At 39.3% G+C, this 106,670-nt stretch overlaps 8 protein-coding genes across 13 annotated transcripts; 3 read left to right on the top strand and 5 right to left on the bottom strand.

Annotated features, from left to right (window-relative positions):
- Positions 1 to 2,652: 2,652 nt before the first annotated feature.
- LOC131231726 (protein RADIALIS-like 4) lies at positions 2,653 to 3,233 on the bottom strand. The gene is made up of 2 exons (XM_058228028.1): positions 2,932 to 3,233; positions 2,653 to 2,790 (listed from the first exon to the last, which is right to left on the bottom strand). The coding sequence occupies exons 1-2, from the start codon at positions 3,231 to 3,233 to the stop codon at positions 2,763 to 2,765; spliced, it is 330 nt and encodes a 109-aa protein (XP_058084011.1). The 3' UTR covers positions 2,653 to 2,762.
- Positions 3,234 to 6,557: 3,324 nt separating this feature from the next.
- Positions 6,558 to 9,565, top strand: LOC131231313 (ATP synthase delta chain, chloroplastic-like). The gene is made up of 2 exons (XM_058227467.1): positions 6,558 to 6,749; positions 8,422 to 9,565. The coding sequence occupies exon 2, from the start codon at positions 8,422 to 8,424 to the stop codon at positions 9,202 to 9,204; it is 783 nt and encodes a 260-aa protein (XP_058083450.1). The 5' UTR covers positions 6,558 to 6,749; the 3' UTR covers positions 9,205 to 9,565.
- Positions 9,566 to 21,272: 11,707 nt separating this feature from the next.
- LOC131230698 (uncharacterized) lies at positions 21,273 to 27,830 on the top strand. Of its 4 annotated transcripts, none has more exons than XM_058226627.1 (10): positions 21,273 to 21,526; positions 21,737 to 21,781; positions 21,864 to 22,038; positions 22,118 to 22,204; positions 24,127 to 24,254; positions 26,341 to 26,437; positions 26,526 to 26,603; positions 26,752 to 26,977; positions 27,081 to 27,304; positions 27,420 to 27,827. In XM_058226627.1, exons 3-10 carry the CDS (start codon positions 21,916 to 21,918, stop codon positions 27,465 to 27,467), a joined length of 1,011 nt encoding a protein of 336 aa, XP_058082610.1. In that variant the 5' UTR covers positions 21,273 to 21,526; positions 21,737 to 21,781; positions 21,864 to 21,915; the 3' UTR covers positions 27,468 to 27,827. The 4 variants fall into 4 exon arrangements, with proteins under 4 accessions (XP_058082610.1, XP_058082609.1, XP_058082611.1 ...); XM_058226628.1 differs by having other exon boundaries at positions 21,388 to 21,530; positions 27,420 to 27,830; XM_058226626.1 differs by lacking the exon at positions 21,737 to 21,781 and having other exon boundaries at positions 21,274 to 21,530.
- Positions 27,831 to 32,308: 4,478 nt separating this feature from the next.
- LOC131231725 (uncharacterized) lies at positions 32,309 to 32,821 on the bottom strand. Its single transcript, XM_058228027.1, has one exon. The coding sequence runs from the start codon at positions 32,819 to 32,821 to the stop codon at positions 32,309 to 32,311; it is 513 nt and encodes a 170-aa protein (XP_058084010.1).
- An 8,122-nt stretch (positions 32,822 to 40,943) lies between these two features.
- Positions 40,944 to 60,644, bottom strand: LOC131230701 (26S proteasome non-ATPase regulatory subunit 12 homolog A-like). Its single transcript, XM_058226629.1, has 7 exons — positions 60,507 to 60,644; positions 60,174 to 60,370; positions 43,022 to 43,121; positions 42,804 to 42,916; positions 42,508 to 42,661; positions 42,343 to 42,420; positions 40,944 to 41,626 (listed from the first exon to the last, which is right to left on the bottom strand). The coding sequence occupies exons 1-7, from the start codon at positions 60,627 to 60,629 to the stop codon at positions 41,408 to 41,410; spliced, it is 984 nt and encodes a 327-aa protein (XP_058082612.1). The 5' UTR covers positions 60,630 to 60,644; the 3' UTR covers positions 40,944 to 41,407.
- Positions 60,645 to 60,845: 201 nt separating this feature from the next.
- Positions 60,846 to 67,451, top strand: LOC131231724 (uncharacterized). The gene is made up of 8 exons (XM_058228026.1): positions 60,846 to 60,851; positions 61,830 to 61,913; positions 63,828 to 63,955; positions 66,023 to 66,119; positions 66,208 to 66,284; positions 66,433 to 66,659; positions 66,763 to 66,986; positions 67,102 to 67,451. Exons 1-8 carry the CDS (start codon positions 60,846 to 60,848, stop codon positions 67,132 to 67,134), a joined length of 876 nt encoding a protein of 291 aa, XP_058084009.1. The 3' UTR covers positions 67,135 to 67,451.
- Positions 67,452 to 71,007: 3,556 nt separating this feature from the next.
- Positions 71,008 to 71,953, bottom strand: LOC131230702 (uncharacterized). Its single transcript, XM_058226630.1, has 2 exons — positions 71,830 to 71,953; positions 71,008 to 71,761 (listed from the first exon to the last, which is right to left on the bottom strand). Exon 2 carries the CDS (start codon positions 71,752 to 71,754, stop codon positions 71,128 to 71,130), a length of 627 nt encoding a protein of 208 aa, XP_058082613.1. The 5' UTR covers positions 71,755 to 71,761; positions 71,830 to 71,953; the 3' UTR covers positions 71,008 to 71,127.
- Positions 71,954 to 77,282: 5,329 nt separating this feature from the next.
- Positions 77,283 to 104,381, bottom strand: LOC131230697 (26S proteasome non-ATPase regulatory subunit 12 homolog A-like). Of its 3 annotated transcripts, XM_058226623.1 has the most exons (12): positions 104,112 to 104,381; positions 97,678 to 97,866; positions 92,086 to 92,193; positions 91,803 to 91,907; positions 90,291 to 90,347; positions 89,958 to 90,154; positions 79,305 to 79,404; positions 79,086 to 79,198; positions 78,790 to 78,943; positions 78,578 to 78,655; positions 77,622 to 77,862; positions 77,283 to 77,550 (listed from the first exon to the last, which is right to left on the bottom strand). In XM_058226623.1, the coding sequence occupies exons 1-11, from the start codon at positions 104,196 to 104,198 to the stop codon at positions 77,644 to 77,646; spliced, it is 1,407 nt and encodes a 468-aa protein (XP_058082606.1). In that variant the 5' UTR covers positions 104,199 to 104,381; the 3' UTR covers positions 77,283 to 77,550; positions 77,622 to 77,643. The 3 variants fall into 3 exon arrangements, with proteins under 3 accessions (XP_058082606.1, XP_058082605.1, XP_058082607.1); XM_058226622.1 differs by having other exon boundaries at positions 77,283 to 77,862; XM_058226624.1 differs by lacking the exon at positions 104,112 to 104,381 and adding an exon at positions 98,969 to 99,059 and having other exon boundaries at positions 77,283 to 77,862.
- Positions 104,382 to 106,670: the final 2,289 nt, after the last annotated feature.

Genomic DNA, 106,670 nt, shown 5'->3' with positions numbered 1-106,670 from the left:
GCATCATGCAATGGGCAAGAGAAACTATGTGTGGGTGAGCACGGGCATGTGCATGGTTGCTACTTGCTTGTGGGTTTGTGGATGGAACCTTTTTTTTTAATATATAAAATTAATGTTATTATGACATCATAACCGACAGTTGGTTGTATCAGATGGACCTGTTGGGACACAACCGACCACAAAAGGCAATGGGTCATCTCCAGGTCCGGATGTTTAAAAAAACAAAAATATGGTTTTACTAGAATTGTGTAACACTTACCGTATACTTTTAGGGGCTTGTCAAATAGAACTTAATTAGGCAGTAGATCATGTAAAACAATGGCTGCACACTGCCGTGGGTTGGTCAAGCTAACCTGACAGGACTAGACGATTACTTGGTCTCGTTAGATTTCTTCTTGGTGGACATACACATAAATATCACGGTACGCCTCCCCCTCCCAACTGTTTCCCTTGGTATCCCTCACTTAAACCTGATTTTTTAGTCTTAGGCCTAACATGGGGTCAGGCACCTGATGGTTGGAACGGATTTCAGAAACACATCATGTTGGGGCCCGCTCGCAGGTCTCTCCTGTGAGCAGCCTTGGCTTAGTGGCCTGGGTGGGCCCATCCATCCGTGATGTGTTTCTGAATTCCACTCCAACCGTCAGGTGTATGACCTCATGTTAGGCCTAGGGCTCAAAAAGCAGGGAAATTGAGAAAATAGTTGGGAGGGGGACACTCACCCTTGAATTTTTTCCTGACCATAACATGTTAGGTCCAAGGATAAAAAACAAGCTGACCTATGAGAAACACTCGGGAGATAGGTGTCATCACTTGATTTTTTACAGGGTCATCGTGATGTGTATGTGAAATTCGCCTAACCATGATTCAGGTGTGCCACACTAAGGGTGACAGCTTGGAGGGTGGGCGTTACTCTGTTTCCAATCACGTGGTCCACCTGAATTATAAATGGATCTGATTTTTTTGGACTGGGCCTAATATAAGGTAATGTACTTGATGGTCAAACCAGATCCCATATACATATCACAGTAGGTCCCACCCAAGCTGCCACTCTTTTATAGCAAGGAATTGTTAAAAAATAAATAAAATGAGAATAAAGTGTGCATTGATGCAGACTTTGCATGTGATTCTGAAGGGGTGAATCATGAGGGCTAACAATTTTATTTTATTTATTTATCTATATTTATTTTTTTGTTTTGTTTTTGTTTTTCAAACACAGCCCCACATGGGCGTTCGAACTCAAATGCTCAATGTCTACCACTAGGCCATACATCCATGCGTCGAGACCAGGATCTAGGGAACATTTGCGTACCATCATTTGAAAATTTGAGTTGAGGGGGAGAGAGAGTACTTGCATTTTGCCGTCCAAACGTTAGACCAGCCGTAATATCATAAATTTCTTTTGCCTATGCCGCGACTCAGGATCCTAACACTTGTTCCCTCCAGTGGCCTACGTGCTGAGATGGTCTTATGACCAGAGCCGGCTATGATCTTAATTCTATACTATTGGGGCACCATAGGAAACTTGTGCTAAACATGTGGAAGACTTTCAATGGCTTACGTTCAACTTCATAAATGGATGGTCAGGATCATCATTGTGGGTCATTTATGACGACTGTTCACATCAGTCCATCTGGGTCCAATGTAGCGAAACATGCTGTTGGAGATGAAAATCGAACTAGCGAATTCATAAGCAAATGTATTGAGATATGAAGTGTGTAGCACTGGCCACTAACAAAAAGCCCTTCTGACCATCTACTTGCTTTCATGTTATGGTTACCGCTTTTCTTGTTGTTATGTCATTCTTATTGGGTTTTGTGTGTGTTTTCCATCAAGTGTATGGAAACATTTCCATGCACCTAGTTGCATTTGGAGTTGTTAGCATCCACATCACCTATCTGGACCATCCATTAGATCCAGTACTCATTTATTCATGGGGTGCCTTGAGAAAATCATACGGATCTCATCTTCCATCCGTAAAGACAGCGCATACAAAAATGGATGGACAAGAACGATTGAAGAAGATCAGTCCACTTATGGATGTTTCCACCGACATATTGCTATGATTTTTGTATGATATTGGAGGAAAAGCGGACTAAACCTAAGAGACGGTCCAGTGATGTGATGTAGATACCAACGGTTCATGGAAGTTATAACTGGGTAACTTTTGGAAATGTAGTGAGCCCATGTAGTCAAAGGTAACTGACGTGTTATAACTACCCTGGCAGGCTCTGCAAAAATGCAAGTGTCCCTTTATATTCATAACAATATACGATCATCTCATGCCTCTATTTTTGGGATCCACGCCGTTCATAGGGATGTCCACATCCTTATGGCTTGTATCCTAAAATTGAGGCTGGCTCACTCATCAAGTGAGCCACACATGCAAATTATTTTTTTTCTCTCTTTACAGGGTCATCATTTTAATAACCATCCATTTCATTTCTCTGTACATGTGTGGCCCACCAGAGAGATTCCATTTCTTAGCCTTTCATTTTTGCTCATATCTTTATATAATATAAAATCTAAATAACCAGAGATCCTTTATATTAGACATAGATGTAAACAGTAACAAGCAACACAAAAGGATAACTAAAACTACCTGCACCCAGTACTACTACACTAACAACAACAACAGCTACCGTCAACACTACCACTTCTACTACAACAACGACAGCTACCATCAATACTACCACTTCTACAAAGGACTAAACTACTGCTAAGGAAGGGATTGCAGAAGAGAGGTGGCCACATGACTCAGCTCACTGTAACTTGAGATACATCAGTTGCCTGCATGAAAAGAGAGCGCATTAAAAACACAAGTAGGTGAAATTGAAATCTTGTATGATTTTAGTAAATCAAATGAAAATTGATTCAATCAATGTTGGTATATATGCAAGTGCATTCATACTACTTGTCTAGTATATAAACCTGTGCTGGTCATCGTCTTCCTCATTGCTACTGTCATCATCAGTTGGAATAGTGGGCTTGTACTTAGGAAGAGGGACGAGACCCGCCTCGATGCACTTCAAGTCCTCAACCAGCACTTGGTAGTGACGCTTCACTTCCTCTACAGTTTTTCCTCCCACCATGGAAGCTACATTCTCCCAGCGGTTGGGAGTGTCCTTATCGAATATGGCTATTGCAACTTCGAAGGTTTTGTTCTGCTTGGCTGTCCATGATGATGAGGATGGATATGTAGAGGAAGAAGACTTCAACGAACGCGAGCCCATTGAACGAGCTTATACAAACAGCAATGCAGAGGATGGTGTTTTCATGCAAGAGACTGAAGAAGTGGTCTCTATATATATCTCTATGGAGAGAGAGAGAGAGAGAGAGAGAGAGAGAGAGAGAGAGAGAGAGAGAGAGGACAAAAACAAAAAGTTCAAGTAGGAAAAGGACAGAAGTTTTAGTGGTGTTGGATTTTGAGCGATAACTGATCTGAGGGGAAGGCGTTTCTTGTTTCCGTTTTTTTTTTTTTTTTTTTCTTCCCTGAGACGTTATTCATGCTTTTTACAGAAGCTGTTTGTGTTGTGTAAGGCAAGGAGGTGAGAGTGTCCTGAGAAAAACGTTTCTACCAAAACAAGAATGAAACAACCATCCGGTGGGCTGTTTCCCCCTGTTTCCACCAACCTCTTCTTTCTTTTCATTCACTATCATCTATTTGCCTCGCTACTTGTTTGGCCACACTGTTTCACGATTTGAAAACGCTAAGCAGCATTTGGATGTATTGATAACTTAATATAATCATGTCTTCCATTTCATGTGTATTTGGGCATGTAGACACGGTTCTCTCGTTCTTCTGCATTTGAATGGCACCTCCTGGACAACGTTTTCCTTGGAAACGTACTGCAGGAACATAGGGTTCTTAAATGTGAGCATGATCTTTCCTGGCATGTAGTGTTGGGTTGTATTGGGGGAATATAGTTGCAATTAGGGGCGTAGAATAGACAACTACATTGGACAACATAATATTCAATATTTAGGACAGTCTTGTTTAAATGGATAACCTTCTCCGATGTGAATGAAGCATCCAAACGCATCTCAGGCTCCTTTGAACGAAGCATCCAAACATTAATCCCTAAGGACCCTTGTAATTGACTGTAATGAATTGTAAAAGTATGATGATTACAAATTATAGTATTTGTCTCTTGGTTGATGTGTAATTTAAATGAGAATTTTTATGTTTAGATGAATGTAATGGTGATACTTTTGTATTACTGAGGTGTCAAATTAATGGAAGAAGAAAATATATATTAAATCTAATGTTAAAAAAAATAAAATTCTATTACAACATAAGGTAAAATTTATAATAATTATAAATTCTTTTACCTATCTTTTATTATGATGTAGTATTTGACCGTAAAATAATAAAATTATAATGATAATACTTTTACATTACAATATTATCAAATCATGCTAAGAAATTTGAATCAAGTGCATGTGGCACCCTTGTCAATTGGTTTGGGTAGCTTCTTGTCACGCAAGGACGGAGCAGACCTTGTCTGCTCTTTGTCAATTGACCTGGACATAGGTTCCACTCCAACTCAATCCTGCTGCCACGGTCTAGGATCATAGGGGTCCATGTCTAGCCCATTCCAAGAAAGGGAGGTGCGAGGTCATGAGCCCAACACAACTTGCTAAACTCATGTGCTGGGAGGCCAAATTTAGCCGTCCATCAAGCGGTTCTCATCCAAGAATCACCTTTTCATTAAAGCTACTTTGCTCATTAAATGAACCATGATGTTACATACATTTCATTTCATTGGTAAAGCACGCATGCCTAAGCATGCATGTGATCATAAACAACCATTTAGATCCTGAACATCTATAATCTTCAAAACATATAATTTAAATAACAATCGAGAACCATCTTCTTCCTAACATGCCGCTTATCCATCTCATCTACACCATGCAAAAGGTGGGCTAAGATTACCCATTTGGGACATTAGCTAGGTTGATTCTCTCACTAAATGGACCATACTTTATATGTAGGTATGTATGCATGTATGGATTGAGTTAGGTGATCGGCCGTGGATTCATTCAAACAGTGTCTTGGTGGATGAGCTGACCTGAATTTTTGTGAAAGATGATCTTCATGGTGGGGCCCACAAATATTTCAACTTCGTACCTTTAATCCTCATGTTTTCACCCCACTTGAGTACTGGATCTGCTCATTTTTTAACCCATGTCTTAAATTGCTCTCACAAAACGGATGGACAGAATGAATTTCTTGCCAATATCATGGTGGCCCCACCTAGGTTTTCACCGCTTTCGCAGGACATCCGCGGATTTACTGCAAAAGGCTTTCGCAGAAACCCGTGATGTTTTTGGGAAATCCAACATGTCCATCAGTTTTGCAAGATCACGTGAGCCCATAACGGACGGAAATCCAAATCTCAGGTGGGCCACACGATAGAGGATTGAATGTCCACCGTTGAAACACGCCTGGGGCCACAGAATATTTGAATCAGTATAGTTTTTATGTTTTCAGTTCGGAATTATGATATGAATGGAATGGATGGTATATATATTACACGGTAGACCCAGGAAGATTTCAACGGTATGAATTTACCTATACACGTTTTCCTGATGTACAGCTCACTTGAGTTTTGGATTTAGATTATTTTTGGGCCATCACCTAAAATGATCTTTTAAAACTGATGGACGTGATGGATTTCAAATAAACATCACGTTGGAAGTTACTGCGAAAGCCTTTCGCTGAGAATCCGCGTCCAATAAGAGGGGATATTCCGAAGACATGCGCTGCAGGCGATCCGCGTCCAACTGAAATCCATCATACCGAGTAAACTCAGTTGGCCCACTGTGAATGTATTTGATTTATCCACGCCGTCCATACATTATTTTAAATCATTTAAGGGGTTGAGTTTAAAATTTAAGCATATCCAAATCTAAAGTAGATCATATCACAGGAAACAGTGGGAATAATGATTTCCACCGTTGACACTTTTATAGGCTCCACAGTGATATTTACCTGTCATCCAACCTTTTCATAAGATCATACAGATGGAAGGTAAAATTAATAACTATAAGATTGATCCAAAAACTTCCATGGCTCCCAAGAAATTTTTAACGGTAAACGTTCAATTTACACTGTTTCCTGCAGTGTGGTCCATTTAAACTTTATAAATACTTTGTTTTTGTGCTAAATCACAAAAATCATCCGGCAAAATGGATGGACTGAGGGGATAAAATAAATAAATCACGGTGAACCTTACAGAGTTTACTCAGTACGCTAAGCAATTAGCATACTGAATTATTCAGTACGCAACCACTTCCCGTCCAACTAGCCTCTTTCCAAGGTGGACACGTGTCAAGTAATCCTTGGAAGGAAAGGAGCGTTCCGGCTTCTCTAAGCCTCTCGTTTCTCGACCACTCACAATGCATGGATGGATCGAAATAGAACGATACGAATGGATAACGAGAGAGACAGGGAGAGAAAGTGGGAGAGCTGCTGCTACTCGTTTCTCATCATCTGTTTAGGCCTTTGTGTGTGTGTGTGTGTCTATATATATATATATATATATATATATATATATTATCTTCTTGGAATTATATCAGGATTACACCTTATCTATGATATTCTTGTTTTACGCGTAAAAAAAGAAAAGAAAAGAAAAGAAAAGAAAAATCCCACCCCATCACCAACTGCCACCTTCCTCTCATCTCCTCTGTTTTCTTGGAGCCGTCGGTTCGCCGTTTTCCCTGAAATTGGAATTAAAAAAAAGGTATTATTCTGGTTCTGGAATTTGGCTTCTTCTTCTTCTTCTAATTCCTTATTTTCTTTATCAAATGTTCATCACTTCCTCCAAAGTGGGAGTTCTTTTCTTTCTTTCTTTTTACTCTTGACAAATTAAGCCCTGCTTTACTTAGCAGCAATAAGAAAAAGGTTTTTTTTTTTTTTTTTTTTAAACAAAAAACACAAAAAACAAAACATTGTTGTAAAATCCCCCTTTTCATGTGCTGGATTCGTGGGTTCTCAAAGTTTATTCAAAATCTGATTAGGTTACTTAAAACGGGGACATTATTAATAATTTGTTAAAAGAAAAGAACGAAGAAAACAGAGAGGTTCTTGATAGTTGGAGAAACTCTCCTTCTTTGAGCTTTCTTTCTTAAATAGTTGTGGTTAGCATGGCCTCCTGTTTGTTATCGGCCACTAACTAATTAACTTATTACCACCTCTTAATTGCATCCAGTTTGGGTTAACCTTGCAATTCATGGCATTCTTCCAACATCCAGAATATTAATATTTCTTAATTATTGGAACTGAGACCATGAGAAGAAGCCGCAACTCACATATGAACACAAGCACATACATTAATATTAATATAATAATAATAATAATATTATTATTATTATTATTATTATTATGAAGATACCTCGTTTCAACACTGGGGTCATGGTGTCGATTCCCTAGTGGGGGTGGCTAACATTGGAGTGTGTACTGATAGTGGGGTGTGTACTAACAAGTTAACCAAGAAAAAAGAAAAAGAACAAAAGCACATATATTATTAGTCGAAGAGTTGTTGCTCTTCAAACTATCCTTTTTTATTATACTGAAGTGGTCATCTTTGAAGATAAGTTGGATGAACAGTCACAAACTCCTTTTTATTTAATAAGAAAAACAGTGGGGGGAAGGTCACTGATTTTCAAAATTTATAAAACATCACCAAGTGGTTATCTCAATTAACTAATGTACTACGAGTGTGGAGAAAAGGAAGGAGAGGATCATCATCTCCTTCCTATACAATAAGCCCTGAACCAACATGGAGGTTTTTTAAAAAATAAAAATAATAATAAAAAAAAACCCCCCCACTTATAAACCGGAATAAAATTGATAATAGTGAAATTTCTTTCTCTAACAACTCAATTGGTAAACTTACACAATATAGCCAACTTACTAAAATGGTAAGTTATAATCCATCATACATCTTTTATTTGACACCACTTTTTTGAAGATGCATAGAGGTCATGAGGAATAGCTAATTGATCTGTTTAGGCAGCTTAATTGGAAGCAAGCTGTGAATTCTTTATGCACTTCCTAGACTCTGAAAACATAGATATAGAGAACCTGGCAATGGAAGGGTGAGAAAAATTCCATGTAATGGGTTGTTATGTTTGAGTTTTAGGTAGTAGGCTTTCCATGTCCATAGACAAATAAGCAATATTCTAAAAACCATTACTACTATTAACTATTGAAACAAGATAGTTTGCAGTGCCTATGTGATGTTAATGGGTTCTCTTATCTTGAATGGTTCTATAATATGTTTAGCATCAATAAATTAGATGCTTGAAAAAATGCGCAGATCGATAACCACTTATACTGCTCAATCCTTGTACTTGCATATGCAAAAGACACCTGTGTTGTATCATTGAACTAACAAACAGAGCTTTTGGCAGATGAGTACTATCTTAAATCAATCCATCACACCCCACAGGCAGCCATCATTTCCTTCAAAAGGTGCCACTTCTCAGGATATATCTCAACATGTTCCAATGATTCCCTCGTTTCATGAATCACAATCCTTAAGGGCATTACAATCATTGAAGAAAAATACATTAACTACCACAAGTGCAGGAGCCAGGAAGGAAGAATCATTCTCCAAGAATACTGAGGTTGATTTTGAGAAGCACAAACTAAATGGGATGCTTGATTCCATCACTAATGGTGTTTGCAAAGCCCCTCAGTTGTTTAAGAGTGAAGACAATTTCAATCTCCTAATGCAGCCCATCACCCAGATTGAACAGTTGAAAATACATGATATTGTGGCTAGTGATGCTGAATTCAAACCCTTCAATCTGAGCTTCTTCCATTCCCTCGTGGAGAATGAAAAGAGTAATCTGATAAAAGATGTCATGGGAGAGCTTGACCTTTTCTCTGCTAAGCAAAATGATGTTCTGGTAGTGGCTGTTTCTTCCGCTGTGAAGCTCGAAGGCAAACAGCTGGATCAGATTGCAAGGAAAATGCAGAGGATGACTGGTTCCGATAATATGAGGCTCGAAAACACCGTTGATCCATCACTAATTGCTGGGTTTGTCATTAGCTATGAAAAGGAAGGGTCACATGTGATTGATCTCAGTGTGAAAGGCCAGTTGGCTGAGCTGGTAGCCAGAATTGAATCTACGGATCAAAGGATTGTAGCGCTTGCTGAAATGAATACTTCTCTTATTCGTGAAAGCTAAGTGCTTTTGCCACATTTATTGAACACCTCTGTCAGTATACAAGCCTATGATGCTATGCTGTCCAGGTCTCAAATTTTGACGTCGGAGATAACATGCTCTCTCTATCTCGCTCTCTCTCTCTCTCTCCTCTTTCTTTTTGCTCCATCGGCCATTTAATATTTTATCGCCAGGGTTGGAAGATCACTACTATATGTGATCAGATGCTGCTATAGCGATAAAAGGGTACTTAGATTACCTGGAGTTGTGGGTTTTGTAGTCTCAGTATTGACATTCATGTTGTTGTTGGCCTTATGGACTTCCTATTTAAAATGATTGAAGAAAGCATGTATAATATTTTAGTAAGAACTTACTATTTGAACCATAGCATTGCAAATTTTCCCATCTCTGTGAACTCGGGTGATCCATTTCCAGTTAAATATTCACGACAGATCATCTGTATCAAAACTACCAACTGACAGCTGACAAGAAGAGTTTTAATATAGCACTTAAGATGGTATTGATAGCACATTAATAACTTTTTCGGAGTGTATAGTATGCTAGCATGCTTGCGTTTGCAGCATAACATCCTTACCTCGTCCATCCATGCATGTTACAAATGAATGGCTTCCTTCGTGGGCAGTTTCTTTTTTTCTCTCGTATTTGAAATATACAGAGTTTCTGTTACAGTGTACAGATTGTGGAGTTCCCTTACCCATTACCTACTGTATTGAGTAGAGAGGGGTAGGTGGTAAGTTGCTTGATTAGTTGGCTGGTAAGAATCAATTTTGTGGAAAGAAATGTGGACGGTCACTGCAAGATCAAATTGAGAGAAGATTAAAGACATCAAAACTGGTTTACTGGACACAGGGAAGACCGTGAAACAATAATGAGAAAGATATTCCTCCTCAAGTAGTCGAAACGTTAAATCCAAAAGGTAGTTCTTCTATTCAAGCAACTTCTAAAATAAAAATAAGAAATCCCAAAAGATTAAATTTGGCAAAAATAGAGTTTCTTGTGAAATAGACGTTCATGACCTGTTAAGTAGGTTAGTTGACCCCGGAACCGTGGTTACATAAATATTGATAGGTCACGTGTTTCGTGATGATTCCTAGATCAAAAGTTACGGCTATTTTATGATCAACATTTCAAACGACAATTTCTCCATATCGGAACAAATCTCTTCAAACCACACATGTCTAGGACTTAGTTACATCATGCTCTACCTAGAACAAGGTTTAGTTTTGATGAACTACTTCTTCTTTCGTTTGTGGTTCTTTTGATCTAGCCATGCTAAGAGTGCATATCCTACATCATTTACACATAATAAACTTGAAACAATGACCTATTTGTGCTGGCTATGATATAGTCAGATCAGAATGAAACTGAATGTTTGCAAGTCCTGATCTTAAAACCACAAGTGGGAAGTAATAATCTCCAGAGTCGGCCATTGGTTTCGCCACAAGGGTGAGTGGATAATCATGAAAGTAAAAGCCATACAAATTTGAGGCTGCCCAAAGAAGTTAACCTTCTGCAGCCGCAGCTGAAATACAGTAGGTTTACTTCATTTGGCTGTACAAAACGCATGTATATTGGTCCATGATGTTTTAGTTCTTAAATTCTGTTGCCAGAGACCCTTATTAAGTTATGCTTGTATTCTTTTTCCCCTTTTCCCTTTTGCTTAAATAGGGCTAGAAAGCATTCTACAATAAAGCAGATGCAGAAGTAAACCAACATAACAAATTGCAATGAATTTATCTTTTTAAAAAAAACCCAAATTGAAATGAATTTGGTATAATATGCCCAATTTACAAAATAGATAAATGGTCAACAAATAAAGATGAAAATGCAACTGAACTAGGTAGAATATAACCCGAAAGCTATGCAAGCACCTGACATAAAAAAAAAACTAATGTTAGACTAAACCAACCCAATAGATTAGCATTTAAAGGGGAAAGAAAAAGGAATGAAAAGAAAAGCAATCAGTGTCTACCATTTGACTGAAGTGACTATTTGATTCATTTCAAAGTTTTTAGATTGCCAACAAACTGGGTAAGCGTCTTGCCTATATTTTCTCTCGGGAGTCAAGGACATGTTGGAGAGGGATGTGAGATGCAAGCAACAATTTAAACCATCCACGCATCCCATTGAAGGAGTTATTGATGCAAGAAAGGACGTGACGATGATGATCACTGTCTTCTTTGAATGATAAACACCTTAAATTCACAAGGCTCTCTTGAATCTACAAGAAGAGATTCTTGAATTCATGAGAGAAATAAAAGAAATTTAATAAATTTTATTAAATGTTATCTAAAATAAACGAGTTTGCATACTTAAATACTCTTAAGCAAACCCTAAGATGTTATTAGGAGAGACCTAAAAAAATAAGGAAACAAAAACTAAAAAACATGCAAGTTTCTATTGTTCGTCGATCGATCGATAGAAATGGCACAAAATGTCTAGAGACCAAAACCTAAAAAATGTATTTGTCCCGATTGACGGTCTATTGATCGAACCGAGCAAAAAAGTGTCTAGCAAGCTTTTCTTCTAAATTTAAATTTTCATCGATTGATTGACTCGATTGGTCCGCTTGATTGACCTTGATCAATCGAACTATGCTGAAATTTGTTGATTTCCTTCTTGGACTTCTTCTGGTCTATTTGTTATACGCACGTGCTTGCTCCACGTCCTACATCAGATCCCCTCTACTTGATTTTTTTTTTTTTAAAATAAAAATCATTGAGTTATTATCCGATTCCGGTTCATGATACTCGTACAGGCCCACCATGTTGAATGTGTTTGAGATCCTTATGTCGTCAAGAAAATCAATGACGTACGTATTGTCATTGATCTTATGAAATATAGGTATCGGCATTATCTTCTTATTCTTCAGTTTGTTGTATGTCCCAGTCGGAAATCTCTCATTGTTTAGGTGAACCATAACGTTATTGCTTACATTGAACACCTTCAGGCGCCGATGCGTGTCAGCCTTTCCTTGTACTTGTTGTTGGATACTTGAAACTTGGCCTAAACATCAGTGTGTACACTTATGATTTGGTCCGCCATATGTTTTACAACAACACTCACACATGACAACTTATCAAGAGTATGCTTAGGCACTCGTCCATATACAACTTCAAACATGGACTTGCCACTGAAATGGTTTTGTATATTGTTGAATGAGAATTTTGTTTGAGCTGAGGCAAAATCTCACTGTTTGGACTTATCACCCGACATGCATCGTATCAGGTTCTCGAGTGTATGATTCACCACCTCAGTTTATCCATCTGTCTGCAGATGATATGCACTGTTGAACTATAGCTTGTTGTCAAATTGCCTCCACAAAATCCTCTAAAAGTGTTCGAGGAACTTACTGTCATGATTTGAGGTAATAGATTTTGAAACTCCGTGTAGTTGAACAACCTTTTGGAAGAACAAATTTGCAGCATGTGTAGCGTTAAGAGTTTTCTTGCACTATATGAAATGAACTATCTTGGAGAATTTGTCAACCACCATAAACACTGAATCCATTCCACGCTAAGTCCGCGGGAGACCTAGCACAGAGTTCAAATTCTCCCAAGGGCCGTTATAGACAAGTAATGAAGTGTATAGGCCTGTGTTCTGTGACCGCCCCTTTGATGCCTGATACGCATGACATCGTTGCACTGCTTTTCTCACATCTCGTTTCAGTTGTGGCTAATAGTAACACTCCTTCAAGAGAGCTATTATCTTGTTTCACCCTAGGTGACCGCCGGGGCTACCTCTATGTAGCTCTTGGAGGTCATGCTGTTGCAACGAACTCCGTGGAATGCACAATTGACTTCCTTTGAAAAGGAAACCATGCTTAATATGGAGGTCACTTCACCGATCCTCCTAGCATCTAATCCACACGTCCTTGAAGTCCCCATCTTCGGCATACAGGTCCTCGGGGTACTTGAACCTGACTACCTTGTTGCTCATGGTGACCAATAAGGCTCCACATCGGCTAATAGCATCAACCACCTTGTTCTGCTGCCCAGTCTTATGCTTCAACATGAATGTGAATTCTCGCAAGAAAGAAATTCACATAGCATGCACACGGTTAATGTGAGCCTGATTATTAATAAACTTGAAGGCCTGATGATCTGTATAGAGTACAAACTCCCGCTGAATCAAGTAATGCCTCTAATGCCACAAGGCTTGAATCACTGCGTACAATTCTAGCTCATATGTCAACTATTTCTTATGAGCATTGCTGAGTTGCTCATTGTAGAAGGCCACCAGTCTACCCTCTTAAGACAATACACCCATAATGCCAATATATGAAGCATCGCATTCAACTTCAAATAACTTATCAAAGTTGGGGAATACGAGGACCGAAGTAGTGGACAACCTCTTCTTAATTATAACAAAATTTTTGTCGGTCTCGTCAGTCTACTGAAAATGTTCTTTCTTCATATAGTTGATGATCAGTGCCATGATGATACTGAAGTTCCTCATGAACCAATAATAGAACGTCGTCAATCATTGAAAACTTTGCACTTCATGAATGTTCATTGGAACTGGCCATTCTCTGATGGCTTTCACATTCTCGTCATCCACACGGATGCATGTGGATGTCACGACAAATCCCAAAAACAACAGGCTCTCTGTATAAAAATTTGCACTTCTTTAGATTGAGGTACAACTTGTTATCTACGAGCATTTGAAGCACCTGTTTGAGATGTTCCACATGGCCTGCTTTTTCTTGACTGTATATCAATATGTCGTCAAAATAAACCACCACGAATCGACTAATGAATGGTTTTAGAACTTGGTTCATCATTCTCATAAATGTACTAGGTACATTTGAGAGCCCGAAAGGCATGACCAATCATTCATACAAACTCTCATTGGTCTTAAATTTTGTCTTCCACTCATCACTAGGTTGAATACGGATCTGATGGTAGCCACTCCTCATATACAGTTTGGAAAACAGTTTTGCCCCCTCTAGTATGTCCAACATATCGTCCTCCCATGGTATATGAAATCTGTATTTTACAATTATTTTATTTATTGCACGGTTATTGATACACATGTGTCAAATCCCATCATTCTTAGGTTTCAATAAAGCCGATACGACACATGGGCTCATTCTTTCTCACACTAGACCCTTACAGATCAATTCCTTCACTTGTCCTTGCAAAATATCACACTCTTTCACTTATTTGATAATAAGAGAGATTGTGTAAGCTAGCCCTTTAGACAAGATCGATATTGTTGAATATCTCATATGGGAGGCAACTTATCGGAACGTTAATCAGGCCAGATTACCTTAAATTATTGTAACAATGGTTTCAGTTTTTCGAAAAATCGTGGGCTCTACCTCTTCATCCTTTACAATTAACACAGACTTGTCCTGTCTCCTTGTATTCCTTTACAAATTCTTATATGGCTAGGAGAGAACGCCTCTCCACTTTGAAAGTTACGGGTCGCTCATCCGGGTCCATAGGGGTGAGTATGTTTCTTCAACCGTCTTTAACAAGAATATATACATTATCTCGTCTTTTATGAGTGGCATCATAGTTTGATTGCCAAGGCTAACCGAGTAATATGTGACAAACCTCTATATTAACTATGTCGCATATTACTTGGTTCTTAAAATGTTTACTAATTGAAAGAGAGATAGTGTATTGTTTAATTACCTTCATCTCATTGGCCTTATTAATTCAGCCGATTGTGTATGAGGAGGAATGTCTTTTCATTTTTAGCTGTAACTTCTCCACCATGACCTTAGAGACGATATTCTCATTTCTCCCGCTCACTATGATCACATCATAGACTTTTTTATTCATCGTATACCTTGTTTGAAAGATGTTATGACATTGTGGATATACCTCATTCTTTGTTGTTTACAATAGCCGTCTCACTATTAGGGCCTCAATCTGATCTTACATAACCCAATCTGCTTCATCCGCTTTATCATCCACAACATGCTCTCTTTTATTAACATCCAGATCTTCCTCTGCATTTTCAACGCTTCCATCATTAATGACGAGGTTATTCACTTTCCTCTGAGGATAAGTGTTTGATAGGTGATCTGTTGGCCACATAGATAACAATGGTTTGGCCTTGGCCGACCGTAGGAGTTTAGGATTCTGCTCAGACTAACAATAATGGTCGCGGCCCTTTGGGGTCTCACTTGCCTACTTCTCGACTCTCAGTTCGCAGGTGTAAGAGGTTGAGGATACCTCCTATAAATTCTTTTCCCTTGGCCTGTGGTGCTCCCTACGAAGGACCTGCAGTGGCTAACCTATTAGTAGGATAGGCCCGTGTGTTGGATTTCTTAAGATGTGCATCCGTTCGGGTGGCCAACTTGATTGCTTCATTCATCATCCACACAGGTTGCATTTGAACTCGATCCTGGATTATAACACACAAACCATCGTTAAATCATGCAACTTGCTCTAATTCAGTCTCAACTAAATCATTTTGCACTACCAAATGGTAGAACTCTTCTACATAGTCTCTTACTGTTCGATTACCCTGTTGACAATTTTGGTATTGTTGGAACAATACCTGATTGTAATCATTGGGGAGGAATTGGGCACTCATTAGTTGTTTCATCCGCCGCCATGTGTAAATTAGTGCCTTTATTTGCCTTTGCACAAGCTGAAGTTGCTCCCCACCAAGCCGAAGCTTCGCCCTTCAACTTGTAAGCAATAAGTTTAACCTTTTTCTCTCCAGGGGATGTCCATATAGTTGAAGAAATTCGACTTCGAGCAGCCAATCGAGGAAGTCCTTGATGTGGAGTTGGTTGTTGAAACTGGGAAGATCGACTTTCATCTTGAATTCTTGATTCGTCCGATCTACTCGATCGCTACCTCGACCGGGGTGTTGGAGGATTATGTCATGGATCTCTTCGTCTCTGGATCCCACATCCTCAAGCACAATCCTACAATTCACTGTTAGCATCGCCCCATAATAAGCAAGATTGCGAATTCCAGCGCCCATGATAGGCAGATTATCACCATGAACACGGAGTTGCCCTAAGGCATCCGTTATGCGATCGAGAGAAACCTGCAACCCTTGCATGACTTACCAATTCTCCCGCTGCACTTAGGGTTGTACACGAGCAGAGTTAGCTCGGTAACTCACTCGACTCGACTCGAAAAAGCTCGATTCAACTCGGTTTGAAATTGAGTTCGAGCTGAGTCGAGCTGATTTTTTGAGCTCGAAAAAATTTCAAACCGAGTTCAAGCTTGCCCGAGCTCGACTCGACTCGGATTGATTCAATTCGGTGACTTGGTTACTTTGATATTGCTGTTGTTCACCAAGTGTTTGATGAAATGACTCAATGAAGTGTGGCTGGTGGCAAGGAAGGTACATATATGAAACAAATACCCTTTTTTCTTGATTTTTATGTTGTTTACAAGGTGTTTGATAAAATACCTGTAAAACCATTGTTGTTGTTTTATATACAGTGATATTTTGAAGGTGCAGACCACGTGTTTGTGAAAATGTCGCACATGCGAACTCGGCTCGAACTGGCCTGAGTTGCTAACCGAACCGAGTTGAGCCGGCCAGTCAGGCTCGAGGACCGAGCCAAGCCAAGTTCGAGCTGGGGTGAGCAAGTGGTTGAGCTGAGTAGAGCTGTGCCAAGCTCGACTCGGTTTGACTCGTGTACACCTCTAGCTGCGCTGCTTTGAAAGTCACTGCTGTTAATGGATAATTTCCTACAGCACCGTCCGTGAGATTGTTGCTTGATCCGTTGTTAGAAGCCATTGATCTGAGGAGAAACATCGCTCTAATACCAAATTGATGCAAGGAAGGACGTGACGAGGACGATCATTGTCTTCCTCGAATGATAAATGCCTTGAATCTACAAGGCTCTCTTTAATCCACAAGAGTAGATTCTCGAATCCATGAGAGAAACAAAAAAAAATTTGAGAAATTTTATTAAAATCTATTTATAAAAAAAAAAAAAATGAGTTTGCATGCTTAAATACTCTTAAACAAACCCTGAGATGCAATTAGGAAAGACCTAAACAAATAAGGAAATAAAAAATGAAAAATGCGCAAGTTTCTATTGTCCATCGATTGATCAATCAGAACGGCACAAAATGTTAGAGACCAAAACTCAAAAAAATGTATTTGTCCCAATCAATCGACCCGATCCGTCGATCAATTGAACTAAGCAAAAAAGTATCCAACAAACTTTTCTTCTAAATTTGACTTTTCATCAATTTCTTCTAAATTTGAATTTCCATCAATTGATCGATTGACTCAATTGGTTTGCTCAATCGACCTTGATCAATCAAACTATTTTGAAATTTGTTGATTTCCTTTTTAGACTTATTATATTCCATTTGTGATAAGCAAGAGCTTAACGTCCTATGCATTAATTATTGTGGAGTTAAATGTGGACTGTTTCACAAGTTTTCTCAACCATCATATGCAGAAAAAAAAGAAAAAAGATTGGACACTTATCATTGGTTCAATCTTTTGGGCACCAGTAACCTGAGTTGGATCCCACATATCATGCTGGTGTGTCATCACAGTGGGATTTTGTAAGTGTTCAAAAGACTAGTATCATTGAAACTGGTTCAAACCCCTGCGCCGCGCACTGTCAATGGTCTCTGAATGAGCGGGTCAGGGGCAGTCAAGTAGTGATCCTTAAATTTGAATTATCTTACCTCGGCGAAATAATCCATGGGTCTCGAATCACGATAGATTGACGATACAATGTTCAAACTGATAATATGTATATAGCTCTCCCCTTTCAATTTGTATTGATATGGCCCATGTTTCAATTATCCAAAAAAAAAAAAAAACGTTTTTATGACAGGCCCCACTAGACATAAGGGCACCAGTCCCCTATATATATAGGAAAATTTCAACACTTAAGTTGGTCATAAGAAAAGTGACAACCTAAAAAGTAGTGGCTAGAATCTTCCAATATGGGCCCTAAATGCAAAGAAAAGCGAATGAGAAATCCATTGTAGGGCCCATTATACCGATAGTTGGGATCACTCAACCATGGGCCTGACTTGTATACATTGAGAGACGAGTTATTTGTTGCCTTGTCATAGCATGACTATACAAATGCATGGACACAGTTACTGTACCCACCATATGTGTACATCGATTCAAACTGTTCAAGTACTGCAGATGAGCATATGCACAAAAAATCACAACCAGCAATTTTTGACTATCTGATTGATGGTCATTAAATGATTGTTTAAAATGGAAAGGAAAAAAAAACAGGAGTAAAAGTTTTGAATCCAAGAAGAAGCAGATTAACCAGAAGATAGGATCATCCAAGCCATCTGATTTTTGCATTATCTTCCGGCAAGTTCATGCCAGTTTATGTTGAGGAATGTAGAAGCAACGATATCCATGGGGTCTTCAAGTGCCATTAGTTTTCAAGGATGGTGGAGATGAACAACGGTTATTTACTCATTCCATCCTGCATCTCCTGTATACCTATCCTGAAAAATGTCTTGTGAGCAAAAGCTATAGTAAGGAAGAAAATTAGTTGTTTTTCTTTAAAACCAACTCCAACTCGAAAGTAAGATTGTTGCAAATTTCACAATCTTGTGTTTTTGTTGAGGGTCAAATATTGCATATCAGACCCCAGTTATTGCTTGAATTTACAAACATAGTACTGTTTAATCCCGATTTAATCGTGTTTGTGATGCAGGGCGTATTTACGAGCCTGGACCGGGAAAGGGTACTAAAAGCATGGATTTAACGGTCTGAAGTCACCAAGGCAAGCGATGGACCCCAAGAGACCAAGATCGACAGATTTGCACGCCAAGGATCCAAGAAAATCGAGAAACTAAAGCTCAAGTGGCCCGAAAGACATCCAGAATACAAGATCACAGGGTTCCCACCATCCGTTCAGCTCGAAAATTCATACATCGCCCGAGGACCATAAATAAACCGTACACGTTAAATTTCATCCGTTCAATCCCTATGCAAGTGTCCCAACGGACATATCAGCCCATAAACCCTTGATTTGGGGCCCACCTGAGCTTTGGATACGCTTCAATTTTGGACTTAACTTCTTAAATTAGATGGGGAAAAGGATGGACGGTACAGATTTCTTGAGAATATCATAGTGGACCGCACCTGCACTTGAGTGTGCATAGTGCTTAGGTGCGCTGGATGCTCACCGGACGGTCGTCAAAGACGGGCTGACTCTTCTTCTTCTTGCGAAGTAACAGCGGACGGACGCTCTCCGTCCGTTTTTCAGTAATACGGCCCACTCATCATCCAAATGGATGATCCAGACCGTCCATTGAATCTCTTGGGTAGACGTAACCCTCCCTAGGTGTCCTTTTCGACCCATGAACGTACAGACAGGCAGATTACCGTTCAAACACAAGATGGACGGCGGAGTAGATAATCTCATGGGCCACACCGAATTCGATCCAAAAATAGTGATTCCCACCTGGTTTTTCGAGAATATTACAATTAACGGAGTGGATTTCTCTGTCGAGTCCGATAAAGGGGCCCACCATCGTCACAACATCAATTGCGATGCTCTGTTTCGCAGTACTAAAGTACCGGAGGTTCCAAGTTGTCCTGGCCCACTAGTGATGATCGGAGGTCCGATCTGAACCGTCCATCATATAGAGGCGCCCTTTCTGGTCAGAACCATTCTGACCGTTTTCAGCTTTACACGCATACATATCTGCTACAGTGATCTTAAGGGGACCATTCAAAGGCCGTTACAGCAGTAATTCTTTCTTGGGCCACATCAACGGACAATCAAAATAGACCATCTCCAGACGAAATTCTGAGGAGAAGATGATGAACGGTATGGATCTATCAAATGACAGCTAAAGTGGGCCCCACCAAATATCCAGCGTAAGTTCTATTACGTGCTTTCTGTTACGGTGCGTAAAACCTTTGCACCTTTTTCTTCTGTGCGTAAAGGCTACGCACGCGAGTGGCCCCTGACGTGTATAAAATAGAAGAGAGAAGAGAGAGGGAGGGAGGAGGAAGGACAGGGATTGACGATTTGGGCTTAGACGATTGCAAGAGAGAGAAGTTGAGTTCGTCCCTTTTTCTTTTTCTTATTATTTTTATTTTACTTGGTATTTTATTTTTAAGAGAACCAGCCATCCATGTCTGGCTGAACCTCTTAGCTAGGGCTAAGAGGTGAAGCTCGTAGTTTGATAGGAGGATTTATGCGTGTGCCTTTTGTTTAGATTGAAGGGATTTTTGATTTAATTTTATTATGGGAATATTTTTAGTTTTTAATAGCCTGTTGTGACTGAAATTACAATGGGTTTGCAATGGCTTTAAATATTTCTTTTTCCTTATTGTGATTATGACGTCAGGAAGTCCTGTTGTTCGCCATCGTCTCCTGGGCATGGTTGGATGATGGTACCCTGCCTAACCTTCATAGCATGTTGATTGGTTGGTCATTAGTTTAATTCTGTTGTTTGCTTTGTCTCCTGGGCATGGTTTGGTGATGGAATCCATTCTAATTCATATACCTTTCATCTCTTTAAAATTATATCAGGGAAAGTTCAGTTTAATTTCTATGATTTTTGAAGCAGGCATAAGATCTCCCTGATCTCTACAAGTGGATACTCTGAATCTCTAGTTTCCTTCCTCTGAATTCCTTAAGTTTTAGATTAGTATTTCACTCTTATTCCTCAAATTACAACTTGAATTAGATTTCATCTCATTATAGTTTTAGTTCTAGTTAGTTTCAGACAACATACGGATATCAATCCCTTGGAATTCAACCTCGGTCTCACCGAATTTATTACTACATCACAACCCTATACTTGGGAGTAAACAGTTTTCCCATGGGTTTCTATTGAAACAATGATAGCAGCATCTCTACCAACTTTAACTTTGGACCTTTCAATAACGTGATAACATATAAAATGTCCATTCATGTTGATAAAAAAAGATTCCCAAAACAAATATTTAATGAATGCATATTCAGATATTATAATGTATGATTAATTATACCAGCAAGCAATTTGGTAGTTAGTTTCATTAATTAATTTGCAAATATTTTTATTTTTTCATCCGCTCAAGAAAATGCTAAAATAAGGCACTTGAAGAGATGAATGTGTAGTAGGTGTGAAAGATCTCGCCCATTGATCAATGTGGTCACCGGGGCACATTGCCAGTCTCTGATGGTGGTATTACTCCTGTGGAGTATCACTTATTTTCTTTGTCGGAGACTGAGTTTGTCTCTTCCTGTGAAAGCGATAGCAACACGAAAGAGGTAAACCTAAAAAGAAGCAGGGAATCCAAATCCACAGTGTGAGAGACAGATGCAACCATCCATCCGTGGTGGACCGGATATGGAGTTTTAGCGTCTTCCATCCGATTCTTCTACGACCGCTAGTTGAGAGTTGGTGACCCTCTCTCTCTCTCTCTCTCTCTCTCTCTCTCTCTCTCTCTCTATTATGATATGCTTGGATTTACAGCATTTGTGAAAACCCATCTCAGCTCTCCTCCCCTCATTCAAGCATTCTTAAATGTCGTTTGCTGCTGGAAATCCATGGAAATCTGTATTGATTTTTATCTTCTTCTCTCTCTTGGGTGTTTCTGCTGTCGATAGGTTGTTGAGCAGCAGCAGCACTAGCAGCATTGACATTTTTGCTAGGTCCATCTTTCTATCTGATTGATTCACTGTTAATTAACTAAAAATAGAATTAGTTGATTGAAAAAGAAACATGAATAAACAGGCGGAGTAAAGAGGCAGTCAAGGGTGGATTTGGGAGCTTTGTCAGTGGGAGGATGAGCAAGGACGCCCATTTCCATAAGTGTAAACATGGCATTTGGAGGCCTGTCAAGGAGGAATTCACCTTCCAACAAAATTCAGTTCCTTTTAACAGCTGCCATGCTTCCACCATCGTTGAGGTTTCTTCTTTTCTCTATTCAACTTTTTCTTGATTACATCCATATCACTATTGTGTTTATGTTGGCCTTTTTTGTGCAGGTTGAAAAAGATCATCTTCTAGTTGCCTACTTTGGAGGTAGTTCAGAGGGTGCACCTGATGTCAAGATTTGGTTACAGAGATACAAGGTGAGAGAGTAAAATCATTCGATACTCTGTCGTAACTCATAAGAATCGAGAGTCGTTCGTTCACACGTTGTTATTTACAATCAATTAAATATTTGGTCATACTTAATCAACTGACCAATTGATTAGGAGATGTGGAACATCATTCTGTTTTGTGTTGAAAAAAAGAAGAAAGAGGAGATTTAGGGAATTTTCACGTCTAGCTACTCATGCATATTCTGGAATGATGATTGCTTGCCCCATGATTTGCCTGAGGCAAACTTGTTAGGTTGCATTTCAGGTTATATTTTGAGTGAAATCCACCCTTTCCTGCTTCGAACTTGAAATATGAAGGTTTGCAAATTAATGTGGTACTTATCTCACCTGTATGAGTTAAGAGATTGCAAACCAGGGTCCCTATTAAATTTTCTGTTACTTTATCAATAAAGTGTGTGTGAGTGTTTGTAATCCACATGCCACCAATTAATTTCTTTTAATAATGGAAATTTTGATTATTATTATTTCATTATTAGGCTCTAAAATCCCAACTTTCTATATTCACAATGCGACACCTTTTTTTTTTTTTTTTTTTACTTGTATAAAATCAGTATTCATCATCATCATCATCATCATCATCTTCTTCTTCTTCTTCTTCTAAGGCTTATCCCAAGTAATTGGAAAACCAGTATTCATAAAAAGAATTAGAGCTAGGTGGATGAAGTGGAAATGTGCATCTAGAATTATTCTATGATTGTTGCTTACCAATCAAATCGAAGGGAAGATTTTATAGGGTAACTATAAGACTGGCCATGCTTTATGGCACATAATGTTGGATAGTCAAGGAACAACATGTTCATCAGATGAGCGTGGCTGAAATGAGGATGTTAATATGGATGAAGGGCAAGACTAGGAAGGATAGAATTACAAATGATGCATTTGAGGGAACTTAGGAGTAGCTGAAATGAGGATTTTAATATGGATGAAGGGCAATAGAGACCAAGAACTGCCCTAAGAAGTTGCTTCAAGTTGAAGGCTCTAAAAGGGATAGGGGAAGGCCTAAAAGGTTGTGGGTAGACGCAGTGAGAAAAGATTTTGATGACGTGTGATAGGGTCCTTGATAGGGGGGAATGGTGGAATAGGATTTTTGTCGCCAACCCCAATTAGTTGGTATAATGCTTAGATGATAATGATGATGATGATCAAATAACTAAACAGATTGCTAAACTCATGCGAGCCACATCGCAGACTTTATTGAGTCACAAAGTGAACCCAACCTTTTGATCATGCAAGTTCACCATGGTCTCATTCACTCCCAAGTTCACAGTATCATACCATGAACTGCCAACCGATTCAATAAACTACATAGCTAGTTTAGGGTATTTTCTTTCGATTTCACAAGGTATGGTACGAACATTCAATGACATGATAACAGATTTAATAACGAGACACAAGGCGAGGTCAATTTGCTATCTTTACTTCTTATTTAGTAGAAAATAAGAAGTGTTGCTCACAAAGAAAAGAACAAAAGAAAATCAGAAATGTTTCATGATGGCTTCCCAATGATGTGAATGTGTATGAAATGGCCTGTTGGATACTAGTCGTTTGACCTTCAATGGGCAACATGCATAATCCTTTGTGCTTTTGTTCATCAGCATGAGAAATCTAAAATACATATGCTTGTACTGAAGGATTTCAAGCATTAACTTAGTGTTCTCTTGAATCATTAGATCGTTGTTGTTTTTTATAACCTTTTCTAGCTTGATGCATCTACAACCTAAACATCCATCAAATTGAGCTTTCTATAGTATTGAAATTTACTATTTGATATGAAAATGGATAGAAGTTCGTTGATGTTAGAATGGAAATTTTCTTGTCCCATTTGTTTCCAATGTAGAGCCTTTTAAAAGGGAAACTTTAGCGTAAAAAAATAAAAATGACCTGTGCAGGATGGTTGCTGGCATGACCCTGAGGCAGTTGATGAAGAACCTGGTGTTCCAATGTGGAATCCAGTTTTATTTAAGCTTCCTTCCAATGAGTTGCTCCTTTTCTACAAAATTGGCCAAGAGGTCCAAAAGTGAGTTCTTGACTCTTCAATAAATTCTTAGCTCATGTTTCATCTGTTTGATATTCTCTATGTGATGAAATAGCCATCTTGAATTGGCTTTTAATATGCAATCCAAATTTCCCCACTCATTCTTCGATGCATTTCACTATCAATCTTATCATCATTAGTTCCAGGATGAAATTTCAAATGAGATGTTTGCTTTTAATTGCTTATTGCCTCATAATTTCAACTTTTACTAGTGTTCCCATCATCGAATTCAGCTCGTAAATCTCAATGTGGGTCAAATCCAATCACAAATCATATCAAATATCTTAAGATTCATTCTAAATAGTTTAGAATATTTACAAAGAAAACAATCAAGAAGATCAGGAAAATATGTTCGTAAATATTTATTTTACATCCACATCTGTCATTTAGGTATTAATTAATGAACTCAATTGTGTGATGAGTGATCAAGTCAATCCAAATGGGGAAATCAATTCATGGTTTCCAAAAAGCAAGTTGATTAATAATGAAACATTTTGATGCGCATCAAGGATCTTGAACATCAATACCAGACGTATTTAGTATCTTCATTGCCATCCTCCTTGTTCTGTTGCATTGCACATAAGATTCATTTGTTATTTGGCTTGGTGATGCAATGCTTGCAAGTAATATTAACTTCTTACCTCTTTTCTTAAGACTAAAGGTTATGGTTGTCGTTGTCATCATCTTCTTCTAAGTTGTAATCCCCACTAATTGAGGTTAGCTACATGAATCCTTTTATGCCATTCTACTTTGTCAAGGGCTATAACTTCAGTTAGATCATAGGTCATTGTCTTTTCTTACTATCTCCACCCATGTCCTTTCGGGCCTACCCCTTGCCCTTTTAGAGCCTTCAACTTGCACCAATTTACTTAATGATTATAGTAACAATAGAAACAGAATAATGCAATAATTTGGCTTTCTCAGAAATCATGATTTTCAATCATTGCCACCAAATTCTGGTCGTCTAGGCCTTTCGAGAGGCACTCCATATGCACACATGGCATCCTACGATCACTCTCTACATGGCATCATGTCCCATCATTATGGCATGCCATGGTACACTTATGTGGCGTTGCCACAAAGCCGTCTCTGAGTTCACTCTCCAGTCCCTACATATGCCCCATCATTTTGGAAAACTACATGCCATGACTATGAGAGTATCTCACCATTGACCTTTTACACAATATTCCATGTGACACGTGTGTGCCACAGCCTAAACATTTAAAAAGGCTATTCCATGGACTTGGCCATTTTTGGCTCCGCTTGTACATTGGACTGGTCATTCGACCCACCTACCCAACCCAACAATTAGTTGATCTGGGTCCAAAATTTAGATCCATGGGGTAGTTCCAAAAGCTCAATCCTAATTTTAAAATGGATCTGGGTCCTCTTAAAATCAACCAAACCGACACAATCTAGACAATTTTTAAATGTGTCCAATTTAGGTCATACTAAAATGGACCCCTCCTAGACTCGGAACCGACCCAAACCTAAGAACCCAAACCTAAGAAAAGTAGCGAATTGAGCATGTTGGTTTTTCTTTTGGGCTAGACTACAAAAATGGTTCACCACCTCTTTCTAAAACGTGGTTACCCATCCACTGCTTATGGCAATTTGTGTTAGGATCTATAGAGCCTGATCATCACCGGTGTACTATTCAGAGAGAGAGAGAGAGAGAGAGAGAGAGAGAGAGAGAGAGAGAGTCATTTTTTTTTTTAGTGAGTTGCCTTGTAGCCGTTCAGGATATTTCAAAATAACAGGCATCTTATATATCATGTGCATATAGACGTTCCTAGTTTTCTGAGATGTTCGTTGCACAATAAGGTCCTGTTTGGTAGATGCCTAAACACGAGTTCATCTCATTTTAGTTCACAGTAAGTATGATGCATAATGAGTTGAGGTTAACTGTAATTATGCGTCAGAGATCTATCAAGATCTCTAATATATAATTACTTTTAAGTAAAATGAGATGAACTCAATTTTAGGCGTCTACCAAACAGGGCCTTTAGTTACTGTTTAACCTATACTTTTTATTGGTTGTAATTGCTGGTGGAACGTCGAACTTTAGGTGGAGTGGATGTATGAAACGGTCATTTGATGGTGGTATAACTTGGTCAGATAGAGAACAACTTCCGCCTGGTATATTAGGACCAATAAAGAATAAGGTATGGCACTAATTCATTTTGGCTGTATTAGAAATAGTCATACTGAATATTAGCCATGTGACAAGCATATCCTTTCTCTGTTTCTCAGCCTATCTTGCTGAATAATGGCCACCTGCTTTGCGGGTCATCTGTAGAAAGCTGGAATTCTTGGGGTGCATGGATGGAGGTAATTTAAATACAACAAAATTCTTTTGGTGGCTAGCATTTTTCTGATTGTAAAAGGGGAAAAAAAAAGGAAAAAGAAAAAGAATAAATGCGAGTTGCATTGTAGCTGATATTCGATGTTTCCATGTCTTTTGACTTGCATGGTACAGGTTACAACAGATTCTGGACATTCATGGAAGAAGTATGGGCCGATATACGTCCAAGATGAACCTTTGAGTGTGATTCAACCTGTTCCTTACCAGACTGCGAACGGGACACTTCGCATTCTATTGCGATCAGTTGAAGCTATAGGCAGAATTTGTATGTCAGAATCCCTCGATGGGGGGTTGAGCTGGAGTTATGCAGAGCCTACAGAGCTTCCTAACCCAAATTCAGGTTGGCAGATTATCCTAACCTTAACTTGTGCATGGCAAAATGAATGCTTTGTGTCATTTTAATGTTTCAATGGTTAGCTTACACTTTAAGGTGTATATACCAGGCATCGATGGAGTTAAGCTCAATGATGGCCATCTCCTACTTGCGTACAACACAATTTCAAGAGGAGTGCTCAAAGTGGCTCATTCAGCAGATGATGGTGATACTTGGTGCAACATAATGACAGTGGAGAATAATTTGGACATGGAATTTTCATATCCTGCTGTGATCCAGAGCAGTGATGGATTTGTCCACATCACATATACCTATAACAGGACCCAGATAAAGGTGATATGTTCTTAACTCAGCATATTTTTAAAGAGATCCTCCGACTGCACTAGTTACTTTTCCGAGTGTTCTCATCTGCAGGGCTTTTGAACATTTTGTTGTTATTTATTTGCAGCATGTTGTACTCCAACCCAAAAAATGTTGTGAGTGCCCTAGCTGCTGAAACTGTATGTGGTAAAGAAGCCAAATTTCCAACTGGACCCTGTCAGAGAGCAAAACTTTACAGGTTGAAATCACATCCTTCCAGCAGGACTCACTGAAATGAAGCAGATTCCAACCTTTGAGAAATAAATGGATATCATTTCCAGTGACTTTATCAATCCAGGGATTGATTGGATTTTAGCAAATGGCTTTTCAATCAATAGAAATCTTCATGTACATACAGACTTATCACATGTTAAAGACTCTTGACTTGGACCTAGTTCTGCTCATTGGTAGGACATTAAAGATCTCTCTCTCTCTCTCTCTCTCTCTCTCTCTCTGCATGGTGTTAATTGCTTTCAATAAAGTTTCCTGACGAGATTAGCCATTTAAATTTTTATTTTTTTTTAACACACGCACACACACCCCCACACACTCACGCTAGTGGAATTTCACCACCTATGGATGCTCGAACCCTTGACCGGGTGTTGAAACTCTTGAGAGTCTACCACCCGAGCAAGAGTAAGGATCCAGAGATTAGCCATTAAACAGGGTGGAACTTTTGAATATTCCAAATATATTGGAATGGCATATACAAAAAATGTCCTTAAAAGTCTTAAATGGGCCAGGTCAGGCTAGTTGCAAGCTAAGCTGACAGGCCTTTATATAAGCTCGAGCCTGACCTGATTGACAAATGGGCTTGAATTTTTTACCCCAAACCCAGCTCTTGGGAAAAAAATGTCAGCTTAAGCTTAGGCCAGCCCCGTGAAAGAAGCATCCAAATTTGGGAGAAACCTTGAGCAATCTCTTCCCATTTCCATCTGATTAGAATTAAGAGTGTTTGTTTTCATTGAAACTATTCCATGGATATGGTAAACAAACACTAAATCCACACGAAATCTTCATATGAAAATTTGTCTTTGGTTTGTGGTCGCTTAATTTTCGGTCAGCAGTTATAAATTGGTTCATTGACTTTCTTTTGAAAACTAATATCCCATTTTTTGGGAAATGGCATGGAAATGGAAAACAAATTCTTAAGGGTTGTTTGGATGCCTGTAGAATTTGTAAACTATAATTGGATTACAGGCACAAAGTGTTTACAACCTATCTTATTTAGCTTTAAACTGTTATTTGTTTGCAAGTAAACAGTTGTTTGTGTTTGGATAACTTGTAAATTGTTTACAGCCTGTAATTAGGTATTGATGGCTGATAAAGCTTGGAAAAGTAAATCCCTATAAAATCGTTGAGTGATATATAAGGGCATCATTTAAAAGATCATTGAGTTAATCCTATATCAATAAAATCTGAGGTTGATCCTTGCACTAAATTAAGCATTAGATGGACCATAGAAGTGATTTCACTAATTCAAATGCCTTTCTATTAGGGGAAGTGGGTTTTCTAATTCGAATGCGCTTTTATTAGGAGAAATTATTAAATACAGACAATTAACCACAAAACACAGTAAGAAAAATATAGTTAACTATAAGTTTTCAATAATTCAAATACAAAACTCTAAAAAACCCACATTTAGTAATTAAAAAAAAACCTGTATTTGTGACTGGTAGAACGCTTGCAATAGAAGTGCTATGATGTGTCTTATACATGATCAGAACCTGCAATTAATATTGGACAGGTAGAACACTTACACGGAGGTAGTGGTTTGATGCATATTTCATATACATGGCCAAAATAAGTCCAGCCAAATGAGCAGTCTGTGTCTCATTTGTAAGTTCCAATGTCACTATAAAATAAAACAAAGTGCAAGAGCATTGCTAAATATAATTTTACTTGCGGCTTAACATTTTAAGATGACTGAGCAAATCTATAACTGAAAAAAATACTTGACAAATGAACAATCCGCATCTATATAAAATGCATAACACATAAAAGGCAACACAGAAAGGTGTAGATTAGAATGACTACTGCGAGATGAAACAAAAAAGGGGCCCATTTCTAATGATCTGGAGATATAGATGACTGGTTTGAAAAGGTGATTCCATGAAAATTTTAAAAAAGAAGAGAGAACATGAGTTAGGCATCCATAAATGCATAACCAGCAAAAGATTGATGGTATACAAGTGGACAAAAACAAAAATATGAATAATTTGATCACGAGTCTTTCCAAAAGCAAAACAGCCCATCAAGATAGGTAGAGAGAGAGAGAGAGAGAGAGAGAGAGAGAGCTAATTGGAAGGGGAGATGGTGGATAAGGGCAGGAATTTGAAATAAATAGTTGTTTGCTTGAATTTCAATTGCAAGTAAATGTAAACATGGTTTTAAGTTTCAATTTACAGCTAAAAGCTGTAATTTTTTTTAAAGCCTGTAAAGCCCTTAAGGGGTCATTTGGCACCGTGGATTGGAGGGGGTTTTAAATCCCCCAATTGTTTGGAGGGATAAAGCAACTGGGGGTTTCAAATACAGGGGGTTTCAAATCCCCTCTTTGAGGGGGTTTGCAATCCACGGTGAGAGCTTGGATTACACCTAAAATCATTTCAATAGTGGTAGGTTTAACATGTGTGTCACTGTACACTATCATTCTATTGGGCACATGGCCCACTAATGATGATAAGCACTCCAAACATTGTCCAGCACTGTCCAAACATTGTCCATATTAATCGGTGTGTAAAACCTTTAGCAACTAATCGTGCTTTATACTTGTCCATTGTATCATCTGCCTTTCTTTTGATCTTAAGTACCCATTTATTACCTATCGCTTTGCGATTGGAAGGTAGACCAACAAGTTCCCAGACTTTATTTTTCTTCATGGAAGCGATCTCTTCGTCCATAGTATTTACCCAATCGGCCGAGTTAGAAGATAATAATGCATCCTGATATGAATCAGGTTCATCATCATCAATTGCAACGCAAGAGAATGTTTGCCTCTCAATATCGAAGTATCTTCGGAGAATCAATCCTCTTTCGCTTCGACGTAACTCAGGAACCTACTGAGATGTCCTCCCACTGTCCTGGTGAACTATAAGAGCATCTTCATCTTGAGGAGTAGAACTCTCACTCTCCTGAGATACATTGGGTATTTCAAAAAGTTCTATTGGAACCTTTTGTTTCATTCGGCTTGGGTATTTATCTTCAACGAAGGTAACGTCTCGGGATTCTATCTCAATCCATCGTACATGGTCCTCATAAACTAGAACGTATCCCTTTGGATGCATATGGTACCTTATGAACACGCATTCAATGGTTTTACTATCAAGTTTACCTCTATGCAGAGTAGGTAGCAAAACATATCCTAAAGATCACCAAGGACGTAGGTTGGCTAGAGAAGGAGTCCTCCCAGACCACATCTCATATAGTGTCTTAGGAATGGATTTGGATGAGACTCTATTAAGGACGTAGACGGCTGTTAATAGTGCGTTTCCTCAGAATGTAGTAGAGAGATTGGCTTGAAATCATGTGGGATTTCTATTTTTGTCGGCAGGCCGGTCACCCACTCGCATGGGTTGACCAACCTTGCATGTACAAGAGAGGTACATTTGGGGCTATTTTTATACATTGAGGTATGAATTTCTCTTTATTGTGAATAATAGAGGATGAGGATATGAGTGAGTCGTATCCGCCTACAATCTTATAAAGATTGTAGATGAGACTGATACAGTCGAATAACATAATCGCACCATTCTGTTACATGCGATCAATGTTATGGCCTGAAATTAAAGCCAAGTTATGAGGTTATGAGATGAGTCGTACCTCATGTGGAATGACTTGCGTATTGTAGACCCGACATTCACCTAGTATTGTCTACTTTACGAAGTGGATTGTAATCGCGTGCTGGGACCTATTACCTACAAATTGCTTTGATTCGATCTAATCATTGCAACGTACGAGTAGCCAGTCCCGTAGGTGATTCTTTGTGTCCTTAGCTACCCTTCTCTTGTGTATATGAGGATGAGATTGAGTGTCGCTACTTTAGTGTACAATGACGAAAGGTATCAGTTGTTTTTATTAGACTTTTGTAAACAATATTTTTTTCTTAAAAGCATATATATCTATATATATATATATATATATATATATATATATATATATATATATATATATATATAAGTATTACTTTAAATTGGTTTCAATCGAAGTTTGTGAAAAATCAAGTTTTCAGAATAACTCGATAAGTTGGATAAGTGTGTATGTTGGCCGAGTACTCCAGGTCGGGAGTTAACTCCATCCAGTATGGTCATGTGGACTAGGACAGGCATTGCAAAGCTTGGGTTACTGAGTACTAGTCAGGTGGTCACTTAGTACTTAAGCACCTGTGAGAAGATTATGGTGATCCAGCTGGTCCCACGCCTCTGATTCTTTTGATCGCGATGTTTGGTTTTTTATTGTTATTAGGCAAGTTAGATGGACAAATCTTTTGTGCCTATCCCACAATGTGATTGAGGGGGAGATGTTGGATGTAGGCCGGTGGGGCCCACTGGTGAGCAATCACTAGTGGGTGGGTCCCATAAGTTTAGGCATCTTCCGGCCTTTCTCCTTTTTAGTTATATTTCAAATTCAATTTTGAATTTGATTTATGATAGGAGATAGGGATAAGACCGGATGATATGGTCTCATCCAAACTCTCTTCCTTTCCTATAAAAAGGGATGAGCTTCTCTCGTTAATGGCATCATATACGAAATACCGAGAGTATACGGAGAGAGAAATATTGTGCACGAGAGTCTGTCCATTCTAGCTTGTCCTTGGGACGATCTAATTCATAGATCGCGATCTGGGGCCACTATATACCGTAGGATCAGAGGTGTGAATAGTTCCATCTGCTCCAATAGTAGATAGGCGGGCCGTTGGAGTGTCAATCTTCTGCTTTATAAAGGTTCCAAACATCATGTAGATCATTAGATCTTGAGGGCTCACCTTCCGCGCTTCCCTACATCTATGGTGTTCATGTGTTCACCCAAAGAAGTTGAAGCTTTCTTTGAAGATGAGATTTTAGCATTTGCAACAAATACCCTACGCTTTCGAGCATCCTCCGCTTGGGGGGAAGAAGCAACCTTATCAAACTCATCACTAAGCTTTCTAGCTCTCTTACGGGGAAGGCCATCAGGCACTTGCTCAAGGACAGAGGACGAGGAGGAGGCAGGCGTTGTTGCTGTTGAGTTGATAACCTTCTTGTTTTGGGGTAAAAAATCAATGGTATAGTGGCGGAGCTTTTGGATGCGGCCCTCGATCTTACCAAGGAGACGAGGGTGCTTGAAGTTGAGGCCGCCCATGGACCAGTGAGCCTCATTAGCCCAAGAAAGGAAGGGATGGAGGACAGGCAACAGGGGATCGACCCTCTCTCCATTGAGTTTAACGTCAGTGAAGAAGCGAGGCCTGGGCAGGCTGCTTCCATAGAACTTGCCTGGTTTCAATGCAACTACCATCCCTGCCTTTTTCCCTTGCCTTCTTCTTCAATAGGAAAGGGAGAGACAGAGAGAGAAAGAGACTGGGGGCATTTTATATTACTATGTAAGTTGGGGGGCTGAGGTATACAATGGGCGGGGTTTTTTGGCGCCAAGCGAAAGCATAGGCGGTAAAACTTTTGTTTTTTGAAAAGATGTGTGGGCGATAAAAACTTTACTGAGAAAGAATTTTGCAGATATTTACATCCTGGTACAGTTTTCAATATTTCATTGGAGTACCTTCCAATTAAATTTCCCCTAGCTTGGGTGGGCCCCACCATGTTGTTTATGCTAAATCCACCTTGCCCATAAGTTGAGTCACCCTATTCTGGGCGGAGGGCCAAACAATCAGCTCAACCATAATTAAAGTGGACCACATGATTGAAAGCAGTCTATAGGGTAACTCACACCCTCCAAACTATTTCATTTGATGTGTCCTACCTGAACCAAGCATGCTTTTAAATATTTAGCCCTGGGCCTAAATTTTAGTGTGTTATGTGATGGTTGCAGTGGATTTTATAAAATAAGTTCAATGGGCCTTGTAAAATTCAAGAGTTGACATCTCTGCACTAACTTTTTCATTGGTATGGCTCACCGCAGGTTAGCCTTTTTTTTTTTTTCTCCAAGTCTAACACAGGAATTACACATTTAAAAATCAATGGTGGCATGTCTCTGCCGGACGATCATAATGTTTATATCATGTTTAGATCAGGGCCAAATTTGGAAGAGAATTGTCTCTACCTTATGGCATATTTGGTCTGTGTATTAAAATGGTATTGAATTGTATTAGACAATAATTGCATGTTTGGAAATACCATGTTATTTTAGCCATCCAATTCTATATTTGGGATAAAATTATTGCTATTGGAAAACATTAGACTAAGCCAAATTATGTTTGGTGGACCATGGAATTGTAATCAACAGACCAAATTTACAATGGATGTTGTTCACTTATATACATATATAACCAGAATGTCATGTGTAAATAGTGTATGTGGATGGACAGCAGGGATAAATGCATGCACAATGTCGGGCCCACACGTGTAATGGATTTGAAAATCCATGAAAATCCGGCATGGGATTAAATGCAATTCCATCCTACGTAATTCCAACCTTTCTCGTCCTCCCAAAATGATGTAAACGTGGGTGTACTACACACCAGCTATATAACTGGTGTATTGATGACAGTAAGTTTTATGGGTCCCATTATAAGGTATGTGTTATATCCAAACCATTCATTCATTTGGCGAGCTCATCTTGAGGCTTGACCCAAAAAATAAGATAGATTTAAAGATCAATTAAACCACACTCCAAAAAAGCAATGGGGGATTGAACGTCTACCATTGAAACCTTTTTGGGAGTCATAGAAGTTTCAGATCGATATGAAATTTGTTTTTCCTTTTCATCCATGTATTTATGACCTTATTAACAGATTGGATGGAAAATAAATGTTATAGTGGGCCCTACAGTGAAAATCATTATCCTCGTTGCTATTTTTGGTGTGGTCCATTTGAGCTTTGAAAATGATTTAATTTTCTTTTCTAATGCTCTAAAATAATCTCAAAAAATGGATGAACCGGTGTAAATATAATAAATACATCATCGTGGGGCCTATATAACTTTGATCTCCTTTGAACCATTTGTACAACTCGGCCCTAGTTTCTACACCAGCTATATAGCTAGTGTGTGGTACACCAGCCAACAATTTGTACGGACCAAATGTAATTCTATCCTACCTGATCGCATCTAATACCCTTAGCCAAACATTAGATTTTTACCAAGTCTTCTGTATTGATATTATAAGATCTGTTTCAACCATTAAATGCTATACCAAAATATAGTTATGGTATCCAAAATCAAGTCCATCTGTCATTCAGATGGCACTTTAAGTGAAAAAAAAAATTGGAGTGTGAGCTCACTCCATCCACTGTTTCTGGGCCTAACATACCGTGATGCACTGTAGTCATTTGAGCGTCACACATCACGGTTGCTTGGGTGCACCCTAGCCACCTATGTTGTTGGCCACCCAACTTGTGGAGGTATTGAAAGGATGATTACTTAAATTAATGGTACAGCTTATTAAAAACTTAAAAAAATAAAAATAATGAGAATGTAAATACCATGTTAACGAGGACTAATACGATATTTTGTAAAATCCCCATTAAGAAATAGCAAGAACCCGCCAAAAAAAGATTCTTCCTTCTCTGTACACACGCCTATATGTGTCTATGGCACACCTGGGGAGAGTTAGGTGTGGCCCGGAGCTTACCCAAGACAGTGAAGCCCTTATTATGCGGTCCACATTATATTCTACTACCACGCCGTCCATCTGTTTTGTAGGATGGCAAAAACTGAACCGGATCGAATTCTCAGGTAGATTATACCATAAGAAACATTGGTGATTAATCATTAATGGGCCACATTGGTTTTGGATCAAGCTGATATATATTTTTTCCCTTTATTCAGGTTTACGTGACCTTATCAACATGTGGATGGCAAAATAAACATTAAGAAAACATTGCGGTAGATCTTAGAAAGTTTTTAATGGTAGAGCGTCCAATCATGACTGATTCCTATGATACAGTCCACCTATGAATTGTATCTACTTCATTTTAAGGTTCATGTATTAAAATTATCAGCCAATATAGATAGACGGCATGGATTTAGAATACATATATCAAGTTAGTCCCCATTGTAAGGGCCACACCGTCTTTGGGTAAAGCCCTGCGGCACACAATCCACTTCCTGGCACTACCAGCTGGATCTGGGTACCCTGTCTGTTAAGCTGGCCGACAAGGGAAGCGGATTGGCTGGTGTACCATACGCCACCAACCTAGCTGGTGTGGGTACGTGCCGTTCGAATATGGGAAGCGGATTAGCTACTGACAGATTGACTAGCCAGACTAGCTACTGAAGTAACGTCACCAAGTTCTGTGGGCCCCACCCTGATGTATGTTCTTGATCCACATTGGAGAGTCCATATCAGGGGGTGATACAAAGAATGAGTCTAGCTAATATTTGTGTTTTCCCTTCTTTCAACACATGAACAGGTTGGATCTCAAATAAACAACATGGTGGACCTTGGGAAGGTTTAAAGGTGGGAGTCACACTCCCCCACTGTTTTCTGTGATGGGGTCCACCCTAGCCTTGGATCTACCTCATTCTTTGGATCATACCCTAAAATGATCTCTCCAAATGCCTGGACGGCGTGGATACAATACATACGTCATGGTGAGGCCCACATACGTACAAACGGTTCAAAGGAGATCAAAGTTAAATGGGCCTCACAATGATGCATTTATTATATCTACACTGTTAATACATTTAATGACATTATTTTAAATCTTAATCCAAAAACTGAGTTATATATCCAAAGCTCAAGTGGACGGCACCACAAATAACAGTGGGGACAATAATTCTCACCGTAGGACCCACCATAATATTTATTCTCAATCCAATCTGCTCATAGGGTCAGACAGACTGGATGAAAAGGAAAAACAAATATCATGTTGATCCAAAATTTCTGTTATCCCGAAAATGGTCTCAATCATGGCTTTTTACAGTGTGGGCCAATTGATCTTTGGATCAGTGTTATTTTTTGGCTCAAGCCTTACAAGCCAAGTGGACGGGTGGTTTGGTATAACTCACGCTTCATGATGGGACCAACAGAACTTGGTGACGTCAACACACAAGTCTCGGGTGGTGTGTGGTACACCAGCTAATCGCCCGGTGTGCTACTACCGTACTAAGTAAATTCTGCTGGCCCGATGTGATTTATCTACGCCATCCATCCGATGTGATTTATCTACGCCATCCATCCGTTTTTACAACTCATTTAAGATGTTGAGCTCAAAAACAAAGCATATCCAAAGCTGGACCATACATAAGAAACAATGGGAATAATGAGTTCCACCATGGAAACCTTGTTAGGCCCCGTAGTGATATTTATTTGCCATCCAACATATCCATAAGATCACAATAACAAGGATGAAGTGAAAACAGAAGTATAAGCTTGATCCGAAACTTCCATAGCCCTTAAAAAAAATTCAACGTTGAATTCATATTATTTCTGTGGTGTGGTCCATTTGAGCTTTGAATATGCTTCATTTTTGGGTTCCAGCACCAAAGTTATGCGGTAAAATGGATGGAAAGAGTGGATAAAATATATAATAAAATATATAATTCGTGGTGGAACTCGCAATCCGCTTCCGGATCAGGTGGGGTTGCTAGAGGTGGTGTGTTGATGTGTGGGAGGGTAGTGGGCCGTATGTGTTTTATATCCATGTTGTTCGTCCGTTTTGCCCCCTCATTTTAGGGTACGAACCTAAGAAATGCTTTATGAACTAAAAAAATGAGGCTCAAGTGGACCATACTAACACTCACTGCTAAAACTTCTTTGGGAACACAAAAGTTTTAAATCAGGCTCGTATTTGTGTTTTCCATTCATCCCTAGGTGACATTATCAATAGGCTGGATAACAAATAAACATTTTGTTTGCCCATAAACTTTTCAATAGTTGGTGTGTATGCCGTCTACTTGAGCTCATGATCTCTAATGTGCTTTGTGCTTTTTTTAGGGTTGTCAATGTGCTGGACCTGATTAGGTCTCAGCCTATTGGGGGATTGCAGAAGCACACAAAGATGAATCTAGGATATCAATCCAATAACACCAAGCAAATACAATGATTTAATGTGGAAAAATCCTTTCGAGAAAAAACCTTTGCACAAAGCGACAAATGATCACTATGAAAGTAGAAATTACAAAGAGAAAGAGTTTACCCGATTCGAACAACCTCGAATCTCACCCTTGTTACACCCATTTGAAACCGTAGAACGATTTAGAAATCTTTGAAATACATCTCAATCCCATTTACACCCATATATATAGCCTTGGAAAGAATCCCAAATGAAATCGGAAATAAATTTCACAAATCTGGTGGATCTGCAAAATTCTGCATGAAACTGTTCGATGTCATCGAACTCCTTTCGATGATATCGAACAACTTTCAAAACCGTCCAACAACAAAACATGGATTTTTCAAAAACCTTCGATTGCTCCACCCAGCTTCGATGGCATCGAACACTCCTTAATGTCATCGAAAAATGACACTAAAATATCCAGCAACTAATAGAGGAAATTTGGAAAATACTCGATGATATCGAGCCGACTTCGATGGCATCGAAACTTGCTCGATGATATTGAACCTGTCATTGACAGACTGTACAGATTAAAGACATCTATCAACAACACAATCTGGATTTTGAACTGTTTTAGGCCAAGCAGTTAGGTTGGCCCTACTCAAAATTTTGAATTTTTAGGCTCAGGCCCAGCCCATTAACACCCTACTTTTTTGGGTTCATGCTAAACTAGAAATCCGAATGGATGGCTTGAGTATAAAACACGTGCATCACGTTGGGCCCCATGGCACCTAACACATCAACACGAGGGATGCGATTGGGTACTAATCCCACTATGACCTAGTTAGATATGGTCATGCCAGGGACTCTGTGGGGCCCATCTTGATGTATATGCTTTATCCATGCCTTTCATCTATTTTGAAAGGTCATTTGAATGCATGAATCCAAGGAGGTAGATCGAAAGGACAAGTAGACCACACCAAGGGAAGCAGGTGAAAGTGACTCCCACTGTTTAACCCTTCCTAAGGCCCATTGTAATGTTTGCTTGCCATCCAACATGCTCATAAGGTCATACATACCTGAATGGATTAAAAAAAAACATAAATATCAACTTGATCCAAAACTTATGTGGCCCAAAGAGGTTTTCAACTGAAGGCATTTAATCCCCATTGTTTCGTGTGGTATATATGCTCTACTTGAGCATTTGATCTGACTCATTTTTAGGCTCATCTGCCAAAATAATTTTTCAAAATGGATGGATAGTGTGGATAAAACACAAATCATGGATAGTGTGGATAAAACACAAATCATAAGGTCACATTGGATCACTGAGACATGGGTCCAGATACAAGCACGGAGACCCAAGCACAATAGGCAAATCCTCCCTCGAAGATCACAAAGCCTTGTTTTCCAGCACGATCGGTGGGCAACATCCACATTTTCTAGCCACTGATCGAATGGTTAGAATGGCCACAACAAAGTGATTATAAAGTGTCCTGAGAAATCAAAGGCGGGGCATGATGATGGAATGGTCCAAAACAAACATATATTTGGACAGTCCATTTTCTGAACCATTGATCAAGTGATCATGATCGAATGGTTAGAATGGTCACATCAAAAGTGATTATTAAAGTGTTATGAACAATTAAAGACAGGACCCACATGATGAAATAGTCCAAACAAACAAATATAACTAATTTGGACAAGTCTTTTTCTGACCATTGATCAAATGCTTAGGATCGTTGGATCAAAGTGATTGTGAGGAGATAAGGGAACCAAAGGTATGACTCGTGTGATGGACGGTCCTTTTCCAATACGATCAATTAGCACTGTCCATGTTTTGGCTATCTAGCGAGTGGGTAGAGAAAAGGTGACTAGTAAGGGTCTTGTTTCTAGTAGTAACATAGTCATGTTGCTAGGTCTATGATGCTATCCTTTGCTAAGTATTTCGTTGGTATTTGTCAGGAGAAATAATCTAGTGTGGCCAAGTGTATCAAAGCCTTTCTATGCACCTAATTGCATTTGGACAGTTTAGTATCCACATCACCTATCTGGACCGTCAAAAATCACAGCAATCCACAGGAGTAATCTTCTTCTAACGATTTTGTCCATCCATCTTTGCATACCAACCACTCTTTTTAAGTTGTAAATCATAGATGGGTACCATTTTCTTATGGTCAACCACTCCATGTTCAGCACTGTAAGATTTACAGTGTTGAATATGGAGAGATTGAGCATATACGGCCGACATGGCATGGCACACGTACAGGTTGGCACATGAATGACATCTAAAGCTGAGGGTATGGTCCATTTAGAAGCCTAAAGATGAACAGTGAACTGGTAGCACATTAACATGTGATTCGATAAGCATCACTAGGATGAGGTGATGCTATAGTAGTAATGAGCTAAGTTTTAATAATTGGGGATTGATCGCGCACCATTAAAAACTTATTCTGCAGAAATTTTTGGATGAAGCTTATATTTTTGTTTTCCCTTTATCTAGGTCTATATGACCCTATAAACAGGTTAGATGGCAAATAAACATTACAACCTCTAGGAAAGTTAGGGTGGGTGTCATCATCACTGCTGCTTCCTATGGCATGGTCCACTTGAGCTTTGGATCTGCCCCCATTCCAGGCTTGTACCCTAAATTGATATAGAAAAAAGGATAAAACCCACACATCACAGTAGACCCAATAGAACTGGATAAATTATCCAGGGTAGGAGTGTTTCATCCAAACCTATCATAGGGTCACATAGACGTGGATGAAGGGAAAACACAAATATCAGCTTGATCAAAACTTCTACATAATACCCAGTGTGTGGTCTGCTCGAGCCTTGGACCAGGCTCATTTTTGGAGACATACGACTAAAATGATTTGGCAAAATGAATGAACAGCACGAATGAAGCACATACATCATGGAGGCAGGATGGAATCAGTGTCCTAAATAAGCATTTCCGAACTATTGTTACCACCAAACATGCCCTAGCAATCCTTGGCGCCCGCCCCAATAGTTGGTCTATCTGAATGGCCAAATATTATTTGTATAATTGATAAGGGTCACCCCTTTATTTTTAACCATCAATTGCTCACCCAATCGCAGAGTCAGGATCACCCAACCAAAGCGATTGCTGAGAGACACAATCAAAGGTTTGCCCTGGATGATGCCAGTTTAGATCAATTATTGAACTTTTTTTCTTCCCTAATTGCAATCAATTATCGAACCAAGCTACCAAAAATCTGATGCTCCTTTTCTTTCTTTCTTTCTTTTTTCCTCTTTTGGAAATCACTTTAGTAAACTGCTTGATTGATGGCACAAGTCAGCAGCTTTGGTTCGTGAGCCATCAAATGGGCCAATAATATCAAGTCATCAATTGCCCTAATGATGAATCATAGCCCCAACACAAACTGAAATACAATAACACAATACAAACTTCCCACCAGATCATTGTATAATACCTCGTGAGATATAACATCTCTTTTGATTTTGGAGAAAAAAATAGGCCGAGAATATCATAACGGCAACTAAATAAACCTGAAAGATGACTCTCGATCTCAAGTACATCGAATTCCAATTTCACCAATACAGTGGCAAAACCTCTGTGTTTGTATACAACATTGGTAGGTTCATCTGCATCTGTCTGACTAGGAAGAGCCATATAAGATTCAACGTCCCTTCTTGCTGATCCATAAGGTTTTTGCATCCTCGGACATCGATGATTTAAATTTTAAGAAAAGAAAAGGAAACAAAGAAATATAAAAAAAAATATAAAAAATGACACATCCCAACCAAAACAAATAGGAAAAAACGTGCGCACTGGAATCGACCGGCAAAACAAAGAACCAAATCATCATTATCTTGATCCCAAGGTCTAGTGAAAGCGGCTTCCTCTTTTTTTCCAGTTACCTTGGGATTTTGAAATTGGCAATTAGACTTTGAGGGCAGCCTTATGAACCATGGTTTCCTTGTGTATCTGATGGCAGCTCTTCTCAACAAGGTCCAGTAGCTTCTCCAAGTTCATTGCCCAAGAGTTGAGGACGTCATTGCTGTCCTTGGCTACCTGAAAGCATACTATCCCCATTAGCCTGTCGATCTTCGCTACCAGAGACTTCGAGACGACCATCTCTGAGAGGTGTTTCTCTGCTTCCTGAGATAAAAAGCAGATAGACATGGGCTCAAAACATACGTAAATTTTAACTGTTGCCAAACTACTCTATCATCGATTGAGATAAGTGAAGCCACTTTCTTGCATTCCTGAAAGATCTTATTACATACAAATAATGGAATTCAATGGATAATCCTACGGGAAACCCACTTTGAATTTTGTTAAGCACGCAGCACGTCTCCAAAACCCAGAAAACTGACAGTTTCCCATATTCCTAACAATCATATCCCTCACAAATTCCCAGCTACAGAAATTGGAGCTCTCACAGGTTGACAGAAAACCGATTTGAAGTTTACAGCTGCATCGGTGGAGTATATATGGAGAGAGATCGGATACATTGTAGAATGCCAGGCTCTAGGATAGCCATCTATAATACTTGTATACAGATTTATTTTGCCAATAAAACAAATAAAAAGCTTCATTTATCTGCATCTAATAACTGCATGACGAATCTCTCACCATATAACCGCTCATCAAATTGTACCCAAATCTCTCTCTCTCTCTCTCTCTCTCTCTCTCTCTCTCTCTCTCTCTCTCTCTCTCTCTCTATGACAAAGATTATCATAGCATAGCTGAAGTAGTGTGCACGTACACATGCATATGTGGATGGCTACATTGTGAGGATTTATGAATAATTAACACAATGGAAAGAAATATACACATAAAAGATCATTTCCAACAAAGTGAAGGTAACAGACCTGTAAGCTGAGGCACAACAGCGCTCCAAGCCTTTTCAATGTAATCCTTGAATAATATTTTGACACAACGAGGATGTTCTGAAAAATAGAAACCAGACATGAATAGAGGAAAGGCTTCCAGAAGAAGGAAAAGAGTGTGTGTGTGGGTCAGATAAGCTGATTTACATGTTCAATTATTCTTTGTCGAAGATCTTCCACTGCCTTGTCACATAAAGAACCTCCAAGCATATTCTTCTCATTCTCAAACTCATCCTTATATGTCTCCCAAAGAGCCGTCCACTGGATCACCTCCATTGTAATCAGCTTCTTTAATAGCACGCTGAGGTGGTGCATCCATCCAACAACAGGACGGACAGGCATGCATCAGAAGATATTTGATGGATGACATCTGGATAATTTCATGACATAAAAGCAGGAATGCATTCAAGAAGAGGCAGTAAATAAGTCCATTAAAATCATACCGGAAATTTGGAATTTCAGAAAGATTTTTATCTTCCAGTGTAGAGTTTAGAAGGCTTGATTGCATCGGATCATATGGCGACAGCACTAAATACCAGCAAATTTTCCTTAGGAGCTACAAGTTAAGAATCTCATATGAGAATTTCAAAAGCCAGAGGGAGGGGGAAAAAGAAAGAAAAAGAAGAAGAAGAAGAAGAAAGAAGAGGATAGCTGCAATTACCGGAATCCACTGTGAAGGATCATCTTTCACAGATGGGATCTCATATATTGACTTGTAGCTACGACAAATTTCCAGGTAGTCGTTGCTATGTGAGTAATACCTGCATCAGAAAAAGAAAAGAAAAGAACAGATAAACAATTGTAGAACTTACATGGCAAAGGCAGCATTTTCAGTCTTTATCTTTCCAATTCTCGTTGATAGTTTATGCATAAAAATCACATATTAAACCTCGAGCAATGACATGGTTAAGCTAGGTGTAGGTTCATGAGCAGTTTTCTGATGTCAGGAAATGCCTGCACAATTATATAGGACCTTTGGGCAACTGACTAAGCTCTATGTACCCAGGCAGTTGTAGCCTCAGTGACAACCCAGTGCCCTTGACTACAATGTTGCATGGAGTTGACTGGGGACAGAGCCGTACTGGTCCCCAGTTTGTAATGGACAGACTTCCATATCTTTCCTGATTCACTCTGTTTATGTGCCATTTTCTGCAAATTATCATCCTCGCTCCCTCAAAATCCTGCAACAATGTGCTGAAATTTGATCCAAACTTTTTTGAAAAATGATGAATTTTATTATGAAGCCAAAGAGAAACTCAAAGCCAAAAGAATACAACTGCAACAGCTAAGCCAGAAAGGACAAAGGAGACACTAGAAGGGCCTCAAAAGTCAAAACATGATAAGCAGCCCAAAATATTAAACTTGGCCCTACAAAAGACATCCAACTCTGTCCCACTCCTATTTCGAAAACACCAACTACTCCTCTACCCCACAGTGCCCAAAAACCAGCCAAAAGGGCAAGCCTCCGAAACGCCCTCCATTTTTTCCCTCACACACCCCTCCCCCATCCCACGCTAGGAGAAGACTCAATTGAACCTGACAAAACCCATGACATTTGGAAGGCTTTGAGAAAGAACACCCACACCCTCTAGTGAACGGGCAATGGATGAAGAGATCGTAAATCCAATTCCGCATCAAGCATGCACAACACAAATGTTTGGAATCACCATTCTCCTCTTTTAAAGGTTATCAATAGTAAGCACCTTCTTTCTGCCCACCAACCAATTGAAAGCCACCACCCTAGGAGGGGCCCAATAGTGCCATAGGAGAGAAGCATGAGCACCCTGATTCCCAAAGGGATATCTGATAATAAGCCAGTAGAAGAACCGGACTGAGAACCTTCCCGACACTGACACACCAAAGTATCGCAATGGTAAATCGCACAACACAAATGTTTGGGATCACCATTCTCCTCTTTTAAAGGTTATCAATAGTGAGCACCTTCTTTCTGCCCGCCAACCAATTGAAAGCCGCCACCTTAGGAGGGGCCTGATAGTGCCATAGGAGAGAAGCGTGAGAACCCTGATTCCCAAAGGGATATCTGATAACAAGCCAGTAGAAGAACTGGACTGAGAACCTTCCCGACGCTGACACACCAAAATATCGCAACCTCCTAGAGATGGAGAAGATGCGTCAATAGCAAACTGTACTCGGCTTCTTCATCTGACAAGTTTCTTTGACACGAGGGAGACCAAACAACATTTGCGCTAAATCAAAATCATGCAAAACATCGAGCAACGAGAATATCTTTTTCTGAACATAATCTGGCTAACGTCAGGAACTCCGCACAAACCGCCCTTTCACCGGTCCAACTATCTTCCCAAAACTGGATCCTACTCCCATCTGATAGATAGAATTCGATGTCATCCTCTGATAGGAATCCGCCTCCTCAGACGCCCTATGTTTGCAAACGAACAGCGAACAAGAATGAAATGTGGTCCACTTCGAGGGGAACCAGCCTTCCAATCTTCTGAGAATAGAAGAGACTGATTGAAAAGTTGTTCTCCTTATTCACATCTAGGCATAGCCTTAAATAAAGAAGAAAATATCAAAATACAAAAGAAAATAACAACCACTTAGAATACGTGGAGTCTACCCTTGGACACGTGGACTCTAGCCCAAAGAAAATCCCTTAAAACTATCAAATGGTTATTGACTGAAACAACCCAAACAACCCAACGTACTGATTTGACTGAGTCATACCTGGCACGTAACAACCCTCCCCCCCTTAAGAACCAACTTTGTCCTCAAGGTTGAAGCTTGGAAACCGTTCTTTGATAGACACGAAGCTTTCCCATGTGGCGTCCTCAGGTGGAGAGTCATGCCACTGGATCAACAGCTCAGTCACCGCCTTGTTGTTTTTCTTTACCATTCGTCGATCTAGGATCCATTCTGGCACTTTAGGGAAGGAGTCCTCCAGCAACAAAATAGGCGGGTCGTCTGTAACTGGACAGCTGGCCCTACCCTTTTCTTGAGTTGAGAAACATGGAAAATGGGATGAATCTTTGCACCTTGAGGTAAATCGAGCTTGTAAGCAACTGGACCGATGCGCTGTAGAATTTTATAAGGACCATAATATCGTGATGACAGCTTCATAGAACGAAGTTGAGCTACAGAAGTTTGACGGTAGGGCTCTAACTTAAGATACACCCAATCCCCTTCATTAAACTCACGATTTGTTCGATGAGTATCAGCATATTTCTTCATACGATCTTGTGCCCTGATGAGATTGTCTTTAAGAATTTGTATAACAACATCTCTTTGTTGCAATTAAACTTCTACAGCTTGTACCTTGGTCGTCCCTGGAATGTAGCTTAAGAGAGTGGGAGGAGATACTCCATAGACGACCTCAAATGGGATCATCCGAGTGGCTGAATGGATGGATGTGTTATAAGACCATTCAGCCCATGGAAGCCAATGAGTCCACTCCTTAGGCTTATGACTGCAGAAACAACGCAAATACCCTTTAAGGCATCTATTTAGCACTTCTGATTGGCCATTAGTTTGAGGGTGATACGCTGAACTCATTCGTAGTCGGCTTCCTTGCAAACGGAATAACTCTTGCCAAAAGGAACTAGTAAAGATTGGGTCACGATCACTGACTATAGACTGTGGCATTCCATGAAGTTTGAATATGTGGTTCACAAAGGCCTGCGCGACTGATTTAGCTGAGTAGGGGTGGCCAAGTGCTAGAAAGTGAGCATATTTGGACAATCGATCAACAATCACAAGAATCACAGATTGGCCTTGTGAAAGAGGAAGGCCTTTAATAAAGTCCATGGCAATGTCGGTCCAAATCTGCTTGGGTATCGGCAAGGGTTGCATGAGACCTGCCGGTGATGTATTTTCATATTTGTTTCATTGGCAAGTTTCGCATTCCTTAATAAAAATTTTCACTGAATTTCTCATTCCCGGCCAATAGAACAGTCGCTTGATTCGCTGCCAAGTTTTGTGATATCCCATATGACCAGGAGTGGGAGAAGCATGTAATTCAATCATTAGCTTGGTTCTAGAGTGAGCCGAGCCAATAAAGAGACGTTTCTTGTAAAAAAGAAGTCCATCCTGCAGTGCATATCTCTTGGAATCTAGCTGGCCTAGGTTCCAAAGCCGAATGAGCTCGTGAGTAGCTGGATCACTATGACAATCTTTCTTGATCTCATCCCACCAATCAGAAACTGGTGTGGACAAGGCTTGGAGCTCCCCCTCTTCATGCCTTCTAGATAAAGCATGAACTACCACATTTTCAATTCCCTTTTTATATTCTATTTTATAATCATACCCCATAAGTTTGATGAGCCATTTTTGTTGTGCTGGAGTGGTGACCCGTTGTTCCAAGAGATATTTTAAGCTTTTGTGGTCGGTACGAATAATGAAACGATGGCCAAGTAAATATGGTCGCCATTTCTGAACTGCATGGATCAAAGCTAACATCTCTTTTTCATACGTGGACAATGCCAGATTCCGTCCCTGCAACCCTCGACTAGTGAAAGCGATTAGTCGTTCGTCTTGCATTAAGACTCCGCCAATCCCACCACCAGACGCATCGCATTCAATAGTAAAAGGCCTTGAGAAGTCAGGTAAGGCGAGTACTGGCGGGTTTGTCATGGCTTCCTTAAGATTTATAAAAGCTTGATCAGCTTGCTCATTCCAATGAAAGGAATCCTTCTTAAGGAGGGCTGTTAGTGGGCTAGCGATTTTACCATAGTCTTTGATGAACTTACGGTAGTAGCCTGTTAAGCCCAGGAAGCCTCGCAAGGCTTTGGGTGAGTTGGGCTTAGGCTAACCCATCATAGCTTGAATCTTTTCTGGTTCCACTGCTACTCCAGCACCGGATATTATGTGCCCCAAATATTCAACCTCCCTCTGGCCAAACCTACATTTGGACATTTTTGCATACAGTTGGTGGTCCCGCAGAAGGTCCAATACAGTGGCCAGATGCTCTAGGTGTTCCTGCCACGATTTGCTGTATACAAGTATATCATCGAAGAATACCAATACAAATTTGCGCAGATAAGGACTAAAAACATCGTTCATGAGATTTTGGAATGTTGATGGCGCATTGGTGAGACCTAAGGGCATCACCCTGAATTCGTAATGCCCTTCATGTGTTCGAAAAGCCGTTTTTGGAATGTCAGCTTCTGCCACACGAATCTGATGGTACCCCGATCTCAGATCCAACTTGGAGAAATAATAAGATTCATGAAGTTCATCAATTAACTCGTCCACAACTGGAATGGGGTACTTGTCTTTGACGGTCACCTGATTAAGGGCACGATAATCGACGCATAACCGCCAACTACAATCCGCCTTACGTACCAAGAGGACCGGCGAAGAGTATGTGCTTGTACTGGGTCGGATTAAACCAGTTACTAGCATTTCACGTACCATCCGCTCAATTTCATTTTTTTGATAATGTGGGTAGCGGTAAGGTCTGACACTTATCGGTCGAGCCCCATCAACCAACAAAATTTGATGGTCATGGGACCTAGGAGGTGGCAGCCCCTGTGGTTCTGTAAAGGCATCTTGATAAGTGTCAAGTAGAGATTTTAGTTCAGGTGATGAAAAGGTTGGGTGAGACAACCCTTCCATGCTGCAGAGATGTAATACCATTCCCCATCCCAACTTCTTGGCCTTTTTACTGAAGGTAATTCCATCCACCATTTGAAGTGCAGCTAGCTTCGAACCCTTAATATTATATTCTTGCTCATGAACGGTGAACCGCATCCACATGTGGGTGAAATCCCACAAAACGGGGCCAAGAGTTTGTAGCCAGTGCTCACCTAGAACCACATCACATCCTCCAAGGGGAAGTATATAGAAATCAGTGGAGGCGATGAAGTCCTGCAAACGCAACGATAATCCTGTGCACTTCCTTTGGCCTTTTAATCGGTCACCATTAGCAACCATTACTTCAAATGAATCTTTAGCTGAGGCCGCGACCCCGACCTTTTTAATGGCTTCAGGGTCCACAAAATTATGGGTGCTCCCAGAATCAATAAGCACCGTGACCGGATTTTGATATAGGAAGCCACGAACACGCATGGTCTGAGGAGTCGGAGAGCCGGCTATGGCTTGGAGAGAAATTTCAGGTGGATCACCGGTAACATGGCTGATTTCGATTTCTTCGTCAGCCTTGATATCAGTATCAAGTGTTGGCTCACACGACCCATCAATCAAAAAGAGTTTTTGGGTTTTGCAGCGATGTCCGGGGTGAAATTTTTCATCGCAATTGTAACATAGCCCCCGATCTCGCCGTTCTTTTGCCTCAGCAGGAGTAAGCTGTTTAATGGGTAACAACGGTACCTTGGCCTCCTTTTCATTGGCAATTGTGGAAACTAAGGGCTTACTAGAATCAGGGCGGCCAAACGACGTCTCGTAGCCACCTTTTCTTCCTGGAGTCGGGCCAAGGCTATAGCTTGTGTCAAGGTAACTGCTCGAAACATTTGGACATCCAAGCGGATGTCATCTCGTAGGCCGCATACAAAACAACTTATGAGAAATGATTCAGTCAGCCCATCGGTCCGATTGGCCAACTTTTCAAATTCTTTTTGGTATTCTCGCAATGAAGAAGTTTGGCGAAGCTTGGCAAGAGCTCCAGCATGATCTTCATACCTGGTTGGTCCGAAACGCTCGTTTAAAGCTAACAAGAACTCCCGCCATGACATGTAGACTTGCGATTTTTCATACCATTGGTACCATTGCAAGGCATCCCCCTGCAAATGGAATGAGGCAATGGTTAATCGCTCGTTCGCCGGTGTGTGGTGATAGGTGAAGAACTATTCTGCTCTGTAGATCCATCCGGATGGGCCAACTCCGTCGAAGGTAGGAAAATTAAGCTTCACAGTTCTGGATTGAATGGAACCTGTGGGTCCTGAGAGCGAGGATCCACTGGTGTCACCAGGTCCGCCAGTTGCCGGATCTTTCCCTTTCTTTGGAGTATTGGAAATCTCTTCGTAACGGCTGTCGAGAATAGATAGTCGTTGCATGATCTCCGAGAGTGTTTGTTGTAAGTTAGCATTGTCAGCCTGGGAATTTCTTGAATCAGCCATGGAACTTGGCTCTGATACCAAATTGATAGGAATCCGCCTCCTCAGACGCCCTATGTTTGCAAACGAACAGCGAACAAGAATGAAATGTGGTCCACTTCGAGGGGAACCAACCCTCCAATCTTTTGAGAATAGAAGAGACTAATTGAAAAGTTATTCTCCTTATTCACATCTAGGCATAGCCTTAAATAAAGAAGAAAATAACAAAATACAAAAGAAAATAACAACCACTTAGAATACGTGGAGTCTACCCTTGGACACGTGGACTCGAGCCCAAAGAAAATCCCTTAAAACTAGCAAATGGTTATTGACTGAAACAACCCAAACAACCCAACGTACTGATTTGACTGAGTCATACCTGGCACGTAACATCCTCAAACTTGCAAGCCAAACTAGCAATCCCTCTCCACACTGCAGAGGCCCTATAAACATCATGTTGTGATGGCCGCTACGACACAGTAGAGGCTGTTACGTAAAGGTAACGGTAGAAACCGTCGGTGTTCGAAATATCAGTATCGCGTTATGTATCGCATCCTTGGGATATGGATACGTACCGGTTATCACACGAGATACATCGCTTGTATCGGGTAATTTATCGCACTTTTTAGGAAACATGGGAAAACATTGGGGAAATGGTTGAATTTTTCAATGAAACTTCAGGGATTGTTAAAAAAAGACCTTAATACATACTTTTAAATTATAACATCTTAAAAAAGAAGTATACATAATGGGTTTTCTTTGTATAGGGTCCTAAGCTATGCGTTAGTTGACTGAACTATTGCAACTATATTCAAATTGAATGCATAACATTTAGAGTTTACGTGATGATCATTTCATCAAACACTCCTAAATACTTCGAAATTGTCATAATTGACAACTGGTTGAAGGAGAATTTTGAAAAAAAATATTTTATTACTTTTTAATCAAAACGATTTTTATTTTTCGAAAATTGATGAGGACTTAACAAATCAGTAGATCATCCCTCATACATGCTTGATTTCATGCTTGGAGTGCAACATTGCAAGCAATTTGGGAGAAATTGGGGAAATTTTGAAAATTTCCCAAATCAGACCGCCTACACTCAAATTTCTAAATTAGTGTATGTGATAATCATTTCATCAAATACTTTAAATACTGCGAAATTAGACTCAATTGATAGCTAGCTGAAGGAAAATTTTGAAAAAAAAAAAAAAAAAACATTGAGAACGTGAAGAACCAATGGATATCAAAATCAAAGCTCCAACTCCATGATTTTTCTTGCAAATCATGAAGAACCAATGTATTTAAAACCATTTAACACTGATTTAACATAATTTCAAAAAAAAAAAAAGATTGGAAATTGAAATTTTTCACTGAATCAAACATGTGGCATATATCGGCACTACCTATGTGTTTTGTATTGCACAGGTGGGATACAAGATATATCATGGGATATATCGGTCGATATCGTCAATATTTAAAACATTGGAAACCATTCAATATCATTGATATTTACAACATTGGAAACCGTTAAACGTTACGAGGTCGTAATAGCCGTTACAGAAAAAATGGCCCGTAACAGTCCATCATGAGGCCAATACAAGTTTCTCATTTTTTTTTCCAATAATTTTAAATAATAATAATAATTAAATTAAAAAAAAAAAACTGTAGCTGCCATTACGGGGGCCATAATGGCCACTATGGCCCGTATTGTAAAGGTAAAAATGGCGGCCATTATGGCCTCCATTACCATTGCAAAATACCTTGCCCATAAAGAGAAAACTCTTTAGTCCAACTAGCTCCCCTCAACCCCATATTTTGAAGCAAGTACTGCTCCCCATAACCCGCCGCCTTCAGATCCAAACTTCCACAACCATTTGCCAAGCAACACAAGATTCATATGCTCTAGTTTCTTGACTCTTGCTCCCCCTCCCTCGAAAGGTTTGCACACCTTATCCCAACTACATAGATGAAACTTACGATTTGCCTCAGATCCTTGTCACAGAAAGTCCCATCTCAATTTCTCCCTCCCCCAAAAATAGACTTCGGACATTTAAAAAGAGATGCAACTTTGATGAGAGTTAACCAACCTCCCAAGAAAAGTGACAACTCTTCCATCTCAAGAACTTCCTTTCCATCCTTTCAACAACCTTATCCCACAAATGATTTATCCACTTGCCAACACAGAGAGGAAGACCAAGATATGTAGAAGGAAACGAGCCTGTGTGGCATCTAAACACCTCAATGTATATAGCCACCGCCTCCTTGGGCATATGGACCCCCCAATAACTCATTCTCAAGGATGTTGAATCTCAATCACGAAATGACCTCAAAACATGTCATAAACTACATCAAATTGTCCATCATCATCTCATCGACATCGAAAAAGAGAATAGTATCATCAGCGAACTAGAGGTGAGAGATCTCAAGCTCGGCATTCACCAATGTAAGGCCACTGATAACACCCACGAATCTCCCTTCGTCCAACATCTTGCTAAAAGCCTCTACCACCACCATGAACAAGTAGCACGCGGGTCGCCCTAATGAAGGCCTCTTGAGGCTTTAAAGAAACCTTCCAAACCGCTATTAACCAACACAAAAAACCCAGCCGATCAAATGCAACCTAACATCCACTTTTGCCCGCACCCCAGCTACCCAACATGTAGTCGAGGAAATCCCAATCAATGCGATCGTAAGCCTTCTTAATATCGAGCTTGCAAACAAGTCCTATTTTACCTTCCCTATGCCTCGAGTCAATACATTTATGGGCTATTGGCGCGTTGTCCAAGATTTGCCCCCAGCAATAAACGCGCTTTAGGCGATGAAGATACCTTAAATAAAACCATGCCAATATTTTAGCTAGAATTTTATATGGCCCCCAAATGAGATTGATGGGCATGAAGTCCTTCAAGCACCTTCCTTTCTCCGTAATCAAGGCTCTTGCTTGCAATCTCTAAAAAATTCCAATCATTAGGATATGTTTCTCTAAACTTTGGTTCCATTTCAACTCAAACAATTTTCTATTTAAAAGAATCGTTGGTGACTCCTTTCAAATTTGACTTCCCTAACAATTTTGTTGTTTGATTCAAGTCCCATTTGGAGGACAATCTTACATCGAGGCATACTACTTAGCCTCTCAACTCTCTCCATAGTTGACGAAATCCTCAGAATTTCCATGTTGGAATCATTCAAAACCTCTGAGCTTTGACATTTCTTCTTGAACTTCTGTAAAAATGTTGTACAATTTGGCTAGCATTGTAGACAATTTCTATGTTTTAATTGGAAAGAGTTTTGAGAACGGGAACTTGGAAATTTTGAATTTTTAGAACGGGGACTCAGAAAAATCTGGAAAGCAAGACCCTTCTTTTTAAGAGAAAGGGTCAATTTATAGACAATTGAAGTGGCGACTATGTGACTAGAGGGAATCAAATCAATCGATTAAAGGGCAAACAAATAAATTGAATTTTGTATCCCAAAAAGGAAAAAATTGAAATTTCACCGATGTGGTTAGTTAAATTGGTATGGAAGCATTATCCCGTTGCCTTTATAATTTTTTTTATTTAAAAAATGGTATGGAAGCTAATTTGAGAGTAGTAGCAAAAATTGGAGGGAAAAACAGTTACCCAAATCGGATTGGCTGATTTTGGTAGCATTAGAAACATTACGAACCATTTGATTGTGGGGCTCACCACTAAATATACACAAATCGGATTGGCTGATTTTGGTAGCATTAGGAAGTTGGTTTGAAGTACTTCAAAGCACCCAAAGATTGCACAAAACACGACTCAAAAACATGAGAAATTAGTGACCAAAAATTAGACTTTGCAGGAAATGTAGACCAGTTGACTAACAACATTTTGCAACACTCCAATTATGGGGCCACCATCGGACGTGCACAAATCATATGATGCAGCACATGAAAAATTAAATATAATATGCAAGATTTCAGGCTTAGATCCTACCAATTCAGAAACAATCACACAAATTCCACGTCCCACATGAAAATCCAAACATACAATTAAAAAGCGGAATCTATGCGGGTCTAAGCTGACACAGGCTAGGACTAGACCAATAAAAATTATATACCAAATGATGTCAAAGGGAAATAAAATCAACTACTCTTGCATAAAAATCAGTCCCTAATCCAAAGGATTCCCTAATTTCAATTCAAGGAACCGTAAAGTGATAAAAAGAGGCAAATCAATTAGGGATCATGTAATCCAGGGTTAGGATTCATGAAAAATGGCTATGAGAGGATAAAAGAGGATAAAAACCTGAGCCAAAAGATGATCCCGCGTGTGGATAGTAATAATGGCCTAGACGAACGGCGTGTGATCCCGGCCGCACGTGTGTGGGGTCTACTATTCAGAAAAAGGCCACCTTGGCCCTGGTCGGCCAGGGATGGACTCCAAAACTCTCAAATCTCAGCTCGATCCGATGTACAGTTTGTGCGTGGTGCTCCGCCGAAGTTTTAGCTCACCTGCGGGCTGAAATCTGGAAACCTGCTGTAATGAAGAAATTTGATGCAACAAAAGGACAAATTCGAAGTACGGATGGTGGAGGAAGATGGAAAAAAAAAGATGATGGAAGATGGGGATGAATTGGGATTGATGTGGCTTCGCACCACGGTAGTTAGCCCTTTGAAAAGGGAGGGCTTCGCACCCACTTTTGAATTCTTCCACAACTCACGAAGAGAGCAGAAAAATAAAATAGGAATTTTTTATTAACTTCAATGAATAAAAAGAACTACCAGGGGTGCCTATTTATAGGGAGAACCCTATACCCAAAAACTCGCACTATGTGCGACACCTATTACTTGGCGATGAAGTAAACTAAAATAAAAACCAAACAAGGAAATCTAAAGCGTTCACGATGTTCTAAATAATAACAATAAGCAAAACCTAAAATATAAAACCAATCCGACGAGTGGGCCATGATCATGAGATCCCATGGTGGGCTTTCCTTAACTATCAGGCCACTTTTCTGAACCAAAACTTGACTTCTAGCTAGGAGGCCCTCCCTGGACGTCGTCATCGAGCCAGATCGATGGTGGGGTCCTGCTACGTACGTACGTGCGTAGGGGGGCAGCGTGAGTGCGCGTGATGTCCCCATCATCATATCAAGGTGATCTTGGTGTACACTATAAAATGGACCCAAATGATGTAAAATGAACCTCAGAAACAAGGTGCTCCATATCCATTATGATATGCCCGTAAAGGCCAATGCATATAGGAAATGGTTGTGACTATAACGCGATACGGGGTAAAATGGGTAGTTGGTTTTTTGGGACTATCTACCATTACGAAGGCTGTATCGGCCGTTACGGGGCATAACGACCATTACCCCCGTAACAGTCGAAAAACAACCACTTCTTTTTTATTTAAATCCATTTTTCTTCTCATTTTTCTACTATCCTCATTTCAAAAACTCTCTTATATCATTTTACAACAAATATTGACCACTCTTACTATACTTTTTAGGATTAACACCATATATTGAAGCGATTTGAGCAAATAGATAATTGAAAAAGTGGTATTTATGCTCTTTTTTCCAATTTCTAGTTCTAACGCTTAATTGTAAATTGTAAACATTAGAGACATATAACCATATTCATAAATTTACCAGACAACCCATACAACACTCTCATCAAAGAATGGACCATTACACTACCATAAATGTGTTCAAAATAAAAACTGAATACATAATTGGAATATTTACATTATTTTGAATTTTCTACATATTTTTTCAAAATTTTTCAGGAGAGATAATAACCGTAACAATGGCCGTAAAGGTCTTTACGCTCCCACATTGCCCGTTATGGCCGATACCCGTATCAGTAATGACAGTGACCATTACGGCCACCGTTATCGATACGGAATACCTTGCTTAGAAATTGGGGCTCAAGAAAGGGAGTTTGCAAACATGCTAGTGGAGGAATTTCTCTGCCAACTACCCATACCCACCAATTGAGACAAATCTTGTAATCTGGTGGAAGAAATTCCTCAACCAAAAAGAGAAGTGCCCCAAAAACAATGTGGGGCCCAATACAACCATCCCACAAAAATCACCTTTGAACAAAAACTTTACAATGTCTAGGGTACAATTTCGGTCAAATCTGGACTAAAGGACATTTTCACCAAATCTCAGTCAACATTTGATCAGAACCCTCCATTTTGATCAAATCCGACAATCAAGGCCCTTCACAAAGTGGGATGTCTGCACTCGTCTTTCTTGGCTCAGAGACAGTTTCGATAACCAAAATGAGCTAGGAAATCTCAAATTTCCTTTCCTTTGGGCCTATTTTGGATTCATTGAAATTTTTTTTTGATGAAGATGGTGTAAACACCATTTCTAGAAAATAACAAAAAATGAAAGCCCATTTACCTTGCTTTTCAACAAGATTTTCTTGAAATATTTCTCTTCATTTGCAAATTTGAAGGGGAATTTTCCATAAAAATTTTACTCAAAGATAAGGTGACACGTGCGCTAAAGACAGATTATGACATGTGTGACATTGGCACTTGTGGAATGCTTGAAGATGGATGGTGGCACATGTGGCATGTTGACACCTGGTGCATGTTGGGTGCTTAAATACGGATGGCAGCACGACTCACGAGGCACAATAGCGCATCTAATACATTCACACGTGGGGTGCTTGAAGATGAAGGTGGCAAATGTTGCACATATGGAACATAGGGGCGTGCGGCACATTGGCACACTTGAAGAGGACATGGCACATTGGCGCGTGTATCGTGCTTTAAGATGGATTCTGGCACATGTGGAAATAAAAGGATATTTGAACATGTATCCTATAGGGCACTTGAAAGTGTTCAGTGGCACACGTTGCATGTCGCATATTGGAACATTGCGCACGTGAAGCACTTAAATATGGAAGGTGGCCATATTGAATGTGGCTCGATAGCATGTGGCACATGTAGGGTGTTTTGAAGATGAGGGTGGCACATTGGGGTGTGTCACACATTGAAACATGAGTCACTAAAAGATGCACGATAGCTTAAGTTACACATGTGGCAAAATAGCACGTGTGGTGCTTTAAGATGGATGGTGGCACATGATGCACATAGGGCACACTGGCACACGTGGGGCGCTTGAAGATGGATGGTTGCACAAAGCAATTAGAAGATGGGCAATGACATGTGCTTGCCTATGGGGCGTTTTATAAAAAGATTGGTTATTTTCTCTCACTTCACTTAATTTCTTTGAAACGATGTTTCTTAAGTCTGGGCAAGGAAACGAAAAAGGGCATTGTAAGGAAATGGGACGAAATGGAAACGGCATTTCTAAGAAATTTACAAAAACAGACAATTGAAACGCCGTTTCATGAAAATGACTTTTCCTCAATTTATATTTCAACAAATCCAAACAGGCCCTTCATTTCCTTTGTAAATCCAGCCACAAGGAAGATCAAGACCCTGCAGTTCTATTTGAAACTGATCACAAGCTGGAGTTCAAACAAGATTCTTATATCCAACATTCTTCCTTCATTTCTTTTGTTTTGATTTTCCGAAAATTCTGCAACATGCAGAAATTTATTCTACATTGAGTTTTACGCGGTCAAAATTAGAGACTGCATTTGCAGGCAGAGAAAGGTACCTCACACCTTCCTTTCTATGTAACCATGGATCTTACTAGAATCACCAGAAAATTCAGACCATTTGGACTATTTTTTCTGAATTTGGTTTCCATTTCACCACAAGTAGCATTGCTTGAAAGTAATCAGTGGCAACTCCTTTCATATTTGACATATTCAGCATTTTTTGCTGTTTGATTTGAGCCCCGATTTGGAGGACAATCTTACAGTCATGCACTATGATTCCCATATAAATGCAATTAAAAAAAAAATGACATGTAGGTAAAAACTGGAATACGTGGTGAAGCTTACCATCTGCTAGTTTCCTATGATGCCCAAATACCTCAAAATAGGTAATTCTACCACCAAACACAATATCTTAGCAAGAGTGACCCTACCTCCATGCGGTAATAACTAACAACTTCCCCTGGAGAGCTTCTTTAAACGTACTAGAGGTTTTTTTTTCTGAAAGATCATACTAAAGGGTTTTTTAGGTTCCTAAATTCTAATCGTTAGGGCTAACCCACCAAATTTACACAACACAATACCTGCAAATCACATTCCTCCATGTTGATAACTAATGCTTCATTTCTCAACATGTTGACTCTTTGATTACTTGTTTTATAAATCTGCTGACTTTTTTTTACCAAATTCTAGCATGGTAGATCAAAACCTTAGCTTGGCTTGATCACTTGAAATTGACTTGAGTCAACTCTAATGACTAACCAATGGAACACTTAGCCAAATTGATTCATGGAACACAAATATAGCCTGCACGGTTACCAAAATGCACTCACGATTCAACAGGAAACAAATAAATAGAATAACTAGCATCAGTTCTCAAAGTGCAACATATAGAACGTCTAAATCTGGAGACGATTGGGAAGACAAACAAACAAAATCAGCAACATGAGGTCACAAAATAGAATAAAACTATGATAACCGGATTCTTCTATGCAGAAGAAAATTCACATGTCCAAAAGTTTTCATACTAATTCGTGAGTAGCATGGGAAGCCCATGTCCCAGGGTGCATCATAGAGTAAAAGCTGGTAGCTAATTATTGTCTATCCATACTAATTTACAAACTACTCAAAGTACTCCTGGAGGTAAAACAAATATATGATTGTAACTAGCTAATGATTTTAAATAAGTAATAATGTGGCCTTTAAAATTTATTTATTTATTTATTTATTTTTAAATGTCGTGTGCTACCTGCAGATACTACACAATTGGGTACACGTAACTCTTCTAGAGATTGTATGAAATATTAATTCATTCACATATAAAACTAATTAGTCACAATAACCTAGCTACTTTAATCTGGTACTAAGATGCAGATACTCACAGCATGGTGTGTCGTAAAGGCCGTTATGGAGCCGTAAAGGCCGTTACGTAAAGGTAACGGTGGCGACCGTTACACGTTATGGGGTCGTAACAGCCGTTATGGAAAAAAATGACCCGTAATTGCCGTTAACGGCACGTTACATCCCTTATAAAGGCCATAATAGCCCTGTAATGGCATATTACGGGATATATACAGGTTTTTCATACTTTTTAATCAACATTACGGGGCAGATACAGGTTTTTTAGGGGTTTTTTCAATAAATAAAAAAATAAAAAAGAGACTGTAACGGCCGTTACGAGGCCGTAACAGCCGTTATGCCCCGTATCGTAAAGGTAACAGTGGTGGCCGTTACGGCCACCGTTACCATTACGGAACACCTTGACTCACAGTCACAAACATGGTAGGGGAATGCAACTCTCCATTTAACAAAATCCAAGAAAAACACAAGTCTCCAGTTCATAACCAGCTATTCATATCCAATTAGTTCTTACTTCAAAATTTTCCCAATTGTATCAGGTCTATTTCTATTTCGATCATCATAATAGCATTTGTAAAAGTGCTCTAGCTGACCTATCAGTATTTTATACTGTAATTACTCCTGATAATACTAGCTACTGTGACACGGGGAAGGGCGTGAAGGGATAATGAGAAAGATCACCGTCTTCCTCAAGTAATAAAAACCTTGAATCCACAAGGGTATTTTCTTGAATCCACAAGAAAAAAAATGATAAAACTCAAATAATTTTTTATTCGAATAATGTTCAATTGCCTTTGATTACTCCATTACATCACTAATAAATAAGAAAAATAAACCCTAATTCGTAATTACCAAAAATAGCAAATTACTAACCCTAATTAAGAGTCCTAATTCAACTAAAATAAAATTTACCCAAAATGGCCAAAATAGAAAATCTAGATAAACCTTACTAAAGGAGTCCTAGCATGATTAGGAGCAATTTCTATACATAAAAAAAAATCCTAAAACTCTAAAAATAAGGAAACATGACAAAAATCGGAATTACTAAAACTAGTAATTTTTTCTAAAATCCTGTTTTTGAACCGGCAGCATGTGTTTTCTTGTGAAACGGACTGACGGGGCCCACATTGTGGGTTGATTCGCCCTTGATGGCCCGTTACACTTACAATAAAGATTGATAGGTTGTGCGTCCCGTAACGATACCTGGATCAAAAGTTATGGCCAATTTACGGTTCACCATATTTTGGTCCAAACATGCTAGGACTGTATCTGTGCCACGCCCTACATCATACTGGCATAGATAAATAACTATAAACAGTATCTTGGAGATGATATAAAAAATAATAGCACTCTTGTCTTAAGATGCAGTTTGGCAGTAACTACCTACCTTGTATTTTATTTTCTGAACTGACTAAAATTAAAATATACAGCTAAGTGTATGCATCCTGTTTATCCGGGTCCAAAGAATCCAAACACACATATCGATGTCACTGTGTCAGATTCCTGCACTCATATGCATACCCATTCAAATTAAGTTCAAGAAGAAAAGACTGAAGGTTTCAATCAGATCAGCTAGATGGAAGTTTTTAGAGAAAATAGAAAACAGAAAGAAAAGAGGAAAAGGGTTCCCTTACACGGCCAAGGGTTTGATGTGAGAATTTATTTTTTCATTTTTTCATCAATATTTCAGTTTAAATTGAGCCAAGCAGTTTTTAAAGAAAATAGAAAAACGAAAAAGGAAAAGGTTTCCCTTACATGGCAGGGGTTTGATGTGAGAATTTCTTTTTTCCTTCTTTTCATCAATATTTCAGTTTAAATTGAGCCAAGGAAAAAAAAAAAAAAAAAAGAAGATGAAGAAGCCAATGTCACCATACCGGATCATTAATTCATAGTAGATCCTTTTCAACTCCAATAGTGAAGGTATATCTGCAGGAGCCTCTTCAACGATATTATCACCTTCCTTAGGCTTTTTCTTCTCTTTGGAAGTATCTGCATCAAATACTCGAGGATTAATTTTCCTTGAGAGGATCTGTGCTCGCACATAATCTTGACGGTCCAAACACAAACGAACCTGTAGAGTTCAAAAATTCATTAGATCAGTTAGGACACAAACTAGCATTAGCATCCATCTGCTATACGCATCATCCATTTATAAATAAAGCCCACAAGTGGTCAGCAAGAAACAAATGGTAAAATAATGGTCATACTTGTTCAAGGATGAATCCTATCTTCTCTGTTTTCGCCATTGCTCCAAATGTTTCCACCTGCAACACAGCATCAATAGAAGGCAATGCGAAGGAAAATTGTGACAACAAATCGGGCCGGACCATCAGTTAGGCCTGGCCCGTCGCAGACCAGGTTCGCACCAAGACTTGAAGGCCCAACAGTTGGATTGGGTCAGGGCTAGAAATTCATTTCCAAATCGTGATTGGGCTAGGCTCAAGGTCATGGTCATAGGTCTGCCAGGTTTAGTCGGGTTGAGACTGGGCTATGATAATAAAATTGATGCATATTTTTTGAACATTTATGTCTTTCATACTGATAATATGCAAGTAGACATTGCTTAAAGTTGACCAATTTTCAATCAAATCAGGCTTGGACCTAAAAACTTTAGCCATTTTGGATCCACGTCAGCTCAGGCTTTGTATTTCCAGGTGGCTCAGGCTGACCCTGACCTGACCCATTGATAGAGCTGTACACGAGCAGAGTAAGCTCGGTAGCTCGCTCGACTCAACTCGGATCGAAGCTGAGTTCGAACCAAGTCGAGCTGTTTTTTGGTGCTTGAAACGTATTCGAGCCGAGCTCGAGCTTGCCCCTGCTCGACTCGACTCGGTGTAGTGTGTGTGTCTATATATATATATATATATACACACACACCCTTTTTAAAAAAAAACCTAATTTACTTTACCCCCTTCAAAAAAAATACCCTACCCGCACGCCCCATTTCCCTTCCCCTTCAAAAAATACCCTAACCCTTCCCCATTTCCCCATTTCCTTCCCTCTCTCTCTCAGTCCGGCGGTCCCTGCCCTGCCCGGTCGCCCTTTCAATCTTCTTCCCTCTCTCTCTCAGTCCAGCGGACACCTCACCCTGTCGAGCGTGCCACATTGACTGGCCGGTCACCCCTGCCACTGCCGCAACTCGCCAGTCTGAGTCCGACCGACGGTAAGCCGCAACTCACCAGTCCGAACTCGAACTCGACTCGAATACTCTGCTCGAACTCAGACGAGCAGCTCGTTCTGAGCTCGAAGGCTGAGCCAAGCCGAGCACGAGCTGGGACTCGAGCAGTCCGAGTCGAGCATGAGCTGGGCAAAGCTCGGCTCAGCTCGGCTCGACTTGTGTACACCTCTACCCATTGACATGCCTACTGCTGCTGAAGAAACCAAACTTTCATAACTCAAGCACTAATTGCTCTTTAAAGCCAAGTATAATTAAAAGAAAGCAAACATTCATCTACAGGGTAAGTAGGGCTGTCAACAGGGTGGGCCTTGGGTCATCTTAGGCCTAGATTTTTTTGAACTGTTTGGGGCAGACCTATTCAAATTTCACATTTGCCTACTTTGGAGGTAGTTCAGAGGGTGCACCTGATGTCAAGATTTGGTTACAGAGATACAAGGTGAGAGAGTAAAATCATTCGATACTCTGTCGTAACACATAAGAATCGAGAGTCGTTCGTTCACACGTTGTTATTTACAATCAATTAAATATTTGGTCATACTTAATCAACTGACCAATTGATTAGGAGATGTGGAACATCATTCTGTTTTGTGTTGAAAAAAAGAAGAAAGAGGAGAATTGGGGAATTTTCACGTCTAGCTACTCATGCATATTCTGGAATGATGATTGCTTGCCCCATGATTTGCCTGAGGCAAACTTGTTAGGTTGCATTTCAGGTTATATTTTGAGTGAAATCCACCCTTTCCTGCTTCGAACTTGAAATATGAAGGTTTGCAAATTAATGTGGTACTTATCTCACCTGTATGAGTTAAGAGATTGCGAACCAGAGTCCCTATTAAATTTTCTGTTACTTTATCAATAAAGTGTGTGTGAGTGTTTGTAATCCACATGCCACCAATTAATTTCTTTTAATAATGGCAATTTTGATTATTATTATTTCATTATTAGGCTCTAAAATCCCAACTTTCTATATTCACAATGCGACACCTTTTTTTTTTTTTTTATACTTGTATAAAATCAGTATTCATCATCATCATCATCATCTTCTTCTTCTTCTTCTTCTAAGGCTTATCCCAAGTAATTGGAAAACCAGTATTCATAAAAAGAATTAGAGCTAGGTGGATGAAGTGGAAATGTGCATCTAGAATTATTCTATGATTGTTGCTTACCAATCAAATCGAAGGGAAGATTTTATAGGGTAACTATAAGACTGGCCATGCTTTATGGCACATAATGTTGGATAGTCAAGGAACAACATGTTCATCAGATGAGCGTGGCTGAAATGAGGATGTTAATATGGATGAAGGGCAAGACTAGGAAGGATAGAATTACAAATGATGCATTTGAGGGAACTTAGGAGTAGCTGAAATGAGGATTTTAATATGGATGAAGGGCAATAGAGACCAAGAACTGCCCTAAGAAATTGCTTCAAGTTGAAGGCTCTAAAAGGGATAGGGGAAGGCCTAAAAGGTTGTGGGTAGACGCAGTGAGAAAAGATTTTGATGACGTGTGATAGGGTCCTTGATAGGGGGGAATGGTGGAATAGGATTTTTGTCGCCAACCCCAATTAGTTGGTATAATGCTTAGATGATAATGATGATGATGATCAAATAACTAAACAGATTGCTAAACTCATGCGAGCCACATCACAGACTTTATTGAGTCACGAAGTGAACCCAACCTTTTGATCATGCAAGTTCACCATGGTCTCATTCACTCCCAAGTTCACAGTAACATACCATGAACTGCCAACCGATTCAATAAACTACATAGCTAGTTTAGGGTATTTTCTTTTGATTTCACAAGGTATGGTACGAACATTCAATGACATGATAACAGATTTAATAACGAGACACAAGGCGAGGTCAATTTGCTATCTTTACTTCTTATTTAGTAGAAAATAAGAAGTGTTGCTCACAAAGAAAAGAACAAAAGAAAATCAGAAATGTTTCATGATGGCTTCCCAATGATGTGAATGTGTATGAAATGGCCTGTTGGATACTAGTCGTTTGACCTTTAATGGGCAACATGCATAATCCTTTGTGCTTTTGTTCATCAGCATGAGAAATCTAAAATACATATGCTTGTACTGAAGGATTTCAAGCATTAACTTAGTGTTCTCTTGAATCATTAGATCGTTGTTGTTTTTTATAACCTTTTCTAGCTTGATGCATCTACAACCTAAACATCCATCAAATTGAGCTTTCTATAGTATTGAAATTTACTATTTGATATGAAAATGGATAGAAGTTCGTTGATGTTAGAATGGAAATTTTCTTGTCCCATTTGTTTCCAATGTAGAGCCTTTTAAAAGGGAAACTTTAGCGTAAAAAAATAAAAATGACCTGTGCAGGATGGTTGTTGGCATGACCCTGAGGCAGTTGATGAAGAACCTGGTGTTCCAATGTGGAATCCAGTTTTATTTAAGCTTCCTTCCAATGAGTTGCTCCTTTTCTACAAAATTGGCCAAGAGGTCCAAAAGTGAGTTCTTGACTCTTCAATAAATTCTTAGCTCATGTTTCATCTGTTTGATATTCTCTATGTGATGAAATAGCCATCTTGAATTGGCTTTTAATATGCGATCCAAATTTCCCCACTCATTCTTCGATGCATGTCACTATCAATCTTATCATCATTAGTTTCAGGATGAAATTTCAAATGAGATGTTTGCTTTTAATTGCTTATTGCCTCATAATTTCAACTTTTACTAGTGTTCCATCATCGAATTCAGCTCGTAAATCTCAATGTGGGTCAAATCCAATCAAAAATCATATCAAATATCTTAAGATTCATTCTAAATAGTTTAGAATATTTACAAAGAAAACAATCAAGAGGATCAGGAAAATATGTTCGTAAATATTTATTTTACATCCACATCTGTCATTTAGGTATTAATTAATGAACTCAATTGTGTGATGAGTGATCAAGTCAATCCAAATGGGGAAATCAATTCATGGTTTCCAAAAAGCAAGTTGATTAATAATGAAACATTTTGATGCGCATCAAGCATCTTGAACATCAATACCAGACGTATTTAGTATCTTCATTGCCATCCTCCTTGTTCTGTTGCATTGCACATAAGATTCATTCTGTTATTTGGCTTGGTGATGCAATGCTTGCAAGTAATATTAACTTCTTACCTCTTTTCTTAAGACTAAAGGTTATGGTTGTCGTCATCATCTTCTTCTAAGTTGTAATCCCCACTAATTGAGGTTAGCTACATGAATCCTTTTATGCCATTCTACTTTGTCAAGGGCTATAACTTCAGTTAGATCATAGGTCATTGTCTTTTCTTACTATCTCCACCCATGTCCTTTCGGGCCTTCCCCTTGCCCTTTTAGAGCCTTCAACTTGCACCAATTTACTTAATGATTATAGTAACAATAGAAACAGAATAATGCAATAATTTGGCTTTCTCAGAAATCATGATTTTCAATCATTGCCACCAAAATTCTGGTCGTCTAGGCCTTTCGAGAGGCACTCCATATGCAAACATGGCATCCTACGATCACTCTCTACATGGCATCATGTCCCATCATTATGGCATGCCATGGTACACTTATGTGGCGTTGCCACAAAGCCGTCTCTGAGTCCACTCTCTAGTCCCTACATATGCCCCATCATTTTGGAAAACTACATGCCATGACTATGAGAGTATCTCACCATTGACCTTTTACACGATATTCCATGTGACACATGTGTGCCACAGCCTGAACATTTAAAAAGGCTATTCCATGGACTTGGCCATTTTTGGCTCCCCTTGTACATTAGACTGGTCATTCGACCCACCGACCCAACCCAACAATTAGTTGATCTGGGTCCAAAATTTAGATCCATGGGGTAGTTCCAAAAGCTCAATCCTAATTTTAAAATGGATCTGGGTCCTCTTAAAATCAACCAAACCGACACGATCTAGACAATTTTTAAATGTGTCCAATTTAGGTCATACTAAAATGGACCCCTCCTAGACTCGGACCCGACCCAAACCTAAGAACCCAAACCTAAGAAAAGTAGCGAATTGAGCATGTTTGTTTTTCTTTTGGGCTAGACTACAAAAATGGTTCACCACCTCTTTCTAAAACGTGGTTACCCATCCACTGCTTATGGCAATTTGTGTTAGGATCTATAGAGCCTGATCATCACCGGTGTACTATTCAGAGAGAGAGAGAGAGAGAGAGAGAGTCATTTGTTTTTTTTAGTGAGTTGCCTTCTAGCTGTTCAGGATATTTCAAAATAACAGGCATCTTATATATCATGTGCATATAGACGTTCCTAGTTTTCTGAGATGTTTGTTGCACAATAAGGTCCTGTTTGGTAGATGCCTAAACAGGAGTTCATCTCATTTTAGTTCACAGTAAGTATGATGCATAATGAGTTGAGGTTAACTGTAATTATGCGTCAGAGATCTATCAAGATCTCTAATATATAATAACTTTTAAGTAAAATGAGATGAACTCAATTTTAGGCGTCTACCAAACAGGGCCTTTAGTGACTGTTTAACCTATACTTTTTATTGGTTGTAATTGCTGGTGGAACGTCGAACTTTAGGTGGAGTGGATGTATGAAACGGTCATTTGATGGTGGTTTAACTTGGTCAGATAGAGAACAACTTCCGCCTGGTATATTAGGACCAATAAAGAATAAGGTATGGCACTAATTCATTTTGGCTGTATTAGAAATAGTCATACTGAATATTAGCCATGTGACAAGCATATCCTTTCTCTGTTTCTCAGCCTATCTTGCTGAATAATGGCCACCTGCTTTGCGGGTCATCTGTAGAAAGCTGGAATTCTTGGGGTGCATGGATGGAGGTAATTTAAATACAACAAAATTCTTTTCGTGGCTAGCATTTTTCTGATTGTAAAAGGGGAAAAAAAAAGGAAAAAGAAAAAGAATAAATACGAGTTGCATTGTAGCTGATATTCGATGTTTCCATGTCTTTTGACTTGCATGGTACTGGTTACAACAGATTCTGGACATTCATGGAAGAAGTATGGGCCGTTATACGTCCAAGATGAACCTTTGAGCGTGATTCAACCTGTTCCTTACCAGACTGCGAACGGGACACTTCGCATTCTATTGCGATCAGTTGAAGCTATAGGCAGAATTTGTATGTCAGAATCCCTCGATGGGGGGTTGAGCTGGAGTCATGCAGAGCCTACAGAGCTTCCTAACCCAAATTCAGGTTGGCAGATTATCCTAACCTTAACTTGTGCATGGCAAAATGAATGCTTTGCGTCATTTTAATGTTTCAATGGTTAGCTTACACTTTAAGGTTTATATACCAGGCATCGATGGAGTTAAGCTCAATGATGGCCATCTCCTACTTGCGTACAACACAATTTCAAGAGGAGTGCTCAAAGTGGCTCATTCAGCAGATGATGGTGATACTTGGCGCAACGTAATGACACTGGAGAATAATTTGGACATGGAATTTTCATATCCTGCTGTGATCCAGAGCAGTGATGGATTTGTCCACATCACATACACCTATAACAGGACCCAGATAAAGGTGATATGTTCTTAACTCAGCATATTTTTAAAGAGATCCTCCGACTGCACTAGTTACTTTTCCGAGTGTTCTCATCTGCAGGGCTTTTGAACATTTTGTTGTTATTTATTTGCAGCATGCTGTACTCCAACCCAAAGAAATGTTGTGAGTGCCCTAGCTGCTGAAACTGTATGTGGTAAAGAAGCCAAATTTCCAACTGGACCGTGTCAGAGAGCAAAAATTTACAGGTTGAAATGACATCCTTCCAGCAGGACTCACTGAAATGAAGCAGATTCCAACCTTTGAGAAATAAATGGATATCATTTCCAGTGACTTTATCAATCCAGGGATTGATTGGATTTAGCAAATGGCTTTTCAATCAATAGAAATCTTCATGTACATACAGACTTATCACATGTTAAAGACTCTTGACTTGGACCTAGTTCTGCTCATTGGTAGGACATTAAAGATCTCTCTCTCTCTCTCTCTCTCTCTCTCTCTCTCTCTCTCTCTCTCTCTCTCTCTCTCTCTCTCTCTGCATGGTGTTAATTGCTTTCAAGAAAGTTTCCTGACGAGATTAGCCTTTTTTTTTTAACACACACACTCACGCTAGTGGAATTTCACCACCTATGGATGCTCGAACCCTTGACTGGGTGTTGAAACTCTTCAGAGTCTACCACCCAAGCAAGAGTAAGGATCCAGAGATTAGCCATTAAACAGGGTGGAACTTTTGAATATTCCAAATATATTGGAATGGCATATACAAAAAATGGCCTTAAAAGTCTTAAATGGGCCAGGTCAGGCTAGTTGCAAGCCAAGCTGACAGGCCTTTATATAAGCTTGAGCCTGACCTGATTGACAAATGGGCTTGAATTTTTTACCCCAAACCCAGCCCTTGGGAAAAAAAAATGTCAGCTTAAGCTTGGTAGTAGGCCAGCCCCGTGAAAGAAGCATCCAAATTTGGGAGAAACCTTGGGCAATCTCTTCCCATTTCCATATGATTAGAATTAAGAGTGTTTGTTTTCATTGAAACTATTCCATGGATATGGTAAACAAACACTAAATCCACAAAAAATCTTCATATGAAAATTTGTCTTTGGTTTGTGGTCGCTTAATTTTCGGTCAGCAGTTATAAATTGGTTCATTGACTTTCTTTTGAAAACTAATTTCCCATTTTTTGGGAAATGGCATGGAAATGGAAAACAAATTCTTAAGGGTTGTTTGGATGCCTGTAGAATTTGTAAACTATAATTGGATTACAGGCACAAAGTGTTTACAACCTATCTTATTTAGCTTTAAACTGTTATTTGTTTGCAAGTAAACAGTTGTTTGTGTTTGGATAACTTGTAAATTGTTTACAGCCTGTAATTATATAAGGGCATCATTTAAAAGATCATTGAGTTAATCCTATATCAATAAAATCTGAGGTTGATCCTTGCACTAAATCAAGCATTAGATGGACCATAGAAGTGATTTCACTAATTCAAATGCCTTTCTATTAGGGGAAGTGGGTTTTCTAATTCGAATGCGCTTTTATTAGGAGAAATTATTAAATACAGACAATTAACCACAAAACACAGTAAGAAAAATATAGTTAACTATAAGTTTTCAATAATTCAAATACAAAACTCTAAAAAACCCACATTTAGTAATTTAAAAAAAAAACCTGTATTTGTGACTGGTAGAACGCTTGCAATAGAAGTGCTATGATGTGTCTTATACATGATCAGAACCTGCAATTAATATTGGACAGGTAGAACACTTACACGGAGGTAGTGGTTTGATGCATACTTCATATACATGGCCAAAATAAGTCCAGCCAAATGAGCAGTCTGTGTCTCATTTGTAAGTTCCAATGTCACTATAAAATAAAACAAAGTGCAAGAGCATTGCTAAATATAATTTTACTTGCGGCTTAACATTTTAAGATGACTGAGCAAATCTATAACTGAAAAAAATACTTGACAAATGAACAATCCGCATCTATATAAAATGCATAACACATAAAAGGCAACACAGAAAGGTGTAGATTAGAATGACTAATGCGAGATGAAACGAAAAAGGGGGCCATTTCTAATGATCTGGAGATATAGATGACTGGCTTGAAAAGGTGATTCCATGAAAATTTTAAAAAAGAAGAGAGAACATGAGTTAGGCATCCATAAATGCATAACCAGCAAAAGATTGATGGTATACAAGTGGACAAAAACAAAAATATGAATAATTTGATCACGAGTCTTTCCAAAAGCAAAACAGCCCATCAAGATAGAGAGAGAGAGAGAGAGAGAGCTAATTGGAAGGGAAGATGGTGGATAAGGGCAGGAATTTGAAATAAATAGTTGTTTGCTTGAATTTCAATTGCAAGTAAATGTAAACATGGTTTTAAGTTTCAATTTACAGCTAAAAGCTGTAATTTTTTTTAAAGCCTATAGAGCCCTTAAGGGGTCGTTTGGCACCGTGGATTGGAGGGGGTTTCAAATCCCCCAATTGTTTGGAGGGATAAAGTAACTGGGGGTTTCAAATCCCCTCTTTGAGGGGGTTTGCAATCCACGGTGAGAGCTTGGATTACACCTAAAATCATTTCAATAGTTGCAGGTTTAACATGTGTGTCACTACACACTATCATTCTATTGGGCACATGGCCCACTAATGATGATCAGCACTCCAAACATTGTCCAGCACTGTCCAAACATTGTCCATATTAATCAACGATTAAAAATCATTGGTTAGTCACTCAGACATGATCTTGTGCTTGCGGTCCATCCAAGACTTGGAATTTCATCATTTTCAAGCAAAGCATATATTTCAACAGGCTTATCACAACCATAGTGTCAAAATTTATATTTCTCACTAATTAGAGATATTAAAGTTGATTTAGTAATTAAGTTCAAACCCTTGTAAATATACCATGCATAGGTATTTTTGAATTAAAGTTGATTTACACTTCAAGGGGCCAAACACACTAGGAGGATTGCCAATCCAGGGAGTTTCCAATCCTGGGGGTTCTGAATCCAAGGGGTTCCAAATCAACGCTCCCAAACGGGCCCTCAAGGCAATTTCAGGCATCCAATTCCAGGCAGACCCTATTAATCCAATCTCCTGTAATTCATTTACAGCTTACAGAATTTATAGACATATAATCACCCCCTTAGTCATTTTTATGTTTTGCAAACAACATTGAAATAGGATTCTGCAATTTTATTTTTTTTTCATTTCAAATATACCGCACAAAAACAAACAGGCCCTAAAATGCATCATTCTACTTTCTCATAATGAGATGGGATCATATGATTGACTCAAACCGAAACAGCATTAGTAGTTGGGGGGGCGAGGCAGGGGGAGGGTACTGAATTACTACTGATTTGAGATTGTTTCTTCATGGTTTCTTAATATGAAACTTTCTTCAGTAGGGTTTACAAAGTTCCATCATTTAATTTGATTTATTTATGGATTAGAAAGGCCCAAACATAACTGAATTGCAATCATTAGTTCAAAGAAATGGAAATGATCAAATAGCAGTTGCCTTAAGTAATACTCTTGAAATATTGGGCTCCAAATTACCATTATATTACATGGCCTTTAGCTTCATTTTTCTCATGAAAATTTGAGCTTCTTTTCTCTTCTTTCCTTTCCTTTTGACAAACTAATCAGTGCAATTCTTGACTAAGATAATCTTATCACTCAATGGTGCATGGAAATGGATATGGGCAGCAATAACTTAGAATGCCGAATCTTCTGTCTTATAGTAAGGGGTTGTTTGGATGTTGAAAAATGCCTGTAAATCATTTATAGGCTGAAAATTATTTACAGCTTTTAGTCCCATTTGATTTACAGCCTAAAAGCTATAAATGAAAAGATTTGCTCTGTTTACAGGACTAAAACAATTTACAGGCTATCAAACAAAGACAATCATTTACAGGCATCCAAATGACCCCTGTTGCTCAACATTACATCATTCATTTTTCTGTCTTTTCTTATAATAATAATAATAATAATAATAATAATAAATTTTATATATAAAACAGAACAGAGAAGAATGGAAGAAAAAAAGACCAAGATTTCTTTGATTGTCCATTATACTGAAAAGTAGGAAAGAAAAGCAGTCATTTGGTGATGATAACAGACAGATAAAAACAAAGAAAACAGAGTACACTATCATCAACTATCGTGTAGTGTTTGATTTAGGTTCTTTGCTGGGTGACTTGTTCTTGGGGGATCCCTTCTCTCTTCCACTGGTTCTTGTGTCAGCCTTCAACACGTGCCCCTTGTTGGTAGACTTGCGACCCCGAACACGAGAAGCTATGGTGTTCATGCGTTCGCCCAAAGAAGTTGAAGCTTTCTTTGAAGATGAGATTTTGGTATTTGCAACAGATACCCTACGCTTTCGAGCATCCTCCGCTTGGGGGGAAGAAGCAACCTTATCAAACTCATCACTAAGCTTTCTAGCTCTCTTACGGGGAAGGCCAACCGGCACTTGCTCAAGGACAGAGGATGAGGAGGAGGTAGGCGTTGTTGCTGCTGAGTTGATAACCTTGTTGTATTGGGGTAGAAAATCAGTGGTATAGTGGCGGAGCTTTTGGAGGCGGCCCTCGATCTTACCAAGGAGACGAGGGCGCTTGAAGTTGAGGCCGCCCATGGACCAGTGAGCCTCATTAGCCCAAGAAAGGAAGGGATGGAGGACGGGCAATGGGGGATCGACCCTCTCTCCATTGAGTTTAACGTCAGTGAAGAAGCGAGGCCTGGGCAGGCTGCTCCCATAGAACTTGCCTGGTTTCAATGCAACTACCATCCCTTGCCTTCTTCTTCAACAGAAGGGGGAGAGAGAGACAGGGAGAGAGAGAGAGAGAGAGAGAGAGAGAGAGACTTTTTCCCTTGCCTTCTTCTTCAATAGAAAAGGGAGAGACAGAGAGGGAAAGAGATCGGGGGCTTTTTATATTACTAGGCAAGTTGGGGGGCTGAGGTGTACAATGGGCGGGGTTTTTTGGCGCCAAGTGAAAGCATATGCGGTAAAACTTTTGTTTTTTGAAAAGATGCGTGGGCGGTAAAAACTTTACTGAGAAAGAATTTTGGAGATATTTACGTACCGGTACAGTTTTCAATATTTCATTGGAGTACCTTCCGATTAAATTTTCCCTAGCTTGGGCGGGCCCCACCGTGTTGTTTATGCTAAATCCACCTTGCCCATAAGTTGAGTCACCCTATTCTGGGCGGAGGGCCAAACAATCAGCTCATCCATGATTAAAGTGGACCACATGATTGGAAGCCGTCTATAGGGTAACTCACACCCTCCAAAATATTTCCCTTGATGTATCCTAACTGAATCAAGCATGCTTTCAAATATTTACCCCTGAGCCTAAATTTTAGTGTGTTATGTAATGGTTGCAGTGGATTTTATAAAATAAGTTCAGTGGGCCTTATAAAATTCAAGGGTAGACATCTCTTTACTAACTTTTTCATTGGTATGGCTCACCGCAGGTTAGCCTTTTTCTTTTCTTTTTTTCTCCAGTCTAACACAGGAATTACACATCTAAGAATCGGAGTGAATTTCTTCACGCACATCACACTAGGTCACTTAAAAATCAACGGTGGCATGTCTCTGCCGGACGATCATAATGTTTATATCATGTTTAGATAAGGGCCAGATTTGGAAGAGAGTTGTCTCTACCTTATGGCATGTTTGGTCTGTGTATTAAAATGGTATTGAATTGTATTAGATAATGATTCCATGTATGGAAATATCATGTTATTTTAGCCATCCAATTCTATATTTGGGATAAAATAATTGCTATTGGAAAACATTAGATTAAGCAAAATCATGTTTGGTGGACCATGGAATTGGTAATCAATAATTCACAATGGAAGTTGTTCACTTGTACACACATATAACCAGAATGTCACGTGTATGTAGATGGACAACATGGATAAATGTATGCACAATATGGGGCCCACATGTATAGTAGATTTAAAAATCTATGAAAATCCGGCATGGGATCAGATGCAATTCCATCCTACATAATCCCAACCTTTCTCGTCCTCCTAAAATAATGTAAGCGTGAGTGTACTACACACCAGTTATATAGCTAGCGTATTGACGTCAGTAAGTTTTGTGGGTCCCATCATGAGGCATGTGTTATATCCAAACCATCCATTAATTTGGCGAGCTCATCTCAAGGCTTGAGCTAAAAAATAAGATAGATTTAAAAATCAATTAGACTACACTGTAAAAAAGCAATAAGAGATTGAACGTCTACCATTGAAACCTTTTCGGGAGCACAGACGTTACAGATCGATATGAAATTTGTTTTTCCTTTTCATCCATGTATTTGTGACCTTATTACCAAATTGGATGGAAAATAAATGTTATGGTGGGCGCTATAAATTTTTTAATAGTGAAAATTATTATCCTCATTGTTATTTTTGGTGCGGTCCATTTGAGCTTTGAAAATGATTCAATTTCTTTTCTAATGCTCTAAAATAATCTCGAAAAATGGATGAACCAATGTAGATATAATAAATACATCATTGTGGAGCCTATATAACTTTAAACTCCTTTGAACCATTTGTACAAGTCGGCCTTAGGATCTACACCAGCTATAGAGCTGGTGTGTGGTACACCAGCCAAGAATTTGTACGGACCAAATGTAATTCTATCTTACCTGATCTCATCTAATACCCTTCGCCAAACATTAGATTTTCGAAGCCTTCTGTATTGATATTATAAAATCTGTTTCAACCAATAAATGCTATACCAAAATTTAGTCATGGTATCCAAAATCAAGTCCATCTGTCATTCAGATGGCACTTTAAGTAAAAAAATTTGGAGTGTGAGCTCACCCCATCCACTGTTTCTGGGCCTAACATACCGTGATGCGCTGTAGTCACCTGAGCTTCACACATCACGGTTGCTGGGGTGCACCCTAGCCGCCTATGTTGTTGGCCTCCCAACTTGTGGAAGTATTGAAAGGATGATTACTTAAATTAATGGTATAGCTTATTAAAAACTTAAAAAAATAATAATAATGAGAATGTAACTAGCATGTTAACGAGGACTAATACGATATTTTGTAAAATTCCCATTAAGAAATAACAAGAACCCGCCAAAAAAAGATTCTTCCTTCTCTGTACACACGCCCATGTGTCTATGGCATACTTGAGGAGACTTAGGTGTGGCCCGGCCCTTACCCAAGACAGTCCACATTATATTCTACTACCACGCCGTCCATCTGTTTTGCAAGATGGCAAAAACTGAACCGGATCCAATTCTCAGGTAGATTATACCATAATGGGCCACATTGGTTTTGGATCAAGCTGATATATATATTTTTTAATCCTTTATTCAGGTTTACGTGACCTTATCAACAGGTGGATGGCAAATAAACATTAAGAAAACATTCCGGTAGATCTTAGGAAGTTTTTAATGGTAGAGCGTCCAATCATGACTGTTTCCTATGATATAGTCCACCTATGAATTGTATCTACTTCATTTTAGGGTTCATGTATTAAATTTATCAGCCAAAATAGATAGCGGCATATCAAGTTAGTCCATTTATCAGCCAAAATAGATAGCGGCATATCAAGTTAGTCCCCATTATAAGGGCCACACCGTCTTTGGGTGAAGCCCTGCCGCACACAATCCACTTCCTGGCACTACCAGCTGGATCTGGGTACCCTGTCTATTAAGCTGGCCGACAAGGGAAGCGGATTGGCTGGTGTACCACACGCCACCAACCTAGCTAGTGTGGGTACGTGTCGTTCGAATATGGGAAGCGGATTAGCTACTGACAGGTTGAGTAGCTGAAGTGACGTCACCAAGTTATGTGAGCCCCACCTTGGAGAGATCATATCAGGGGGTGATACAAAGAATGAGTCAAGCTAATATTTGTGTTTTCCCTTCTTTCATGTCTACGTCAACACATGAACAGGTTGGATCTCAAATAAACATCATGGTGGACCGTGGGAAGGTTTCAACGGTGGGAGTCACACTCCCCACTGTTTTCTGTGGTGGGGTCCGCCCCAGCCTTGGATCTGCCTCATTCTTTGGACCATGCCTTAAAATGATCTCTTCAAATGTATGGACAGTGTGGATACAACACATACATCATGGTGGGGCCCACAGAACTTCACGACGTCTCAGTATCCAATCCACGTCCTCGAAGATGAGCTCCGGTTTGTACTAACGGTTCAAAGGAGATCAAAGTTAAATGGGCCCCACAATGGTGTATTTATTATATCTACACCGTTGATACATTTGACGAGATTGTTTTAGATCTTAATCCAAAAACTGAGTTATATATCCAAAGCTCAAGTGGTCAGCACCACAAATAACAGTGGGGACAATAATTCTCACCGTTGATACATTCATAGGGCCCACCATAATATTTATTCTCAATCCAATCTGCTCATAAGGTCACGGGACTGGATGAAAAGGAAAAACAAATATCATGTTGATCCAAAATTACTGTTATCAATGGTCTCAATCAACGCTTTTTACAGTGTGGGCCAATTGATCTTTGGATCAGTGTTATTTTTTGGCTCAAGCCTTACGAGCCAAGTGGACGGGTGGTTTGGTATAAGTCACACTTCATGATGGGACCAACGGAACTTGGTGAAGCCAATATACAAGTCTCGGTGGTGTGTGGTACACCAGCTAATCGCCGGGTATGCTACTACCGTAGTAAGTAAATTCTGCTGGCCCGAATGTATGTAATTTATCCACGCCATCCATCCGTTTTTACAACTCATTTAAGAGGTTGAGCTCAAAATCGAAGCATATCCAAAGCTCAAGTGGACCATACAAAATAATGAGTTCCACCATCGAAACCTTGTTAGGCCCTATAGTAATATTTATTTGCCATCCAACATATCCATAAGATCACAATAACAAGGATGAAGTGAAAACACAAGTATAAGCTTGATCCAAAACTTCCATAGCCCTTAAAATTTTTTCAACGTTGAATTCACATTATTTCTATGGTGCAGTCCATTTGAGCTATGAATATGCTTCATTTTTGGATTCCAGCACCAAAATTATGCGGTAAAATGGGTGGAAAGAGTGGATAAAATATATAATTCATGGTGGAACTCGCAATTCGCTTCCGCATCAGGCGGGGTTGCTAGAGGTGGTGTGTTGATGTGTGGGAGGGTAGTGGGACGTATGTGTTTTATATCCATGCTGTTCGTCCGTTTCGCCCCCTCATTTTAGGGTACGACCCTAAAAAATGCTTCTTGAACTAAAAAAATTACGCAGATGCAAAACTCAATGGACCATACCAACACTCCTGTGAATTGCTGTGATTTTTGACGGTCCAGATAGGTGATGTGGATACTAAACCGTCCAAATGCAATTAGGTGCATAGAAAGGCTTTGATACACTTGGCCACACTAGATTATTTCTCCTGACAAATACCAACGAAATACTTAGCCTAGGATAGCTTCATAGTCCGACCTTTTCTCTACCCACTTGCTAGATAGCCAAAACATGGACAGTGCTAATTGATCGTATTGGAAAAGGACGAGTCACACCTTCGGTTCCCTCATCTCCTCACAATCACTTTGATCCAACGATCCTAAGCATTTGATCAATGGTCAGAAAAAGACTTGTCCAGATTAGTTATATTTGTTTGTTTGGACTATTTCATCATGCGGGTCCTGTCTTTAATTGTTCATAACACTTTCATAATCACTTTTGATGTGACCATTCTAACCATTCGATCATAATCACTTGATCAATGGTTCAGAAAATGGACTGTCCAAATACATGTTTGTTTTGGACCATTGCATCATCATGTGCACCGACACTTTATAATCACTTTGTTGTGGCCATTCTAACCATTCGATCAATGGCTAGAAAATGTGGATGTTGCCCACCGATCGTGCTGGAAAACAAGGCTTTATGATCATCGAGGGAGGATTTGCCTATTGTGCTTGGGTCTCCGTGCTTATATCTGGACCCATGTCTCAGTGATCCTACCGAACCCAAGATCGAAAGAACCTAGCTACCAAAAAACTGATGCTTCTTTTCTTTCTTTCTTTTTTCCTCTTTTAGAAATCACTTTAGTAAACTGCTTGATTGATGGCACAAGTCAGTAGCTTTGGTTCATGAGCCATCAAATGGGCCAATAATATCAAGTCATCAATTGCCCGTATGATGAATCATAGCCCCAGCACAAACTGAAATACAATAACACAATACAAACTTCCCACCAGAGCGTTGTATAATACCTCGTGAGGTATAACATCTCTTTTGATTTTGGAGAAAAATATAGGCTGAGAATATCATCACAGCAACTAAATAAACCTGAAAGATGACTCTCGATCTCAAGTAAATCGAATTCCAATTTCACCAATACAGTAGCAAAACCTCTGTGTTTGTATACAACATTGGTAGGTTCATCTGCATCTGTCTGACTAGGAAGAGCCATTTAAGATTCGACGTCCCTTCTTGCTGATCCATAAGGTTTTTGCATCCTCGGACATTGATGATTTAAATTTTAAGAAAAGAAAAGGAAACAAAGAAATATTAAAAATAAATAAAATGACACATCCCAACCAAAACAAATAGGAAAAAACGCGCACTAGAATCGACCTGCAAAACAAAGAACCAAATCATCATTATCTTCATCCTAAGGTCTAGTGAAAGCGGCTTCTTCCAGTTACCTTGGGATTTTGAAATTGGCAACTAGACTTTGAGGGCAGCCTTATGAACCATGGTTTCCTTGTGTATCTGATGGCAGCTCTTCTCAACAAGGTCGAGCAGCTTTTCCAAGTTCATTGCCCAAGAGTTGAGGACGTCATTGCTGTCCTTGGCTACCTGAAAGCATACTATCCCCATTGGCCTGTCGATCTTTGCTACCAGAGACTTCGAGACGACCATCTCTGAGAGGTGTTTCTCTGCTTCCTGAGATAAAAAGCAGATAGACATGGGCTCAAAACATACGTAAATTTTAACCGTTGCCAAACTACTCTATCATCGATTGAGATAAGTGAAGCCACTTCCTTGCATTCCTGAAAGATCATGTTACATACAAATAATGGAATTCAATGGACAATCCTACGGGAAACCCACTTTGAATTTTGTTAAGCATGCAGCACATCTCCAAAACCCAGAAAACTGACAATTTCCCATATTCCTGACAAATTCCCAACAATCATATCCCTGACAAATTCCCAGTTACAGAAATTGGATCTCTCACAGGTTGACAGAAAACCGATTTGAAGTTTACAGCTGCATCGGTGGAGTATATATGGAGAGGGATCGGATCAGATACATTGTAGAATGCCAAGCTCTAGGATAGCCATTTATAATACTTGTATACGGATTTATTTTGCCAATAAAACAAATAAAAAGCTTCATTTATCTGCATCTAATAACTGCATGACGAATCTCTCACCATATAACTGCTCATCAAATTGTACCCAAATCTCTCTCTCTCTCTCTCTCTCTCTCTCTCTCTCTCTATGACAAAGATTATATTATCATAGCATAGCTGAAGTAATGTGCACGTACACATGCATATGTGGATGGCTACATTGTGAGGATATATGAATAATTAATACAATGGAAAGAAAAATACACATAAAAGATCATTTCCAACAAAGTGAAGGTAACAGACCTGTAAGCTGAGGCACAACAGCTCTGCAAGCCTTTTCAATGTAATCCTTGAATAATATTTTGACACAACCAGGATGTTCTGAAAAATAGAAACCAGACGTGAATAGAGGAAAGGCTTCCAGAAGAAGGAAAAGAGGGTGTGTGTGTGTGTGTGTGCCGGGGGGGGGGGGTGTGTGTGTGTGGGGTGGGGTGAGATCAGATAAGCTGATTTACATGTTCAATTATTCTTTGTCGAAGATCTTCCGCCGCCTTGTCACATAAAGAACCTCCAAGCATATTCTTCTCATTCTCAAACTCATCCTTATATGTCTCCCAAAGAGCCGTCCACTGGATCACCTCCATTGTAATCAGCTTCTTTAATAGCACGCTGAGGTGGTGCATCCATCCAACAACAGGACGGACAGGCATGCATCAGAAGATATTTGATGGATGACATCTGGATAATTTCATGACATAAAAGCAGGAATGCATTCAAGAAGAGGCAGTAAATAAGTCCATTAAAATCATACCGGAAATTTGGAATTTCAGAAAGATTTTTATCTTCCAGTGTAGAGTTTAGAAGGCTTGATTGCATCGGATCATATGGCGACAGCACTAAATACCAGCAAATTTTCCTTAGGAGCTACAAGTTAAGAATCTCATATGAGAATTTCAAAAGCCAGAGGGAGGGGGAAAAAGAAAGAAAAAAGAAGAAGAAGAAGAAGAAAGAAGAGGATAGCTGCAATTACCGGAATCCACTGTGAAGGATCATCTTTCACAGATGGGATCTCATATATTGACTTGTAGCTACGACAAATTTCCAGGTAGTCGTTGCTATGTGAGTAATACCTGCATCAGAAAAAGAAAAGAAAAGAACAGATAAACAATTGTAGAACTTACATGGCAAAGGCAGCATTTTCAGTCTTTATCTTTCCAATTCTCGTTGATAGTTTATGCATAAAAATCACATATTAAACCTCGAGCAATGACATGGTTAAGCTAGGTGTAGGTTCATGAGCAGTTTTCTGATGTCAGGAAATGCCTGCACAATTATATAGGACCTTTGGGCAACTGACTAAGCTCTATGTACCCAGGCAGTTGTAGCCTCAGTGACAACCCAGTGCCCTTGACTACAATGTTGCATGGAGTTGACTGGGGACAGAGCCGTACTGGTCCCCAGTTTGTAATGGACAGACTTCCATATCTTTCCTGATTCACTCTGTTTATGTGCCATTTTCTGCAAATTATCATCCTCGCTCCCTCAAAATCCTGCAACAATGTGCTGAAATTTGATCCAAACTTTTTTGAAAAATGATGAATTTTATTATGAAGCCAAAGAGAAACTCAAAGCCAAAAGAATACAACTGCAACAGCTAAGCCAGAAAGGACAAAGGAGACACTAGAAGGGCCTCAAAAGTCAAAACATGATAAGCAGCCCAAAATATTAAACTTGGCCCTACAAAAGACATCCAACTCTGTCCCACTCCTATTTCGAAAACACCAACTATTCCTCTACCCCGCAGTGCCCAAAAACCAGCCAAAAGGGCAAGCCTCCGAAACGCCCTCCATTTTTTTCCCTCACACCTCACCCCTCCACCATCCCACGCTAGGAGAAGACTCAACTGAACCCGACAAAACCCATGACATTTGGAAGGCTTTGAGAAAGAACACCCACACCCTCTAGTGAACGGGCAATGGATGAAGAGATGGTAAATCGAATTCCGCATCAAGCATGCACAACACAAATGTTTGGGATCACCATTCTCCTCTTTTAAAGGTTATCAATAGTGAGCACCTTCTTTCTGCCCACCAACCAATTGAAAGCCACCACCTTAGGAGGGGCCCAATAGTGCCATAGGAGAGAAGTGTGAGCACCCTGATTCCCAAAGGGATATCTGATAATAAGCCAGTAGAAGAACCGGACTGAGAACCTTCCTGATGCTGACACACCAAAGTATCGCAATGGTAAATCGAATTCCGCATCAAGCATGCACAATACAAATGTTTGGGATCACCATTCTCCTCTTTTAAAGGTTATCAATAGTGAGCATCTCCTTTCTACCCACCAACCAATTGAAAGCCGCCACCTTAGGAGGGGCCCGATAGTGCCATAGGAGAGAAGCGTGAGCACCCTGATTCCCAAAGGGATATCTGATAATAAGCCAGTAGAAGAACCGGACTGAGAACCTTCCCGACGCTGACACACCAAAGTATCGCAACCTCCTAGAGATGGAGAAGATGCGTCAATAGCAAACTGTACTCGGCTTCTTCATCTGACAAGTTTCTTTGACATGAGGGAGACCAAACAACATTTACGCTGGATCATGCAAAACATCGAGCAACGAGAATATTCTTTTTCTGAACATAATCTGGCTGACGTCAGGAACTCCGCACAGACCGCCCTTTCACTGGTCCAACTATCTTCCCAAAACTGGATCCTACTCCCATCTGCTAGACAGAATTCGATGTTATCCTCAAACTTGCAAGCCAAACTAGCAATCCCTTTCCACACTGCAGAGGCCCTATAAACATCGTGTTATGATGGCCGTTACGAGACAGTAAAGGCTGTTACGTAAAGGTAACGGTAGAAACCGTTGCTGTTCGAAATATCGGTATCGCGTTACGAATCGCATCCTTGGGATATAGATACGTATCAGTTATCGCACGAGATATATCATTTGTATCAGGTAATTTATCGCACTTTTTGGGAAACACGGGAAAACATTGGGGAAATGGTTGAATTTTTCAATGAAACTTCAGGGATTGTTAAAAAAAGACCTTAATACACACTTTTAAATTATAACATCTTAAAAAAGAAGTGTACATAATGGGTTTTCTTTGTATAGGGTCCTAAGCTATGCGTTAGTTGACTGAACTATTGCAACTATATTCAAATTGAATGCATAAAATTTAGAGTTTACGTGATGATCATTTCATCAAACACTCCTAAATACTTCGAAATTAGTCATAATTGACAACTGGTTGAAGGAAAATTTTGAAAAAAAATAAATAATTTATTAATTTTTAATTAAAACGATTTTTATTTTTTGAAAATTGACGAGGACTTAACAAATCAGCAGATCATCCCTTATACATGCTTGATTTCATGCTTGGAGTGCAACATTGCAAGCCATTTGGGAGAAATTGGGGAAATTTTGAAATTTTCCCAAATCGGACCGCCTACACTCAAATTTCTAAATTAGTGTATGTGATAATTATTTCATCAAATACTTTAAATACTGCGAAATTAGACTCAATTGATAGCTAGCTGAAGGAAAATTTTGAAAAAAGAAAAAGAAAAAGAAAAAGAAAACACTGAGAACATGAAGAACCAATGGATATCAAAATCAAAGCTCCAACTCCATGATTTTTCTTGCAAAACATGAAGAACCAATGTATTTAAAACCATTTAACATTGATTTAACATAATTTCAACAAAAAAAAAAAAAAAAGATTGGAAATTGAAAATTTTCACCGGATCGAACATGTGGCATATATCGGCACTACCTATGTGTTTTGTATCGCACAGGTGGGATACAAGATATATCATGGGATATATCGGTCGATATCGTCAATATTTAAAACATTGGAAACCATTCAATATCGTCGATATTTAAAACATTGGAAACCGTTACACGTTACGGGGTCGTAATAGCCGTTACAGAAAAAATGGCTCATAACAGTCCATCATGAGGCCAATACAAGTTTTTTATTTTTTTTCAATAATTTTAAAAATTAATTATTATTATAAATAAATAATTTAAAAAAAAAAAAAAAAAAAAACTGTAACTGGCATTATGGGGGCCATAATGGCCATTATGGCCCGTATTGTAAAGGTAAAAATGGCGGCCATTATGGCCTCTGTTACCATTGCAAAATACCTTGCCCATGAAGAGAAATCTCTTTAGTCCAACTAGCTCCCCTCAACCCCATATTTCAAAGCAATTACTGCTCCCCATAACCCGCCGCCTTCAGATCCAAACTTCCACAACCATTTGCCAAGCAACGCAAGATTCATATGCTCTAGTTTCTTGACTCCTACTCCCCCTCCCTCAAAAGGTTTGCACACCTTATCCCAACTACGCAGATGAAACTTACGATTTGCCTCAGATCCTTGTCACAGAAAGTCTCATCTCAATTTCTCCCTCCCCCAAAAGTAGACTTCGGGCATTTGAAAAGACATCAACTTTGACGAGAGTTAACCAACCTCCCAAGAAAAGTGACAACTCTTCCATCGCAAGAACTTCCTTTCCATCCTTTCAACAACCTTATCCCACAAATGATTTATCCGCTTGCCAACACAGAGAGGAAGACCAAGATATGTAGAAGGAAATGAGCCTGTGTGGCATCTAAACACCTCAACGTATGTAGCCACCACTGCCTTGGGCATATGGACCCCCCAACAACTCATTCTTAAGGATGTTGAATTTCAATCACGAAATGACCTCAAACATGTCATAAACTTCATCAAATTGTCCATCATCATCTCATCGACATCGAAAAAGGGAATAGTATCGTCAACGAACTAGAGGTGAGAGATCTCAAGCTCGGCATTCACCAATCTAATGCCACTGATAACACCCATGAATCTTCCTTTGTCCAACATCTTGCTAAAAGCCTCTACCACCACCATGAACAAGTAGCACACGGGTCGCCCTAATGAAGGCCTCTTGAGGCTTTAAAGAAACCTACCAAACCGCTATTAACCAACACAAAAAACCTAGCTGATCAAACGCAACCTAACATCCACTTTTGCCCGCACCCCAACTACCCAACATGTAGTCAAGGAAATCCCAGTCAACACGATCGTAAGCCTTCTTAATATCGAGCTTGCAAACAAGTCCTATTTTACCTTCCCTATGCCTCGAGTCAATACATTTATGGGCTATTAGCGCGTTGTCCAAGATTTGCCCCAGCAATAAACGCGCTTTAGGCGATGAAGATACCCTAAATAAAACCATGCCAATATTTTACCTAGAATTTTATATGGCCCCCAAATGAGATTGATGGGCTTGAAGTCCTTCAAGCACCTTCCTTTCTCCGTAATCAAGGCTCTTGCTTGGAATCTCTAAAAAATTCAGATCATTAGGATATGTTCCTCTAAACTTTGGTTCCATTTCAACTCAAACAATTTTCTATTTGAAAGAATCGTTGGTGACTCCTTTCAAATTTGACTTCCCTAACAATTTTGTTGTTTGATTCAAGTCCCATTTCGAGGACAATCTTACATCGAGGCATACTCCTTAGCCTCTCAACCCTCTCCATAGTTGATGAAATCCTTAGAATTTCCATGTTGGAATCATTCAAAACCTCTGAGCTTTGACATTTCTTCTTGAACTTCTGTAAAAATGTTGTACAATTTGGCTAGCATTGTAGACAATTTCTATGTTTTGATTGGAAAGAGTTTTGAGAATGGGAACTTGGAAAAGTTGAATTTTTAGAACAGGGACTCAGAAAAATCTGGAAAGCAAGACCCTTCTCTCTAAGAGAAAGGGTCAATTTATAGACAATTGAAGTGGCGACTATGTGATTGGAGGGAATCAAATCAATCGATTAAAGGGCAAACACATAAATTGAATTTTGTATCCCAAAAAGGAAAAAATTGAAATTTCACCAAAGTGGTTAGTTAAATTGGTATTGAAGCATTATCCCGTTGCTTTTATAAATAAAAATAAAAATAAAAATTGGTATGCCAGCTAATTTGAGAGTAGTAGCAAAAATTGGAGGGAAAAACAGTTACCCAATTAATTTTAAGAGGGACAAAATAGTCATTTTTTGACTGGAAATCAGCAAAGAAACATTACGAACCATTTGATTGTGGGGCTCACCACTAAATATACACAAATCGGATTGGCTGATTTTGGTAGCATTAGAAAGTTGGTTTGAAGTACTTCAAAGCACCCAAAGATTGCACAAAACACGACTCAAAAACATGAGAAATTAGTGACCAAAAATTAGACTTTACAGGAAATGTAGACCAGTTGACTAACAACATTTTGCAACACTCCAATTATGGGGCCACCATCGGACGTGCACAAATCATATCAAGGTGATCTTGGTGTCATTAGAAAGTTGACAAAGAGCACTATAAAATGGACCCAAATGATGTAAAATGAACCTCAGAAACAAGGTGTTCCATATCCATTATGATATGCCCGTAAAGGCCAATGCATATAGGAAATGGCCATGACTGTAACACGGTACGGGGTAAAACGGGCAGTTGATTTTTTGGGACTATCTACCATTACGAAGGCTGTTACGAAGGCTGTATCGGCTGTTATGGGGCATAACGACCATTACCCCCGTAATGGTCGAAAAACAGCCACTTCTTTTTTTAAAAAAAATCCATTTTTCTTCTCATTTTTTTTACTATTCTCATTTCAAAAACTCTCCTATATCATTTTACAGCAAATTTTGACCACTCTTACTATACTTTTCAGGATTAACACCATATATTGAAGCGATTTGAGTAAATAGAAGCTCCAAGGACTATTTTTTCAAATAATTGAAAAAGTGGTATTTATGCTCTTTTTTGCGATTTCTAGTTCTAACGCTTAATTGTAAATTGTAAACATTAGAGACATATAACCATATTCATAAATTTACCAGACAACCCAATACAACACTCTCATCAAAGAGTGGACCATTACACTACCATAAACGTGTTCAAAATAAAAACTGAATACATAATTGGAATGTTTACATTATTTTGAATTTTCTATATATTTTTTTAGAATTTTTTAGGCAAAAAAAATAATAATAAACCATAACAATGGCCGTCAAGGTCTTTACGCTCCCATATCGTCCGTTACGGCCGATACTCGTATCAGTAATGGCGGTGACCATTACGGCCACCGTTACCGATACGGAATACCTTGCTTAGAAATTGGGGCTCAAGAAAGGGAGTTTGCAAACATGTTAGTGGAGGAATTTCTCTACCAACTACCCATACGCACCAATTGAGACAAATCATGTAATCTGGTGGAAGAAATTCCTCAACCAGAAAGAGAAGTGCCCCAAAAACAATGTGTGGGGCCCAATACAATTGTCCCACAAAAATCACCTTTGAACAAAAAGTTTACAATGTCTATGGTACAATTTTGGTCAAATCTGGACTAAAGGACATTTTCACCAAATCTCAGTCAACATTTGATCAGAACCCTCCATTTTGATCAAATCTGACAATCAAGGCCCTTCACAAAGTGGGATGTCTGCACTCATCTTTCTTGGCTCAGAGACAGTTTTGGTAACCAACATGAGCTAGGAAATCTTAAATTTCCTTTCCTTTCCTTTGGGCCTATTTTGGATTCGTTGAAATTTTTTTTTTGATGAAGATGGTGTAAACACCATTTCTAGAAAACAACAAAAAATGAAAGCCCATTTACCTTGCTTTTCAACAAGATTTTCTTGAAATATTTCTCTTCATTTGCAAATTTGAAGGGGAATTTTCCATAAAAATTTTACTCAAAGATAAGGTGAAATGTGTGCTAAAGACAGATTATGACATGCGTGACATTGGCATGTGTGGAATGCTTGAAGATGGATGGTGGCACATGTGGCATGTTGACACGTGGTGCATGTTGGGTGCTTAAATACGGATGGCGGCACGAGGCACAATAGCGCATCTAATACATTCGCACATGTGGGGTGCTTGAAGATGAGGGTGGCAAATGTTGCACATATGGAACATTGGGGCGTGTGGCACATTGGCAAACTTGAAGAGGACATGGCACATTGGCACGTGTATCGTGCTTTAAGATGGATTCTGGCACATGTGGAAATAAAAGGACATTTGAACATGTATCCTGTAGGGCACTTGAAAGTGTTCAGTGGCACACGTTGCATGTCGCATATTGGAACATCGCGCACATGAAGGACTTAAATATGGAAGGTGGCCATATTGAATGTGGCTCGATAGCACGTGGCACATGTAGGGTGTTTTGAAGAAGAGGGTGGCACATTGGGGTGTTTCACACATTGAAACATGAGTCACTAAAAGATGCACAATAGCTTAAGTTACACATGTGGCAGAATAGCACGTGTGGTGCTTTAAGATGGATGGTGGCATATGTTGCACATAGGGCACAATGGCACACGTGGGGCATTTGAAGATGGATGGTTGCACATAGCAATTAGAAGATGGGCAGTGACATGTGCTTGCCTATGGGGCGCTTTATAAAAAGATTGATTATTTTCTCTCACTTCACTTAATGTCTTTGAAATGATGTTTCTTAAGTCTGGGCAAGGAAACGAAAAAAGGCATTTTAAGGAAATGGGACGAAATGGAAACGGCATTTCTAAGAAATTTACAAAAATAGACAATTGAAACGCCATTTTCATGAAAATGACTTTTCCTCAATTTATATTTCAACAAATCCAAACAAGCCCTTCATTTCCTTTGTAAATCCAGCCACAAGGAAGATCAAGACCCTGCAGTTCTATTTGAAACTGATCACAAGCTGGAGTTCAGACAAGATTCTTATATCCAACATTCTTCCTTCATTTCTTTTGTTTTGATTTTCCGAAAATTCTGCAACATGCAGAAATTTATTCTACATTGAATTTTACGCGGTAAAAATTAGAGACTGCATTTGCGGGCAGAGAAAGGTGCCTCACACCTTCCTTTCTATGTAACCAAGGATCTTACTAGAATCACCAGAAAATTCAGACCATTTGGACTATTTTTCTGAATTTAGTTTCCATTTCACCACAAGTAGCATTGCTTGAAAGTAATCGGTGGCAACTCCTTTCATATTTGACATATTCAGCATTTTTTGCTGTTTGATTTGAGCCACGATTTGGAGGACAATCTTACAGTCATGCACTATGATTCCTATATAAATGCAATTAAAAAAATGGCATGCAGGTAATGCATGGAATACGTGGTGAAGCTTACCATCTGCCAGTTGCCTATGATGCCCAAATACCACAAAATAGGTAATTCTAAAACCAAAACACAATATCTTAGCAAGAGTGACCCTGCCTCCATGCGGTAATAACTAACAACTTCCCCTGGACAGCTTCTTTAAACGTACTAGAGGTTTTTTTCTGAAAGATCATACTAAAGGGTTTTTTAGGTTCCTAAATTCTAATCGTTAGGGCTAACCCACCAAATTTACACAACACAATACCTGCAAATCACATTCCTCCATGTTGATATCTAATGCTTCATTTCTCAACATGTTGACTCTTTGATGACTTGTTTTATAAATCTGCTGACTTTTTTTACCAAATTCTAGCATGGTAGATCAAAACCTTAGCTTGGCTTGATCACTCGAAATTGACTTGAGTCAACTCTAATGACTAACCGATGGAACACTTAGCCAAATTGATTCATGGAACACAAATATAGCCTGCACGGTTACCAAAATGCACTCACGATTCAACAGGAAACAAATAAATAGAATAACTAGCATCAGTTCTCAAAGTGCAACATATAGAACGTCTAAATCTGGAGACGATTGGGAAGACAAACAAACAAAATCAGCAACATGAGGTCACAAAATAGAATAAAACTATGATAACTGGATTCTTCTATGCAGAAGAAAATTCACATGTTCAAAAGTTTTCATACTAATTCGTGAGTGGCATGGGAAGCCCATGTCCCAGGGTGCATCATAGAGTAAAAGCTAGTAGCTAATTATTGTCTATCCATACTAATTTACAAACTACTCGAAGTACTCTTGGAGGTAAAACAAATATAAGATCGTAACTAGCTAATGATTTTAAATAAGTAATAATGTAGCCTTTAAATAAATAAATAAATTAATTAATTAAAAAAAAAAAGGGTCATGTGCTACCTGCAGATACTACACAATTGGATACATGTAACTCTTCTAGAGATTGTATGAAATATTATTTCATTCACACATAAAACTAATTAGTTACAATAACCTAGCTACTTTAATCTGGTACCAAGATGCAGATACTCACAGTCACAAACATGGTAGGGGAATACAACTCTCCATTTAACAAAATCCAAGACACAAACACAAGTCTCCAATTCATAACCAGCTATTCATATCCAATTAGTTCTTACTTTAAAATTTTCCCAATTGTATCAGGTCTGTTTCTATTTCTATCATCATAATAGCATTTGTAAAAGTGCTCTAGCCTCTAGCTGACCTATCAGTATTTTATACTGTAATTACTCCTGATAATACTAGCTACTGTGACACAAGGAAGGGCGTGAAGGGATAATGAGAAAGATCACTGTCTTCCTCTAGTAATAAAAACCTTGAATCCACAAGGGTATTTTCTTGAATCCACAAGGAAAAAAAAATGATAAAACTCAAATAATTTTTTATTCAAATAATGTGCAATTGCCTTTGATTACTCCATTACATCACTAATAAATAAGAAAAATAAACCCTGATTCGTAATTACCAAAAATAGCAAATTACTAACCCTAATTAAGAGTCCTAATTCAACTAAAATAAAATTTACCCAAAATGGCCAAAATAGAAAATCTAGATAAACCTTACTAAAGGAGTCCTAGCATGATTAGGAGCAATTTCTATATAAAAATAAAAAATAAAAAATCCTAAGACTCTAAAATAAGGAAGCATGACAAAAATCGGAATTACTAAAACTAGTAATTTTTTTTTAAATCCCGTTTTTGAACTGGCAGCATGTGTTTTCTTGTGAAACGGACGGACGTGGCCCACATTGTGGGTCGATTCACCCCGGATGGCCCGTTTACAATAAAGATTGATAGGTTGTGCGTCCCGTAACGATACCTGGATCAAAAGTTATGGCCAATTTACGGTTCACCATATTTTGGTCCAAACATGCTAGGACTGTATCTGTGCCACGCCCTTCGTCATACTGGCATAGATAAATAACTATAAACAGTATCTTGGAGATGAAATAAAAAATAATAGCACTCCTGTCTTAAGATGCAGTTTGGCAGTAACTACCTACCTTGTATTTTATTTTCTGAACTGACTAAAATTAAAATAAACAGCTAAGTGTATGCATCCTGTTTATCAGGGTCCAAAGAATCCAAACACACATATCAATGTCACTGTGTCAGATTCCTGCACTCATATGCATACCCATTCAAATTAAGTTCAAGAAGAAAAGACCGAAGGTTTCAATCAGATCAGCTACATGGAAGATTTTAAAGAAAATAGAAAACAGAAAGAAAAGAGGAAAAGGGTTCCCTTACACGGCCAAGGGTTTGATGTGAGAATTTATTTTTTCATTTTTTCATCAATATTTCAGTTTAAATTGAGCCAAGAAGTTTTTAAAGAAAATAGAAAACCGAAAGAGGAAAAGGTTTCCCTTACATGGCAGGGGTTTGATGTGAGAATTTCTTTTTTCCTTCTTTTCATCAATATTTCAGTTTAAATTGAGCCAAGGAAAAAAAAAAACAGATGACGAAGCCAACATCACCATACCGGATCATTAATTCATAGTAGATCCTTTTCAACTCCAATAGTGAAGGTATATCTGCAGGAGCCTCTTCAACGATATTATCACCTTCCTTAGGCTTTTTCTTCTCTTTTGAAGTATCGGCATCAAATACTCGAGGACTAATTTTCCTTGAGAGGATCTGTGCTCGCACATAATCTTGACGGTCCAAACACAAACGAACCTGTAGAGTTCAAAAATTCATTAGATCAGTTAGGACACAAACTAGCATTAGCATCCATCTGCTATAAGCATCATCCATTTATAAATAAAGCCCACAAGTGGTCAGCAAGAAACAAACGGTAAAATAATGGTCATACTTGTTCAAGGATGAATGCTATCTTCTCTGTTTTCGCCATTGCTCCAAATGTTTCCACCTACAACACAGCATCAATAGAAGGCAATGCTAAGGAAAATTGTGACAACAAATCGGGCCGGACCATCAGTTAGGCCTGGCCCGTCGCAGACCAGGTTCGCACCAAGACTTGAAGGCCCAACAGTTGGATTGGGTCAGGGCTAGAAATTCATTTCCAAATCGTGATCGGGCTAGGCTCAAGGACATGGTCATAGGTCTGCCAGGTTTAGTCGGGTTAGGACTGGGCTATGATAATAAAATTGATGCATATTTTTTGAACATTCATGTCTTTCATACTGATAATATGCAAGTAGACATTGCTTAAAGTTGACCAATTTTCAATCAAATCAGGCTTGGACCTAAAAACTTTAGCCATTTTGGATCCACGTCAGCTCAGGCTTTGTATTTCCAGGTGGCTCAGGCTGACCCTGACCTGACCCATTGATAGAGCTGTACACGAGCAGAGTAAGCTCAGTAGCTCGCTTAACTCGACTCAAAAAAGCTCGATTCGACTCAGATCGAAGCTGAGTTCGAACCGAGTCGAGCTGTTTTTTGGTGCTCGAAACGTATTCGAGCCGAGCTCGAGCTTGCCCCTGCTCGACTCGACTCAAACTCGGCTCGATTCGGTGTAGTGTGTGTGTGTGTGTGTGTGTGTGTGTGTGTGTGTGTGTACCCTTTAAAAAAAAACCTAATTTACTTTACACCCTTCAAAAAAAATACCCTACCCGCACGCCGCATGCCCCATTTCCCTTCCCCTTCAAAAAATACCCTAACCCTTCCCCATTTCCTTCCCTCTCTCTCTCAGTCCAGCGGTCCCTGCCCTGCCCGGTCGCCCTTTCCATCTTCTTCCCTCTCTCTCTCAATCCGGCGGACAGCTCGCCCTGTCCGGCGTGCCACATCGACTGTTCGGTCGCCCTTGCCCCTGCCGCAACTCGCCAGTCCGAGTCCGACCGACGGTAAGTCGCAACTCACCATTCCGAACTTGAACTCAACTCGAATACTCTGCTCGAACTCAACTCGAATACTCTGCTCGAACTCGGCTCGAACTCGGACGAGCCGAGCACGAGCTGTTGTTCTGAGCTCGAAGGCTGAGCCGAGCCGAGCACGAGCTGGGACTCGAGCAGTCCAAGTAGAGCACAAGCTGGGCAAAGCTCTGCTCGGCTAGACTCGTGTACACCTCTACCCATTGACATGCCTACTGCTGCTGAAGAAACCAAACTTTCATAACTCAAGCACTAATTGCTCTTTAAAGCCAAGTATAATTAAAAGAAAGCAAACATTCATCTACAGGGTAAGTAGGGCTGTCAACAGGGTGGGCGCCTAGGGTCATCTTAGGCCTAGATTTTTTTGAACTGTTCGGGGCAGGCCTATTCAAATTTCACATTTTCTAGGCAAAGCTAAGCCCATCGACAGCCTTAAAGGTCAGATTGATTGCTGAAAATTTTAAAAGGATATTAAGATCCTGGACTACACTTACGGCAACTTCTTGCATCAAATCAGCTGCCTCAGCAATAAGGCCCTGTTCTTCCTTAATCTTTGCAAGCTTCTTGATCAGCCGTGCCCTTTCTATTTCCACATATATCTGCAATGTGTGTGAATAAATCAAATCATCATCTTAGCCTTATTGCAACTAATTGTGGTCAGTTGTGTGGATAAATCAAATACAACACCTAAAATGGAAAAGAAAAGGAAGAGAGCCAGAACTGCAAAAAGGTACAAGCTAGATAGGAGCCATCTCCCAACTCATCAAAAAGCATCACCTTGCCAGCAGAGACAGTGTTCAGTGTTTTGATTAGCTCTATACGGGCTTCAATATCTGGGGTCTCGTCAATATATTGCATTGCTTGTTGGACCATTGCAGTTACTGCCTGCATGCAGCAAATGAACCAGTGATTAGTGACAACCAAAGTCATTAAAAAACAAAACAATCCAGCATAAAATCCAAGATGAATTGTCTGTATGTACACAATCATATAGTGTTAACCAAGTTTAGGTAGATTTGAGACCTTAAGGGCATCGCATATCAAGAGCTCTAAATAAATTATATGCCCGGTCTGGTAGACGCCCAAAAAAGAGTTTGTCTGGTTTTAATCAACAGTAATTATGCAGTATTATAGATCTTGATTTCTAATGCATAATGACTTCCATCTCATTTTAGTTAACGGTAGTTATGTGTTAGAGATCAAGATCTCTAATAAATAATTACTGTTAAGTAAAATGAGATGAACACGTTTTTAGGCATCTACGAGAAAACGCCTCAGTCTTCTGATAAATGAGTTAAAATGCAAAGGACAATCAGCTGCCAACTGTCAGACAACGTAGGATATCATTATCCTGCATAAAGCACCCATTGTAGCAGTTGGCCTTAACTCGTACAATTAGGTGATTTGTTTTTACATTCTTTGGGAACACTGGTGGGGCCACCTACACCAATATTTTTAGACAATCCCAAAGAAGCATGGGGAGAAGCAATGGATAGGGCACGTTCAGGAGTTTTGCGACCCTTGCAAAAGCAAACAAGACCTATAAACAGTGATGCAGGACAATTAACCACTTGCTCTAAAAGCTCGAACTGTTAGAGTATGGTGAATTAATCCATTTATCTCGTAGCCCAGGCCCTACATCACATGGGTTAGGACCTCGGCCGAACCCCCCTCGTGGGTCCCAAATCACATGGGTACTTCCTCAAACGAGCCACCCACCCCGAGTGTGTCCCCGCATCCCACAGGCTACCCTACTCGAGCTCGGTGTGAAATGCGTATTAATCACCCCCGATGAGGAATCTCGAACACGAGACCTCCCCCGTGGTCCCCAAATCACATAGGTCACCTACCATGGGTGTGTCCCCACATCCCATGAGCTACCCCACTCGAGCCCGGTGTGAAAATGCCCGTGCATCAAATTAGTATCAGAGCGGGATGTCTCGTGTTCGAGACTCCTCACCGAAGGTGATTAATGCAGGGGCATTTTCACACCGGGCTCGAGTGGGGTGGCATGTGGGATGCAGGGGCACACTCGAGGTGGGCGGGGCCCACGGGGGAGGTCTCGTGTTCGAGACTCCTCACAGAGGGTGATTAATGCGCATTTCACACCAAGCTCGAGTGGGGTAGCCTATGGGATGCAGGGACACACTCGAGGTGAGCAGCCCGTGTGAGGCGGTACCCATGTGATTTGGGGCCCATGAGGGAGGTTCAGCCGAGGTCCTAACCCATGAGATGTGGAGTCTGGGCTATGAGATAAAGGGATTAATTCGCCATGCTCTAACAGTTCGAGCTTTTAGAACAAGTGGTTAATTGTCCTACATCAAATAGCCAACAAAACAGAGCAGCAGGAAGAATCACAAGAAGCCCTCAAACAACAAGTATGACCTATCCAAACGGCACAAACCACATAAAACCAAAAGGAGAAGTCATTTTGGATAAATTGAAGCTCGAGTCTCCACTCACACTATGAGCAAACTTCTTCAGCAAGGCCTAACTAAAATTTTTCAAAAAAGGGATAGGTAGGTTGTAGGTTATTAATGTGAGCACCATGCTAGCCCTACTCCCATTTAAAAGCTTCCTCTTGAGTACCTAGAGCATCACCCTTCCCCCCACAATTAAGTGATGTTTCAGTACAGACCCATCTACTCCTGGCCCAACTGCAAAGTTAAAAAGAGGAAATTGTCTTTACTATCAACTCCGTGAACAGAAACAGTAATTGAGGTCGCACCGAGTGTTCAAGCATTTAATTGTGCCCCTTCATAATGTCCAAACTCTACACTCTACATTTTCTATTAGTGTCCACTAACAACTTGCAAAAAGTATCTTATTCCAATAAATCAATAACCCAATGAATGTGAATCAACTGAGAACTTGAATGCTCTATATACCTATTACACCATTTTTTTTTAATGACAGAAGTTTTATTACAAACAAAAGAAAATGAAAAAAGAAAAAGAAAAGGAGGGCCACCGAGAAGGCAACTGAACTACAACCCAAGAAAATCCAAATTACAATCCTTTAAAGAAGGGGAACAAGAAGCCAATTGTATAATCAACCCTTTGGGATGTGCCTTTCCCCGACTTGCTAACATTATAAAGCATCTATCATTCCTTTCTTCCCAAACAGCCCACCAAATAGCAAGCAAAGCCATTCTCCAAAGTGTTATCTTCCTCTTCCCAAGGCCTACCCCATGCCAAGCACTAAAGAGGAGATCCACCAAAGCCGAAGTTGACCACATCACCTTAAAGTGGCCCAAAATGTCTGCCCAAATTGGATTCAGAAAAAGGCAATGCACCAAGAGATGATCAACTGATTCCTCATCTTGCACACATAGCATACAAATATTAGAGATGATCATAGCTCTTTTTTGAAGGTTATTGATAGATAGGACTTTCTTCCTATCTACCAACTAATCAAAAGCCGTTATCTTAGGAGGGACCATTGTTCGGAGTATCCCCAATATTATTCATAGCTTCAACTCGGCAATACTAATAACAATGGCAGTGATATCGATAACATTGGTAGTATTAGAAATTCCATGCATCAACGATATATCGGTAAGCATCGCCAATGTATTGATATCACCAGTGTTTGAAGTATCGGTATTGCTACAAGTTTTGTTGGCCAAGGATATAGAAACAATATCAATGTCACGGATAATTTCCCCGATAACCAAAAATGCGAGGAAACATTAATATCGCCAACGTTCCAAGAATCGGCATCACTAAAAGTTTCGTGGGTTAGGGATACAGAAACAATATCGATGTCACCAATAATATCCCCGATAACCGAAAATACAGGAAAACATTGGGGAAACATGGGGAAAATAGTGGAATTTTTCAACGAAACTACAGGAGATGCTAAAATGCACATATTTGCAGATTTAGAAATTTAAAAAAAAAAATACAAAAAAGAATGCACACATAGTAAGTTTTCATTTAATGGGGGCTTAAAAGCATGTGTTGTCATAAGAAATCAGTCCAACAATCCCATCTAGCCATCTATCCAATCATCCAATCTTCTATCCAAATGTTCATCGATATTTCTGAATATCGGCAACACAACATTTTGCCAAGAAATCGTTAACAACTAGAAAGGAAACAAAAGATTGTGGTCTTAATATCGTGCATGTTGTGATCAGTGTTTTAAATATCGACAATATTAGCCAATATATCCCATGATATATCTTGTATCCCACCTATGCGATACGAAACACACAGATAGTGCCAATATATCCCACCTATTTGATCTAGTGAACATTTTCGATTTTCGATCCATGCTTTTGTTATTAACCACGTTAAACTAATGTTAAATGGTCTCAATATCGTGCATGTTGTGATCAGTGTTTTAAATATCAGCATTATCAACCGATATATCTTGTATCCCACCTGTGTGATACCAAGCACACAGGTAGTGCCGATATATCCCACCTATTTGATCCAGTGAGCATTTTCGATCCATGTTTTTGTTATAAATCACGTTAAACCAATGTTAAATGGTTACAAATATATGATTCTTCATATTTTCCATGAAAAATCATAGATTTGGAACTTCGATTTCAAGATTTAGGGGAGATAGGTCAAGTTGCGGAAAATTGAGAAAAATCAAAATTTCTCAATTTCTCGCAAATCAGTTGCAATCTTTGTATCCAAACACAAAATCAAACATGTATGTAACCTGATCTAGTGATTCTTCACAAAAGAGACCTTTCCACAAAGTCGACACTCTATAGATTAATGAGTCTCTTGTCCACCAACCCCCTTATAAGCACCCATATTGCTTTTGACAACATCTTTCCAAAGCACTCATGCACCCTCCCCAAACCTCCAAAGCCATTTCCCAAGCAACGTAATGTTCATAGACTTAAGAACCTTAATACCTATTCCCCCCTCTTCATAGCTTTTATAAACCTCATCCCAACTCACTAGATGAAATTTCTTCTCCTCCACCCCTTGCCATAGGAAATCTCATCTAAGCTTTTCAAGCCTTAAAAGCACCGACATCGGACATTTGAAAAGTGACATGAAATAAAGAGGGAAATTTGATAAAACCACTTTCATAGCGTGATATGACCACCGAGAGATAGATATCTAACTTTCTATCTAACAGGCTTCCTCTCAAACCTCTCCACCACCTTATCACAAAGGTGTTTGGACGAATTACCCAAACACAAAGGCAAACCCACAAACATAGTCGGAAAAGCCCCAGCTACACAAGCTTTTCCATCTAGCAAGCTTCCTTTCAAACCTCTCCACCACCTTATCCCAAAGGTGTTTGGCCAGATTATCCAAACACAAAGGCAAACCCATAAACATAGTCAGAAGAGCCCCAGCCGCACAAAAGCAAAAAAAATTGGCCAAATACTCCACTTCAACCGCCTCCATCCAAACCCCAAACATCTTTGCTCTTAGCAATGTCAACTTTTAAACCCAACACCACTTCGAAACATTGAACAATAGTTCACAGATTATCCAACATTTCAAGATTGGTATCACAAATAAGAGGGTGTCATCAGCAAATTGCAAATGGGAGATGAGGGTGGGCATTCCCTCCATCTTGTAGCTTGAAAAGAAGCCCTCCTCCTACCCTTTAGCAAGCATTCTACCCAAGGCCTCAACTACCATAAGGAAGAGAAAAGGAGAAAGGGTCCCCTTGGCATAGACTCCTAGCGCTTTTGAAAAAGCCTTTTGGGGAACCATTAAGGAGAACCAAGATGCGCGCCTAACCTACACACTCCTAGATCCACTTCCTCCACTTCATGCCACACCCCATCTAAAGCAACATATAGTCAAGAAAGCTCCAATCAACATGATCATAGGCTTTCTCTATATTCAGCTTGCACAATATTCCTTTTACTCCACATTTGTACCTAGAATCAAGGCACTCTTAAGCTATTAAGGCATAATCTAGAATTTGGCGACCAAGCACAAACGCACTTTGATTGTCATAAATGACACTCCCTATCACTTTCCGCAACTGAGCCACTAGCACCTTTGTCTAAATTTTGTAAGGCCCTCCGATAAGACTAATTGGCCAAAAGTAACATCATGTATAACTACACAACTTCAGAAAAATAGAACAAAACATGGACCTCAAGCTAGCCTATGGACAACCATTTTTTTAAATCCTCACGTTTCCAGCATTAAGCCTCATGTGCTGACAGTTAGTGTGCAAGTGTGACCAAACCAACGTCAGGGTTCATACAGTTATATCAAGATAATAAGTTTTTGAATCAGAAATCCACTTGACCATGAGCAGGTTCCAGCTTACCCACCACAGAAAGACACACAAACATGAAAATAGATTTCACAAATTCAGCATTGGAAACATTCATGAAAATTTTAACCTCTCAAGTCTTAATGTCTTTACCTGCTTAAGCTGACCCCTTCTCTTTGATAGAAGAATGATTTGATCATTCAGAGTCTTCCATGCACGAGCTTCATAACAAAGCTTCACTATTTCAATAACAGCATTCTTGGTTCCAGCGACATCACCAGCAAGCCTCATTTGCTTCTCCACATTCAAAAGGGACTCTATGGCAACATCTAGATTCCCTTCCTGCAGATACCCAAATATTACAAAATCAGTTCTCCCTCTCTGTGAGATACAAACACTAATTAACTCTAGAACAAAGAATAGCTCAAGCTACTTTACGGTGATACGCTAGGCAAAATGTGTTGATTTCCAAATCGATACACCCAAACCAGCGGTGTTTTACTCCAAAACAGTGATCAAAATATCAGTATCACGTTACGTATCGCACCCTTGGGATATGGATATGTATCAGTTATCACATGGGATATATCGATTGTGTTGTGTAATGTATCGTTGTTGTTGGAAACATGGGAAAACATTGTGAAATTGGTCAAATTTTTCAAAGAAAATTCAGTTATTGTTATTATATATATAAAAAAAAAGACATCACTACACACTTATAAATAAAAAAATTACAAAAAACAAGTGCACATAATAGGTTTTCTTTTTATGGGGGCCTAATCTATGCACTGTCTAACTGAATTGATGCAAATATATTCAAAGTCCATTCATATAATTTATAAATGTAAGAAGTAGAAACACAAGCAATACATTCAAAAGCAAAAGAAGAATCATTAGATCAGGTTACATGTTTGATTTTATGTTTGGACACAAATTACAACCGATTTGTGAGAAATTCTTCAGCCCGCATGGCCAGGATTATTCTACAGTGGGACCCACCATAACGAACAACTTGGATCACAGAAGGCCAGCCCCAACAGCAACAATACTCTGGCCACAAATCAGAAGTACCGCTAGTTTGGATATTAGTGCATGTTCATTTTATTCAAATAAACAGCAAAAAGAAAATTTTTCTATCTCCACAAAAAACCACATACATAACAAAACCAGATAAACAAAGGAAACCCTAGAAACATAGAAATCCTTATGACAGAGAGAGATCTGACGCCGTCGAAATCAATGAAAGCATCGAGCAGAGTAGGGAAGAGAATTTAAAGATCTTATGAAAACAATCTCAGAAAATTCTAAAAAACGACCAATAAATTCTGATTTTTTTTTTTCGAATTTCAGTAGCGGAAAGATGAACAAAGCTCATATCGAAACCGATTGAAATGAAAAATAAGCAATTCGATATCTGTTAAAGATAGAAAGCGTAGAAACTCACCATTTTTTCAGTCGATCTGAAGCTGGAAAAAAAAAAGGAAGAGAAACCCTAGGAGAGAGAGAGAGAGAGAGAGAGAGAGAGAGAGAGACTAAAGAAACGAAAAGACGGAATATTTTAAAAAGAAAATAAATCGTGAGGGTATTTTTCATAATTTCACGAGATTAATTAGAAGAGTTGACAAAAACACCCTCCTTTTTGGCTATACACCAAAAACCTCCCCTCTTTTTTAAATTGTCAATAAGCGCTCCTAGTTTCCATATTACATCATAAAAACATGTGATTAGCTTAAAGTTGACCATTATATTTAATTGTTGAATACATGAAATGATGTTCTTACCTTTAACTTTGTAAATATGAGAGAGATTTTAATTGAGCAAAAATCTATTTTTTTGTGTGCTCTGATATGGTTACATGATCTAAACTGTTTTATGATAGACCATTCGTAGCACTTGCCTTATACCATTTAAAAGATGAATCAAAATCATTTATATGTGAATGTGAATTTTTTATTTTTATAAAGTCAATGACAAAAGTATAATTTTATGGGTCCTAGTTACAATAAATTTCTTTAAATGGTCCATTTCAGCTTAAACAAGAAAACACTATTTCATAACCCATAGTTAAAAACAAAAAGAACTCCTTAATAGAGAAGTGGGTTGCCCATGACCTAGGCACAAATACATATTTATGCCCAGGGCTACATGGGTTCCACAAATATGTCTATGATCCAAAACTCATGTAAGCCTCACAAAAAAATAATGGAATAGAATCATCTGCCATTGAAACCATTATGGAGCTTATCATGATGTTTATATGCCATCCAAGCCATTCATAGGGTTCTCACCACTCAGATAAAGAGAGGATTTTGTGGATTTTGAAATCTACTAAACATGTGGGCCCCACATTGATATATATATATATATGCCATCTATCCATATACATCGTTTACAAGTGACATTATGCTTATATATGTGTACAAGCGAGCAACATTCGTTTTGAATTTGGTCTATTGATTACAATTCCATGGTACACCAAACATGATTTTGCTTAACCTTGTGTTTTCCCTTGGCAAAAAATTTTATCCCAAACATGGGATTCGATGGCTACAATACCATGGTAATTCCAGACATGCAATCATTGTGCAATAATGATATTAATCACATCTAATACAATTCAATACCATTCAATGCCAATTACCAAACCGGCCCTTAAGGTACTGAGTAGATTCTGTGAGGTCCACTATGATTTATGTATTTTATCCGCTCCGTCCATCCATTTAACTAGATAATTTTAGGGATTTAGCCCAAAAAATGAAGCATATACAATGTTCAAATGTACCACATCATAGGAAATAGTTGAATTGAACGTCTACCATTGAAAAATTCTTGAGAGCCATAGAAGTTTTGGATCAAGCTTATATTTGTGTTTTCCCTTCATCCATGTCTGTATGATCTTATGAACAAGTTAGATGACAAATAAACATCTCTGTGGGGCCTAACAAGGTTTCAAGGGTGGAAATCATTATCCCCACTCTTTCCTATGGTATGATCCACTTGATATTTGAATATACTTAAATTTTGGGCTCAACCCCTTAAATTAGATGGAAAAATGGATGGATGGCGTGGATTGACCTCATACATTCAAAGTGGGCCCAACTGAGTTTACTCAGTACAATTTGAGTGTACTGAGTAACCAAGTAACAGTGGGTCTCCTCACTAAAGTCGCATTATCACATTAGTGAGCCCTACCATTATATATGTGTATTCTTTGAATCATTTTAAGGCATGATTCAAAGAACGAGGTAGATTCAAATTTTAAGTGGACCTCACCACAGAAAAAAGTGGGAATCAAACGACTACCATTAAAAACTTCTTTGAACCACAGAAGTTTTCGATCAAGATGATATTTGTGTTTTTCCTTATTCCATATCTGTGTTAACTTCTAAAAAGGTTGGATCTCAAATAAACGTCATGGTGGGTCTAAAAAGGTTTCAACGGTGGGCATCATGGTTCCATCGTTTTTTGTAGTGGGTCTAATTGAATTTTGGATCTGACTCATTCATTGGCTCATGCCCTAAAATGACATTTTCTAATTAATGGATGGTGTGGATACAATACATACATCATGGTGGACCCAAAGAACTTGGTGATGTGAATCCCCGCCATCCCATCATGTCTCCTTTCCCGGAATCTCCTCTCGCACTCTCCCCAAGCCAAAATTCCTTCTCTTGTGAAAGAGGAATTATACTTGTATGTTCTAGTACCCATAATTATATAATCTGGACCATTGAAATGTTACTTCCCATCCTGGATAAAACTACTTACAAAAAGTACTTCCTGTGGAACGATCCTTACCTCTAGATCTGTGGCCTATAGATAGACGGTTGAGACGAGAGACTCAATTCTCAAGGAAGGTAGCTGGATTGTAGTCAAGAGTTTTAGACATGTCGCACCTTCTTTTTTTGCAATATGCCATATGACTCTCTTTTTTGATATTGATAAATAACTCCCTACTTTTTTTAGTATCAAAGGGAAGCTGATTGTCTGTTACCCTTGTCATAGAGATATTCTTGTGCTTGGGACTGTGTGGAGTCCACAAAGATATCCATAACAAATTCATTCTTCCTATTTATTTTTCAAGACCACGATAAGATACGGTTCTGAAAATCAAGTAGATCCAAAACTCATGTAGGTCGTACCACATGAAACAGTGGGGATTGACTGCCTAGGTGTGGCATAAGTTTTGTTTCAGAATGATATTTCTACTTACAATTTATCTAAGTGGTGAGAACCCTATGAATGGCTTGGATGGCATATAAACATCATGATAAGCTCCATAATGGTTTCAATGGCAGATGATTTTATTCCATTGTTTTTTTGTGAGGCTTACATGAGTTTTGGATCATAGACATTTGTGGAACCCATGTAGCCCTGGGCATAACTATGTCTTTGTGCCTAGGTCATGGGCAACCCACTTCTCTATTACGGAGTTCTTTTTGTTTTTAACTATGGATTATGAAATAGTGTTATCTTGTTTAAGCTGAAATGGATATTTAAAGAAATTTACTGTAACTAGGACCCATAAAATTATGCTTTTGTCATTGACTTTATAAAAATAAAAAATTCACATTCACATATAAATGATTTTGATTTACCTTTTAAATGGTATAAGCCAAGTGCTACAAATGGTCTATTATAAAACAGTTCAGATCATGTAACCATATCAGAGCCCACAAAAAAATAGATTTTTGCTCAAAATTAAAATCTCTCTCATATTTACAAAGTTAAAGGTAAGAACATCATTTCATGTATTCAGCAATTAAATATAATGGTCAACTTTAAGCTAATCACAGGTTTTTATGATGTAATGTGGAAACTAGGAGCACTTATTGACAATTTAAAAAAGAGAGGAGGTTTTTGGTGTATAGCCAAAAAGGAGGGTGTTTTTGTCAACTCTTTTAATTAATCTTGTGAAATTATGACCTCACAATTTATTTTCTTTTTAAAATATTCCGCCTTTTCATCTCTCTCTCTCTCTCTCTCTCTCTCTCTCTCTCTCTCTCTAGGGTTTCTCTTCCTTTTTTTTTTTTCCAGCTTCAAATTGACTGAAAAAATGGTGAGTTTCTACGCTTTCTATCTTTAACAGATATCGAATTGCTTATTTCTCATTTCAATCGGTTTCAATATGAGCTTTGTTCATCTTTTCGCCACTGAAATTCGAAAAAAAAAATCAAAATTTATCAGTCGTTTTTTAGAATTTTCTGAGATTGTTTTCATAAGATCTTTAAATTCTCTTCCCTAGTCCGCTCGATGCTTTCGTTGATTTCGACAGCGTCATATCTCTCTCTGTCAGAAGGATTTCTATGTTTCTAGGGTTTCCTTTATTTAGCTGGTTTTGTTTTGTATGTGGTTTTTTGTGGAGATTGAAAAATTCTTTCTTTCTGCTGTTTATTTGAATAAAATGAATATACACTAATATCCGAACTAGAGGTACTTTTGATTTGTGGCCAGAGTACTGTTGCTGCTGGGGCTGGCCTTTTGTGATCCAAGTTGTTCGTTATGGTGGGTCCCACTGTAGAATAATCCTGGCCATGTGGGCTGAAGAATTTCTCCCTTGTGTATGGAAAACTGGATGTGTTTTACTTTCAACCATACATGGCATTCTTGGTCAGGGCCAGCCGGTCAACTTCTTGTTCGTCAGGGTCCATCTTCCAGTGGTCCAAAATTTTCACCTTGCAGACTCACTGTGGGTGAGTGATGGGCTAGAAATCACCTCCATGGAATAATCCTAGCCAACTTTTTTTTTTTTAAAGTTGCATATGGACTGTTCCCTATCTTTCATTTTTAACCATCATGGCATCCATTTGTGGGCCACAAATAGGGGTGTACATCGAGCCAAACCGAGTCGAGTTGGGCTCAACTCGGCTCGGCTCGGTCACCAGGCACACCCAGCTCGGACTCGGCTTGGCTCGGTGACCGAGCCAGCATGTCCAGCTCAGCTCAGCTCGGTCAGCAATCGGACAAGCCGAGTTTGAGCCAGTTTCAAGCCAAGTTTGAACTCGAGCATTCGAACTCTACTGAGACGAAAATCAGAGAAAAATTAGAAAAAGGAGGAAAATCATGAAGGAAATTGGACAGTCTGAAGGTCCAATCTAAACCGTCCATTTTCCTTTCTCATGCAGGGCAGCCGCAGCCAATGAGCGGACCAGCTTGATTTCTGCGCCCGGAAACGTTCATTGTGGGGCCCACCTCATGCACGGCTCGGATGCCGAATGGGTGATCATTTTCCTCTACATTAATTTCAAACTTTCTACCGGAGAAGGAAAAATCAGAAAAAAGGGAAGAAACCCTCGGTAGAAAATCAGACAGTCAGCAGGTCCAATCTAAACCGTCCATGTTCTATTTACAGAGCGGACCAGCCTGGTTTCTGCACCGGGCAACATTCATCGTGGGGCCCACCTTATGCACGGCTCGGATGTCCCATAGATCATCATTTTCCTCGAAATTAATTACAGATTTTCTCTCACTCTACTGACACGAAAATCGGCGAGTGAAAAATCGGGGGGGGGGGGTGGGGGGGGTGGTGGGAATCTCAACAGAAAATCAGAGAGAGAGAAGAAGAAGAAGAAGGGAAGAACATCTACCTCAGCCAGGGCAGCTCTTTCGTAAAAGGGTTTCAGACGCTCTTCAACATCGCTCGATTTCTTCGAATCCTCTGCTGCTGCTGCCATCTTCTCTTCCAAAATCGTCAAAAAGACCCAGTTCCTCGTTGCATATAGGGAGAGGGGTTTTTTTTTTTTTTGAAAGGCAACGAGCGGCTGGGAATGCAAGGGGCACGGTGCAGGGCAGGGTCGCAGGGACGAGCGGGTTAGGGTTTTTTGAGAGAGGGAAGAAAAGGGAACGAGCAGCTGGGAAGAATGAGATGGGAGTTGGGTTTTAATTTATAAAGGGTATATATACCCTGCATCGGGTCGAGCCGAGCCGAGCTGGGTCCAGCTCGAACTCGGCTCAACTCTCAAAAATCAGCTCAGCTAGCTCGGTTCGTGTACACCCCTAGCCACAAACCACGTATCTAGGGTATTTCCAGAGGTGTCATTTACAGAACCATTCACCGCAGTGATGCCCATCTAATATGGAGCATGGATCACTTGAAGATGGGCCCGATGCAGTATTTTGGAGCAGTGTTTTAAGTATCGACGATATCGGTTAATATATCCCACAATATATCTTGTATATCACCCGTGTGATATGAAATGCACAAGTAGTAGGATATATCCCACATATTCGATCCAGTTAGCATTTTTGATTTTCGGTCTTTTTTTTTTTTTTTTTTTTTTTGTGAATCATGTTAAATCATGAATTGTAAGCTTTGATTTTGAGATTTAGAGGAGATGTGACAAGTTGCCGAAAATTTTAAAAAAAATCAAAATTTCTCATAAATCGGTTACAATTTGTGTCCAAACATAAAATTAAACATGTATCTTGATCTAATGATTCTTCTTTTGATTTTGAATGTATTGCTTGTGTTTCTACACTACTTCTTACATTTATAAATTATATAAATAGACGTTGAATATATTTGCATCAATTCAGTTAGACAGTGTATAGATTGGGCCCCCATATAAAGAAAACCTATTATGTGCACTTGTTTTTTGTAATTTTTTGATTTATAAGTGTAGTGATATCTTCTTCTTTTTTTTAAACAATAAATGAATTTTCTTTGAAAAATTCGACCAATTTCACAATGTTTTCCCATGTTTCCAACAACAACGATACATTACACGACACAATCGATATTTCCCATGTGATAACTGATACATATCAGTATCCCAAGGGTGCGGTACGTAACGCGATACTGATATTTTGAACACTGTTTTGGAATAAAACACCGCTGGTTTGGGTGTATCGATTTGGAAATCAACACATTTTGCCTAGTGTATCACCATAAAGTAACTTGAGCCATTCTTTGTTCTAGAGTTAATTAGTGTTTGTATCTCATAGAGGGGGAGAACTGATTTTGTAATATTTGGGTATCTACAGGAAGGGAATCTAAATGTTGCCATAGAGTTTCTTTTGAATGTGGAGAAGCAAATGAGGCTTGTTGGTGATGTCGCTGGAACCAAGAATGTTGTTATTGAAATAGTGAAGCTTTGTTATGAAGCTCGTGCATGGAAGACTCTGAATGATCAAATCATTCTTCTATCAAAGAGAAGGGGTCAGCTTAAGCAGGTAAAGACATTAATACTTGAGAGGTTAAAATTTTCATGAATGTTTCCAATGCTGAATTTGTGAAATCTATTTTCATGTTTGTGTCATTTTGTGGTGGGTAAACTGGAACCTGCTCATGGTCAAGTAGGTTTCTGATTCGAAATCTTATTATCTTGATATAACTGTATGAACCCTGACGTTGGTTTGGTCACACTTGCGCACTAACTGTCAAAAAATGAGGCTTAATGCTGGAAACGTGAGGATATAAAAAAATGGTTGTCCATTGGCTAGCTTGAGGTCCATGTTTTGTTCTATTTTTCTGAAGTTGTGTAGTTATACATGATGTTACTTTTGGCCAATTAGTCTCATCGGAGGGCCTTACAAAATTTTGACAAAGGTATTAGTGGCTCGGTTGCGGAAAGTGATAGAGAGTGTCATTTATGACAATCAAAGTGCGTTTGTGCTTGGTCGCCAAATTCTAGATTATGCCTTAATAGCTTAAGAGTGCCTTGATTCTAGGTACAAATGTGGAGTAAAAGGAATAGCGTGCAAGCAGAATATAGAGAAAGCCTATGATCATGTTGATTGGAGCTTACTTGACTATATGTTGCTTTAGATGGGATGTGGCATGAAGTGGAGGAAGTGGATCTGGGAGTGTGTATGTTAGGCGCTCATCTCGGTTCTCCTTAATGGTTCCCCAAGAGGCTTTTTTCAAAAGCGCTAGGAGTCTATGCCAAGGGGACCCTTTCTCCTTAACTCTTCCTTATGGTAGTTGAGGCCTTGGGTAGAATGCTTGCTAAAGGGTAGGAGGAGGGCTTCTTTTCAAGCTACAAGATGGGGGGAATGTCCACCCTCATCTCCCATTTGCAATTTGTTGATGACACCCTCTTATTTGTGATGCCAATCTTGAAATGGTGGATAATCTGTGAACTATTGTTCAATGTTTTGAAGTGGTGTTGGGTTTAAAAGTTAGCATTGCTAAGAGCAAAGATGTT

This window comes from Magnolia sinica, chromosome 17 (genome assembly GCF_029962835.1).
Source record: "Magnolia sinica isolate HGM2019 chromosome 17, MsV1, whole genome shotgun sequence".
Lineage (NCBI taxonomy): Eukaryota > Viridiplantae > Streptophyta > Magnoliopsida > Magnoliales > Magnoliaceae > Magnolia > Magnolia sinica.
The sequence above is the reverse complement of the archived record's forward strand: the minus strand, read 5'-3'. Positions and strand labels throughout refer to the sequence as shown.

Excerpts from the sequence above, each read along its gene's own strand:
- LOC131231726 (XM_058228028.1), bottom strand. The coding sequence starts at position 3,233 with ATGGGCTCGCGTTCGTTGAAGTCTTCTTCCTCTACATATCCATCCTCA. Across the intron at positions 2,791-2,931 it reads GAAGACGATGACCAGCACAG|GCAACTGATGTATCTCAAGT; the intron begins GTTTATATACTA and ends CTTTTCATGCAG.
- LOC131231313 (XM_058227467.1), top strand. The coding sequence starts at position 8,422 with ATGAGTACTATCTTAAATCAATCCATCACACCCCACAGGCAGCCATCA.
- LOC131230698 (XM_058226625.1), top strand. The coding sequence starts at position 21,654 with ATGTCGTTTGCTGCTGGAAATCCATGGAAATCTGTATTGATTTTTATC. Across the intron at positions 22,039-22,117 it reads ATGCTTCCACCATCGTTGAG|GTTGAAAAAGATCATCTTCT; the intron begins GTTTCTTCTTTT and ends TTTTTTGTGCAG. Across the intron at positions 26,604-26,751 it reads CTTGGGGTGCATGGATGGAG|GTTACAACAGATTCTGGACA; the intron begins GTAATTTAAATA and ends TGCATGGTACAG.
- LOC131231725 (XM_058228027.1), bottom strand. The coding sequence starts at position 32,821 with ATGGTAGTTGCATTGAAACCAGGCAAGTTCTATGGAAGCAGCCTGCCC.
- LOC131230701 (XM_058226629.1), bottom strand. The coding sequence starts at position 60,629 with ATGGTCCGGCCCGATTTGTTGTCACAATTTTCCTTCGCATTGCCTTCT. Across the intron at positions 60,371-60,506 it reads TAGGATTCATCCTTGAACAA|GTTCGTTTGTGTTTGGACCG; the intron begins GTATGACCATTA and ends TGAACTCTACAG. Across the intron at positions 42,917-43,021 it reads ATCCTTCACAGTGGATTCCG|CTCCTAAGGAAAATTTGCTG; the intron begins GTAATTGCAGCT and ends CTTAACTTGTAG.
- LOC131231724 (XM_058228026.1), top strand. Across the intron at positions 61,914-63,827 it reads TTTGGTTACAGAGATACAAG|GATGGTTGTTGGCATGACCC; the intron begins GTGAGAGAGTAA and ends TGACCTGTGCAG. Across the intron at positions 66,987-67,101 it reads ATAACAGGACCCAGATAAAG|CATGCTGTACTCCAACCCAA; the intron begins GTGATATGTTCT and ends ATTTATTTGCAG.
- LOC131230702 (XM_058226630.1), bottom strand. The coding sequence starts at position 71,754 with ATGGTAGTTGCATTGAAACCAGGCAAGTTCTATGGGAGCAGCCTGCCC.
- LOC131230697 (XM_058226622.1), bottom strand. The coding sequence starts at position 104,198 with ATGGCAGCAGCAGCAGAGGATTCGAAGAAATCGAGCGATGTTGAAGAG. Across the intron at positions 79,405-89,957 it reads TACTATGAATTAATGATCCG|GTATTACTCACATAGCAACG; the intron begins GTATGGTGATGT and ends TTTCTGATGCAG. Across the intron at positions 78,944-79,085 it reads TCTGAAATTCCAAATTTCCG|CGTGCTATTAAAGAAGCTGA; the intron begins GTATGATTTTAA and ends GCACCACCTCAG.